Below are 144,179 nucleotides of genomic sequence, written 5' to 3' on the forward strand. Positions count from 1 at the left end.
TTCTTGCATACTAAAAACTTTACTGTAACAGGGAGGAAATGCAAAGGTCCAGACCAGGATTCGAACCTGGGCCCCCTAAATCTCTAGTCAGGTGCTCTACCAACTGAGGTATTTGGTCACAGATGATTAAACCAGTCTAACTGCTATATTCCTCCCTCCTTAAATGGTCTTCGCCCTCGAAGACATTGTCATAACCCAGATTTTTTTTGCCTCTGGCAAGACTTTCACCTGCAAGTCCAGGGGTGGTCTCAAATGCAACAGGAAGAGAGAAAATGCAATGGATCAGAACGAGATTCGAACTTGGGCCCCTGAATTTCTAACAGGTGCTCTACCAATTGAGCTATATCTGGCTCCCACGATTGAATCCGGATGACTGCTACATTCCTCCATCCTCAAATGGCTTCACACCTTGAAGACATCAATCCAGGATCTTATCCCATGGCAGGCATTTTCACCAGTCAGTTCCAGGGACTGGTCTACGGCACCAAATGTAACAGGAGAGGAGAAAATGCAACGTACCAGACCGGGATTTGAACCCGGGCTCCCTGAATCTCTAGTCAGGTGTTCTACCAATTGAGCTATCTGGTGATTTAACCCATCTGACTACTACCATAACAAAAAATTTAAAATTTATCACGGTTGGCCTGATATGACAAATCAATTAAAGAAAACCAGTAAATCATATTTTAATTCTTATATTTTCTCAATCAAAAGAACATGATATATATATATATCACATTCATATCACAGAGTTCATGTTGACACCAAATCAACTGTATGGACGGTTACTGCTTTAATAGCCATCGTCGGATACCCACGGCTGATCTCGTCTTCTACTCATCAGACGAGATCAGCCGTGGGTATCTGATGATGCTTTAATAGCAAGTGTAAGGAGAATGTTGGTCACTTAAAACATATAAATAGACTCTCTTAAAAGCACATTCATATAAATACACATATAAATCATAGAAGTGCAATTAAAGAAAAAACAATTGACTATAAAACAAATCACAATTCAATGTAAAGGGAGAAAACTCCCACCACTTTCTGTCATCATGGCTACAACACATATCGCCTTGACACAGGTATTCACAATTTGTTCACTTTTACACGTGTATCCCCACTGGTGGATCAGTAGAGCTGTTTGACTTTTTCCACTGACGTATTCCAGCTATCCATCCACCTCTGCTCTGCTTGCATCTGTTTCTGTTTCTCACTATCTATCCACTTCAAAGTCTTCTCAAATTCTGCTTTATAATCCTGGTCAACATATACAACATCACTTTCTATTATATAAGTTCATGACTTTACTCATAAATTACAATTGGGTTTAAAAACATAACACCATTATACTGCAGTATTCAATCAAGGGCTCAGTAAACTGACTTGCTTGGCATGAGCATCATTAAAACTGCACCTATGTGATTAAAATTGCTCAAATATATTTATATGACAAAGTAATTGCCATCATATCTTCATCTTCACAAGCTTATGTTTGATTTGTTTACTCTCATCTCCCATGAGATGAGAGTAAGTGAATTGTGAAAATGTCATTTCTTTTTTTGGGACATGAGAGATGTGATTGGTTATTGAGCTCGGCATAAAGTGTATCTACTCTGACTTACTAGTAATCTTAAGGTACATAGAATTGATTGTCATTTTGTGTGCAAGTTCGTTGAATTTTCATGATAAAGAAGCACAAAAGTATCTTTGACTGAAATTAAACACTTTAAGAAAAAGGCAGTCTGTATTTATGTGTATATTTTAAAACTATTGTCTTTTCATTAGTCTAGATGATACAAAGATGGAATGTGTCCAAAAAACTGATTTCAAAATATTTGATTTCAGATGAAATTTCACTGAAAGGTTTCAAAAAGAAAAAAACCACCTATTTGCTCTATCTGAATAAACAAAGATATGTCTCCGAGTCAATTTCAGTACACCCAGTACAGTAATATTTACGTAGAAGTGTGATGGAACCTTAATTAGATGCAGTAATCACTATGATGGCAATGCTATGATGACGAAGATTTACTGCATGTGTATCTAAGACTAACTTAAGGTAACCTGCATCCCATTTTAAGGACATCAGTCTTACCTGGTAGGCGATGTCTCTGGCGGTGACAGTAGCACTATGACCTAGTGTTGTTTTGGCAGTTGTAACAGAGGCTGTCATTGTAACTTTACTGGGAGAGTCTCCAATCACCAGTTCATTATTAGGGATGCCTACATCAAACGTAAATCTTAGATCTATACTGATTATATGTTTTAGATTACTGTTTTGTTTTCTCATATTTCATTTTGTTTTATTCTGTTTGATGGTCACTATAGCTACACACCTGTCCAGGCATTTTTACCCCGTGGTAGGGCCCCCTTATCTTCGTCATCTTCCAGTGGGAGTCCGGCATTCCTTCTTCGGATCAGTTCACTGGTTGGATACTTTGTAGGTTCAACACCTGAATTGGGTGAAAGTTTTCTAAGTACTAGCAATACAGGAGACACATGCTTACTACAGAAAAATGGTTTTTTTTTACAAGGTGTAAAGAAGTAGAAAAAAAACACCCAGATTCCATCACAGTAGGCCGACTTACGTCCTTTTATGACATCATCAATAACCATCAGATTATCGTACTGCAGTAACTGGTGCTCCGCAGTCCTCGCTAATGAGTCTAAAAAGGTTTGGGCATGGGATACAGCTGAATTCTGAAATACAAACATTGCAGAGTGAAATCTAACATCATACTCATACTGACACTAAAATTACTTATTGTTCCCCGTTGTTTTGTTTTGCACAAATGCATAGGCCTAATCATATCACCTTGATTGTTGTGTTAATTTGGAAAGTCCCGATTCATAATAACTGGAAAGTTACAAATTCTAAAGACAAAGGAGTCCAAAAGAATTTTTCTCAACAAGTACTGACCTGTAGATCTTTGGTGTGTTTCTCTACAGCAGACACATAATCCTTGTGTCTCTCCTCCTCCTTCTCACGCAGAGCCTTTAGAGATTCCTCGGAGTGGGGGTGCCCCAGGGTGGGGCGCAGGAGATGGGAGTGTTCCTGTTGCCTCTGCTCCAGCTCCACCAGTTTGTGGGAGAACTCTTCAGTCATCCTCTTTCTCTCTGCTGTATATTTCTGGAGCTCTTCCTTTAGGATGTCCGTGATGAGGAGCCCGGGAACATGCCCCACAGAGCGCTCCAGATGAGACAACTGACTTCTAAACTCTGTTGAAATCACAGTGAAAAATTTTCAAGTACATATTAAAGCAGCACAACTGACTGATCTTTTGTTAACCATACTGTTAAGATTAGTATATACAGTTGAACTTTGATATCTTGAACAACAATATGTCGAACACTGGATATCTTGAACAATGATATGTCGAATATCGCGGAAATCTTGAAGTGAGATGAAAGTCCCAACAACATATTCTTTAAGTATTTTAACGTCCATATCTCAAAGCCTTGGAAATCTAAAATTTTTTTCTTGGCTCCATCGAGTTCAAGATAACAAGGTTGGACTGTATATATATGAAAATAAATCTCCTCAATGTTAATTTGCACTCTACCATAGAGGAGACATTTAGTAAAGAACTAACCAAAATCACATTCCATAACCTCTCAATATTTTAAAATCAAAATACATACAGAAGTCAATTGAGGAGCATCCACATGCTTTGAAGAGCTCAATTTTGATTTACTCTACCGGATTTAAATCCAGCATATCTCTGTTATTTAATACAAAAGATCAGAGCTTTACTATCTGCCCACTGGTTGTGGTATTCATCTATATCTATACAGAGGAATGCTATAATTTATATTGGATATCAGTAGCTTACCCTGCAGACACTGGTTGTGGTATTCATCAGACTGCGTGTAGTAAGATTGTAACTTATGTACAATGACATCAGCACATGACTCAAACGTCTCTTGTAGGGCCTGGGGCCGAGTCACGAGGCGATTTCCCTTGGCTCTATAGTACATCTAAATGAAAGAGTCAGGATTTACAAAACAGAGCTTGAAATATGATATAAATAAATCCTCAAAGAACTTTTGTGTAAGTTTTGAGGTTTCAATATTGAAGAACGAACATGTACAGTGTACCACAATATCATGTGATATCGATAGAAACTATGGCAGTTCAATCATATCCAATAAAAATTCCTCTCATTGACGAAAGAATAATATCAGTTGTCAAAATTTGAAATATTGATAAGATAGTTACAGAGTTGTCTACAATAATATATATTGATATGTGATGTATTGCCATACATGGTCAGTAATAACCCGCGAAATTCACTTATTTTGTTTAAAGTCAAATCATATGAGACAAAATCCACAGTACAAATGTATGTCCAAAATACAGAAAAATATCAGGTATCTGCAATATTGCAGCACACTGGATATTTTTTTCTACTGCGTATCTACAGATATTTATATTTTTCCTCGGATTAGAATGTCACCCTGTCATGATATCCAGCTGTACTTCTATAGACGGTTAGTAGCATTTATAATGGATGCCAATGTGGTGGGCACTTGCCATAATGAATGTGTAAGAAATTAGAATGCTACATGAACAGTGTTCTGTTCAGCAAAATGTTCTGTTTAAGTAAGGGTAGCAACCCTTGGATTTAGACAAACTCTGTATTATCCAAAATAAGGTCCTTGACAGAATGACACAGTATCAAGTTTGTTACTGGCCATCTACAGAAACATATAGGGTTCATCAAGTTAATTATTTCCGAAGACAGTCAGTAACAAACCTAATAATCAACATGAGTTGGCAATCAAAAGATGCTTCCATCCAATAAAAGAGCGGCATTCCAGTACATGATAAAATAGTTTTACCTCAGCATTTGTTAGGAGACCTTCCAGGGCCTCTCTCAGGGTTTTCTTAATGATCCCCAGAATATGTCTCTCTTCTCCCTCCTCCTCCTTCTCACCAAACACCAAGTACTTCCTGTCAAACTTGGTGGACTTGCTATTTCGCCTCAGTCTGAGTAACAAGCATCAGTCAGAGTAAAATAATGAATGAAGCACACCCACAATATATTTTCAGACGTTTTATATGACATCATATTTGTCACATACTATATAACTGATGTATGAGTAAGTTGAACTATCATTAAAACATTAGTCTAATGCATATTGCTACACCAATTCTCAGTTTAAATGTGTAGGATCATGAAACTCAATGAAATTAAAATTAAGAATGGAAGTTTCCGATGGTAAAATGTACGTTACTGTATGTTGACTCTTGTAAAACATAGTGACTGCACACTGAAAGTTTCTGTAACTCCTATACAGTGTACAAGAGTCTTTCAAGTTTGAAAAATTGTTGCTGTGCAACACAATGAATAATCTTACACCCTTCAAATCAAAAAGGGATGTTACTTTCATTAAAATGCAGTAAAATATTGAACAACACAAATTTGATAATGATTTCTTTATTTTTGTCCTTTATTGCTCATTTTGAGTGCTTATGTTTGACAGTAAAAGATTCAAGTCCATAATATTTCTCTTTTCTGCAATCCTTTAGCTACAAAAGTACAAAAAGATCGTTTTGAAATACTTCATATTTTCTACTAATTGAATTGTGAATTGCACAAATTAACTGAGAATGGGTGACATGCACATCAATTTAATTTAACACAAGTTTATATGTCTTTTACTGGACAATGTAAAATCATTTTTCTCACAAGAACTTATTTTCAAACAAATTTCTGAAGTTGCCTCTACATGAAAATATAAAGTTCTCATATACTTGTGTATGTAGTGATGAAAAATTCAAATGTCACATCCGATAAGGCAAGATCCCAGAAACTGTCTTTTGAAAATTGCCAATTATAAGATATTCACAATAACTGCTAATGACTTGTTAATCTCCATCTCCCTGTTATATAACTTGTTACTGCTACAATAACTTGTAACTTGTTATCTTATAACTTGTTACTGTTACAGGCTTAAATACTGAAATTAACCATTTCCCTATTAAAGATTTCTAACATGCATGATTTTTTTTTTTTAGCATGGAATTTTTAACCATATTCCACATAAGATTGATAAAAGATTTGTAAATTGTTTGAAGGAAGATTAATTCAAGTGAAACCATAATGATGAATGCTCTGGTGAAGTTCATGCAGAACATGCACTCAAAATGATGTGTTTTGTTCAAGAAAGAAAGTGATCACTGTAAAAGTATTCAGAATCTGAATATGGCAAAATCAATCATGCTTTATGGTTTCAACAACCCTCTCTGAGTTTTTTTCTGACTTTTTTTTTCACAAAAGAAATCCTTTGACTTTTAGCATGGATATATATATATATATATATATGAAATTAGATTAGCATATAGTACATCAGTTCAAAATGGATATTTACAAACATTTTCTCTGATTAAATGATATGGAAAAATTATAACTGTTTAAAAGCAGCACTCTTCAAAATACAAGCAGCCAGTCTTGACGAAAAGCATTTTCTTAAATAGCAACACCATCCTTATTCATTCTCTTGTCAAAATAAACCATGTCAAAGATATTAGAGGAAAGTACTAAATGATAGAAATGAAAGATAAGTGTCAACCAAACACAAAAGGGACTCCAAGGGAGACAATACTGTACCGTGGCATTGATGACGGTGTGTGAGGGGTCTCCATGCTGTACAAGACATAGCAGCACATTTGAAATGATGCTAATTGTTTACTATAAAGTCTAAAAATAGTGCTTAAAAAACAAACTTGTTCTCATCTTTAAAATATTAACCTTCAATTGCAAACATGTACCCACCCGGACAGATACTGTACACAATGTAAACACTAGTAGTTAAAAGTACATATGAATTAATGTCCACATTCACCAGAGTTTGTAAACTTGGCAAGCTGTGCAATTACTGGCAGATATGATACACTTATATCTAATACATATGCTTTTGCAGAAGAAAGAGCAAAACTTTGCTTGAGAAAATAAATATATTTCTAAAATAATCAATACAGAGAATGATAGCACCAGAGTAGTTTTGTCTAATGATAAGTTTTCTGATAAATTTCATTATATGCATGTCATCTCATTACAATGCAAGAACATGCTAGCATTTGTCACTGTAACAAAAAAGTCCCTGCACATGTACTGACCCAGATTGAACCCTTTTAGGAGAGTTCTCGGATCCACCTGTGCTGTGAGAACTCTTTCCTTTAGATGTCTGTTTCGATTTCTCCGAGGTTGTAGCAGTAGACAAGGAAGACTTCAATTTCTCCCTGGAGTCGTGGTGATGTCCTCCTACAAAAACACACATCATGTATAATTACAATTACACCTGCCTAATCTGAAACCTGTGTAATCCGTCATTTCACTGTATATTTTGACTCATTTTTTTCATGTTCTTTACACTGTGTAATTCTGTCTAATCCAGCACAAAATATCAGAAAACACAGTTTTCCTTGTATTATACATGTACATAATGTACTTTAGATTTAGAACGCTTGCTAGATTACATTGAGTGATAACACAAAACAGTTACAATAGACATACTTATTTCAAATAACTGTTTATAACAAGGTGAATTTTAAGACCACTGTTGACAAAATATATATAAAAAACAATCAGACACATCAAATACTACTACTAAGGAAGTACAATTAGCCATCCCTGTTTCTTTGTTGTAACCAGGCTTTACTGTACCTAGAAATAATCCATTTCACAGCACAGACTACTTTTGAACTGAAGCAGGGGACATGAAATTCAGAGTTAAGGAACAATCAACATTAGTTTAATACAGTATTCATATACTGTATACAATATTTCTAAAGATTTACAGTCATACCCGTCAATTCTCCATCCAGTTCAGCATCCATACCAAATCTCATCTTACTCTTCTGTGCCCTGTGAATGTAATAGAGCACACTATCATATTTCCAGGTCTCAACAATTACTGTGTATGTTTAATTATCACATGCATCGAGAAAATAAAAAAAAAATTCATGACGTAATGGATACATTCCTTTCTTCTAAATTGTTTGGAACTCAAAATGAAAGAATTTGAATATCGGGAGTACAAGTGCAATAGAAAATAACCAGCAGGCAAGATATACAGGCAAAAGCTTTCCAATACAACAATAAGAAATAAACCTTAACATGAACAGGGTGTGTATAAAAAGAAACCCACAATTCCAGTCTTTTTCCCATAGAGCATGGATTGGCATGCATATTTATTCAATAACAACATCCTTACCTTTTCTTTTGTCTATTTAATCAGAAATTTATATGATTACTAGTATTTGTTAACTAAAACTAAGTGTGTAAAATATATTGTGCTGGTGCTCATTGAAAACTCAAATAAAATTTGATAACACATGTCATTCGAATCATGCTCAAAATACAAACATATTGATTAAAATCAAAAGAAATTGTACCAGAAATTATCCGATGAAAACAAAATACATGTATCGTAGGTGGACTAACTACTGTTTCATACCTAAGAATACTCTTGATGACATTAACTGAGGGGTCCTCCTGAGGCTGTTTTCCCATCCGACTGATCGGTGTGGGTTGTACATCTGTTGACTGGGAGAATCCAACCCGGACCCCTAAAAATAAAAGTCAAGTGGAAGTCAAAGTACACTTATACCAAATGTGACATCAATCTTCCCTGTTTCATTTTGCATCAGAAGCTCTGATCTGCTCTAATCTGGTCTTTAAAATGAATATCATTTTTTAACTGCTTAAAATCTTATTGGAATTTTAAGATCTGTAAGAGTCTGAAAGGTCCATCGAACTCCAGTATCCCAATATTGAGATGAATTCACCTTAGATTTTAGCCCTATTAACTTTTCTTATGAAAATACTGTACAAAGTTTTATAGTACTGTGGTTAAATTTTTGCTGTTTTCACTATAACCCAACACTATGAAACCAAAACTGCACAGAATATAAGCTAGTCATAATATTTATAGAGAATAGACATCAAAACCACCAAATTAAAACTGCTAGAAAATGGCTTTAGAAAAGAAACGTTGAGTATCGCAGCAAATTCCTAGCTGCATACAGAACACAACAAAATCCTAGATTAGAAAGTGCAGTGTCTATATCTCGGTTTTATGCAACTTGTATTAATTCTGACAATGAATATCCAATGTGGATGAAACTGAAAAATTGACAAAGTAACAATTTGTTGCAATTTTGATTGCAAATCAAAACCAGGCCTAGAGACCATAAACAGGGGACAGAGCTTTGGTCAAATATTTTATCATTTAACATAATTTTTATTGAATATTAAAAATTATGTTAAATAATAAAATATTTGACCATAACCCCCCTGCATTACACATGAAGAGCAAATCAAGAAATCTACACAATACACAAGGTGTTACAGTAACAAAGACTTTGACACTATACAAATCAAAAACAATGATTAGTTTCACAAATTAACACTGCATGTTTTAGAGGTTGAACGTCTTAATAATGTGGATAAATGATGGTCCTGGGATCACACTTCTGATAGGGTGGTTTAAATAGGGATTTTATTAGTAGTTGATACCTCACAAGACACAGGGGACATACTGTAACATTTAATACACTTATTTACCCTGATCACTGCTCATTCTAGTTGATTTCCTCTCTGAAATGCAACATTTATCGATATTTATGATTTGGAATGGACAACATACAAATGAATGAACCAGTAATCCATGGCTTTTAATTCCACATTCATATAGAAGTCTGTATCCTATTCTGTATCATAAAAAAAAATCAGTCAGTATTCTGCCATGTCTATATATGTAAACTGTGAAATTTCCAAGTTTGCGTTAAAAATGCTAAAAATTATCACACAGCACAGATGCACTGTTGCAGTCATATGAAAGTTTACGAGTGTGGCAAAATGGGTATTCAAACATTTAATGCAGAGAGTATTGAAAGTTTGTGAAAACAAATGAAACTCTTTTGTGCCAGAGAAATGTTCTACGGTATTAGGTGCAGATTTCATATGATCTGTCAAGCTTTAATAAGCTACATTGATTTACAAAATGTAATTTTTTTCTTCACCCAGACAAAGAAGTTTGTGTTTTTGGGTCTTCTCTGTCAATCTTTAGTACACAAGTTATATTCTTGTACAGACAAGTTACACATAAATATTATAATCACAAATAATTTTCATGTGTTAAGAAATACAGTAGGAAGGGGAGATAACTTACGAACACATGAATCATATTTACCAGTTAGATTACCACATGTACTTTCACTTCCAATACGTGTTGATTTTCGGTCAGTAAACAGTAGAACTGAATGCAAAACTCCTGAATACATGGCATAGGGTGTTTAACTTATGAACATATATACAATACTATTTCTTTTGTTTTAGTTTTTTTTTTTTTAAATACTATTTTAATTCTTAAGAATCAAAGTCTGTTGGTTGTGTACCAGAATATTTCATCATCTACATGTAATCGACACTAAATGTACAACAGCTAGGGTCAATTTCTTAACTTTCAATAAAAAATAACCAACTTCATGAATATTTTGTCAATAGACATGTCTTTATCATTACTGATATAAGCATGAAATATAAGTTTTTAGCAGCAAAAAAGATGGAAGAATATCATACCTAGAGCCGGGGGTCCCTGCATGGTGCCTGAGGGGGGCCTGGGGGTGGGGTCCTTCATACAGTTTAGGTATATACTTCTGTCCTGAAAGGCCTCTAACACAGTCTTCAGCGTTTCATTTAGTTGACGAGATGTTATTTGCTGTAAAGCAGAAATACAACATGAAACTGCTATCTGTGTCTGTTGCTTAATAATCTGCATACAACATTAATTTCTTTTAGAATGATCCAGTTCAATACCTTTTAATATGCAATTTGTGTTACATACTTGCAGTGCTATGCATGATAGGATATAACATATTCCCCTTTGATAAGATCTCTTTATTTATGTGAAATAATTTCAATCTGTTCTGCAATGCAGATACCTGAAAATCTTACAAACAGGAAGTTCACTAGGCAAAATCATGTAGTTATTGTATTCATTAACTCTGTGTAACTTTCATTCATAATCACTAAGTGTGCATGCTTTGTTAATTTTTCAGAAAATCCATTTCATCAATTATACAAAACCATGCATGTAGTTCAGAGATGGATTTAATGTTGAAATGAGTTTTCAGCAAAGTACATGTAAAATGCAATGATTAAATTTAAGTCCTCTTCGTTTGTGCTAACTGCAAAGTAAACATATAATAAGTCCTCTTCATTTGTGAACGACTGAAAGTAAATGTGCTCCCATGTGATAAATTACACTAAATTTCCTTGTCAACAATTTGACAGAATCATATATTGAATAAATCTACAGTATTTCTTAAATTCTTAAAATACCCGGTAATTATTCAAATTTAGCATGGTAGCAAAGTCCTTTTCAATATATACATATATATATAAAATTAGCATTCCTATTGAACATATGATTCACATACAATGTTTGACTGGAAAACATCTAAATAATATTTAATTTTGTACGTGGTATTTCACACAAAGCTGACGTGAACAAATAAAGAAGCTGACTCTGCTCAGTATGACTAATTTTTTGATCTACTCTCTATACACACAGTGTATCACGATTTCTACAGCAACTGTTTTTTGATACAGTAAAGTTCCATCTTTTTGTATTAGTAGAGAGAATTGAACTAGAAGATGGATGAATCCCAAAAGATACCTGGAATAATTAAGTTGCTTTGTAATGTTGTTAAAATTAAGATAAAAATAATAATGTCAGAAGCGGATTTCATATTTTCAGACATAAGCCCCATGGATATTCATGAAAAAATTAATTTGTACAGAAATAAAGACTTGGTTAATTTTTTTATGACCCAATGAGTGAATTGGCCTGGAAGAAAAGAGATAGATATTTTGGATCCATTTGTTTCATTAATATTTGAGATTAATGAAATAGACACATAAGCAGCTAATTAAAGTTTACCATTTCCTGTTTACATGCAGGCTGTTGATAAAAATCAATAAAATATACATATAATATGCAAAGAAAGGTCATAAATATTGCTTTAGCTTTAAAATAAATCTGTAACAGCTGTAAAAAAAAAAAAAAAAAAAAAAATTAAAAAAATTGTCAAAATATGAATTTGACAGACATGTTACAAGGGCACAAGGCTATTTTATGATAAATTCTAAAAATATGTACACTAAATAATATGAGGTGAAAATATAAATATTTATGTGCATGCAAATATACTTCCTTAATTTGGACAAGAATATACCAGTATATCATACACTGTACAAATGATATTAACCCTGCTTCTGCAATCTCATTACCTCTTTGTCCAAATTGGGTTTCTCACAGGCATCAATTCTTCGATCAAGGTCATTTAGATGCTGGGCTAGCTGCTGAGCTTGAGAATTGCTATTGGCAACCTCAGCCTTGATCTTGACCTGCGTATTGGTCAACCAACGAGCTATTTTCTCCATAAATATCAAGTCTATCATATGATTTTTGAACCTGAAACATAAAAACATTTTTTGGTATAACCAATAAAACACATATGTCATTGTTATTCAAAGAAACTTCATGCTTGACCTTCATTGTCTGTACTAACTAAATTATTAGCACATGTTCAAAGATGTAAATCACACCTGAGAAAACTGTTATGAATGGAAAGTGAAAGATTGCTACAGTAATATTTTGAAATTGAAAACTTTCAAATTTATTTTATTTGGTAAAAAGAATGCAATTTCAGTAGAAATAATCATGGGGGAGGAATTAAAAACCCTGCTTCTGTTCATTTGAATGAGTAAATGTTTTGTTATGAAAAAATAACTGTGTATCATATCATTTCCAAAATTGTAATAATTTTGATCACTCTTCTTGATATGGTAACTTAGAAGCCAATAATTCCATTGTGCAATTCTTTGTACCTGTCCTCAAACTCCGAGGCCACTTTTGTCGCCTGATCCAGGCGTTTCTTTTCTATATCTTCCATGTCTGACATGATGGCACCTTCTGATACATCAATCTTTGAGGACATGTTCTCCAGCTTCTTACGGTAAACATCAATCTCCTCCGGACAGAAATTTCCTCCGTCAGAGAAGACCCTACAAAATACAGTATACAGTTCATTTCTGCATAAACACCTGATAATATATATCATGAATTTATGATGAATCTATGCAATAAATGAATGACAAAGTGCACTGCAATCTTGGATTCAAAAGTGATACTTCTAACCTATAGTAATGACAAAAGAAATACATCTTTCCTGTAAAGTTTAAAGGGACATTTCACATATATAGTGTGCAGTAAAAATGGGTTTGGACAAATCCTTACAAGTATAATTTCATAGTTATTAAGGAGCGTTTTTTGTACTTAAGCATTTGAAAATATATCATGCTGGTAAAAATACTGCATGGTGAGCAAACAAATGAATATTTCTTAGTGAATTATGAAAATATGTTCCCTGTGTAATATTCACTCTATGCGATTTAAAAAAAAAATAAAATCCTTCAGCATGCACATTTACATTCTGTTTGCATGTAATGTTTTAGAAATGTCCTTGATACTTTGAATGTTTAAGAAAGGACTCTATATAATAAGAGCTGTATTTGCCTACCAAAATTGATATTCATGCCTTTAATGTTACAACATTGAGTGTACTTTGTGCAAGAATCCCCATGTGATCAGTTATCATTCTCAGTTTGATCATATAACATAAAACCAGAATGACGACACATGCTGTTTTGCTGTAATTTTCAGTGTTTTTGGCCAGAAAGGGCTATTTTTCAATCAGTGTTTTTTCTAAAAGATATTAAGCTCAGGCTTGGACCTAGTTTATATTTATACCATATATTTATCTTTTCAGTACAAATACATCACAGAAAATTTTTACTCATCCAAGTTCTGCTCTACATTGTTTTCTGAAGGAAATACAATTTTAAAAAAATCAACAATTTTAATAGTTTAATTTTAGTAGAATTAAGAAATTGTGTCACTTATGATATTGTGTACTCCAAATAGATGTGAACATCAAAGACAGATAATGTGAAACTGTGTTGCACATGATCTCCTTTAGGAATTCAGAGAAGATCAAATCTCCCTTCACAACTTTAATATTCTAAGTTTTACGAGGACTCAGAAAGGCAGCTATAACGCATGGTCCTTTCCGTAATTGTCAGTAAACTTTGATATAACACTGCAATCTAAAAGCCATGAGGGTTTTATTTGTATTTAATTGGTTAATTTGATTTTGTAATGTCTTCAGACATTCAAAGCCCTCTGACTGCCTCTAAAATTTGAAGATGTATTGAAAAAAAAGATCAGATTGAAATGGTAAATATTTCAATATTATCCGGAAGTTCACTGTTTGAAAAATATTTCAGTATTTTTCCTGTGAAAGGTAAATGTAAATTAGAAAAAAAATCACTCTTTTATTCACATACTTGAAAGACTTGATAAATCTGGCATTGGACTCCCTCAGCATCTGCAGGGTTTTATCCAAGTGTTTCCTGTACTGGAGCAAGGAGTTTCTGATGATCTCCATAAAGTTTGTCAACTCATTCCCTAACTGTGACTGCAAGGCAATTAATCTGAAAATCAAATATATTGAATGAGTACTTGATTATACACATCTCTAATGAATGCCAAAACATACTTTTAAATTTTTCAAACATAACACAACAGTAAGAGAAGCCTCCTTACTTGGACGATTTTGTGGCATTGACAAAGACTACTTCTAATGCTTCAATGTCCTCTCTGAATTTATAGGCCAGTTTGTTGTGTTCCTGGGTCATCTTGTTGAAACCCTGTCGGAGTTCTGCTAGAGCTTGGATAATGCCCTTGGTGTGTCTCGTCACTCTCTCAGAGTGCATCACCAACTCAGCTGAAAAGAATCAAATGAGACAAAGATGAAAAGTATGATCTTTGAATAATCCTTATAGATTTTATGTGGTGGTTCCTTTTCATTTTTAAGAATTGCTAATCTTAACAAAATATTGTAAGTCTTACAAGCTCTAGCTGTGTCAAATTCTCTATGGTGTATCTATTGATGACACCTACCTGCCCTGACATTGTGAACGTCCAACTCTGCCCTTCTGGCTCGAGGTTTGTGGAGATGGAACCTCAACTCCAACTCACTGTTTAACTCCTCACACTACATAAAAGAGAAAGATCATTTCTTCCCCCTCACAGAAGGTACATTGAATTTTAGACTTCATTTACAAATACTCTAAGCTTGGATACCTACCTTGGCAATGACAACACTTTCAGCTCTCTCTGATGCCTGAATGTCCCACTGTTCCATATGATTTAGGAAATTCATTCTTATCCTGAAATAAATATCAATTACTATGATTGTTATTTAACTGAATTTGGCAAATGTCTTGCTAAACACCACCTATATATTTTCAAACAATTTGATTTTTAAAAAAAATCATTATCTAAATTAAAAAAATTGAAAAGCATACATGTAGTTACATTGTAACATATTAAAAGAATTAAACAGGTTGCCTCCTAGTTCCCATGAACACAGCTATCACTGAAAGTCGTTGAAGAAATAATAGCATGTAACTAGAAAGACATTCTTTCAATGCATCCTTGATATTTTATGAAGACAGGAAACTATTAAAAACATTTAAATTTTTCAGTGAACTTACTTTTTCTTGACGTCTGTTAAGACAGATTCTTCTACATCTATTTTCTGTATGTACTCTGCTTTAGAGGAGGCTGGAACCTCCACCTCTGTCATGAAGGTGGTACCCTCCCCCTCCTCTTTTGTGTCCTCCTTAGTGGGGGTATCCTTCTCTGGGGGTATTCCATATTCCCCTGCTTCTGTCAGGACATAGAAAAGTGTTCCTTTCTCTGTAGACAGAATCTCACTGACTGCCTCTGGGAGTGAACCCTCCTTGCTCTATGAGAAAAATAAAAGATAATGATTGACATATTTAATCAAATTCTCTCATTACTCCGAGTATAAACTACATAATAGTTGTCCTTCAATTCACAAGAACTCTTATAAGTAATTCATGCTATATAATGTTAGCAATAAATTTAAAAACAAAGTGCAATATCCAACCAACTACACAACACATACAGCTGAAATAAATGCTCAGGATTTCCATCATTTAAACCAGGTATAACCATGAGTGGACATAAAACCCTGGCAGTGAAGGCTGCTGAGGGGAGGGGGCTGCTGAGGAGAGGTCAGCTGAAGGGAGGGGGCAGCTGAGGGTAGGGGGCTGATGAGGGGAGGGCAGTTGCTGAGTGGAGGGGGTAGCTAAGGGGAGAGGTCAGCTAAGGGGAGGGGGCAGCTGAGGGGAGGGGGCTGCTGAGGGAGGGGAACTGTTGAGGGGAGGGGGAAGCTGAGTGGAGAGGGCTGCTGAGGGGAAAGAGACTGCTAAGGGGGATAGGGCAGCTGAGGGGAAGGGAAAGGGACTGTTGAGGGGAGGGGGCTGCTGAGGGAGGGGAACTGTTGAGGGGAGGGGGCAGCTGAGTGGAGAGGGCTGCTGAGGGGAAAGAGACTGCTAAGGGGGAGAGGGCAGCTGAGGGGAGGGGAAAGGGACTGCTGAGGGGAGGGGGCTGCTGAGAGAGCAAAACTGCTGAGGGGAGGGGGCTGCTGAGGGGAGAGGGCTGCTGAGGGGAAAGAGACTGCTAAGGGGGAGAGGGCAGCTGAGGGGAGGGGAAAGGGACTGCTGAGGGGAGGGGGCTGCTGAGAGAGCAAAACTGCTGAGGGGAGGGGGCTGCTGAGGGGAGAGGGCTGTTGAGGGGAAAGGGACTGCTGAGGGGAGGGGAACTGATGAGGGGAGGGGGACTGCTGAGGAGAGGGGACAGCTGAGGGGAGGGAAACTGCTGAGGAGAGGGGGTAGCTAAGGGAAGGGTGACTGCTGAGGAGAGGGGACAGCTGAGGGGAGGGGGACTACTGATCGGAGGGGCAGCTGAGTGGAGGGGGCAGCTGATGGGAGGGGGCTGCTGAGGGAGGGGAACTGCTGAGGGGAGGGGGCAGCTGAGGGGAGGGGGCAGCTGAAAGGAGGGGACAGCTGAGGGTAGGGGACTGCTGAGGGGAGGGGAACTGCTGAGGGGAGGGGACAGCTGATGAAACTGCTATGGAGAGAGGAGACAAGACTAAGGAAACACCCAGGTGTAAATTTATTGAACAAGGTATTGATAAATCTGAAAATTACACCTAATGAAAAACTTAAAATTAGAGAGAAGTTAAGCTTTATATATCTATATACATTTTTTAACTCTACCAAGGAAGTTATGTTTTTGTCCTGTGTAGTTTTTAAAGGCTTTTATTAATTGTTGTTAAAGTGCATGCACACCTTTACTTTCTGTTAGGGAAGAATAAATCAAATCATATGCACCAAAACTGGCTACAAGTGGATAAAAGGTTTATTTGGATAGTGAATGTAATCTATATGCTAATCAAAGACCCACCCTGCAAACACTTGTGGTGGGGTATGGCTATGAAGACTGGCACTTGAGTAACTGATCAAGCAGTTAAAAAAGCAAATGTCCACTACAACAAAACTGCTTGTTTAGAAAAACTTAATTAAACTCAAATGTACTCTAAAGATAGACACAACTGAAAAGAATGTCAAATCCCAAAATTCTTGATTGTGACAACAAAACTGCTAATATTTTAGAAAAACTTAATTAAACTCAATTGTACTCTAAAAGGTAAGACACCAAAGAAAAGAGTGTCAAATTCAAAAATTCACAATCAATCACTCAGCTGCTGCAAAGCCAAGGTAATTGATTAATAGGTGTTATTAAAGCATGTGGCCTCAGGTCAGATTAAACAAATTAGCTGGGAAGTCTGTCACCACTTAATTGTATAAGACCTCATGATGACCCTGAGTGACTCACTGTCTATGCTAACATGATATATATATATCATGAGAGATTCTCCTGTGTATATTTCCAATGGATGACGAAAAGTACACAATGCCAGTCAACCGATTCCTGAGTGTCAGAGTTTAAAAAACTGGTTCTGGATATAAATAGCAGTAGCAGGTCCCTGGTCCTCGGTAACAATTAAAGTGTTTTGTGGTCATACTTCAGCAGTGGATTTTTCACTCCAGGTATTCTTTAAGCTTATCAGACTATGAAATGTATCAGCCTTTCAAAACTTACAGGAAATATTAGGAAAGATAACTTTGACATGTTACATTTATCTGCATTAGGAGTATTCACATTGATTTTATATTGATTGTGGATTTTCATCCTCAGGCAATGGAAACACAATATTTGTGTAACCAGGTAACTTCATTGTAGTATTGATTGAACATTTGAAATTCCAATAAGATTTAATGATAGGTGCCTGTATTGATTTTTCTGGATTGCTCTGTACAGTTTATAACATACAACTATATGAATGAATTTTCTTCCGGACGCCAGGTAATGCAGAGTTTAAATGTAAATTTTGTTTAAAAATAAATGGCTGAGTTTCTTAAATAAACAACTTTTCTTTATGGATTTTCTTTGCTGAAGTTTAACGTTCATGCTATAAACAATGATATACATTACAGCAGCTAGGCCTTCTAATGGAAATGATCAGATTTGAATATAAATGCCAATGATATTTACACATGAAGTTTTCCTTGTTGTATTTCAAAATAACCTGGAACATACCCGTAGCACTGAGCACTATTTTAAAAAAAAAATGATGAACAAATCTTATTTCTGAAATGTTCTTTTTCTCATAAATACCATCATAAAGAAAGTTGTAAACCATTATAAAGAATATGGATTATTACAGCAGGTCTTTAAAAGAATTTGACAAAGTACCCTAATATTATATCACTGATAGACAGATTGTGAAATTTCTTTTTAATGTTGACGTAAAAAAGAAACATGATCTTTAGAATCTTGTTCTGCTTTGTAATTTCTATTGGGGCGTTAAGTTTATTATAGTGGTTTTTCTACACAATCAAACCTGAACTGATATACATCAATGAGAAAGAATAAAACTGAATCCAATGTTTACTTATACTTTCAGCTATTCTGAGACAGTAAAAGAAGATACAAATGGCCACGATGAAGAAAATGAATCATTGATGATTACTGGAGAAGTCTTAATGTAGTACCAGCTATTGAGTGCCCTCTGCAATATTAATGATTGTGCTTCATTAACAGTAAAGGCTAGCAGTGATGGGCACTGCTGTAGACAACCTGTGCATAATTCTCGAACATGATATTGACGAACAATATCAGTACCAGCCCGGGGAAATTGTAAGAGGTCGTGTGGATGTGACCTTGACCCGACCCTTTACCATCCGCACCATATCTATTGGTGTGAATGGACAGGGCGTCGTTGCCTGGGAGGATCATGAACTGGGATCGTTTCAAGCGGATGAGGAGTACATCAATGCCTCGAATCAGATCAACCACGGAACTAATCACTATGACAAAGGCTGCCACCAATTTCCTTTTGATTACCTACTGCCAAATAATTTACCTTCCTCATTCATAGGAAAATATGGAAGTGTGACTTATGTTTTAAAAGCAGCTATTCATGGAGACAAACCCGGGGAAACTAGTATAACTAGTGAACCCTTTTTAGTATTAAGACATTCCATACTTCCTGAACAAAGCACTAAATCTGTTGGGATCTCCAAAGAAACAAGATTATGGTCAACATGTGCAACTGGGAAACTTAAACTTAGTGTTGAGGTAAACAAGGCTGGTGTTTTTCCTGGGGAGGACATGTTCATTCGTGCAGAAATTGCCAACAAAACTCCAATGCGAGTGACAGCAGTGCAAGCCTCCTTAATCATGGACAGTGTATATCATGCAAGACAACGGAAAATTCAGTACCATCAAATTGTGAACAAACGCAGAGATGAGTATGAATTGATGAGTGGTGACGGGAGACGGTGGCAAAACGTTCGATTAACTGTTCCGCCCTACATTCCCGAATCCACATTAGAACACTGTGACATTATTGAGATTTCATACAAATTTCAATTTCGTGTGGAATTATCTGGTGGGAAAGAGGTGAAAGTGGAATTACCGATTCGGATCGGGACTCATCACATGGGTCTGGAGATTCCTGAAAATGCCAAAGTAGATAGTGGTAGATACAACAATGAATGGAGCACTCGGCATTTCCCTGGGGCTGACAAAGAAATGGGGAACGGTTTTGAAAGGGAGACAGCCGCCTGGGAAGGAGGGGTCCCAGAACTCCGCCCTGTTGATTCTACCATGATAAATCCACTGTTCCAAAAGCAAGTACCAGGTCACTTTGAACGACCCAAAAAAATTTCTGAGGAGGACATGCCAGAGATAATCGAGAATACAAAACTTTGAACATGAAATATATGCTCTGCATCATAATGTTTTATCTTGTCAGATATTTCTTTGTTATTTTGTTTGCAATGGAACAGTTTTTATAGAAACTATGTAAAATATTTTCAAAATCTTAGCTTTGGTAAACTTTTAAAACTTAAATCTACATACTATGTATTCATAAACCATTTTAATCAGGTTGCTTCAATTATGAGTAAAATGAAATGCAAATTAAATGTTAATTCTTAGCTCTTTCATATTCACCCCTGTATATACAATATGCTTTTAAGTATTAAGTCTTTATCTGCTTAAAATTGAAAGCTTGTCTGAATGTAAAATAAAAGTGGATTATCTTTACCAAAGTGCTTTTTTGCTTGTGTTTTCAAAGTAAGTTTAACATACCTGATATGTACAGTATTAATTGCAAATACATTCAGTGATGAAATACATTGCCTGTAAATAGACAGGTGGCATTTGGGGAGGAGACATACTGTGCTATCAATCTGCACATTTTTTTTAAAATTAAAGTTTACGAAATGACTAAGATATATATATAAAAAGTTCCTCATCTTATTTCATGCATATGCATCCTTCACACACACCAAAAAAGATCATCTAATTAACACATTATAGTGAAAATGATTGACATGTGAAGAACATTTTATTCATTTGAAAATTGCTTCAGAATACGTTTTCAGAATAGTGCTGTATCTATTACCATGAGTTAAGAATGCAGAACTACTTTGAACTATGGTTGACTAACTGTGAATAGACCTTTCATCTGGAACAGTTTTATTCTTCTTATGTATAAACAAGTGTCTTTTCTAAGTCATAATATCCTGCAGAGAAAAAAGTCTGCACAAAAAACGAAGAAAAATATGGGAAATAAATTATAATTCTATTAAGGACATACGCAATGTTTCTCAATAATATACATAATTTTTCGTGATGTTTCACAGATAATTCACTTGCACTCTATCTCGTTTCTACAAAAAAACCATGTCTGTTTTAGAGTTAGCATATTTTGATAGTTCCTGTTTGTTGCAAGTAAAAATATAAAGTCACCTCTTCTGTTTTATGTACTACAATAATTAAGCTGTATTTAAATGGATGTTACTGTAGCAAAGGAGATAAAAATCATTGGAACATTTGGATATTGAGAGTTTGGGGATCCAACCACTAACCTACTAAGGCCTATATATAAAGTATGATGAAATCACTACAATGTAAAATATTGAATTCTATTTCTGAAATCATATAAGAACTTTTCATATTTAGGAGAGTAAAAATTTATTTTTTCTCTAAAGCAATAAAAAAAAAAATCTACATTTTTATTGTTAACTTAAAAAAGTCTCAAATTTCTTTGAATCCCGATCTGCTATCCAGCCCACAGTAAACAGTTTACGAACTGTTGACAAACATCAATTGAAACTGTTGACCGATTGCCCTATTTTCATTGGCTATGCATATGATGTAATCTTCGATCCATGCCTGCAACACCATGCATTTTCTGCGGAATTTGCATTTAATGATTGTTATGTAATGTGATCTATATATATATATATATATATATATGTGTGTGTGTGTGTGTTGTATGTGTCACAAATCCCTGACGTTTTCATAAATATTTGAGAAGGGGAAATCGTTTTTTTTGTTTAGGTGAACATGTAATTTATAATAGTGGTAATAAAGCATCATAATTGCAATTTTTTTTCAATATAATTACATTTCTACATGAAGAACCCAAAGACCCAAAGACAATAGCTGTTTTGTTTGACTGTTGGCCTCAGCCGTAGGACCCACTGAATGACTGTATGCTGTTATTTACAATATTACTACTGTTATGCAGTTTCAGTATAAGACATTGACCAATATTGCTGATTGTGATGCATATAGATATATACAAGTATAAAGGTACACATGCAGACAGCTGGGTCCAGAAATACAGAACCCAACAGCCTAGCAAATAGTACAACAGTAACCAGAGCATGGATACCAGTATAGTTTCATTTGGAAGATATTTCTCTATTTTTTAAAGCTTTTTTAACAATATTGCATACATTAATCTGTGATGAAACTCTTGATAATAAAGTTGTTATAGATATTCACACATATGATATGAACAACCAACAGTTAGTTAATCATTCGGCTGACAAATCCTGCATTGCTACCTTCACACTTCCTAACCATTGACATCATCACATATTAAATGAATATATTTTTATTAATTATAAATCCACTAATATTTCATGATACACCAAATTGTTAACTTTGTTCCTCAAACGTCTGTAAAGAATTTGAAAAATAATTGATTTGCATAAAAGAAGGCAGGAACATGAACCTCAGATATCCTGTCATAGGTGAGCATAATGAACACCGGGTATGCCCATTTCTTGTCTTTAGAAGCACTGCATACATTGTTCTATCTCTGTTGGTTGTTGTTTATATTTTGCTGATTTTCATCAAACTTGACTTTAAAAGTGTTACTATAATTAATATGAATCGCAGCAACTCAATTGTACACATTACCTGTTAAACTTGCAGGAAAAAGTTTTTGATAATAGATTAGTTATACCAGATATCTAGAGAAATGTCAATAGGAAATTCATTTTTTGAACAAATGTCCTTTACTTGTTTTATTACAAACTATCACTACATACACCCTGCAAATCAATTTTGATTGCTCCCGAGATATATTAACCTGGAACATTCATTTAATTTATAAATCTAATCATTAATGTGTCTCTAAAACCCAGAACCTCCCACATGAAAACATTCACATGGTAATACAGATGTCCTGAAGTGCAGTATATTTAGAAAAAAATAAATATAAGGGAAATAACTCTGCAAATATACTCCACCTACCCCGGCCTTTTCTTTCGACTTCTTAGGAGCAACGATCTTGGATTTGCTTCTCTTCTGAGGAGAAATAAACAAAATTGTATTAAAAAAGCCACAAACTAACTAATTAAGCTAGAGACTTATAGGTACCTAAATCACTTTTCTCCTGGTATGATATTCATAGACATGATACAGAGCTAATTAAACCAACTAGCTAGAATATCTGCAGCAATACTTTTATTCCACTCAATCATGTATAGGTATATTTATGCTTTTATTTTTTGTTTAATCTTTACACATTATTCTTATATATTTCATTGATCAATACATGTCTTTCTTTTTTTAAAAATATTGATAGGTATATAAGGAGTGTAGGTATGTTAACTAAGGGTCTTACTTCATAGAGTATATACTGGGCATGATTAAAATGCAAAATATTTGTTAGCTTGAAAAAAAAAACTGTTCAATTAAAATTTTTCATGGGGCCAAACATTCAGTAACAGTGAGTAATTCAACATTATTTGTTAAATTTTAGGTATGGTTATCTAAAATATCTGATTTTCCAAGCTATTGAAAGTTTCTGATTTGATATTTTACCCTCAACCCTAAATTCATACTTATTGGTAGATATTTTAGGTTTATCTGAACTTTTTACTTAATGACTATTCCTATAAATTTCCACATATAACTTTGAAAGGACACTACTAAAATGAGCATAGCATTGGTATTTATACCTGAACATTGGCAGATAACATGTTATCCTACACTCTTCCTATTTATAGTACTATTGATAAAACAAAACTTCAGACCAAAAAACATTAATAATAGTTACAATAAGAAATGATAATAATCAAGTTTGATCAAATGGGCCCAGAGGATTTAAGGAAGAATCTAAGAACAACTTTGTGATGACCAAAGCTCATTTAAACCTTCAGTTCAGATGAGCTATATTAGACTGCACTGAATCAATTCTACATTTTATGTTAACTGCATATACACGGTAGGTTTTTTAAAAGTTGGTGAAATAAAGAAGAAAAAAAGGTTAAAGGGAAAGGCAACCCTAACCACATTGTTGCCTTTATGAATAAAGTATTTCTTTCTGATATCGTAAATGACAGTCTTTAACAACAAAAATCCTTGCTTAACGATTAAATCAATATTAATCTATCTTATATTCCAAATTACCCGCCGCTAAGAGAGCGGCCATTGAAGTTTAATTTATTACGTCACACCGTCGGTTCCGCTTTATTTCATCAGCAGCTCTGTAAACATGACAAGTCACGAACAGTTAAGTTTGGAGTCGAATAGATTTGAGCCCATTCTTTGGCAAGAGGAATTTAAGAAAAGAAGACGTTCAGTCAAGTCGCAGACCAGGCAGATGGTACTCGTTTCTTCATACATGTACATGTCTCAAACCTCAACTTGTCATTACGCAAATAATGGATCCACAGTTTACATAGTATTTTCTTTTCAAATAACCTTATTGAGTCAGGAATTTCGGGAAAAAAACTTTTTTCACATCTCCCCTTTGCATTAGTGTAATCAACTGCTTGACAAGAAGGCATCCACATATTAACAATGTATTCTTAAAATCTACCACATGCACATCTTTGACGATCTTAGAATCTCATCAAAACCAGAATAGATGGTGTGATGTCAGAATTATTAATTTTTGTGGTCTTGAATACAAAAGAGTTCCGCTTCATGGCAGCCTCTATAGATGGCGGGAATTTCAATTTTTAACATTTTAAATTAGTACTGAGGCTTATCTAGGCCATGTATCAACAGAATAATATGACAAATCATTATCATATAATTAATCTTATCATTTATTATGTAAAAAAAATTTGGGTTGCCATTCCCTTTAATAACTGAATTATGATACCAAAATCAAATATTTGTTTCGTTTACTTCACTCTTGAGTTTGAAAATTGAAGGTTGATATTGTGACCTATTGATATAAACAGGTCTAATTCTTTAATTAATCTTTCCTTTGAGAGTTTTCATTAGCATCCACTTAATCAAGAACCTCATTGCTTGGTAGTTACATGTAAATACACATGAAAAGAATGTTTAGAAATTTGGATTGTTTATTTTTTTACCCTCTTGCATAGGTTTAGAAAGAGTTACCTGATGTGAAATGTACATTTTTTTGGTTTGTCTTAAAATTTTCTAAATAGGCGTTAACATGGAATATACTAAGGAATAATTAATTTTTATAGGAATGACCTACCACTGGTTGATTCCTTCCAACTTCAAAGAATTTACACACACCCTCATCATAATCCTTCAGTTCATCTCTCACCATCATCGGGTAATTCTTGACAATATCCATCTGGTCCTTATGAAAAACCTCATACCTGTGAAAGGTAACCAATATTCAAGAAGGAAATGTGTACACCAGCGGCATTTTAGAACTGACCAATCAAAAATTATTCGATCAATGGTTGCTCTTTTAAACTTACGCAGCTTTAATCTTGCTCAACATGTTTAGAGCTTTTTCTAGACTGTCTTTGAGTTGCTTTTCAGTAGCATCTTGCCTCATCCTGTCCATAATAATATCTAAGTGAGCCTCTTTGTCCTGAAATCAATAGCATGGACTCAAAGTATAATCGAAGAACTATTGAAAATCCAAACATAATGACCAACAATGACAGCTTGAAATTTTCATCATAAATATGGTGTATTTAAAGCAAGACAACATGAAAAGCAAGAATAATCCTGTAAAAAATCATCTAGATAAGATATCTTGCTTGTTGACATTTGAAACAGAGAATAACTGAAATTAACGCTTTGATTCTTAGCTAACAAACCCCCTAACCTTGCCATGCTCAATCAGTTACCTGGTTTTGGTTGTCGTGCTGTTGTCGACACAGCTCCAGTTTTTCCTGCAGTGCTCTCTCCTGTTTGGCCAGGCCAATCTCATGAACATCCCACACATGGGCAGCTCCCTGGGCAAACTTAAACAGCATCTTAAGTCTCTCCGTCGTTTCCTTCATGTGCTTCTCCAGATTTTTCTATAAAATGCAATTTATGATTAAATCTTACACATGTAATCTGGTTTTCAATACCTCTTATTTCTTCTATATAATTACCAAAAATTTTGAATACTCTATACAGCTTTATTTTCACTAATTTCACTATTTTTATGGAAGATAGAAATTGTGCAGAAAAAGTTATATAACAGTAGCTATTCCATTATATCATATGAAAATAAAATCTAAAACAAATTTAAAACAAAGTAAAAAACAGATCTAGACTTCGGTCAGAAAATGTGAAATCTGGAGTGAATTCAAAGCCATGTCCAGTGCATGAAATCTGGAGATATGCTTCACTTCCACAATAATTTATGTGTTTTGTAATTAGATAAAATCAAGTTGTTAGATGAGTACTATATGTGCTAACCTCCATTGTTTCCAAGTTGTTCTCAAACACTTTCTGTCTCTCTCCCACCAGAGGAAGCATGTGTTGATCCACCACTTGTTGGGCTCTGGGAGGGGCACATATTCCATCCTCAATCAGGGATGTCTGTCACATCAAACCAAGATTAAGATCAGAAGTGGTTAGAATACACTGTTAAAATATTTTGCTTGTACATGTACATCTGCACCATAAAATAAGCAATTTTGATTTTAAGAAGACTGTAATATGACAAATGCATGCTATATCTTTCATCCATTTTTACATTTCACACAATATTGTAAAATCACTAAAGACACAGTTACTAAAACTGAAATAATGAAGAGTATTAAAGCAATAATGCTTAAATTTCTGACTGCTACTTCTTTGTGTCTTAGACGGACATACTTATAGATGTCATTTGTAACTGTGTAAAAATCAAGGGATCATCTACAAAAACTAAATGAACTTAGCTTGTCTTGAATTTTACCTTGATGAATTCAATTTTCTCTAAGCAATCCTGGCAGACTTTCTCATACTCTGTATGAATTTTGGAAAAGTGAAGCTGGTTCACAGAATCTGTTAAAACAAAACTGGCAATTTTAGTAAGTTGATCTCATTCATCAGTTTACCATATACTGTGGAATCATTAGAATTCGTGGTGGCTCAATTTTCGTGGAATTCGTGGGTACCCCTCACCCACGAATTTACATCCTCAGCGAGTAAATAATCATAGTTACATTCCAGGGTTATCTTTCTTACAAATGTATAAATTCACGAAATTACATCCCCATCGAACCCGTAAAAATTTAGCAATCCACGAAAATTGGCCCCCACGAATTTAAATGATTCTACAGTAGAAATTTTCTATATGTTGGATTTTGGAACCTAAATTTTAATCAAATCGTAGGCACACCCTACTCTCAAGGGAATTTTTTCTTGGCAACAATATATGACTGTAGTAAAATATAATGTTTTTATTTGTGAGTAATAATTATTTGTGAAATGAATTATAAGTGAATTGATTTATAGGTGTGTGTAAATGGTAATATACAGGAAGTAGCTCATGGTGCAGTTTTCTTTTAAAAATGAAAAAAATATAACACTACTAGTATACAGGTTTATCAGACTGACCTATTTCCTTTGTGAGACTTTTAATTGCTTTATCCCATTGGTACACAGCTGTTTTTGTGGATGCTGGAGGCTTCAAATCACTAAAATATAATGTATAAACACATAAGACACAAACTCCTGTAAATCATATTATACATGTACATGTATATTGCCAGACTTTATACTTTTGTAAGTTTGCAGTGCGAGATTGGTGAGACATAATTTTTGTGAATGGCCATGTTGTTCAACACTTCTCATATACTTAAAAATACTAATGAGAATTTCAGTGTATATGATGAGATGACTTACTGAATTTACACAACAATAAATACGTAACTGATGATAAAAAAGATTTATAATATATGAATTAATAATCATATAAGCTTGATAACTAATATATTATGCTTTAGCTAATGAATAGAAAGTGACCCTACCACAACTGTCTGACAACATCTATCCGTCTTTTATTGATTACATCTTGTTCTGCTATCAAGAAGTTGTAGACTTTTGTTACTCCTGGAGGAGTTACTATCTTCTCTTCTTGCATAAAATTGCTTAAAAAGAAAACAATACTATACATTCAGATCACTAGAACAATACCATGTACATCACTAAAACAATGTTATACATGAACATCACCAAAAACAATACTATATATGTACATCACCAAAAACAATACTATATATGTACATCACTAACACAATGTTAAATAGAATATGTATGTAAAGCACAGCCTCTCACAGTAACAAATCCTATCAAACTTTCAGTAAGATCTTGGCCTCATTCTGTGGCCTATAAACAAAATATACCCTCTCTCTGATCTTGGATCATATAACTTGTGGTGAATACAGCATAGTGACTTTAACAATTCAAAATTCTATGGATTTATTTTTCTTTTTATCCCCCCCCCCTCCCTCAAGAAATGCAGGAAACAAACCCAAAGTGCTCAATGGCTAGTTCTGTGTTGAGCTGTCTCCAGTCCTCTACTCGTCTCTTCCAGATGGTGTACTGAGCCTTTTCCCTCTCTATGTCTGACGACAGCAGTCTGACGTACAGGTCCGAATACGCTCTCCTGTTACTCAGCATAGTCTGGTTCACAACCTACAAAGTAATACTCATCTGAATTAGTACCGAGTCCACGGTTCACAACCTACAAAGTAATACTCATCTGAATTAGCACCGAGTCTATGGCTTCATCAAATATTAGGTAGCATTTTAACTGATTCTTTGTCTCCTGATTTCTTTATGCTAATACATAAAATTATTTTGAATATATCATGTTTGAATACAATACATGTATTTGATAGTAGAAAGCAATGCTGAATTGACATACATGTATATCCAAAATCTAGTAAAGCTATGACATTTATATCATTATAATATTATACAGTCTATTATCTACCTGAGACTCCTGATCTAGAAATCTGCTAAGATCAGGGGGCATTAAATGGGCAATCTTCTCCATGGTTTTAGCATATGATTTGAAGACATTCCTCATCTAGAAAGCCAAAAATAATTTCCTAACAATTAACACAACTATTAGAATTGGTAGTTTACTTTTTTTCCTTATCATTTCTTCTTTAAATTCACTGTAACAACAAAGTTCACAGCAATGGCTTGACATACCATGTCTATACGGTCATCTTCAACTTTAGACAACTGTTGGTCAAGTTCATTAATCCATGTCTGTCTCTCTGCTGAGTGATGCTGAACTTCATCCCAGAGCTTATGGAGCTCTTCAAGATTGTAAGTTAAAAGATCCTATCAAAGAAAATATTTAATCATATCTGTAGTACTTATTTTTCTTCTGACATTTCATAAATATTCAAAGTTGTGAATTTGACTTCATTTTAAAATTCACATGAACAGGAAATGATAAATATGTTACCTCATCTCTTTCAATTCTAGCTAGTAAATGGTTGATTTCCTTGTCATCATCATCTAATTTTCTCAACAAAGTTTCACTGTATTCTGTAATAACTGGTTCCAAATCCTTTCAAAAAAATACACAATCCTCATTTTATATAGTTTTTTCTTCTGTTAATGTAACAAGAGGCCCAGGGGCCTTATAGGTCACCTGAGTATCATGTAACAACCTTCCAATGTTTGAATTAGGTTTGTGTTTAAATATAAGAATTTTACTTTTGGATGGAAGAAACATTGAATAGCTATGTGGTCATGAAGTACATGTGTCATTTTTATGTTCAATCAATAATCCTTTTTTAAAAACCTAGGTCTGAGACATCATAAAGAAAAGGGTCATTTACTCCTTAGATAAAACCAATATAAGAAGATTTTCAAAGAATTTCTACATTTTCACTATATGACCAATAGAGCCCCACCCTAACACAAGAACCCCTGCCCCAGGGGCCATGAATTTCACAATTTTGGTAGAGGGCTCAACGCTCATTATAATTATGCCCACAGTTTGGCTTCTTGATGTCCAGGAGTAAAGAAGATTTTTTAAAATTACACTCATTTTGATGGTTTTTGCCCCACCCCTCAGGCCCCAGGGGGGCAGGGACCACGAATTAAAAATTTTTTGTTCCCCTCTACCCACAGATGCTATATGCCAAAATTGGTTGAAATTGGTTCAGGGGTTTCAGAGAAGAAGCTGAAAATGTTCAAATGTTAACGCACGACGACGGACAAAAACAGATAGCAATAGGTCACCTGAATGAATTCAGGTGACCTAAAAATACAAAAAGTGTTCAATGCATCTGAGAGGACACATTAATGATGTATGCATCGGAATAGTCGTGGAGCATAAATCTTCAAAGCAAATATTGTTATGATTGAAAATGAAAATTTTCCTCACTGAATTGATGACACTAAGTTCCTGGTGAAGATCTTCAACAACAGATTCATGCCTGAAAAAAGAAATACTTTGTATAGACAAATGGCATATGAGATTATTGCAAATCTTTTACAATATTATAGATATAATAGTATGTACAGTAAAACATCTTTATAGCTAGGTGCTGGAAATGAACAGTTTTGACTCATTATAAATATAATTTGTTATATCCAATAAGTTCATGATATGTTTTAAAACTACGGGGAATGAATATCACTTCACTGTAAGCGTGAATTCGCTATAAGCGTGTTCACTATAATTGTGTTTTACTGTGTATGTATTTGAGTAACATTTGTATCCTCCATACCTCTGCTTTCTGCTAGCTGCAATTCTCTCAATGATGTTTGATCCCTCTTTGGCAGGCACTGAAATTCAACACACATTTGCATGAAAAATAATTATTTGTCGATCTTTCTGATTATTCTTAAAAAGGTTTAAGCAAATATATAATAGATGTTTCTCCATACAAAACACACTTTTACTAAAGAGTAGCTGTATTGTAAGCATGGGAATATTGCTGATAAATTTAAGACATTGCAAACAATCAGTAAAGGTTTCACTTCAAATTTTTAGTAATTTCTAAATGACCATTCTAAACTTCACCAGCAGAAATCACAATGGTTTTAAAATGTAAACTAAACCTGAAAATGGGAGGAAATAATGTAATAAGATAATATAAATCCCTATCATCCCAGAAAATGATTTTTGTAATTTTCATTTCTTTGAACGTTTGTTTCAATAAAATAAAAGTGTACAATGACAGAGTATGTATCGCAAACCTAATACCACACATTAGGTCACTGGTCAAAAATTTAAAAGCCTCAAGTGCTTGTTCATTTTTAAGATTTTATGTAATGAAGCTACTCATGTACACAATACGTAATTATGTCAAAATTGAATGATGAACAAACTTGAGCAAATTGATAATTGACATAACTGTATCTTACATGATATTAGTTCAATTCAGACTTATTCAAAATACAATACTGGCAACAGGAAATGTTCTCACAAAACACAATAAAAGATAATTTCATAATATTCTATCTGGATTTGCCAGAGGCTTCGATTTGTCAACTGAACAGAGGGTGAGTACTCATACAAAAAACATTTTATGACTGTTCATATTTCTTTTGTCTAGTTATCACTATAAAAAATTCACATTTTGAGATACATGTACAAAGAATTCGCCAAAATGTTCACTCACTAAATATTTACCACTTCATTCCAGCAAAAGATGGCACAAGTTTTCAAAGTACATGAAACATGATGCAGTCCACAAAAAGTCCCCGAGAACCAAAATTTGTGATCTGGACTATTCCATTACAAGTAATGAAAATGTAAAGATTCTGGACAATATCTTACAGACAACATCTGGCAGCCCTTGCACCTCCTTCCCAGCCCTGCTGGACTCACTTTCTTTCATTGTAGATTGCACAAATTCAGCATATTGTCTATAAATGTAAAATAACAGTACTTGTATGCCAAATCATGTTGTATGTACAATGTATGTGCGTGTGCATATATATACATGTATACACGCAAGAATAACATGCAAAACTTTAAGGTTCTAAATTTCCTGATATATATTTTTATATGATGCACTGATTCATCACCTTCTTGAATGACTTACTTATGAAGAACAGGATTCTCCACATATGGATCGTTTGGGAATCCATCTGCCCAGGTCTGCTGTCTCTCTGTAAGAAGACCGTGTGCCACATCCTCCTTTGATAGTTTTACCACGGGTATGGCTGTGCTCTGTCTTTCTGGAGACCGATCCCTTGCTGCAGTATTGGCTTCCCTGCTTTTCACTTTTGATAAACTTCTTTGAAGTTGAACCTAAAACAATGGACAGGTGAAAACTTTTGATTGATGACTTAATTTTATACACAGCGATTTTTTTCCTTATATAACTGGTACCGATAAACGGTACCATTCCCAATGTCAAAAACCATTGATTTTTCCCAATTTTGAGACTAAATATTCCCAATTTACTTGCCGAAATATAGACCGCTGACATCGTAATTTATTTAGTCTGAAACGTTGTACAAATTAACGATTCCTTATGTCTCACAACAGCAAATATTAGCGTAAAAAGTTTGTAAAGAGATGACTACTTCTTGTTTTGTTCTCTTTTCTTTTCTTTTAGTTGAAATCATTTGCCGATATATTTGTAGAAAATTCCCAATTTGTTCGATTTTGATGCTATTTTTCCCAATTGAGTGGGTACCGGTACCAGTACCAGTGGGTAGAAAAAAATCGCTGATACAGGAAAAATTCTTAAGAGAGAAAACCCTGCATATAGGTTTGCATGTCATCTCTCCAAATGATTTATCCATACATGCAGCTTTTGTGCACATGTATACATGAACATGTCAGCTCTGAGCATAGTAGAATGAAGTATGCAGGCTATGATAATCAAAACATACTTCCCTGTGAATTTAATACAAAAATAAGCAATACATGCTGGGGCGGAAATGGGTATAGATACATATTGAATTTCTCTGTACTTTATATTCCATATACCTGTTAAATTTAAGACTTAATATGCAACTGCTGTGCTTTATCAAACAATCCTGTTTGAGACAATTTTGTGCCCCTTATGTAAAGTTTTCCATGTTAACTGCATTTTTTTATGGTGTTATTTCGTTAATATACATACATGTATAATCATTATCAATTTTATTGATCATCTTAATTAGTTACCTGGGCATCAAACATCTGTCTGTATATCTTGCCACTAGGTACAACCCGCATTGATGCTGTTTCTGCCATGTTTAAGTATTGGGTAATTTAACCCGTGTGGACATTAACTAAAGAATAAGAATTCCTGAAAATCCTCTATTTCTCACGTTTCGTGTCTTTGCATAAAGCAAAAGACTATAAAATATCTTAGTTTGTCATAGTAAGATGGAGGTTGTTTTTACGATCAAGAACTTGTCAATATGACGCCATATTTAAACAATCTCCCAGAGCAACGTCTTGTTACAGTTTGAGTTTTTATAAAACGAAATAAAGAAATTAGACATTTTTATTTTCTTTTAAAGAGTTCCAGATAATTAAATGTAATTAAAAGATAAATATATTTTTTTGCAACAAAAAGCATTTGAAAAGGGAAAATTCCATCAAATCATTTTTTGCGTTTTAGTAAATATTTGAATCCGATTCATAACCCGCAAAAAATGGCTGCTTTCAATTTGACCAGTCTATTGGAGAGCTTGCCGAATTCAACTGATTGGGAGCAATCTCTGCTAGATTTGAAGACGCTGTTGACATCTCTATCACCAAGTGTTTTAAGGAACGTGACACAGAATCTGTCTTACCATGTCATATTTGATTTATTAAACACAGACAATAAGTAAGTGCACATAACCTGTGATTCAGCAACTTTCATTTTCCACTGACTATAATAACAGTACAATGCAAATTTACAATTTTCTTGTGAAAAACTGTGTTTGTGTCAGTGTAAAGTGCCAGGTACCCCCTTTAAAAAGAATTATCAATTCAAGTTATTGCCCATATGTAAAACAAATATAATAATGATAGTTATGACATGGCATAGGCCTAGCAATAGTGTGTAACATATAAAGGCAAAGGACAGGTATCTGAATTTTATCCAATAAATAGATATAAATAGGAAAAAGAAAAAAACTATATCGATATATAAATAGATTTCTAGACGTTCCGTCCCATTAGCTGTCCTATTAAATGGAGTACTTTTATCTAGTATGCTGGTAAAATTTCATACTTTAGTTTAGCCTAATAAATATATGTCTGGAATATATTGTGTTTGTTTTCATTATTTTAGGAATTATATTTTAAATTACAGTTTACCGTTTGATCCCTATCAATTTATAACTACATATTTACATAAAATACTAGCGCATTACATTTAATTTTCCAAGATAGATTATGCCTATATCTTATTTTTTAAGCATTAAGTCTTTTTTAGTCAACTGAACAGTGAATTCCATGAAAATAAATCATTCAGTGGTATTTAGATTTACATACATGTAAATATGAAATGATTACATCTATGAAATGATTACATCTATGAAGATGAGTTCTTTGATGATTGTCACTGTTGTTTTAAATCAACACTGGATGTGGGTTTTTTAAAGGCCAGCAATTAAAAAGGCTTAGAAACCCCCAAAACAACCAAAGGGGGGGGGGGGGGAGACAAGAAAATCAAAGATAATGAATTCCGAGTAACTATCAATCATACGTAAAATTAATTACTGATAAGTCACATCGCTCAATTCTTATACTCCAAACAAAATAGTAATAATTGGGATCGTGATGCCATGAATCTTCAATAAATTTAATGTTGTTTGCTAAAAACAAAAACTTTTGACAAATTTTGCAATATTATTTTATAATCATGTTTATTTAAGTGGTATATATACAAATAAACAATTGAATTGCATTAAATTATGAAATTTTACCAGCGAATTCTAAAGTATTCTAGGGTACTCTGTTTAGTAGTACCCGTCCCTTAGTCGATTAGTCCCATTACCGATCCGTCCCTAGACTATCCGTTCCCTAGTTAATATGACCCCTAGTCGATCCAGCCCAGAAAAAATAATTACCACATTTTAAAACTATTTTTCCAAGTGTTATTTACAGTACTGAATGGTTTAATTCAGCTGTGTATTTCCTCTTCATTGTGTGTGCCTCTGACATCAGGTAGTAATCCTGGTATTTATGGCTTGATTGCAGACTAACATATGGTAACATACTTAGTGATGAAAAAATCAATAAGCAACAAAATATGAATAAAATGGTAAACCTTTGTTGCATGTAGGATGCTGCCATTTTTTGCATCTTTCACACTCTAATGTTTGCTGCCGGGGTCGGACCTCCCATTGACAGTTCTTGCATGAAAACTCCATTGTCAGAATGATGGGCCATTTTGAAGATTGGCTTATACATGTACATGTATTTCCTTTGTTTCGGAAGATCAAAAACTATTCCTAAGCTCTAAGCAATTCTTTGAACTTCTGGAGTTTTTAAAACAAAAAAATCTAATAGTTAGGTTACTGTATATGGAGCGCCAAATTAACATAAACTCAAATGATTGAAGATATCTTCAATTATTTGAAGACATCATCAATTTAATTATTGCTCTCTTTAATTGAATTAATGCGCGCATTAAATCAATTATTGCTCTCATCAAATGAATTAATGTGCGCTCCAATTCAAATATTGTTCTCATCAATTGAATTAATGTGCACATCAATTGAATTAATGAGAGCAATCATTGATTTAATGCACGCATTAATTCAATTATTGCTCTCTTCAATTCATTTGATGAGAGTATCAATTTCATAGAAATATTGCTCACAATAATTAATTTAGAGCTCAGTATAAATAATTTGATGATCTCTTTAATTCAATTGAAGATATCTTTAATCATTTACAATGCTTTTGTACAAGGAATCAATGCATGCATCAATTCTTTTAAAGAGAGCAACAATTCAATTAAAAAGATCATTAATTCAATTGTGGATATGTTGAATTGAAGATATCTTTAATTAATATATAGTTGCTCTCTCTAAAAGAATTATTGCTCTCTTCAAATGAATTAAAGATATCATTAATTCAATTGAAGAGAGCAATAATTGAATTAATGTGCACATTAAATCAATTATTGCACTCATATCAAATGAATTAATGTGCACATCAATTCAATTATTGCTCTCATCAATTGATTTAATGCATGCATTATATCAATTATTGCTCTCTTCAATTGAATTGTAACGCACATCAATTCAATTGTTGATATATTATCATTAATTCATTTGAAGAGATCATTAATTTAATTAAAGTGTGCATCAATTCAGCTGAAGAATTAATGCTATCATCAATTCAATTAATGCAAGCAGTAATTCAGAATTGAAGATATCATTAATTATTTGAAGAGATCTTTTAATTAAATTGTTGTGCGCATCAAATGAATTGATGATATCTTCAAATAATTGAAGATATTTTCATTTATTTGAGTTTATGTTAATTTTGCGCTCCATAACTGTAAGCTCGCAATTAATGATCAAAGATTGCACAACAACTCGAAGTAGTGTTTTCACTAAGGTGTTTTCACAATGATTAATGGACACACTTTTACATTGATTGCTGTACAAACTTAAATAACGATGTTGTACAATAATTAATGAGCACATATTTTCACAACCAATTGTATAGGGTTATTGAACTTATATTGGTGAATATTAGCACGAGTTGGCTGTAAAAATGCACGAGCTTGGGAGTGCATTTATACACAGCCAACGAGTGCCAATATTCACCAATATAAGTTCAATAACCCTTTTATTATATAGCTAAAGTATTTAGTTGTTAAATTATATCCCTTTTTACTCAAAATACTTCAAAATAGACGAGAATTCATCAATATTAGTACCTAAGGTGAAAGTGTGCAATATCAGCATGCATTTCTTAACTGTTCAATATTTAGCATGCATTGGCTTGTTTACGTCGTTACGGTAAGGTCAATATTGAACGCTCATACTCAGAATGTTTCGGGCGCACACAATTTACGCAATACAAAGTTAGCGTTCAATAAATTCTCAGGATATTGAACGCTAATATTTTCTAGATTTTACGCAGATTTTATTATAGACTATTTATTAGCTATATAAATATAATGATTATCTCACTTCAAACAAAAATTATAAAGCCTAAGGGTTTTACAAACAATTGTATTTACATACCTAACTCCGACAGTTATTTAATTTTGATAACTAACTGCAATATATATGCAAAAACTTCCCTTTTTTTCTTAAGTAATTAATCATTAATTTTATTATATCTTTAATAAAAACAAAATTTGGAGGGGCCGGATCGACTAAGCAAAATGGGCCCAGTCGAGCAGGGGACTGACCATCTAGGGATGGATCGACCGTGGGACGGATCGACCTGACACCATATAAATACACTTATCATATATATTCCATGTTTATTGAGAATTGCATTCTTTCATCCCTCATTCAGAAGATCTACTTGCTTCTTACAAAAACGCAGATGACTGATAGAACAGCAGAATAGACTCAAAGTTTGATTGACATGCTCTGTATAGCAGAACAATATGAATTATAGATAAAGCAACAAAGACTTGTCATATATATTCCGTGTTTATTGAGAATTGCTCCTTGTTTTTTGTGAACTTTGGTGATTTTTGTTAATTATTCTGCTTGTTGTGCTGAGTCTGTTTCTTTTTTAACATCTTCTGAAACATAGTCCTGCATAAATACCCACTGCATGTACTTCTAGAACTTTCAGATGCAGAACTTTATTATATACATCTACTGAAGAATCAGTGTATTTAATTGCTGGGGAAAAATTTACATTTCATCCATGTTTGTTGTCAGAAATAAATGTCTTTTAAAATGAATGTATACTGTGTAAGTAGAATTTTTAGTGAGGATTTAAATTAATATTGGCATTATTAGCGAGGGTGTTGAGATCGCTAAAATTAAATATTGCTTACAATTTATTCCGTATTGTAGGTTATCTTTCTTGAAATCATAAAGTTGCTAAAATTAGCTCTCACTATATAACAATATATACCAGAGTCCCATTTTGATGAGAAAATCGTTAGGTTTGTGACTCGCTAAAAGTTCCAATTATACTGCATCAAGTAGGGAGTTATATATAGCCCTAAAGTTATTAATTGTAATTAACTGTTTACCAACCGAATCGTTCCCTAAGATCTGAAAATTCACTGACATTAGTTAGACCTAGATGTCGAACCTCCACATATGGAAACAGGTGCTTGGATGTGGCAGCAGCTACACTCTGGAACTCTCTACCCGACACCCTCCATCGTTGTCAGAATTTAAACACTTTTAAAAAACATTTAAAAACACATCTTTTTAGACTTGCATATTATTAGTATTTTAGGTGGTTAAATCTTTATGGTTTCTTTACCATCATTTTAACATGACTTTTTCAAGTGTATAATTGTATATTTATTTCAACTATTGTATTTTATATCATTTGATTGTACGTCGTGGAACTTTTTTCATGCATATCATGTTTTAAATTTTAGCAATTTTACTTCACATTATTGATGTTTTTCTAGCATTGTTTTGATATTATCTGTCTTAGTGCTATTATAATTTCCTTTTACTACGTTTATAACATGCTGTATCATTTTTATTGTGTGCAGCGCTTTAGAGTGCTTATTTATAGTCATATAGGGTGCTATATAAATGAATATTATTATTATTAATTAAGACTGGATATGTACCATTATAAAGATAGAGCTCAAAATTCGTAAACAATACATGCATCATGCTAGTTCATTGTTGTAAGAGGTCTGTTAAAAATTGACATCTATGTTCACATATGAAAGGCGTTGAAAACCAATCAATTACATTTACCCAGCCTTAGGTGACAATCTAGAACGATTTTAGGTGAACTTTTAATGAAGACCAAAAACCAGGTTTTTTCTTTTGTTACCCTGAATTGATCCTTTACCATAGTTTGAATAAAAATTCTGATGTATAAGGATGATTGCATTTTGCAACAATTTACTCATCATAAAGGAAGACAATGGCAAATTACCTGTCACAAACAGGGTCACAATGAATAATACAGCATGAAAGGGGAGACACCATTTTTTCTTTTGTTACCTTTCAACAAAACTGAAATTGAACAAGGGATATATAATATCAATTATGTAACCTAAATTGTATAGAAGATGAATTTCATTTCCTTATTGATTGTCCATTCTATGTTGGAGAGAGAAATATGCTTTTTCATGATAGATACAAGCTCAACAAAAATTTTGTCTATTTAACAAATAAGGACAAATTTACTTGGTTGATGATTAATGAAGACAAACTAGTAATTGTCAAATTGAGTGAACATTAATTAGTTACAACTTTCAGAAAAAGAAGTGATGCTTTAAAACTGCAAAAATCATTTTAGTGTATTATTCATATGTTGGTATGATACTGATGTTGTCCATTTACTTATGTATACACCTGATTTGAAATTCTGTATGTATATACTCGTTTCCCCCACATGCTACATCCACATGTAGTTTGCAGTTCATGTAACCTGTAGTTAATGCTGTAAACTCTTCTTGAAATTTCCTTCTTTATAAGCTGTCTTGCTGTTATGCCCTCTGGGCCCAAAATGGGAATAAACTTATCTTATCTATAATAATGTAGTGTATATGGGACAGAGTCCCACTGTATTTCAACCCAGGTTTGTGTTAATTTGCTCTCAGTTTGTCAATGAAAAGTCAAAATCACAACAAGAATAACGAAGTTTTATATTTCATTATTTAATAGAAAATAACTGTAGTTTACAAGATAGGCCTAGATGTTTGATTCTGAAGAATAAATATTTTTAAAAAGAAATTAGTAATTTACCATGAAATGGCCGAAAGGGGGGAGAAGAGACAAGTTTGGTCTGCAGACCAACAAGCGAGAGATCCTGAATGACTGAAGACAGTCGAATTTATACTGTTTTAGACAATAGAATTTAGATAACAAAAGGGTAAGATTACAGTACTTTCAAAGTAATAAATGCGGACTGTAAATGTCTAGAATCAAACGTACAAATATACAAATTTATTACAATAAAAAGAAAGTACAGAATTTTGAAAGTTCCATGTTTGTATTCAATGCAGTTATATTGTCTAAACTCAATTAATGCAGTTTTTTACATTAAAAAAAACTAGGAAATCCAAAGTAGGAATGTAAATTGTGACATTATACATGGGTTTTTCCAGAAACATATGTTTTTATCGAATCAATATTTTCCAAATCAATAATATAAAACAATCATTGGGAATAAGGTGACTTGGGATATATATGGGGCTAAATGCCTTTACCAAAAAACAGACAATTTTTAATACTAGGTCAACAGTTTAATGTATTTGGTATGTGAATTGGAAACCATTGAATAAATATTGCTCAAGTGAGCTTTTCTGATCAAATTTTGTCCATTGTCTGTTGTTGACGTCGACGAAAACTTTTCACCTTCTTCAGAACCACTGGGTCAATTTCAACCAAACTTGGCACAAAGAATCCTTGGGTGAAGGGCTTTTAAGTTTGTTCAAATGAAGGGTCATGCCCCCTTCAAAGGGGAGATAATCACAAAAATGCAAAAATAGGGTGGGGTCATTTAACAATCCTCTTCTGAAGAAGCACTGGGCTAGAGGAGCTGACATTTACATGGAAGCTTCCTGACATAGTGCAGATTCAATTTTGTTCAAATCATGGCCCCTGTGGGTAGAACAGGGCCACAATAGGGGATCAAAGTTTTACATGGGAATAAATAGGGAAAATCTTTTTCTCAAGAACCACTGGGCCAGAAAAGCTGAGATTTACATGTAAGCTTCCTGATATAGTAGAGATTCATGTTTGTTCAAATCATGGCCCCTGTGGGTAGAATGGGGTCACAATAGGGGATCAAAGTATTACATGCAAATATATAAGGAAATTCATTAAAAATCTTTTTCTTTTTTTTTTATTCTTCTTCTGAAGAATCACTGGTCCAGAAAAGTTTACATTTACAAAAAAGTTTCCTGACATAGTGCAGATTCAAGTTTGTTCAAATCATGACCCTTGGGGGTAGGATGGGACCAGAATAGGGGATCAAAGTTTTACATACAAATATAGGGAAAATCATTAAAAATCTCAAGAATCACAGGGGTAGGTTGGAGCCACACTAGGGCATCAAAGTTTTACATGGGAATAAATAGGGAAAATCTTTAAAAATCTTCCTCTCAAGAGCCACTGGGCCAGAAAAGCTGAGATTTACATGAAAGCTTCCTGACATAGTGCACATTCAAATTTGTCAAAATCATGGCTCCAGGGGGAGGTTGGGGTCACAATAGGGGATCAAAGTTTTACATGCAAATATATAGGGAAAATCTTTGAAAATCTTCTCAAGAAACACAGGGTCAGGAAAGTACAAATTTACATGAAAGCCTCCTGACATAGTGCAGACTCTAGTTTGTTAAAATCATGACCCTTGGGGGTAGGATGGGACCAGAATAGGGGATCAAAGTTTTACATACAATTATAGGGAAAATCATTAAAAATCTCAAGAATCACAGGCCAGAAAAGTTTACATTTACATGAAAGCTTCCTAACATAGTGCAGATTCAAGTTTGTTAAAATCATGGCCCCCGGGAGTAGTTTGGAGCCACAATAGGGATCAAAGTTTTACATGCGAATATATAGGGAAAATCTTTGAATGTGGGCCAAGGTGACTCAGGTGAGCGATGTGGCCCATGGACCTCTTGTTTTTCTGTTCTGCCACTCTGAAATAACATCTGTAATTAGCATGTTCTTCTATTCCACCATCCTGTGTTTTAGTAACGACCAATCCAATTTAACCATGGAAACAATTAACACCAGTCACATATTTTAGCTTCATGGAAGGATTTTCAAAGTAGTCTTTTATTTCACAAAAAATTTGTTTGGCTTCAATTTCAGAGAAGTACTGGAACTTTGTTGCCAAGTGCTTGAAAAGTTGCTTGATGCATCAGGACCATCTGTTGTATTTCAAAGTTATAGAGAAGATATACTGAAAGGTCTCAATCATCCACAGACAATGGTCAGATGTCTGTGTTTGAGACAGGTAAGTCACTGACATATATTTCTTAGAATTCTTTGTGATGTATTGAGGTGTAAAGCCAAGATTTTGTCACATTTCAAATAGAAAAATGGACCCAAATTCCCCTAAATTCTATCAACATATTTTACTTTCATATGCAAGTTACTTTTTAAAATGCATTCAGTTTAAAAGAGAAAAAGGTTTTGAGACAACAGGGATGATTTAAGTTGATGGCAAATTTGTGTCCTACTGGAAAGTTTTAGCTTGGTATCCACCAAAAGTACACTATGCTTAGTTTGTGTAAAATATAGTGCATTATTTCATCTAGTGAGAGATCAATATTTGCATTTGCAATCTAGAATGATGTTTCTTTATGGAAATTAGTTTATAATTTTATTTTCATGCCCCCTGAATCGGAGATTCTGGGCATATAGTTTTTGCCCTGTATGTCTTTCTGTCTGTGGTATAAAACTTCAACCTTAGTCATATCTTTTACACTTAAGAGGTAAAGCTTTCATATTTGAAGCTTTGATATGGTATGTGTATTCTTTGTGGCAAGACCTTTCCATTGACACCAAAATCTTTGATCTGGTCACCTTAACACCTTTAACCTACTTTTAAAAATCTGAATATAAGCCACATCTTTCAAATCGTAAGAGGGACTGCTTTTATATTTAAAATGTGCATTTCTTGCAAGAAGACCTTTCCATTGATACCAGATATTACTTGAATATTTTATATTTAAATATAACTGTTTAATAGTGATGTGTCATCATGTCATCCAAACACTTACAATTGTAATATGTGTGTTAATCATAAGATTTAAATCTTGAGCAATACATGTATGACTTAGTGAAAAGTTTACAAAAAAATATTCATGAAGTTAACGTTGGTGTCCAGGTCAAAATCTGAAATGTCAACCGTCCTTTGACAGGTTTGATTTGGAATTTTTTTTAAATATGTATAGTTGTGCATAAGTAGTTATGTGTCATGCTATCTGTGTAGTACTTCTGAATTACTATGAAAAAACTGGAAAAACAGTTTATCTTAATTGTTTGATTAATTTGTAGATGATTAGTGCATCTGAGGAGGTGGTGGACGAATTATTGCCTCACAAAGAAGTTCTCCAGAAAACTGTTGGTTTGCTCTCGGATGACATCCAGGTGGCTAACCTGGCTACCAAAATTCTGGTCAATCTAGGTACAGATACATCAGTGGGCTCTTTAGTCATTTATGCATTTTTAGTGACACAAAAATTTTAAGTCTTCTGGTATGTTTTCTAATGTGCATTTATCCATCAGTTGTTTTCTAATGCAGGTATGACTTCACAGGGATTGGCAGCTTTGTTCAGCAACCAGATGATCCATTGTATAGAACAAGTGCTCAACATCAGTGACATCATCAGATTCAGAGTATATGAGGTGAAGATTGGCAATTGTTTTCACTTGATAGTTAAAAAGCAAACCAAGCTCTGTTTCTTCTTTGTATGCATGTGTTTGCTGTCATGCATTTGTGTGTGAAATCAGTAATTTTAAATACATTATATTTGCTTTGTATTGAAGAGGAGCCATCTTTTTACTTATTAACCCTGATTATGACCAAATAAAATGCTTTTCAGATGTTGATCCAAATTTGCAAACTGTCATTGGCAGCACTAGAGAACACACATAACAGTGGTCTTCTCCAACAGGTATTAAATGAGGTCTATAGGGAGGATATCTTGATTCAACTGAATGCCATAGAGATGTTGTCTGACCTAACAATGGTGGACCATGGTCTGATTTATCTAGACCAGCAAGGCATTGTGGGAAAATTAGAGAGCATGATGGAAGATCTGGAGTCCAATCCATATGGCAATTTGCTATTACCAGGTTTGAAAAATATGAAAATTAAACAACTTTTTAGAAATATGAAGGAAAGGGAATTGTTTTATCAACAATTGCTGAAATATAAATTCAAAATGGAGCAAAATGAAATTTTTATATGCTATATAAAATCACCAACAAAAATGATAGCAGTCACACGACAAATAGTGACTGAAATAGAAAACTGACAAGTCAAAAAGGGCACTGAATATAATTATATCTGAAAATCGAAACGGATCTCCCTCTGCCTACTATAAATCCAAGAATTATGTATAAAATTGTGAAAATATACCCAAGGAAACTTGAGTTTTCGTGTCCCATAGAAAGAGCTGATGGATGAACAGAACAGACAAACAGTGATTACTATAGGAATCAGAGCATTACCTTTAAATTCTATGAAAATCTTCTCAACTAATCTCAAGTTATTGCATTCCATAGAAAGTGTTATTATCTAATTGTTAATATTATAATATTCTAAGTCCCATAACTCTGTATAGACAAAGCCAAAAAATCTATATATAGAAAAAAAATTGAAAGGGGTCTTTCTCCTCCTAATCCCAGTATTATGTATAAAATTTATGAAAATACTCCCAACGAAACTTGAGTTATTGTGTCCCATAGAAAGTACTGACAGACGGACATACACAGTGATTCACATAGGGCACCTGCCATAAGGTGGGGCCCTAAAAATAATTCTGCTATTTACACTCCAAAAAAGGCCAAACAGACAAGCAAACTTATTTTTTGAAAACTTGTGTATGATGAATGTGCTTAAACTTTTATTGCAAGGTTTAACAAAGTTCTTTGGTGGAGTTGCCAGGTTTCATCCAAAGGAAGTTTGCAGCAGTAACAAGACCTTTGTAAACTCTGTGTTTGAGGGTTTAACTTCAGGGGATCAAACACAACGAAGCCTCTCTGTCCAGACTGTCGGTTTCATCGGTGAATCAGTGGAAGGAAAGATGGCTCTGGATAAACTAGGTTTGTAGGACATTAGGACTGTTGCAGTTGAATGCTGTATTTGAACATAGTTTTGATGAATAGTATACATACATCTCTTTCAAATTTTAGGTAGATTTAAATATCATTAACCAATAGCTTACATTTATCAGAGCTTATAAGAATTGTCTTCATTTCAGGAAATGTGATGATACATGGTGTAAAATCCATTGGATCCATGGTCAGAGATGCTCCCTCAGAACTACGCATTATGGCACTGGAAACAACTTCCAGAATCACCAGACTTCAGGTTCGCAGTCACTGTAGTAATGATCAAGTATATGAATATGTAGTGTTCTGGCTAGAAAAACGGAAGGAATGAAGTCACATAATGATGTGTGTTTGTGGTGGTGGCAAGTGGGCATTAATGTAGACATTCATAAAACTATTCCATTTCACTACTCTATTTTGCATAGGGCTGAAATGATACGCCCCTTTCATGATACAATAAATATTGCAATCTTTAGGCCACAATTCAATATTTTCAATGATACATTTTATAGAAGAAACCAATGATAACTGTGAAGAAAAATTTAATTTATGAAGATTCAGTCACCTTTTCAAAAGTAAACTGTTTCCAAACTGCTGAATGGTAAGATGCCTGTTGGGTCTGTAGTTTAAACTGATTATTATAAGTTCACTATTGTTTTGGTCAGACTTGAGGCTAACAACAGTTTGACTGTTATCGGATGCCATTTTGTCCCTCATGCATGCAAGAATAATAAGTACAGGTCAAGTCGGATGTATTTTACCAAACCCAATTTTAAACAACAAATCGAACTGAAGATTAAGGCAATGAATCAAACATTGAATGGAGCATTTATATGGAACAGTATAGATATTTCTGTGAATTCTTTCAGCCCTTATTTTGTAAATGTAATTGTTGAAAGCTACTGTATTTAATGAACATGTCATTAGCAGTTTAAAGAAGTATTAGATTTATATCACGATGATCAAATATGATTATGAGAAAAATTTTGAGTGAATTTGAAAACATCCCGGTATGTAGAACATTGCAAAAACTCTACTGGCTATTTTTAGCTCACCAGAGCTGAAAGCTCAAGTGCACTTGTCTGATCTTCTGTTGTCCGTCGTCTGTAAACTTTTTACATTTCCGACTTCTTCTCCAGAACCACTGGGTCAATATCAACCAAAGCTGGCAAAAAACATCCTTGGGTAAAGGGCTTTCAAGTTTGTTCAAATGAAGGACCATGCCCCCTTCAAAGGGGAGATAATCACAAAAAATGCAAAAAATAGAGTGGGGTCATTTAAAAATCTTCTCAAGAACTACAGGGCCAGGAAAGTACAAATTTACATAAAAGCTTCGTGACTTAGTGCAGATTCAAGTTTGTCAAAATCATGACCCTGGGGGTAGGATGGGGCCACAATAGGGGATCAAAATTTTTCATACAACTATATAGAGAAAATCTTTCTAAATCTTCTCAAGAACCACTGGGCCAGGAAAGTACAAATTTACATAAAAGCTTCCTGACATGGTGCAAATTCAAGTTTGTTAAAATCATGGCTCCTGGGGGTAGGATGGGGCCACAATAGGGGATCAGAGTTTTACATACAAATATATAGAGAAAATCTTTAAATAACCTCTTAAGAACCATTAGGCCAAAGAAGTTTACATTTACATGAAAGCTTCCTGGCATAGCACAGACTCAAGTTTGTAAAAATCATGGCATCTGGGGGTAGGTTGGGGCCACAATAGGGATTAAAGTTTTACATGTGTCAGAATATATATGGAACATTTTTAAATATGGGCCAAGGTGACTCAGGTGAGCGATGTGGCCCATGGGCCTCTTGTTTATTTTTTATAGATTGCAGAACAAACAGATGAATTACTAAAGCTTACAGAGAAGTGGTTTAGTTTACTGACCAACAATCCATTTGAGACCTTGATGTCAGTTGTGAGACTACCTTTTCCAGACCTCCGTTGTGCTGGTCACCGTATTTTAGAATCTCTTGCACTGCAGCCTTGGGGACAGACTCTCATGAACAAGTACCCAGGGTTCACCGAGTTCTTGTTAGATAGAAGTACAGAAAAAACTAAAGAGACAAAAGAATCCAAGTTTTCCATAATAAAAACCATAGCGGAGGCACCGACTGCAGTTGGTGTGTTTGGACAGCCGTATATTGTTCAGGTCAAAGCAATGGCCCTTCAAGGACCTTTCTTTGTGCAGACACAATCAGAAGTGGCCTTTGAGGGGGAGTAATTGGTTTTTTTCTTTCTTGTAGTAATCAATGCATATTTAAACCTTGAATTAAATTTACACAAACTTTGATTTTTCGCCAGTAATTTTTATGAAAAATCTACATGCATCAACTCATTAACAATAAAAAAATTGCAAGGCTAATGAAAACAATTTTTTGACTTGTTTTTGTACTGTGAAATTATAACTCATAAAGAATTCAAGTATCAGATCATGTTTGTGTATTGGAATAAAATAACTGAAAGATGCAATAAAAACCAGATACTGCTAATTATTTTTATTCAAGAAAACTATAGTTTTCATGAATAAATGTACAATCTACTCTGGTTAAATTGAAATTCAAGACACCAGCTAATTGTTTTCAGTATATCCATAGTTTAAAACAATTAAGTTGAGCTTGTATCGTCCATTTTGGATATGTACAGCCATGGAATATCCATATTAATATTTTGTCATTGTGATGTTCTGCTGATATCATTGTCCTATAACACATTCCATGTTTTAAAGATTTTCATTTGAAAATACTATAATGGAATATGAATATAGCAAATTAATGATATTTTGAAAGTTATTACCAAAGTTCATTAATTAAAATGCCAAGGAAAAAGGATCCAGGATGAAAAATATTGAAATATTTTATCTTACTTTTAATGGTACAAAGGTTCATGTTATATGAACGCACAAATCAATGCCAATACGTGTTTAAGATTTATTAACTTTAAAACTAGACCTGTATATAGTCTAGATATATACACAATGTAATTATTCACAAATTATTAACATTTGCAATCCCACACTAATGTCCTAGTCCAAAACATTTCAAACTACCGATTTAAAAGCATTTCACAGTACTGAATATTGAAGCACATTGGTTTCCTGGATCCATCATCAGTTCTGTCGTATTGTGCACAGATAACGCATTGATAGTGCACAGATAATGTTGCATTCAGATTTTGTTAATGTGTGGACATAAAGTGCACTCTCATGTTCATGTAGAAGGCCAACTTAATCACCACCATTGTCTTCAAAAAAATAGATTTCATAGTTCACATCTGCTCTCTGTATTTCCCAGAAAGTAAGAACACAAATAAACTTAGTCCCTGTCAAATTGTTTTGCCAGGGATGACCATGTTCTGACACCTGCTTCGGGGTCATCTTCTGAAGGGGCCTCGACTTGCAGGTCTTCCTTTTCCACTTTGTCAAAGTCAATTTCATCATCACTGCCATCTAAATGAGCTTTCCAGTAGTTAAATAATCTGATGTTGAAGTACCGAGAAATCACCTTTTGACCTACCAAAAACATGGGAATATACAGTATAAAATCTATTTAAAAAACGTACTTTAAATACAAGTGTACAAAATATTTGATTATACATGTACCTACTACAGAGAAAGTTGGGGGAGGGGTATATAGGAAGCACCATGTGGATGTCACCATCTGTCTATATGTCGGCCAGTCCCATCTTTTTGTCTGGGCCATAACTTTGTACTGAAGAGCATCAGAAGCTTATACTTGACACAAAGGTTGCTTATGGCTAAGCCGCTAATGTAATGACTGACCCAAGGTCAAGGTCACTGATAGAAACCATTTAAATCTTAACTTTGCAATTGAGAGACATTGAAAATCCTACACTTACTGTAGATTTCCTCTACACTGTACTATATTATGCAAGTATATGTACTTAATATTACAAAATGACACTTGGACATTAAATTGTAAGGACATGAATTAATAAGATGACTGTTGAGGAAGAGTCTTTATTTCACGAGTTGTGCTTCTTACTAAATTATGCAATAATAAATTCCTCTATTAGGAATCAACAGTAGCCAAAATATTGCTTATAACCAAATAGTGTGTCTTGACCCTGATTCAAGACCATCTGTTCACTAAAAACCATTCAACATTTTTGTCCTGGCAATAAACTTTGCAATGAAAGAGACATTAGAACCTTGTACTTGACAAAAAGGTTTCTCATGACCAGATGGGGTATCGCTATCTTGAATCAAGGCTGACTAAAGTCAAGGTCACCAGTGGAAAAAAAAAATCGCCCAGGCTACATCTCTGTAGCAGAGGAATGCTTAAAACAGATGGTGTATTTCTTGACCTGAACAAAGGTCCTTTTTGTGTCGTGATGCTCCATCAAGATCATTTGCAACTGTCATTTCGTAATATTAACCTTCATTTACAACTGATCAAGATAACAAATTAAAATCATAGTTTGTTCCGAAATTCTGTAGAAGTTTGTAACTTCAAATATGTTGTATTTTTATCTGTCCCAGTTTGGATTAGCCCACAGCAAGCATTAGTTCCTTTAGGGCAGTTCTAGTTTCACTTAACGACACTTTCTACAACCCCCCCCCCCCCCCCCCCAAAATCAATGAAAATGAAAACTAAATTTATGTTTTAATAAGGAAAATGAATGCAATTATAGATTGTAATTTATTCCCATGATTTCTCAATGTAAAACTTATACGGTACCAATTTTGATGCACTAGATGCGCATTTCAAAAAATAATGTCTCTTCAGTGATGCTCAACCGAAATTTTTTAAATCCGAAATAACAATAAACTTGTAAGAGCTATTTTAGGGGAAAACAGAGTGCCAAAAAGTGGAGTCAAATTCGTCTAAGGATAAGAGCTATGCATGAGGGAGATAATTAAGTCGAAAACAGTGAGAAAATGCGTATAGAGAGGGGAAATTTTAATCATAGAAAATTTAAAAGTCTCTTATTTCTTAGGAATTTCATATTAAAATAATGAAGAAAAAAAAAAACAAAAAAAAGAACCATCAATCCGGCCATTTTTGCTAAGACATTAGTACACCTTTAATAGATTTCGTGCACATGAACTGAGGGTACAATTGCGATTTTTCTGACAAAAGTTGGTCATGTGTCTATTCCGTAACAGCTGTGTTTCAGGTAAATTTGCCTTGTATCTCAAAACTTCTTTATCCAGAACGACAATCGCAGCAACACGGCCGTAGACTATTACGGATGTTCTCTTCAAGAAGTAAGGTATATGGACACGCCAAGTTAATAAATATTATAAGTTCAAATAATTGAAGATATTTTTAATCATTTGAAGATATCATCAATTCATTTGATCCATGCAACAATTCATTTAAATATATCTTCAAATGATTAATGATATTTTCAATTCAATTGAATGGGTGATTCTGTCGAACTGATGAGCGCTATTATTGAATTGTTGCTTTCTTCAAATGAATCGATATTAACAATTAAATTTATGCGCGCTACAATTGAATTAAAAAGAGAAATAATTCAATTAATAGACGCATCAATTCGATTAATACTCGCAATAATTGAATTATTACTCTCCTCCATTGAAATGCAGCGCACATCAATTCAATTAATGCGCACAATAGTTGATTATTGATCTCTTCAATTGAATTAATATCATTAATTCAATTGATGCGTGCAATAATTCTTTGGAGAGAGCAACTACATAATTAGAGATAGTTCAATTCAACATATCCACAATGGAATTACAGTAAAACTCGAATATAGCGAACATGGATATAGCGAAATTACGGCTATAGCAAAGTGAAATCGATTCCCCCGGCAAATTCTTTATATATTCCACAAAGAAATCTGCGTCTATAACGAACACGGATATAGCGAATTTACGGATATAACGAAGTAAATTCCTATTCCCCTTGAATTAAAAATGAACGTATAAATAACTTTTTATAACGAATTTGTTTTTAATTTGTTTTCATTTTAAACTCCTTGTGAATTTTAACAATCGCTTTCCATTGCCTTAAAGGATCCACACTTATTACGAAATTTCTGTATTTATTCAAAAGAGTCTGTTAACGCAAAACAATACCTACACATAAGTGCCAGTATTGTTTGCAATTCTCGTTAATTAAATTTGAAGTTTAATTGCATTTATTTTATCGTACACTCCTTTATTTGTGTAAAACAACAAGTAAATGACAACTGGGATAGACTGTTTGTACATGTATGTATTGCACATAATTTTGTTGACATTTTTCTTTCGACATGTTCTTGCGTGACTTAATAATCCATCAAGATGAATTAGCATATATAAATCAGTGTGTATATTTCTTGTATAATATATTTCTTCTCGAAAATATACAGGCTTAATTTCTCTTAGAGACTATACAAACGCAAGTATATCGATTGCTGCTTTCTTATACAACTGATATATATGTAGAACAAATAAGTTTTACAACGAATTCGTTGTATTTCAATTATGAATTCGCTATAAAGGTATAGCGAATTACGCTTATAGCGAATTATTATAGAGTGTCCGCAGAAATTCGCTATATCAGAGTTTACTGTAGTCATCTCTTTTAATAATTGTTGCTCTCTTTCAAAGAATCGATGCGCAAAAGCGTTGTACATTGTAAATAATTAAAAATATCTTCAGTTGAATTAAAGAGACCAACAAATCATTTATATCAAGCTCCAAATTAAAATTCTATCACATTGATGAGAGCAATAATTGAAATGATGAGAGCAATAATTGCGCAATAACTGAATTGACGATATCTTCCAATAATTAAAGATATCTTCAATTATTTGAGTTTATATTAATTTGGCGCTCCATATAGGTAAGCGTACAAGTTACAGTATTTTAAAAGCAACATCTTGGCAAAAATTTGTCAAAACTTGTTAACATCTCGTTGCCTGTAGGTTCAGGGGTCACGTGATCACTCGTCTTGCGGGGAAAATATAGCTACAGAACTGCTGTAGCTCTTTGGAAAGTTTTGGGTAGACCAAAATTTACCCCCATGAGCTACAGTTCTACAGCCAAGAAAAACAGTGATCTTACCCTTCTCGGACTGGTCGTCGTTTGCCGAAATCTTGACCATGTTGGCCTGGACAAGTCGTTGTATAAATCGTACAACCTAAAAATAATGAAAATCGTGTATCAAGCTTTGTTTATTTCTTCATGTGTTTTTTCTACAATTACGACTATCTAAACAAGTTATGGTTTTTCTAGAACTAAGTCTGAAATAGGATTCATTGATCAGACTCATGCCTTCGGGGGAGTACTGGTGAATCTACACCATTTGTTATATTTGCTGTTAACAATCAGTTTTCATTATTTCTCGTGTATGGGAACAAATGCAATATTTTGGGTTATAAATGTGTAAAATTGAGCGTGCTTTAATGCAGTTGGAAGTTAGAGCATCTGGAATTGCATTTAAGATGATTAATTGCCTTGCTGCCATATGGTGCTGTAATCACGTGATGTTGATCCTTATTGACTATATTACGCAATTTACGAGGTATAAGGGACAACAAAGTGATTCATATTTGCATTTCATCTTGTTAAATAAGCTCTGTTCTATCTTGGAGAAAGTTCGCTACGTTAGAATGTTTAACATTCGGCAGTATGATGTTTTGTTTGGTATGTTGTTTTACGTCCCATTCGAGACATTTTTTTTTACTCATGTAGAGACTTCACCATCTTTTAAGTGAAGCGACAGAAGCGCCACAAATTTTGACTTATTCATGGCACTTACGGCCGTAGCAGTGAGGGTTCTTTGTAATGCCAACGCCTACCATTGCAATAGGGTCTCCGCTTTTTATGGTCATATCCAACAAGAGGCCCACAGGCCTTATCGGTCACCTGATTACTAGTGAAAAATTATCACTACTTCCATGGGCTATGAAATCTAGGAAAAAATTCCTATTCTGAATATCTAAGCTAAATTCTAATGTTTAGCAACAGTATAAAACAAGATGTGTTCTTTATTATAAAACTTCACTGCCTTCAAAAGTGCATACACTGATGAAAGGCTTTAAATAATAGGTGTATTAACATTAAAACATCAAAACATATGATTAATTTGGACTCATCCTTAAGTCATAACCCTGGGTTTTGATTGAAATTCACAATTTTTGTACATCCTTTTCTGCTATTCCTAAGTATGCATTTAGATTTTTATACAGTATCAGCAAACTTATAATTACACATAAATACTATATACTACGTTTGGCCCCACCCTGGGGTCAGATCCCTTACTCTGGGGATCATCAACTTTACAATATTGGTAAAAGACTACCTGCTCTATCCATTTAGTTTCAATTTAGTATCAACAGCACTAAAGAAGATGTTATTTAAGTGTTTTACACATAAAACACTATATAACAAGTTTGGCCCCGCCCTGGGGTCAGAACCCCTACCCCGGGGACCATGAATTTTACAATTTAGGTAGAACCCTTCCTGCTATCCATCACCATGCATTTAGTTTTTCTTACAAATGTGCGGTTCTTGAGAAGATTTTTGAAAATTAGTCAATTTTTGGCAGTTTTTGCCCCGCCCCTAAGGCCCTAGGGGTGCAGGAATCATGAAATTTACAATTTTTGTCCCCCTTGTTCCAAAGATGCTTCATACCAAATATGAAAAGAATTGAAACGATAGTTATCAAGAAGAAGTTAAAAATGTCTATTGTTCACACATTTAATAACTGACCATTTTGGCCCCACCCTGATACCAAAACCCCTACCCCTGGGATCATCAAATTTACAATTTTGTTAAAGGACTACCTACTCTTTCCAAATATCTGTTTAGTTTCAATATAGTATCAACAGCACTAAAGAAGATGTTATTTAAGTGTTTAACACATAAACACTATATACCAAGTTTGGCCCCGCCCTGGGGTCAGAACCCCTACCCCGGGGATCATGAAATTTACAATTTTGGTAGAGTCCTTCCTGCTTTCCATCACCATGCATTTAGTTTTTCTTACACATGTGCGGTTCTTGAGAAGATTTTTGTAAATTGGTCTATTTTAGACAGTTTTTGCCCCGTCCCTAAGGCCCCAGGGATGCTGGAGACCTGAAATTTACAATTTATGTCTCCCTTGTCCCAAAGATACTTCATACCAAATTTGAAAAGAATTGGACTGGTAGTTATCAAGAAGAAGTTAAAAATGTTCATTGTTAACGCACGACGACGGACGACAACCGATTGCAATAGGTCACCTGAGTTGACTCAGGTGACCTAAAAAAAACAAAAACATCTTACTTTTATACCACCGTCGCACGACCGGTGACAAGGTACTGTTAGGTTTCACATAGTTATTTTTACAGCATAAATTTTCATTGTCAGGGAACGTCACTTCATCATTTTCCAAGTTTCTTTTTTCAGCATTCTAATGATTCATCGACTCAAATAACATTTTTCATTAGATAACAGGAAATTAGTTCCATTTAACAACAAAGCATAACCTGACGCCGTACTGGTGTTTTCTATCTATCTAAGTAATGGATAATAATATATGAAATTCTCTATGTCTTTTGTTTCTGTAAAATGCCCTTTAATTTATCGAATAGGATCGTATTTCTTTCTTTTTTCCAGTGCGTTATTGACGGAAGATGAACGTTTTGTTTGACAGATAAATAAACTCCCGTAGCTACTCCCCTCGCCCGCCGACAGATAGTGTGACGCTTGTATTATTTCCATACACTGTAGTCTCATGGCAAATATTAATAATCATAGATGTATATCGATCAAAATGTCGAAATGCCAATATAACTATTTTCTTGCACAACATTTAGTGCTCGTTCAAATGTCACTTCGTCGAGAAAAAAAAAGTATTTCCCCCACGCAATTTCTTCATGGATCATTTTTACCTCTCTTCCCTGAAAACTCTCTTCAAGGGTACATCCAGAAATGTGAATAGCAGATTCATTTTGGTCAATTTTGCTAACATAACTGCTTAACGTTTTCCAGAACCTGCAATGCATTAGAAAAAAAAGGTGATGTAGAAAGAAGTAAAGGTTAAAAAGCACGCTTGTCACTGACATACCTATCTGAAATCATCAGATAGTGTGAAATGTTTATTGATGAAGTAGGGGGAAAATCTCTTTGTTCTCGTTCTTACTCTCTCACACATTTATAAGATTCCTTCTTGAGTTTCTGCGGAGTGACGGCAAATTTCCTGAGGATGTACAAGTAACCCGGTCCACCCTGAAGATAGGAAACAAAATTTTAAAAATTCATGCCTGATAGTTATTCATTTTATAAAGGTTAAGTTCATTAATAGTTAACGAAGCTTTTATTTGAAAAGAATAACAAGTAATGACATATAAACAAAGGAAAGACAATCAGGTACGCTATCGAACCCATTCTGCGCCCATCGATGTTATCATGTTAACGGCGAAAATTTATGGAATCCAAGTTGTTAATTTTTTTTTCTTCTGTTGAGTACATTGCGCTCAAGCTTTGTGTATGTTTCCGACAAAACACATAATTAGCTTTATTGGGATGTAAAATGGTAAATGTGACGAAGTCCTGTAACAATTAACCGAAATGCATTTCGTATTCCAATGAATTTTAATTACATCTTATTACTTATTTTACATTTGTTGATATGAAACCATATCCCGTACATTAGTTCTGATTTGATATTTTTTTTAAAAATTGTTAATCGCGTCGGCCAATTGACGTTTCAATTTTAAAAATAGTATCGCATATTGATGTAACGTTATATAGCATACGTGTAGAAAAAAAAATAGCATCGCATATTGATGTAACGTTATATAGCATACGTGTAGAAAAAAATAGCATCGCATATTGATGTAACGTTATATAGCATACGTGTAGAAAACATTCCCAACTGTAAATATAATACTCAAGTTTCAATGTTGTGTAAATCTGGCAACAAGAAATAGCCCATTTACTGGTCATTACAAGAGGATTTTAGAACAATACATTGGTATATTCATATACAAACAGTACTAAAAGGAGGTGTTTAATACTGAGGTGACATTAAAAAAAATGAATATACTGAAAATCATGAAAGATGGGGGGGGGGGGGGGGGGGTGCTAACTTAGATGACGATTTTACTTCTCATTGAGGACGTTAGCATCCTAAATGGTACAATATATCCTTCTATCAACAAATTCTCCAATCAAATTGTTGAGAGGTGGGGGTGTTTGCAAGTTCGCCACTGCTTTAAAAGTCACAGATTTAGAACCTTTTGACTAGTACTTCTTTTCTATACAATACCTGACACAGCAGGAGTATAGACTTCGCTTTACACCCGGATTTTATACTCTCCAGTTTATTCGAAATCATATCTAAAAAATAAATTCAGACAATGAAAATGTGATAAATCATTGATATAATTTCGTATTCATTTTGATTTCATCTTCAGTGTACTTTCATACATGTATAAACTATGTAAAGTGTGTACCTAATATTTCATTGAAAGATGCCACTTCGAAATCCTGCAAAATAAGATAAAGAAATAAGAGGTCCATGTTTCACAATGCCCTCCCGAATCACGTCTTTCTTACAAAGAAATGAAGTTCACAATCCTTTGGATTTGGACCCATAACACATTATAGGTCACCATAATACGTTATAGGTCACCACAATACGTTACATGTCACCATAATACGTTATAGGTCACCATAATACGTTATAGGTCACCGTAATACGTTATAGGTCACCGTAATACACTATAGGTCACCATAATACGCTATAGGTCACCATAATACGCTATAGGTCACCATAATACGTGATAGGTCACCATAATACGTTATAGGCCACCATAATACGTTATAGGTCACAATACGTTATAGGTCACCGTAATACGTTATAGGTCACCATAATACGTTACAGATCACCACAATACGTTATAGGTCACCACAATACGTTATAAGTCACCGTAATACGTTATAGGTCACCATAATACGTTATAGGTCACCACAATACGCTATGGGTCACGACAGCATGCATTTGGATATTCTCTATCTTTGATGGTGTGTGCATCTTAATTGTATACAGTTAACTTTCAATATCATAAATTTTCTTGTAAAGCTCTCTGCAATTCCGAACTTTACTTCTGTCTTCAAATATCTTGATCAGATAAATGGAGTAATTCGCAGTCAAAATCAGTATGTAAAGAACAACCGGTTATGCTACAAGTCAGACAGTATTCGACCCCATGATAGGCTGTATTTGTAAATCAGATCGTTATAACGACAATACAATTTACAAAATGCTGACTTCAAACAATACTGTTGAAACCTTTGTAGCATCAACTTATTTGCCAGTAGCTTGTCTCGATTTAAAAATTGATCATACGCAGAACATGCTCTCGCGTATCAAATCAGTTGAGAGACAAACACCATATGCAGGTGATAATGGAATATTGCTACATAGATATGGGAAATTGGCGATGGAGAAGCTGGGGTCATCCTGTTTGTCATAAAGTTGAATTGTCAGTTTGCCGTTAACATCTATATTTAATAAAATATCCAAATAAGAAACAGATATAGAATACTCTGTAGTGTCTTCTATTTCGAGTTCACTGGGATATATCGCAAATATTCCTATCTAGTGATCAGTCATCCAAAAAATTACTTTGTTAAACGCCACTCTGATTCCACGCACAAGTATTCTGAAGTTGAAATAAAAAATATGCTGGAGTTCCTCATTGACAATATCTTCGTGGTCTTTGGTGATCAGGTCTTCCAACAGTCAGTTGGAATCCCCATGGGCACGAATTGTGCTCCTTTGTTAGCTGACCTGTTTTTATATTCCTATGAAGCAGAATTTATTCAAAAACTACGCGAGAGAAAAAATCTCTTGCTGTGGCCTTCAATTCGACATTTGGATATATCGACGATGTATTATCTATTAACAATAATAATTTTCATTCATATGTCGATTCAGTATATCCCAATCAGCTCGAAATAAGACACCACAGAGTCGTCCACTTCTGCTTCATACTTAGATATTTTATTGAAAGTAGATATTAACGGCAATCTAACAACTCAACTTTATGACAAACGGGATGATTTTAACTTCTCCATTGTCAAATTCCCCTACTTATGTAGCAATATTCCATTATCACCTGCATATGGTGTTTACATCTCTCAACTGATTCGATACGCAAAATCTTGTTCTGCGTATGGTCAGTTTTTAAATCGAAGCAGGCTACTGACAAACAAGTTTATGGTGCAGGGGTTCCAACAGTCTCGTTTTAAATCAGTATTTCGCAAATTTTATGGTCGTTATAACGATCTAGTTTGCCAATACAACCTATCATTGGGTCAAATGCTGTCTGACGTGTTTCGTGCCGATTGTTAGGCCGTTCTTGGCACACTGATTTTGACAACGGATAACTCCGTTTACCTGATCAAGATATAGGGCTCACGGCGGGTGTGACCAGTCGACAGAGGATGCTTACTCCTCCTAGGCACCTGATCCCACCTCTGGTGTGTCCAGGGGTCCGTGTTTGCCCAACTCTCTATTTTGTATTGCTTATAGGAGTTATGAGATTGATCACTGTTGGTTATCTTCGCCTTTCATCATCAACATATGAATGAAAATGACATTGTTGATAGATAAAACGTTGTCGATATATCTAAATGTTGAACTGAAAGAATTTTTTCTTCTCGTGACAAAGCTTTTGAATAAATTCTGCCTCATAAGAATATAAAAACGGGTCGACTAATAAAGGAGCACGATTCGTGCCCATGGGAATTCCAACAGACTGCTGGAAGACCTGATCACCAAAGGCCACATAGATAATGTCAATGAGGATGTCCAACATCTTATATGATAGGGATATTTCCAAGATCCATTTTTATTGAAGAAACAGCTGCCTGTGATGTAATCTAATTCTTTCATCACTAATGGTTTACTATAAAACGCAAAAGAATATATGACATATCTTCTTCATGAAGTTAGGCATTTGATCGACACCGGTCACTTTGAAGTTGTGGAGGAAACAGGAAATTTTCGACTTCATAATTCATTTTTGTTCGTTTAGGAAATGTGGCTCTGGATGCACCCGGAAGTGGATTTACTATGATTCCCACACGCTTCAATTCCGACTTTGCTATTCAATGGCTAGTGCCATGGGAATCACCAGATACATATTCGGATGTCCTGCAGTTGATGTCTCCTTGTGATGAACTTCCGAAGGTATGGACTAGCTCTCCAAAATACAGCATCTCTTGTCGTTCAGCCTCACTTGGTGTATGCAACGTTCCCACTGAGCTCAGATCGGGACCTTCAGATATGAAGGCGACACTCTTATAAACCATCTTCCTCAGTGAATCAACATGTGGTTGTCACCCACCCCCTTTATACAAAAGCCGAGACACTGTTACGTTTTAATAAAAGAAAATGAGACCAAAACGGAAATCTTGAAGCTAAATATTTTTACTTCAGGACGTGGAAACTTTCGTAAAAAATCTTCCGAAAACGACTGGCGTCTAACGTGGGTTGGAAGTATCAGAGACTAGTACGCAGAGAGATGTGACGTCATCTCAGGGGAGCATCGAACGACCTTGCTCCTTGATTTTGGTGCTTGATGTACGATATACCTTATATATTCTACCCCTCCACTAAGGAAATTTTTCCTACATGTATCTGTAGATATGTGAATAGAAATATTCAACGACTTCACTTTGTATTATTTCTTCATTATTCCTTCAAATGCAGTGTGTCCATTTATCTAAACTTGCATCCTTTTTGCCAATTTTGTTAAAAATGGTCCAATAATACTGGGGGTGAAAATGGGAAGAAAAAAAATCCACGGATGCTTGGCGATAGACACACTGCTGGACAGATATGCATACGCCAGAAAAACTTTGATGAGAAACATTCAGGTCAAACTCTAGTTTGTGAAACACATTGTTTGACAAAGGAAGCCTTTATATCGTTAAAATATATTTTGAACAACTTGAAGTGTATCATAAATTTTGCCTCTGTATTATGTAGAAATAATGACGTTTTCGTTTTTCGTGATATTAACACAATCAAGGTGAACATTACGTGTACATGATATGCATACATGCGTTTATACACTTATCCCTTACTATAAATCTATTTTCACATGCGTTGAATCAATTAAGTGGAAGGGGACTTTAAGTTTGCACTCCGTCTGTCTGTCTGTCTGTCTGTCCGTCAGTCCTGCAAATCAGTTTTCCGCACTTTTTTCTCTGTTCTTGCAGATATCTATTTCATATTTGGTACATTGCTTTGCCATAACAATCTACATATCAAATTCGAATTTGGTTTTTCACTAAGTTATTGCTTTTGTACTTGGAAAACTCGCATGAATTATCAGGTTTTTGTTTTTGTTTTTTGTTTTTTTGTTTTGCTGTTGTGTTTGCAGATTTTCATTTGATATTTTGTACATTGCTTTGCCATAACATGTTATAGATCAGTTTAAATTTCATCTCGGTCCATTGATTTTTCACTAACTTATGGCCCCCTTGGACTTAGAAAAATAGCATGAATTATCAGTTTTCCGACTTTTATTTGTTGTGTTTGCAGATATTCGTTTCATATTTGGTATATTGCTTTGCCATAACAAGAAACAGATCAAGTTCGAATTTGGTTTATGTCCTTGTTATGGCTATTGTACTTAGAAAAATATCGTGAATTAACAAATTTCGGACTTTTTTGGTTGTGCTTGCAGATATTCATTTGATATTTTTCACATTGCTTTGCCATAACATGTTACAGATCAAGCTTGAATTTTGTGATTTATCGCTGAGTTACGACCCTTGGACTTCGAAAAATAGTATGAATTATCAGGGTTTTGGACCTTTTTAAGTAAGTGTGCTTGCAGATATTCATTTGATACTTGGTACATTTTTAGTTCGCTTCTACAAAGTTGATAAGAACTAGTGGAGTCATGTCCACATCAGCTTAAAGTTTACATCCACGTTTCTTATTTCTGTAGATAAGAGTACTACACTCATTATAAACTCCCAGCATTGTAAAACAACAATGTAGCTAAATCATTTACCTTAACCTACATAACGAACTTCGAATATTGTTGCTGTCCAGTAATTTTTGCGTCCGGTAGGGGACTATGTATTGCCATGCAATACTCTCAAAATGCTTGTGGACTATAAAGGAGCGGTATGTCTTAATTAAATATAAAATTCGGTCTGGAAACAAAAAATAAAATGAACAACAAACAAACAAACAAACAAAAACATCCATAATACATGTACACCGGATATTTAGGGAAATGCCCCACAATAACATAACCCGTACACATTATATCGCCTATCATCTCTTCTATTTCAATTTAGAAAAAAATCTACTCACATAAACCATGTGCACGACGTTATGAGTCAACAGTATTTTCGATATCACGTGGTGTTTTGGAATCTTGGAGGAGACGAGCTTCAACAAACACAAAACTGACTATAACATCCATTTAAAGAATTTTTCAACACAAGCAACTACAAACAATTACGACAACTTATCTCGAGTTTTGTATAATTTTACTCATTTCTCCGTGAAATTAATCGAATTTATTCCTTATCTAACGTTTGTCAACCAAACAACAGAATAACGAATGCACTTTAGTTATTGGATTTAGAACTGATGATGATCAGATTATTCCAACCAGTTGGAATTTCCTTTCCGTTGTACTTTTATTTGCAGTATATCAGATGACCTAAGAATCTGTTAGATATATATGCAGAAAAGAATATTCATTTTTAGATTCCCCCCTTATTGTTGGTGCAATCGTTCCGACCATTTGTTAAACTGCTACAATGTTGTGTACGCGGCTAATGTAGTTGATAAACACAATGCCACTTACCACTAATCTGGGCGGCTCGAAATTGCTGCCCACCAAGGCTTTCTCGAACTGTTGCTCGGACAACCATTTGACTTTCTCCGCTTCTGTCAGACAAAACTGGAAAGGTTCCTCTAAGTCTGGTTCCACTGTGAAGGAAATCACGTGATCAGTTTATACAAGTTTTAGAATGCACAATAGTTGTACACAAAACTAGGTATCAACGAAACTGTGTTGACAAAACCATCTGCTGCTCAAACACTCATCCTCGTGTGACGTCGCAGTTTTTTGCGAAATCTTTAATTCATTAAACTTTGTGCGTGTTTGTGTGTGTTTATAAAGTAGCTTTTTTTAAAATTACTAACATTACAATTTTGTCATTTTAGTTTACCAGTTTTACGTACTTTTTATCATGCTGTTTAACGAAAATGTGCAATTTTCTGATGTTCCTATATACTTCTGTTTATGTATGCCAGGCATCTCTCAAATATCATGTCAACATTTACAATTTCTTTGGTTGTTGATCAAAATAAACTATGTTAAGTGGAAATCGATAGTTTTTCTATTTGGAAGTTATAATAAAGCAAAGTCACGTGATGAGGGTTTAGCTATCTTTTAAAACACAATGAACAGTATTTAAGTATAGAATGTACATTTGGTTAAGTAGAAGTGTTATTACAGATTTTATAAACAGTTTATGCCAGTAAAACGTTTATGTGAGCTGCCCCTCTTGTTATTTTGTGAACACGTGGCTAGCTGTATTTGTTTACTTTTGCTGTTGCTAATTTTGTACAAGACATACGCAATTGAGCCTTATGTTAATTTTGTTGATAGCGCATGCGCATTCTTAAATCCAATTTGTCAACAGAAGTTTATCGACATTTAGTGCATAAGGATTGTGTTTACCATTATTGATAGATCACCCGTTTTTTTCCTTTACAAAGCTCATGACCACGATAGTTTCACTCGAATCTTGAAGAAAAGATCCATAACTGTTTTCTTAAATACAATTGTTTATTTAAACAACAAAATGCTTTCTTTGTTGTTTCATTTTTATATTTATGTTTATATTCATATTTTTATGTATTTTCTAAAAATATAAACTAGAATGAAGTTCTAAAATATCATATGGTTGACCCATTTGTTACGTTAAATGGAAGAGCCAATGCATCCTTTGACCTTGATGACGCTCCATATCTGGTAATGATTATGCAGACAGGTGGTACTAGAAAACCGGATCGAACTAGTTTGCAACAAACGTGTATTCATTGTCAAAGATGAAAGCAATGTCAATTAAAAAAAAAAAATATAAGGGAAAAGATTCAGTGAATGTAAATATACAGAATTGGTATACTCCTATCAACCAGAAGGTTTAGCCATAGGTCAATCGGTATAGCCAAGTTTTCCTTCATTACCTTACCAAAAATGTACGAGATTACCACAGTGAATTATAGCTAATTATTGAGATTTCCAACGAGTTTATGGATTGCCCTACCCTGAGGCATTATTGTAATTTACTGCAATTGATGAGAAAATAACAAAGCAAATTACAAAGGACAACGTAGGGAAGTAAGATTTTTTCACTGAAAGATGGCGGACAAGGGACGTAACTTGTGGTGAATATTGTCATAAGTATAATAATAACGCTATTCAATGTTTAATGTAAAATTGTGATACAAAAGTTATTGTATGACGTGTGTGATGTCAATGTTATTGTATGACGTGGAATTGTGATGTCAATGTTATTGTTATTGTATAACGTGGAATTGTGATGTCAATGTTATTGTTATTGTATAACGTGGAATTGTGACGTCAATGTTATTGTATGACGTGGAATTTTTATGTCAATGTTATTGTATGACGTGGAATTGTGATGTCAATGTTATTGTATAACGTGGAATTGTGATGTCAATGTTATTGTTATTGTATAACGTGGAATTGTGATGTCAATGTTATTGTTATTGTATAACGTGGAATTGTGACGTCAATGCTATTGTTATTGTATGACGTGGAATTGTGATGTCAATGTTATTGTATAACGTGGAATTGTGATGTCAATGTTATTGTTATTGTATGACGTGGAATTGTGATGTCAATGTTATTGTATAACGAGGAATTGTGATGTCAATGTTATTGTATGACGTGGAATTGTGATGTCAATGTTATTGTATAACGTGGAATTGTGATGTCAATGTTATTGTATGACGTGGAATTGTGATGTCAATGTTATTGTATAACGTGGAATTGTGATGTCAATGTTATTGTATGACGTGGAATTGTGATGTCAATGTTATTGTATAACGTGGAATTGTGATGTCAATGTTATTGTATAACGTGGAATTGTGATGTCAATGTTATTGTATAACGTGGAATTGTGATGTCAATGTTATTGTTATTGTATGACGTGGAATTGTGATGTCAATGTTATTGTTTAACGTGGAATTGTGATGTCAATGTTATTGTATAACGTGGAATTGTGATGTCAATGTTATTGTTTAACGTAGAATTGTGATGTCAATGTTATTGTTTAACGTGGAATTGTGATGTCAATGTTATTGTTCTTCGGCACTGTAATCTCATGCTGTCAGATGTTATTGTCTTATAACGCAATGTTGAAAGTAAATATTTGTTTAGGAAACGCTGTGCCTGTTCAAAGCTTTCATTGTCCCTTGTCGTGAATCCGGAAACGACTAGAAATTTCTCTCTCACTTAAATTCTGCAGTGTTTCCTTGACATGCGTCCTCTTGGTCACAAACTAGTCTCGGGTTTGACTTTCGTCACAGTTGACCTGCTTTTGTAAGGGTTGTGATCCTCTGAATAAAATCTGTTTTCCGAATTCCTCCGCCATTCATCGATCTCTACACTTTTCATATCCATACTTTTGGTATGAGATTATGAAAGAATCATTATGTCCGTCCGTCTTTTCCCCATTCTTAACGTCTCATTTTGTTTAAGGTCATTACTAGATCAAGGAAATAAATAAAAGGTACATACTTGGCACAAACATTGATTATGATTTATGACCAGACGCTGTTACAACTCTTTGTCAAGGTCATTTGGTCAAGTTCAATGTCACCCTGAGAAAAGATTCAAAATCTATATCAGTGTCATAGAGTTTGTAACCAAAAATTAGATGATCATATTTCATGCCGTGTTTCATACCGATTGTTAGGCTGTTCTTGGCACACTGATTTTGACTACGAATAACTCCGTTTACCTGATCAAGATATAGGGCTCACGGCGGGTGTAACCGGTCGACAGGGGATGCTTACTTCTATGCACCTGCTCCCACCTCTGGTATATCCAGGAGTCCGTGTTTGCCCAACTTTATTTTGTATTGCTTATAGGAGTTGTGAGATTAATCACTGTTCGTTATCTTCAACTTTCATTTCACACAACCGAGGGTGTGTCAAACCCTTGACCTGATTCAAAGTAAAGTCATTTGTATAATGTCAGATCATTGGCTGAAAATATTCAAGATGTCCCAGTTTGGATAAGCCCTGTGGGAGTATTAGTCCCGTTAGGGCATTTCCAGTTTCATAGCGCTTCGAGATACGGTACGAAATACGCCCCTTCAAATCATGTCAATTCGAACCTTTTAAAACAACGATTTCTGTGTCGCATCATGTTAATTGGTCAACACTACAAGTAGGAAGTAAGCAGTTGGTATTTGGTGAAAATACGCCTACAGTGTACATTCAATGCTATGTGGAATGTTTCACTTAAGGTTTCAATATAGACAAATATTTGTATGTACTCATATCTACTTTGTGACAACAATTCTCTGAAGGTTTTGCAATCCATCCCTTTGACTTGTATTTTGATGATTACTTCATACATTATTCATATCTAATAGAATATACTCTAAAAGTCACATGATAATGTTTCATTTGTAAATGAACATTAAACACCATCCAAATTCCCGCGTGGGATAAAAACAATAAGAGTGGGTTAGTTTTGCAGTATTTTTGTTAAGCATAATGAATGTTAGCCAGTCTTACATATGAATTTATTTCTAATAAATGTATTTAATTGATGTGAATTATATTTAGGGGAAATGTTCAATGTGTTCGTTGCCGTTTTATAGGCCAGTTGGGAATTTTCTGATTTCATGTAAACTAAAACTATACCTTTTTAGCTGTCAGAATTAACATGTATATGTTTTGAGAGACTCTAATCAATGACCCAGTTGTGATGTAAAGTACTAAACAAACGCATGTGCACGAAAATGAAAGAAATCCAAAGATTATAAGAATTATCGTTTATCATTCTGTACATTGACAAAGATCTGCAGTGGGTTAAGGAAGCTATATGTAATGTATTCTTGCTAAGAGGAAGTCATTCAATGCAAACAGTCTTATCAGGCTACACAGAGAATTACTAGGGCGAGAATTAATATGAATTATTTCAGAGTAAGATTGCAATCAATGTGAGAGGGGTTTTTTCCCCCCTGATCATGTCAATCAGAAATTCCCTGAAGAAGTTTTCTAGTTCGTTTCAAATGCACACGATCGTCAAGTACTTACACAATCAAAAAAGAATAAATGATAATAATAATAAAAAAAAACAATGCTAGTTTTCAGTTTACCGTTTTAGCGTCCTACACACACTCACACGTATGCACGCGCGCACACACACGTGCGCGCGCGAACTGACGTCACAAACGTATTAGGAACTTGTCGTACATCTAATTAATCATGGATAGCAGCATAGACATCGTAAACTAAAATTGATGAGGATGTCAGCAATACTTCGATCAATTCAATTTCTTAGGATTCATCGTTTAGATTGTCGTTTAATCTTTATATTTAGAAACATGGAGGAGTAAGAGAAGTAATTGCTTCGCCATATACCGATCCTTATGACAGTCATTTTACTATTCATTCGAGAAATAAGATAACTCTCTGATCTAAAGAGATATCTTAATTTAAGGAGATGTCTCTTTAGAAAAATATGTATCTCTAAGTTAAGAGATATCTATCAATTTGGAGAAATATACATCTCCAAATAAGAGATATTTCTTTCACCGAGAGATATTTTTCTTTTACAATGACGAATGTGAGATATTTATTTCCTTTGATTAAACAAGAATAACAGATTCGGAGTCCCATTGGTCCTGAAGCATCGAAGAGTGTTCAACTATCATATAATCGTTAGGTTTAGCTTGGCGACGACTGGTTAATGCTGTCCAAAGGACATCATCGAATTTCCCCGCCAATTTTCCATTAATTTATAATGTTACATAAATGGTTATGGTCATGCATGGGAGTGTATTGTAGTCAAATGGATAAACTTCTCTTTTAATTTAACGAAAGAACTTTTTAATCAAATATATAAATCTGCAAGATTTTACCCATTTATAATTTATCTAAAATAGTGAATATCTATACTCTTAAGCATGATTTTATGATACAAATTGATAGTAGATACTTGAAACTAATTAAAATATTATAAATTCATTCATTTTGTTGATATATTTTTGCAAACAAGAAACCGATTCTTAAGTACAGCTATATGATTATATCAAAAATTTTGCTTCTTGGCCAATAATTCAAATACTTGATCTATAATCCCCACTTTTTATGTTCTATCTTAGATTTTGATACAAGTCCTTGGAACTTAGGTACAAGTTACATGTTTTATCAATGACAAAACACCCGCACTGTTGTTTTCTATATGAATGTTTGCATATTTTAATTGTAAAAACGTAATTTTTTTTTACTTTTAGTCTCCTAGCATCAAACTTTTCCGTAGATCTATCTATTAATTTAATTGAACATAAAGAATGTGCATTAATTCAACATAGTGATTGGTGTGTATTTCTTTTATTGTGTCGACACCAGTAAACAAAACAAGTACATGTTTAAGTAATGTCAAAGTGCAAAAGGGTCAAGTTTAACACACTTACATAGCTCAATACCAAGAACGTTGACCCCTTTTTGTTTTGATAATTCCCCTTCAATGCACAATCTAATAATAATGTACCTTCAAATGAATATACAATGCTACACTCATTGCCAGTCATGAGCCCCCTACCCCTGTTAGAATTGAAATGTAAAAATCGACATAATGCAAGAAAAACTGCAATTAAAGAGAGAAATCCACCGTCATTGTTCTTCCGGTCAGTCACAAGTCAGTCACTTCACCTAGGGATGAATCTTTGTGATAAACGAGTACCTTAATTGTTTTATTGATTAGACAGAGTCAGTATGCATTACTAAAATTACTGTCGTGTTGTTACTATTTCACGACCAACTTTAAATCTTCCTACATCACCAAAGGACGGACATTTTTCATACTTTAGTAGTTCTACATATTGCTCACTGTTTAAGAAAATAAAATGTGTTCAGTTAAATTCTTAATAAAACATTCTTTTCTTTATAATTTGCGCTCTCCTATATCAACGTATTTTATTCAAGAACTATTAGTCAATATCCTGTCTTACCTGGAGGTTCAACAATATGTTCCGTAATCATCTCATTGACAGGAAGAGCCTCGGACCAAGGCTTCGGTCGCTGGTGACGTTTTTCTCTTCTGATGCTGACGTCGTGACACTCGGCAGAATGTTCGCTGACTGATTCCGTATCGCCGAGGGCCAGCCGCGGCAGAGAGAAGTTCCTTTTGGATTTCTGGTTCTTAGGTTCTATGTTGGTTCTTTGAGATCTGAAAACAGGACACCGTTTTAACTTGTATCTGAACTGATACTACACGCACGCGCAACTGTGCAAGTGTTCCAGTGTTGTTTCTTTTTAAATCTGAAATCAGACCCACGTAAGTCTTCACTTAGATTTGCACTGATACCATATGGCCGTATCCAAACACAACAGTTCTTCAAAGCTTTATCAACAACGTAAGCCCTCTTGTATGGAGTTCGGGAAGCTCACATGACAGCTGATTATAAACTCTAATGGCATCCGATGTCAATATGGATATTTGTAATCATCGGGACCTTCTGTTTGGAGAGTCAAATCCACTATGTTTGTTTTACCGATCACAGTTATTGAGAGTAATTTTCACATCAACCAAACTAGTCTTAACCCTCTAATGACTTCGTTTTCACTCTCGGGATAGAATTAACCTCGATTATTGGTGGCAAAGTTTCCATAAAATTTAGCAATAACATATACTAGTAAATTGTTGTAATAAAAACGAAAATTTCTGGTCATTCAGTATTAACCGTGGAATCGATCAATTAATTAATTAACAGGAAAATCAATTCATACCGAATAGCACTCCGCAACAATATAACAGATAATGAAATCCAATCCTGCATATGAATTGCCATAACGAATAACAATGAGTGGAAATAAGTTTTTTCTCCTATTCATATTACAGGTGTTAAAATGTATCAATGGTAAGCAGAACATATAGATAATATTTTTCTTGTTTATTGAGGAATTTCCCCACGTCGTATGGATTTTATCGATTTCTCTGTTTGTACGATGTAATAAACCTTTCAAAACCTGTTTCTTTCCGGAACAAATGTACCGGGGAATTACACAATGTCATATAATGTAGCTGATTTATCAAATTGTCTGGAACAAATTCCACACTTGAATGTAATTGCCAGGAGACACCCCCCCCTCTGTAAAAACCATACATAATATTGAAATTAACTTTCGTGTTAATTACGAGTTCATAAAGAAACATGCTTACGTTTCAGTGCTATTTCAAACATTTAAATAAGAATTAAATTATGAATTATCAGTGCGCTTTGCGACACTCTGGGATAAAGCAGTCTCTGTCCATCTTGAATTTCTTGACGATGTTTCTAAGATGTATCTATACTAACAGATAATATGTATAAAAAAAAAAACAAAAAAAAACAACAAAAAAAAACAAAAAACAACAACAACAAAACGACAATAGTTTAATGGTAGACACCTTGAGATGGACTGTCACCTATGGAATCGATTTCCATGTACACTTGCCGACCAAGAAAAGAATGGTGGGGTTTTTTTTTTACTCATCCCAGTCATCATACACTGTAGGTTCAAATTAGCTTTCATGCGATCTGTCCGATGTCTTTCGATTTCGGTGTTGCCGTTGCTAACTTTTCTCTTAGGCCAATATAATCCGAACTTGCCTCAAAGCATCCCCGTGTGGAGAGGGTTCAAGTTTATACAAACAAAGAATCATATCCCTCTTCCACGTGATAAAAATGTTGGTTGCTTGTATATTGTTTAACGTCACGCTTGAGAATTTTTCACTCATATGGAGACGTCACCATTGCCGGTGAAGGGCTGCAAAATGTAGGCCTATGCTTGGCGTTTACTAATCTCGGCTGAGATTCGGCTTGGCTGAATATTTGGACTGACTTCTTCACCGAATCTCGGAACAGTCCTTCACAATTCATGTCTGGAAATTTACTTTCAGCTTCAGCCAGTTTTAGCAATTTATGTGCACTTAGGTGCCACTGCTGTTCGCTTCAGATAAGTGATTTGACTGTTAAACTAACTCTCTATCACTATAAATGTTGCATTGCTTACTGTCTAAAAAGATAAACCATCATTAATTTTTCCGTTCAAATGAAAACTTCTATGGCGCAATATTTTATCTCCCAAAATTGAAGAGTTCCTAAAGTTCGTTTTTTGAATTAACGAAATGCAAGTAGGTATGTAGAGATACGATGTATCAGTAACTAGATAAAGCAGACTATAGGAACACTTCAATTCCAGGAGATAAAATATTGTTCCATGGAAATCTTCATTTGAACGGAAAATGTAGTGCCTGTTTTCATTTTGGGATTTTTATACCTAAATGGTAAGTAATACAGCATTAATAGTGATAGAGAGTTAGTTTAACAGTCAAATCACTTATTTGAAGCGAACAGCAGTGTCACATAAGTGCACTTTCATTGCTAGAAGTGGCCGAAGCTGAAAGTAAATTTCCAGACATTTAATTATGAAGGACTGCTCCGAGATTCGGTGAAGGCGTCAGTCCAAATATTTAGCCGAGCCGAATCTCAACCGAGATTAGGCGTTTACGGTCTTAGAGCAGGGAGGGATCTTAATCGTCTTTTACGACGAATAATGGGTATTGAAGACCTATTTTAACCCGGATCTCTATAGGATGGGGGGGGGGGGGGGGGGGTAATTAGGAAATAACAAAAATAGGTTAGAGTCGTTAAAAATGTTTCCTCGACAAAGCGCATTTGCAATAAACTCCTTATTTTGTGTAGTTACAAGTGCGTTCAAAGTATGACCTCTGGCTTACTGGAACCACAACAGGGGTCTCAAAACGTGCGGCATTTACTGTTGAATACCCGCGTATGCTAATATGCTTAAACCATAAGGCGAGTGATATCGCACGGAAAGTGAAATATTGATGTATATGCACTACATTTTAACTTCTCGGGAACTAAAGGTTAAATATAAGCTAATTTCAGTTTGGTGGACCACCACCCCCCGCTTGAGAATCTGCATATTTCATCTAATCGACTCCACCACACATCGGCTTATTTTCTAAGAATTGGTTGTGATAAGACCTTTTATCGATTACTTTAGCAATAAATGCCTTAAAAGAGGTCAACTTTCAGCATTCAATAGCAAAAGGAAGAGGAAAATCGTAGATGGTTTAAAAGATTCCTATCTGAGAGCGCTGGTGACTGATTTCACGCTTTGTCTATCAGGCTGATCATAAACCATGCCAATTAGTCAAGCATATGGACCCAGAGCTCCATTGTGCACATTTCGTTGAATATATTGAATGAACAATATATACCGTTAGTTATGTAGAGCAAAATGAACAAGACGTACTGTGAGCTCACTAAGAATAACCCCCGCTTACCCTCAATCTCCCAAAGGATGTTGTTAATAGGTATAAATTACCTCTTTCCTGAGTGTAAAAAAGAAAGGGCATGACAAAACCTTGGGTAGTAGTGCGCTTGACCTTTGACCCCAAAATCGATAGGGAACATCTTCGTCGCATGGGTAGTCCATATGTATGATATGGTGACTCACAGTAGGTGGAAAGGATAACGCTTTAGAGCCCAGAAACCATTGCGTCTACAGACGGACGGACAACCCGATTCCAGTACCCCCCCCCCAACTTTGTTGGAGGATATAGTGAAGTTTTAATCATGAATTTCATTTTTTTTTTTAGTTTGACCGTTTCCCTGTTGACTTCGACAGGGGGAAGGTAACTTCTTTTTAATGGCTTTAGAGATCATGTACTCTAGAGGTTTCCAGTTTACTGAATGTCAGATGCAAAAAGTGTGTTTTAGTAAAGTTCGTTTCTAATGATATGAATGCAGAGCAGTTTCCTGAGTAGTGCATATAGTGCGTGACAAGAGTTCATTATGCATGTCTTATACTACAAAATAAGTTTAGAAAATTCATTCTATCTATTGTTGTTATATTGCAAGATTTTGTGTTTTGAAACATGACACACAGCACCTAAAAATTCCAGTTAGACAAAGAGGTTGAATGGTTAACTGGGGAGGGGGGTTTACTCCCATGGGAGAGGATCTACAGAATCGTGGTTTTTTATCAGAAATATTAAAATTTGAAAACACCTCCGCTGTGATAAAGTACAACATACAGAAACCACGTGATCCCTTCTGTCATAAGATGTGCCAGTTGCGTAATCATTTTCAGGTTTTGTATGATTACAAAAAGCTATGTAAGTATGTTAGTATTTAGGTCTAAATATTCTTCAGATTCTGGAGAATTCTTCTTTCTCGATCCTAACTTATTACGGCGTTGAGTGCACACTGATAAGATCATTTCAATTGGTTGGCCACACAACATAGAAGGAAAGAGTATAACCTGTATAGTATCTTTTTATCTTAAACAAGTATTGAAACACTATCCCAAAATAACGTTTCGATAATATTATTCACATCACACATGTTCCAAGACTATTCACAATGGTGCAACTCTGCTTTATACACAAATTTTTCTTGTAGTTACATGTACGAGAAAATTTCTTGTAATTACGAGATATCTTCTCGTAATTTCGAGATAGTGGAATGTAAATTTTATATTTTTACATAATACTAAATACATTTGTATATCTTTGAATCGTGGATTTTATTTAACTTTGGTACTTCCCATGCGCACGCATCGTCCTCGATGTATTGATTGTGTCACCAACAATATTTTTTTACAACAAAAATAAAATAAATTCAAACAAATCGTTTAAAGGGTATATATTATGAATTGTCTTGTAAGTATAAATAGTATCTACATTAATTTTTTTAATAAAACATAGTTTAACTTCCTGTCTAAAACCTCAAGAATTGAAAAGTTCAAAATATTGCCGTTTGTGAAAAACCCACCACCTGTTCTTCCAAAAAGAATCATCAAGTTACATGAAGTATTTGTTATCTGTAACTTCTAGTATATATAAAATACGTGAATGTATTTCCTGCAGTTCTCTTGCATTTTCGAATTTGTGTTTGATTCAAAATAAATTTCTCAGGCTTAAAATGTTTTAACAATGTAGACGTAAGTTGGTATGGACCAAAATTTCGCCATTTATCTGTCATGACCTTTAAACAGATATACATGAAAGAAAATTATCAGAATAGATGTCCCCAAGCGAATTCGTGTTCACTTCTAATTCGGTGAAACTTTTGAATTATTAAACGGTTTGTTAAATATCAATTTCAAATTTGTTCGTGGCTAATAACGGGTCGAAACAAGGTAATATTCAAAACTGTGTTGTGGGAAAGGACTGAGATATTGTTTCACGTGTCAGCTTATTGTATCGATCATTTATAATTCAAATACGCGTGTGTATCGCACACATAACGAAAGTATTCACTTCGAGATATGAAATCATTTTCCTTTCAGTTCAATTCAGATTATGGACTGAATAGTGACATGTAAGCTTGCAGTGAATGGTATTAAAAAGCTTAAGGATAAAGGGGGTTTTACGATTGCCTACTTAACATAACTTTACTGCAAACCTATTTTTAAACATATGAAGATGTCCTCCTTGTGTATGGTATATTTCTTTGATTAACAATGTCTATCACAAGGTCATCCTTAATGCACGTTTAGAAGATATCGTACATTGCTTTTCTACAATAATCATAATTTGGACAAAGTGGTACAAAACTCATTTTATATCCTATAAACAACTTACACGAGGCACAAATATGTTTTTCTATTTGAACTGGTGGTTTCGGATCCTAAGCATCTACCAGTTTCGATATAAGATGGATGGGGTGGATCTACTAGTTTAAATATATGATGGATGGGACAGTTTACCATTTAGCAATAACTCTTCATACATACAGATTTTTAAAGTGGTAATTGCAAGTAATTTTGCAAACTATGATAGATTAAAAAACTATATAATGATACTTTTACAGAATTATTTCAGTTGGTCTGTTAATTTTTGACGAATATATATGGCATATGTCTAAAGATGATATACACGTGTATTTAGATTTTGTTGACTCTAGAAACTATACAGTCCTCTGACTTCTTCAAATACTAGAACCAGGTGGATAATTGTAGGTGTACTTTAAAATGCATTCATACCAAAATGAAGTAAATGAAAAAGGTGAAGATAATGAAAAATTTCATAATTCTTATAAAGAATACAAAATTAAGAGTGGGGCAAAGACGCCCCCTGGGCACACCAGAGGTGGAATCAGGAGACTAGGAAGAGTGAGCATCCCCTGTTGATCCGTCGCACTCATCATGAGCAATTCAAAAATATTTTACCTGATATTGATCGTATGTAGAAATATCTTATATATACTCTGGGCTTTAGATGAATAAACGGCAAATTTTCTAATAAGCGAAACGTAGACTTAACACTCAATGTTTATATAGGAAACAAATAGCTTTTCCGAGACTTCTTTAAGTACAATTTTTATAAATATTATGTTATATCAATAGCTTTAAACTTTTACTAAAATTATATGTAACACAACCAATGTTTAATATGTATGAACATTGTTTATCTTCACATAAACTAAAAGTTGGAACAAATTGATATAATTACGAATGAATTAGCGTATCACATGATAATCATTGTACGATAATCTCTCTAATCTATGAACTGCAATTTCTTGGTATAAACAATTAATATAATTCCATGGAATTTTTGAAGGTTTGTTTTTTAGTTTTGGATTTTGTTTTACGATCAATTTCGGCGGGTAGAGACGTCGCCAGCTGTAGGTGAAGTACCACAAATTTAGACCCATGTATGGTGCTCAGGGCCGTAGCAGTGAAGATTTTTTTATCGTGCCACCGCCCACTACAGGGTGTGTACGGTTAATTTGTTAAGTTTATGATAACTGTAAACTAGAAACCGATACATGTATCTCCAATGAAAAGACATTTCTCTGATTGATAAAAGAGATCTCCTTCGTGTGTAAAATAGAGATATTGTCTTTACACGTAGAGATATCGCCTATAGACTGGTAGCGATATCGATAGTTCCTTTACTTATAGAGATATTGTCTGTACACGTAGAGATATCGCCTTTAGAATGGTAGCGATATCTATGTAATATATAAATGTACATTTTTCGCAGAGTCCATTTACTTATAGAGATATTTTCTTTACGTTTAAAATATCTCCTTTATTCATAGAGATCGATATCTTAAAATCCGTTTGTCAGTTGCCCAAGGGAAGGGTCTGATAAATTCCCTTTTTTGTATACTGAATGCACTTAACTTGGATTCTATTGATTTTTATGGTGTACTGTAATTAACATCAAAGAACTTGAAATGAAACATTTGTCACGCATTACAAAGAACGCAACGCTGTGTTTTGTAGCTTTGAACTTACACATCAGTTATAAACATCAATATCTTTAAGGAGGTATGCTACACCAGAGGAATTTGATTTGGATGAAAAGTGGAGGATGTGTACAACACTATTATGAAATTGAAAACTTTCAAATTTACTTTGTTTAGTCAAAAAAATGCAGTTTTAGTAGAAAGCAATCTGAGAAAAATTTAAAACCCCTGCTAGACTCGAACCTGCGATCTACAGTTCAGAAGTCGACGTGCTATCGTACTGAGCTACTTAGCTAGGCGATTATTTTTTAAATGAATAGACAATTATTGCTGATATTTATATTTTCATCCATGTTTTAAAAGGAAGTCAGCCATTATGACGATGTAGAGTACCTCCTTAATTAAATACACATACAAAATATCATAAAACGGGCTTCAATCATATAGCTCTTGCAATTAGTTTTATGATATCATTTTATCTTTCTAAAAAAAGTTTCGGTTATCTATACCTGCAATAAAATTAAAATTAGCTGTTTTGAATCCGCTACCGCTTAGAATTAGATTGCTTTACATGTAGACATACTCTTTTGGTTTGTTTTGTTTAGTTAGCTTACGTCTCTAGGATGAAGAGTCATTCCAGACTGATATCCAAGACTGCAATCATGTTTCTGGTGAACTGATGATAATGTACTGCATTTTGTTTTCATTAAAATGTCTGAATTTTTCCTAGAATTAGTTAAAGTGATTAAATATCCCCAGCTGCGGAAAGAAATCCTTTAAATGTCTATTGATTTTTAAGACAAAGAGTTTTGTAACCTTTAATCCATCCTCATTAATAATTACTAAAACTACATTAATTTTTAATCAGTCGCTGAATCTAGTTCCCCACCAAAAAATGTCAAGAAAGTAACATCGAATGTCTTTATACCCTAAGGAATTGCCAGGATTGGTTTGGCTTACAGATCAGATGCAGCCTAATAACTTCTCAATCTTTATCCTCATTGGTTTTGACATTAAAAGACGGCGATTCGACTACAATTCAAGAATGCTTCATTGTTATCAAAGCAAAGTTATAAACGAATCTTTGGGGGATTAACAGAAAAATAAGATTGCCATTTGCTCGCGATGGAATCTAAAAGAGTGCGTTTGTTTGATACATTGTGTGGAGAAAAATAAAGAGAAAGAAAGATTTACTTCTCTTGAAGAATGGTCAAGTGAAGCGCTCTCCTATGTTTTTTCTCCAAGTGCTTAACCGATTTGTCTATTACGTCCTTGGTAAGTCCCTCCGAACTCAAAATTTCGCGAACTCTGGATGGCATCATAAAGTCCAGGTCAAATTCCTCCTGTGTTGTGTCCATGCTGGCTTCCCGCTGGAATTTGAGTTTCCCGTTACCTGATTGGTTATTATCCTGAGTGTCATCGTCATAGTTACCAGGATCATCTGACCAAATATCCTCAGAATACGTTTCATTGGCAACTATGAACTGTTTCGGGGTACTGAACATTTCCACAACTTTAATTTTCGCCATCTTCCGATTTTTGTTAAACAAGTTTACTCGTCGGAAGTGGTAACATTTGCCATAAGCCTGCATTTACTTTCGAGAAAATTCTAAATTACCGTAAACTTCATCATCAGACAGGTTGGCAGGATCAGAATGTTTCACAAGACTCTCGTGATTTTTTCCATATTGATTCACAGGTAAAGACACGCCTCGTTGCCACTGGAACAGCTTAGAAATCCATTGTAGAAAATGATAAATAATAGACAAGGCTTCATCCCTCCATACATACATTAGTAGGCATTAAATTAAACACATCATGCAAAGCATCAACATATGTCATAGGTCGCTGGGTATACCTAGGTAACTTTCTGAAGGAGTATAACACAATAAAAGAAAATGTAATTGGTTTTCCTTTCCATGTAAAGATTCTTCTAGCAAGTTCGTTAATAATTTCCATGTATTTTTAATTTGTAAACTGTGTAATTAACCTAATATTGTTTCTTGGGGTTCTTTCTTCTGTGTAAAATACCAAAATTACATGCATTATGAATGTGTCACGGGAAGCGAGATATTGACTGCTTTGTAATGGGTGTATTAAACACGTGATGATAACTACAAATAACCCGTATATTGCAGCCTTACATCAAAAGCCATGTCGTCTAAACTATGCGTTCAAAGACATTGTTCATGTTTATGAAATTAATTATTAATGCCAAAGTATAATGGATACCTGCACATTAGATTCAAAGAGAAATATTTCAAATAGAAAAGCTGCTGTGAAGATTACGCTACTTAACTATGCGTGGACAGTCAATCTGCATACCCTAGCTTGAACATTGCTTTAATTTCTTTCAGCGGAAAGATTCCTAATTGCAGCCTATCGAAAACATTACCATGCACTGTCACGCATAGACCCAACACTTCACTGGAAATCAAAATATATACCCAGAGAACTTTAGAAACGCCCACCTGAAAATGTGAACTGGAGCGAAATACTCCGACATACTAGTATACATGATGTACTACATACACAGTTACCAACCCAGTCAAGGCTTGTTCTCAACAATTTCTTCTATGTCCAATGTTTTAACTTTTAAATTTCCAAAGATGATACTGTATTTGATGGATTCTGGCGTTTCTAAAGTCGCCTGAGTATAATAGATAGAAATAGGGGTACATGTCACTGTGTACTCATTTAAGATTTTATTAAACGTTGATTGCAGAGATCACTTGAGTAAAATTGCCAACTCGGTGCATTGTCAGACACATTGAAACCGTCAATGTCGTCGCCATTTGATTACCAAGAACACAGAGCCCCTGCATTGGCAAGGCTCTCCTCCGGGATTCATTACTTGATTTTTTCAACATTTAACTGTGCAGAAAAAATACTTCAGTTTCCATTGTCCAACGATAAGGCAGAGTAAAGTTAACTGAATTTCTATAATTACCTTATGAATATTTATGTATCAATAGATGCAAGAAATTAAGAGAAGAAGAAAGGGATTAGTAGTTATTTTGGACTTCACATCCTCTGCATTTGTAAGCAACTTTTCCGTCGAATATCATAACGCGCCTGAATCATACACAATATCAATTCATTTAAGGCATCAAACTCCGTCAGATTTAATCCCATAAACAAATGGAAACAAAATCGTTCCCGTTTGATAAATTAATGCTAGATATCTGACTTTTCTGCATCAAACAGTCTTCTCTAGACTATCGATAGTGTTACGGCAAGTATATGTTACGGTGAAATTTAAGTATGACAGAGAGCAGAGTACGAATTGACTTTGTATTAAGATAAACATATGGTGGAAAGAGCTCTTGGATAGAGAACATGGTATTTCTATACATAACCTTATTTAAACATGACCCTATTTCAACATGACCCTAATAATACAAACATATTTGAATAAAATAATGATGCCTAAATATTACCTATCTAAACGTATCTCAATCTAAGCATAATTCTATCTAAAAACATGAGAGTAGGTATTAATAATGCTATCTAAACATTGTCTTATGAAAACGAAACTCTGTCTAATCATAACTCAATCTAAACATAGCCCTAATTAAACACAATCCTACCTAAACATAACCCTATTTAAAAATAACCTTATTTAAACATAGCTCTACCTATGCAAATGATAACCCTATCTAAACGTATCAATCTCTAAACGTGACTCTGTCTAAACATAACCCTATCTAAATGTGACTCTGTCTAAACATAACCCTATCTAAATGTGACTCTATCTAAACAGAACCCTATCTAAATGTGACTCTATCTAAACATAACCCTATCTAAATGTGACTCTGTCTAAACATAACCCTATCTAAATGTGACTCTGTCTAAACATAACCCTATCTAAATGTGACTCTGTCTAAGCATAACCCTATCTAAATGTGACTCTGTCTAAACATAACCCTCTATAAATGTGACTCTGTCTAAACATAACCCTCTATAAATGTGACTCTGTCTAAACATAACCCTATCTAAATGTGACTCTGTCTAAGCATAACCCTATCTAAATGTGACTCTGTCTAAACATAACCCCCTATAAATGTGACTCTGTCTAAACAGAACCCTATCTAAATGTGACTCTGTCTAAGCATAACCCTATCTAAACGTGACTCTGTCTAAACATAACCCTATCTAAATGTGACTCTGTCTAAACATAACCCTATCTAAATGTGACTCTATCTAAACATATCCCTCTATAAATGTGACTCTGTCTAAACATAACCCTATCTAAACGTGACTGTATGAACATAACCCTATTTTAATATGGCCCTATTTAAACATAACTTTATCTAAACAAGAGATGTTTGTAAAACACATATGCCCCCCCCCCCCCCCCCTGGTGCAAAATTGAAAAGGGTTATACACACACACATCATTTAATTAAGAGTAGTATCATCAATTCAAAATATTGAGCAGACAGTATTTTCCTATGTCAAGAGTGGATTGACCATGTGACCTAAAAATCAATAGGGGTCATCAACTCATGAAGATGTACCAGTGTACCAAGTTTGATGTCTGTCAAGCAAAGGGTTCTCAAGATATTGAACGGACAGTATATTCCTGTCTAGTGTGACCCTTGATCTTTGACCATGTGACCTCAAAATCAATAGTGATCGTCTTCTCCTGAAGTCGTATCAGTGTACCAAGTTTGATGTCTGTCAAGAAAAGGGTTCTCAAGATACTGAGCAGACAGTATATTCCCATGTCAAGTTTGACCCTTGACCTTTGACCATGTGACCTCAAAATCAATAGGGGTCATCTTCTCTTGAAGATGTACCAGTGTATCAAGTTTGATGTCTGTCAAGCAAAGGGTTCTCGAGATATTTGACGGACAGTATATTCCTATGTCCAGTTTGACCCTTGACCTTTGACCATGTGACCTCAAAATCAATGGGGGTCATCTTCTTCTGAAGATGTACTGGCGTACCAAGTTTGATGTCTATCAAGCAAAGGGTTCTCTAGACATTGAATGGTCAGTATATTCCTATGCCCAGTTTGACCCTTGACCTTTGACCATATGACCTCAAAATCAATAGGGGTCATCTACTCCTTAGGATGTACCAGTGTGCCAAGTTTGATGTCTTTCAAGCAAAGGGTTCTCAAGATATTGAGCGGACATTATATTCCTATGTCCAGAGTAGATTGACCCTTGACCTTTTGACCTGAAAAACGATAAGGATCCTCTTCTACTCATAACTAACCCACATATGAAATATCATTATCATCAAGTGAATGGTTCTCAAGATATTGAGCGGACAACACATGGTCTACAGACAGACCGACCGACCGACCGACAGGTGCAAAACAATATGCCCCCTCTTTTTCAAAGGGGGGCATAAAAATAATCCTACGTAAATATAGCCCCTATCTTAACAAAACTTTATCTACTCATAACCTTACCTAAACATAGACCTACCTAAAACATGACTCTACCTAAAATTTCCGAACATAGTCCCAGGTAAACATCACCCTTTCTAAACCTAATCCTGCCTCTGTAACTCTGCCTAAACATAGGTCTAGCCTAAACATAGGTCCATCTAAACGTGACTCTGCCTAAACATAGGTCTATCTAAACGTGACTTTGCCTAAACATAGGTATATCTAAACGTGACTCTGCCTAAACATAGGTCCATCTAAACGTGACAATGCCTAAACCTAGTCCTGCCTCTAAACGTGACTCTGCCTAAACATAGGTCTATCTAAACGTGACTCTGCCTAAAGATAGGTCTATCTAAACGTGACTCTACCTAAACCTAGTTTCGCCTCTAAACGTGACGCAATCTAAACATAGGTCTATCTAAACGTGACTCTGCCTAAACATAGGTTATCTAAACGAGACTCTGCCTAAACATAGGTCTATCTAAACGTGACTCTACCTAAATATAGATCTATCTAAACGCGAGTCTGCCTAAAGATAGGTCTTTCTAAACATAAGTCTATCTAACGTGACTCAGCCTATACATAGGTCTATCTAAATGTGACTCTGCCTAAACCTAGTCCTGCCTCTAAACGTGACTCTGCCTAAACATAGGTCTATCTAAAAGTGACTCTGTCTAAACATAGGTCTATCTAAACGTGACTCTGCCTAAACATAGGTCTATCTAAATGTGACTCTGCCTAAACCTAGTCCTGCCTCTAAACGTGACTCTGCCTAAACATAGGTCTATCTAAAAGTGACTCTGTCTAAACATAGGTCTATCTAAACGTGACTCTGCCTAAACATATGTCTATCTAAACGTGACTCTGCCTAAACATAGGTCTATTTCAACATGACTCTGCCTAAACATAGGTCTATCTTAACATGACTCTGCCTAAACATAGGTCTATCTAAACGTGACTCTATCTAAACATAGGTCTATCTAAAGGTGACTCTGCCTAAACATAAGTCAATCTAAACTTGACTCTATCTAAACATAAGTCTATCTAAACGAGACTCTGTCTAACAATAGGTCTATCTAAACGTGACTCTGCCTAAACATGGGTCTATCTAAACGTGACTCTACCTAAACATGGGTCCATCTAGATGTGACTGCCTAAACATAGGTCTATCTAAACGTGACTATTTATACATAGGTCTATCTAAACGTGACTCTGCCTAAACATAGGTTTATCTAAACATGACTCTGCCTAAACATAGGTCTATCTAAACGTGACTCTGCCTAAACATAGGTCTATCTAAACGGGACTCTATTTAAACATAGGTCTATCTAAACGTGACTCTGCCTAAACATGGGTTTATCTAAACGTGACTCTGCCTAAACACAAGTCTATCTAAACGTGACTCTGCCTAAACATAGGTCTATCTAAACGTGACTCTATCTAAACATAGGTCTATCTAAACGTGACTTTGCCTAAACATAGGATTATCTAAACGTGACTCTGCCTAAACATAGGTCTATCTAAACGTGACTCTGCCTAAACATAGGTCTATCTAAACGTGACTCTATCTAAACACAGGTCTATCTAAACGTGACTCTGCCTAAACCTCAGTAGGCTATGTCTTCCTTTGACTGTCATTTATGAACTATGGGATATGACCGGTCATTTCCTTTATTTGCCTTTCCATAAAGTTTTTCTACAATATCTATATTGCATATTATATCAACAAAATACTTATTACTGTATCAAGTCCTCTTTCAAGGTAGCTCCACCCTCAGGTGACTTCTCAGTATTAATGGTTGAAAGTGGAAGAACCGTATTACTCTCCACTCAATGTAGTTTAATTTCATCCATAACCAAAGAAAATATGTATGCTGCCACCATTTTTTAAAAAGATGTCAGACATACAAAACAGGGGTATAGGTCAACATCAGAAAATCATTTTCATAAAACAGAATAATAAAAATAGACAAAAACTTGTTAAAATGATAAATTTTTAATGTCAACAGTTTAGAAAAACTACTAATATATATATAGATATGTATGAATTAACTGTGGATATTAGGGAAATCATGGTATAATAGACATATAGTAGAGGAAATACCAGCATGAGAGTTGTTGCCCTTGACACCATTTTAAAAAAAAAAATTAAATGGAAAATATGAATTGTTTAAGTATCAATAGTTTACCAAATTTTTTATATAACAAGTGAATAGAATTCCTTTCAGATATATTTCCATCATGCGCATAGTTTAATTTAAAAATGATTTTTGCAAAAACCTGACACCACATCTACCTTAAAGAATTGGGCTTCAAATCCGCGAGCAAATCTAATTTTAAACAAGAGTTGCGAGTTGGAGGTAGATTATAGTAAAATCCTTAAATGTTATCGTGTATCTTACACAAATATGAAATCGTTCATTTCATAGGATCAGGAAAAAATTGTGAAAATAAATCTTATGTCCCATTCAAAATTTCGTCAGAGACGTCACCAGCTTTAATAGGCCGAGTGCCACCAGTTTTGACCTATGCGCGATGCTCAAGGTCGAAGCTATTGTGCCTGCACCGAAAGTCCCTGAACGTTCGCGTCATTCCTCTTGGGGTTTTACACAATATATATCCAATTCATCGTTTCCTCTTTTTAAGTGGGTAAACGGTGGCAAAATAAGTGTAGCATATGGGTAATATATATACGAGATACTTTTTTAAAATGAAGTACAAAAGTTCATTCAAGAATATGAGAAAATGTTTCATCATTACTTGTATATATATTTGTATATAAACTACTTTGCATTCAGTTTTCAGTTAATCACAAATGCTTTCTCAATCGTAAAATAAATACAAGTATATCACAATTATTGATGGAATACCATAGCTGGCAAGGAACTTCTAAATTACACAATCATTTTGGATGAAAATTCAGTTATGTTCAAATTTGTTTGTTTGTTGTAAAATGTTATCAAACCTACCTCCTGATCCTAAGCTTTGGTAAGTGAATTGTCTTGCTACATTTCTGTACATCTTTTGTAAACTGATGACTGAAAAAATAAAAATTACGTTTGAGATATCTGTTCGGTTCGAAACTGGGGATGAAAGACTACAGTCTAAAAAACAATTTATCCTTGTGGAATAAATTTGGGAGAGTATTTTGGAGGTAATTTGTGAGAATGACGGATCAACCTACCATTTGGCACCGATCAAACCAATAGAAAAATCCTCTTTAGGTTGTTGAAAGTAGGCAAAATCTATGATCTGATCTAAAGCCCGAAGTCTCCGTTCTCCAAGAAAGGCTTGCATTGGTCATGCTTTGGTACCGTCGATAATTACATTTCTTCGTCTTCCCTCGATATCAGTCTTACAGTCTCAATGTTTTGATCCTTGAGATATTCCATGGTAATTTAGGTAAACCGTTGTCGACTCTCTATTCCTTTGGCCATATTCCCCATCGACATTAAATGGAACAAGAATACAGAAACACGAAAATGTCAAAACCCAGCATCTTTTGTTCGTTGTCCCGCCTGTCGAAATATAATTGAATTGCAATAAAGATTTTTTATCATTCGTTTGATGCTTCGATCAGCTTTATGGTATGTTTGCATGACACGAAATTTCCCCGATTAATTAAATAACTTCGGCATAAAAAAATTATACCTTTCTTCGGAATTCCACAAATAATTCCGTCCAGTGCCAATTTCAATCGAAGTGCTTATTATCAAGCATCGGAAATACATATAAGTTCCGATTTTATTATGACCAAATGGCAATTTTTGAGAACAATATCATAAAATGGCCCGGCATAAAATAAATTGGGTATCTTCCGTGATATCTATAGAAACCTGAACAACGAGAAAGATTAAAGGACGGGGTTTATGCCATAAACGTTTCTATTAGGAAGTATTTACCACTTTTATGAACAATTCAAGTTACAATTTCGGGTAGATTATTCATTCATAAACAAGGTGAAATCAATATCCCATTTATGTAAAACATTTTGACTATTCCTTATAACACAATTACGTACTTACTTTTGTTGAATTTAATATACAGTATTATTAATTCAATGTAAAAATACCCATTATATTGACCAAGACGATTTCTAGGCCAATATCATGTTTGTTTGATTGACATTACTCATACTACTCCAAAACAAAAAACAGTAAACAATTTTGGCGATATTTGCTTTCCTAAATTTCCATATGCTTATCCCAAGAAAACCAAAAAATCCTAAACTTCATGATAAAGATGACGTCATAAAGCCAGTTGAACCAATGAAGAGTTGATGTTGCTGTCACTTAAAACTCTGCCAGCGTCTCAGGTTTGGCAAAGTTCTGGTCTTTCTTTATCCCCATCTACATTCTTTACTCAAAGAGGTACGCTCCTGATGCTTGCTCAACAACTTGCGCAAGACTTACAAATTTCACCATGTCTAGAAGAATATCGTTTTAACATCAAAGACAAATTCTGTACGATTTTAAATCCCAAGACTTTTAGTTTATTGCACTACATGTGCATATAATATTTGGGAAGGACTACCGGGGGCGCTCGAAATGTTGGATGTCTTGGCGAATCAGAGGGAAAATCGACAAAATTAAAGGAGCCAAAAGTTTTGTTCAATTATTAAAATGATAAACTTCTTCAATGAAATTGTGCAAAAAGTGATAATATTTCAAACTACTATTTTTGAGAAAAAATCCGTTAAACATTTTCGACGCGGATATTTTTTAAATAAAGTATAATAAATGAAGCACAATCATCTCTTTCAGAGTACTCTATCTTAGGGATATTTTTTTCACCACAGACTAGATATAATCTTCTAAGACTGATACCTTTTCATACGCCCGTCTTCTTCAGACAAGACATGCATGTTTTGTTTTACATGTAGGTTATAGCGCAGTCCGTCCGTCCGAGGTAATGTTTTCCGGACTTTTTCCCCGTAACAAATGCACGTACAGCGTTGAAAGTTTGTCACAATTTCTTCCTCAAGAAGCGTAAGAGTGATTTAGCATTTCAGCTGGATTGGTACATCGCGATCTACTTTAGGACTTAAAGTAGGTCAAACAGTTTTCCGGACTTTTTTCAGTACGGATACATGTACATATATTGCCCTCAAATTTAAGTCAAAAGCTTTATCTCGGAGGGATACAAGTTCAGTTTGCATGTCATTTGAATTGGTGCATCGTGACCTACTTTTGGGCTAAAAGTAGGTCAAACAGTTTTCCAGATTTCTTTGGTTATGGATTCAGGTATTATTCTGAAATGTAGTCACAACCTTCCTTTCAGAGAAATACAGATTCAGTTTGCAATTCAGCTTAATTGGCGCACCGTGACCTACTTTAGGGCCAAAAGTAAGTCAAATAGTTTCCTGGACTTTTTCTCATTATGGATACATAAGTTGCACTGAAATTTTGTCATCACTGTCCGATGGGCGTATGATGTACCGCTTGCGGTACTCTTATTAAAAAGTCCTTAAAATTACGTAAGATTTCACACTTGTGTAGAAACTTACGCTGCCACTGAGGTGGCTGAACAACACATGGTGGGTTGGTTGTTATACGTCACGTCGAGAATTTTTCACTCATAGTAAGACATCACCAGATGTAGGGATTTAGACCTATGCTTAGCACTAACGTGCCAACGCATGCCGTGACACGGAACCTTCGTTTTCAAGGTCATATCCGAAAGACCCAAGATGCCGATGTTGAGTGAACTATGTCCTTCTCGTTATAAACCGACAAGGAAAACATCAAACATTTTTAAAACATGCAAACTTTAATGGACAATTGCTTTCATGATATGTCAGTTCCTTGTGTCCTTTTCATGTGGTAGTAGCGAGCGACTATTATCATCCACACCACATGCATACTGTATCTCATGTGCTCATTTTTGTGTACATTTTCCTTCACAATGACGTGTTACGAGCCGAATTCAAAACAACTAAATAAAAAGATTAACCTTGTGGAATACAAAGGCATTGTAAATTAGATCTAGGCGCCTCATATTGTATAAAATAAATCCGTGACCGGAAGCGCGACTAGTAACAGGACCGCAATGTAAACTAGTTTATATAACTAATTGTGCAATCCTGTATAAATAAAGGATATCATTATTAGTATAAATTGTCATCTGGACTTGCGCGAAGTGAGTAGATGTTTTGCGCAGTTAGCACAGTTTCTAGTCCAACTATCACCCCAGAATATGATAGATACATGTAAACGCTCGTTAGACTGATTATCTGCATTAAGTATCCGAAGTGAAATTCGTTGATATCAACGCAAGCAACATAAAATACAACTGCTAGAATATCCGACGATGTTTTGTGAATGGCTGCATGCCCGTTTCAACCCGAGTGATAATGGAAGCAATAAAACGCTCAAAGGCAGCAAATCTGCGATTAATACACAATATTAATTACAATGTAGTCATTAGTGTAGAACAAGCGCGGGAAACTACACTCACCATATATTCAAGATCGACCGACGAAATTGTTTTGGGTCAGAAAGCAATGATCTGGAAATTTCCACTGAAGACTATCTATCAACATGGCTAGGCGAGAAACTACCCTGTATTTCACCATTAAAGGTTAAGTGACGTTTTCTGTTAACTTCAGCTGTAGTAGAATATGCATGAGGTGTTAAAATCATGTAACCATTTTTTAAAGAAATGAATTAAGAATATATAACAGAGCTAATTACACGACAGCTATGACTGAAAAGACCCCTCCTAGCTGACAGTGAAAATATAGCAGTCTGTAAATGGAACTGCAAAGTGCGAGATAAATATTAAAACAGAACTACAAGAACTGTAAATCTAATGTCAATTTCGAAAGCACAGTTATATATTTTAATTTTTTTTTCTTTATCTTTTAGACCCATATGACTTGGTTGTGCTCACCTAGTCTTACTTTAAAATTTTTTAAATGCTTTTTATCTTAACAAACCAAGGAAAAAGACATTTCACTGTTTATACTTTTCAGTATTTTATTACAGGTATGTGTATTCAAATAAAAGTTTTCAACAAAAAAAACTTAAAAACCCAATACCCCCCCCCCCCCAATAAACAAAAGGTCAGTGTGACTTGCAATTATGGATTCCCTGGTACAATATCACAAGCAGGCTTTCTGATGAAATGGGTGTATTGGGTGGAAACACCTATGTCACAGCTGAATTCGAGATGACATGCTGTTCCTGTTCAATAACTGAAGACGTCTGTATCACTTTTCACTTGTCTGATAGGCTGAAAGAAAACATTGATTAATTCTATATTGTTTAACGTCCCTCTCGAGAAGTTTTCATTCATATGGAGACGTCACCACTGCCGGTGAAGGGCTGCAAAAGAGGTATAGCGATTTTGCTGACGAAACGGCCTACTCTGAAATCTAAAGGGAAAACTACGGGGCGACGATTGGGACTTGTTTTTGTAATCAAAATCAATTTTGTGTACACAATATTGTTGAATTCTGTCATAACAAAATCATTTTTGTCTTACAAAAATATGTTAATCATACTTGTTATATGATAACTTCATTTTTGTAATGACAAAAATAAAATTTGTTATACAAAATTATCTTTCAGTGGACAAAAATCATTTTTGTTGACAACATTCATTTTTGTCAATCAGGTATGCAAATAGAAACTTATTTGCATACAAAATTTACTTTTGTTATCTTATTTGCAAATAAGATAACAAAAGACAATTTTGTGAGACAATATTGAATTCGTACATAAAATATTGATTTCGAGACTTTGTATTCAAAATCCATTTTTGTGTGGACAGAATTCAGTTTTGTTGCTTTTATCAGACGCTTAACTTGTTTAATCACATTGAACAGCAGGACGAATGTGATGACTGATCCGATTGAACAGATAGCAGACTCTTTCCCGACTTCCTGTAAGAAGCGCATTATTCGGTCTGGAATCTCATTTTTGAGGCGAAAGGGGAGGCAGTTCATGATATCGTGTACTTGCCGATTACTGAACAAAGAATTGGGATTGAAGCATTTGAAAATCTATGATTTTTTTTTCTTCCAATGGCACATGAATGATCATATGTGTAATTTTTAGGGGTATATTCAACAAGTATTTGTTTACAATCATACCTTCCAACAAGTCTGACGAATAAGCTAAATGAAAGCGTTTCAACCGATCGGTGAGCAGCTTGTACAAGTAAAGGTGACAAAAATGAATTGTCATGACAAAAATGACTTTTTGTGAACAAAAATGATTTTCGTCCACGAAAATATATAACAAATATATAACAAAATTTATTTTGGTCAAAACGTAATTGAAGTTATCATTTATGAAAACATAGTTTTGTAAGACATAAGTGATTTTGTTAAGACAAATCAATTTCGTCAAATGAAATTTCAATTTTGTATCACAAAACTGATTTTTGTCGGAATATCAGTTTTATATGCAAATTAGTTTTCAGATTCCAAATAAAACTAATTTGCATACAAAATTCACTTGATATAAAATAAAATTTTGCGTACAAACATGAATTTTGTCATTTTTATCCACTGATAGATAATTTTGTATCATAAAAAATAATTTTTGTGGTTTGTTACCATTTTTGTTAACTTGAACTCATTATTGTTAAACAAAAGTAATTTTTATCCACACAAAATTGGATTTTGAGTACAAAATCACATCAGTCCTATTCGGCAACCCGTAAAACACCGGTTTCTAATAATAGACTGACGTGTTATTTTTAAATATAAGGCCAACGTTTTTAATGTTTCGTTAAGCAAGATAAATAACTGCCACAGTTTAGCATTACTGACATTTATACGAGTCGTTCTTTAATCAATAAACATATTCCTATGTGGAGTGATGAACAGTACAATATTTTCATAGGTGCATTCATATCACACAACAACCCTTTTACATATGGCATTACTTAGCTCGCTGTCTTTTTCTGACATGGCTGCAGCACCTTTAATAGATTTCATCAGTTCTTTTGCCTTTGGTTGATAATTCGAGTGTTTAGCTTTGCCTAAATATCATATGACAGTTGCTACATGAGTTTTTATATTTACTTTTGAGAAGTCAAACTTTATAACAGTTATTTTCCTCTCTTGACCTATTTCTACTTATTACATGCTGTGCATTTGTGCCCCTTTTCTTGTAGTATTTGTTTGGCTTTTCGTCAGCCACATTACGGTTTGAAAATCCTGTGCACATAGGAAAAGGTTCGCGTAAACAAACGGTACTACAGTGATCTCAGAATAATTTTTTTTTCCCTTTAAGTCGTAACTTGGAAATATTGGAAGTTATGATGAAAATGACTAATATTTGTTAAAATATATGTATCATATTTATACCCCCCCCCCCAAAGAAAACGAACCCCCCCCCCCCAAATAGATTGGGAAGATATTGGACTTGAACTCGGAATGCATGCTTTCAGTGCAAGATTACCGAGCACCTAAACCAATACACCGCCCGCCCAGGCATGCAAGTTTAAAGGTTTAACGTTTGACAGGTGCTATTTTGAGAACGATTTTTAAATATTTTTGCCATTTTCAACAAGAGGACTACCTTAAACCAAATTTCCTCAAATAGACTTATGTACAGTCATACTCAAGTAAAAGAATTTTAGTGTTTTATTTCTGATTTAGGGTGGCCTTTTGCAACAGTTTGCAATTTTTTAGGCCCATTACGTTACATCTACTTCATACTCTACATAATCATGTTAATGTATATGCTTATCAAATAAAGATACTATCACCATATAGATATCTTTATCGAGTAATTCGGGTAAACACAAGTATGAACTGACATTGTATAGCAGAACATTTGTAAAAAATGATATTCATGAAAAAAGTATTTTATGTAGGCGAAATTGCATACCAAGCGTGCTATACTTCTTTTGGCCTATGCTCGGCACTTACAGCCTTTGAGCAGTGAGGGATCTTTATCGTGCCACACCTGATGTGACACGGGGCCTCAGTTTTTGCGGTCTCATCCAAGGGACCGCCATATTTAGTCGCCTCTTACAACAAGCAAGGGGTACTGAGGACCCATTCATACCCGGATCCCCACGGGGAAATAAAAACATTGAAGAAAATTTATATTTTCAATCCATGTTGGCATACCGGTATTTCTGCCACCATACGTCAGATAATTACGTTGACATGTCAGATAATTATATCGACTTGTCAGTTAATTATACCTACTTGTCTGAGAAAATCCTCGTTTATATTTCTTTTACGATATTGCTGGAGTGTAAGGGATTTTGTTTTATTCCGTAGTATTTCCATAGGCATCTACTTTCCATCAACATCATGATCTGACTAATCGACATGATTATCTGACATGTCATTTTACAAGTCGACAAAAAGATCATTGTGTCGATTTATTAGAACATTATGTCATATGACTTGAGTCAACAAAAATGGGACTTGAATGAAATACTGTTTCGGAGACAAAATTAGGTAAAAGAATCTGGAACAGAACAATAATGGTGCGATTTGAAGAATTAAGGTCGAAACGACGATGGACGAGTTGTACTTGAATTAATATAATATAAAACAAAATTACGTGAAAATATCCGGAACAACTCAATAATGGTATGCTTTGGAAACTCAACGTCGACATCCAAGGCCAAAACGAAGTAGGAAGAGTTGTACGTAAAATCGTATAATATTTGGCATGAAATGAATTAAATTAAGGTGACTCACTACACCCTGAAATAGTTTCTCAAATCAGTACGAATTGATTTAATCATAAAAGATAAGATGATGTATAATATATACGTCAAATAGGCAGAAAATATGCAAATTTGGATAAAAACATTTTTTAAAAATTTATTTCAACACATATGAACAAAAGACTAGCGGATTTGAACTCGAGATCTGCGGTTCATCGGCCCAATGCTTTAACCACTAAACTACAATGATAGACAAGCAAATCGATTATACAAATAATTTTACAAAACATTTTTAAATCGCCATCTTGTGACGTAGTGTCATAGAGAGTATAAGCTTTAGTGTAGTGAGCTACCTTAAGGCGAATCAGCCACCAATTACAAGGCAAACAACAGACGCACACAATAAAACAAAAATGACAAAGAAATGATGTTAGGGATGTTGGTGGGGTGGGTGAGAAAAACCATAAATCAAACAGGAAAATAGGCATACAGGTGGATCAAGATGATGCAGTGGATAAATCAAGACACAAAACAGCACTAAATTCCAACAACACCCGATACTTAGAAGTGTTAGGTACACGGTCAAATAAAAATTATTCATAAAGCATCATTATGGCCAACGGCTCGACCAATTTCCTAGAGTAGTAAGCACCAGAGACAACAATTTGCGGCATAATGAGAACCTTTACAAGGTAAAAATTCAAATCCATTATCTGGTAAATTTGTCAGACTGTTTCCGAGTTCTAGCATTTGAGTGTTTCTTGTACTCAGATGGTACACAGATCTTTCTGGGGGTTTACGGAAACCAATATCAAAATTTTGTCATTCATCCAAAATTCTTTTGTTCTCTACCGTGTTTTAAGTAGTTTTCCGGAAAAATGTTCGTGCATTTTTGGAATAGATAAATCTTTTGAGAGATATCTTCTGTGAGTGTTTTTTAACAGTATAATGGGAACTTACAGTTGGGAAATAGCGTATGTGTTCGCGAATGTACTCTTTGCCTTCCTCCTGATAAAACTATGAATATGCTTCTTCCTTCCTCCTCTATCTGTCATACTTTTATTCTCCTGTCGTCCCAATATACTGAACAGTGCGTTCCCCATTTCCACACACAAACAAAAGGTTTTCTAGCATAGTTACACTTGACTGCTACCTCGATCTGTGAAGTAGTACTGTAGGGTTTTGTTTCTCCTTGACGCTATCATTGTTTTCTTCGGACGTTTGTTTGTTTGGATTACCTTTCACTTAGTGTAACTTCGCTGCTTTTCATAATCTAACTGTGAAAACTTTGTGAAAATCAATCTTCGATCCTCCTCATTGAAAAGTTGAGAACAGTTAAACTTTATTTTTGCAAGAAATTGGTTTCATCGTTTTTCTAGGAATATTTTGGCCTTTAGAAGACCCATTATCTTCTGTGTTTCGTCTTCATTTTCTAATTGTCTGTTTCCATTTCTCAACATTTTATCTCAGGTTGTCTAAACTTTATATCTGCATCATCATACTCAGTGTTTTCTTCACTAGGTTCTGTTTAGGAGAAGTGTCCGTCTCGTCCTGTGTCTTATTTGTATCTATTATTTTTAAGCTCATATAACATTTTCAAAGACATGCATTACACCTTCACTTGACATGCATTACACCTTCACTTGACATGCATTACACCTTCACTTGACATGCATTACACCTTCACTTGAAAGTGCAAGGATGTCTGTTATATCATCCCAAGTCTCTTGTTCAAAACTATCATTCTTTTGTAATGAGTACTTTTTTCAATTTGCTAATTGTTGATTAAATTTCGAGCATCACTGACATGATTCAGACGATTTATAGTTTGCTCCTGTGTTTCACTCTGCAATCTCTTCTGATCCTCTGCACTCTGTAACATCACCTGATCCCTCGCCCTCTGTAACATCACCTGATCCCTCGCCCTCTGTAACATCACCTGATACTCTGTCCTCTGTAACATCACCTGATACTCTGTCCTCTGTAACATCTCCCGATCCCTCGCCCTCTGTAACATTATACAATTATTGCTGTTTTTGAGGTCAATACGATGATTTAGACACCTGAGGAGTACAATATTCTCCGAGCCCGAAGGACGAGGTGAATATATTACTTCGAAGGTGGCTAAATCATCGTATTGACCTAAAAAACAGCAATAATTGTTTTATTATATGATTAAATTATTAAAAAACCTTTCAAGATTGTTCTTTGCTCTAATTGTAAGTTTCAACGACCTACTTTTGGTCCTATGTGGAAAAAATAATTCCTTATGTTCACCTGGAAGGTCACGTGCAGGTAAACATAACGTAGTATGATTTCTACATTGTTGGATCTCAACCAATTAGAGAGCTAGGAAATATTCAATCATATAATAAAACCTGATACTCTGTCCTCTGTAACATCTCCTGATCCTCCCCCCTCTGTATCATCACCCGATACTCTGTCCTCTGTAACATCGCCTGATACTCTGTCCTCTGTATCATCACCTGATACTCTGTCCTCTGTAACATCACCTGATACTCTGTAACATCTCCTGATCCTCTGTAACATCACCTGATACTCTGTCCTCTGTAACATCACCTGATACTCTGTCCTCTGTAACATCACCTGATACTCTGTAACATCACCTGATCCTCTGTAACATCTCCTGATAATCTGTAACATCACCTGATACTCTGTCCTCTGTAACATCACCTGATACTCTGTAACATCTCCTGATCCTCTGTAACATCACCTGATACTCTGTCCTCTGTCCTCTGTAACATCACCTGATACTCTGTCCTCTGTAACATCACCAGATACTCTGCCCTCTGTTACATCACCTGCTATTTTGTCCTCTGCAACATCTCCTGATACTCTGTCCTCTGTAACATCTCCTGATCCTCTGTAACATCTCCTGATCCTTTGTAACATCACCTGATACTCTGTCCTCTGTAACATCTCCTGATCCTCTGTAACATCTCCTGATACTCTGTCCTCTGTAACATTTCCTGATCCTCTGTAACATCTCCTGATACTCTGTATCATCACCTGATACTCTGTCCTCTGTAACATTTCCTGATCCTCTGTAACATCTCCTGATACTCTGTCCTCTGTAACATCTCCTGATCCTCTGTATCATCACCTGATACTCTGTCCTCTGTAACATCTCCTGATCCTCTGTAACATCACCTGATACTCTGTAACATCACCTGATACTCTGTAACATCACCTGATACTCTGTCCTTTGTAACATCACCTGATCTTCTGTCCTCTGTAACATCTCCTGATCCTCTGTAACATCTCCTGATACTCTGTAACATCTCCTGATACTCTGTAACATCTCCTGATACTCTGTCCTTTGTAACATCACCTGATCTTCTGTTCTCTGTAACATCACCTGATACTCTGTAACATCACCTGATACTCTGTAACATCTCCTGATCCTCTGTAACATCACCTGATACTCTGTAACATCACCTGATACTCTGTAACATCTCCTGATACTCTGTAACATCTCCTGATACTCTGTAACATCTCCTGATACTCTGTCCTCTGTAACATCACCTGATACTCTGTCCTCTGTAACATCACCTGATACTCTGTCCTCTGTAACATCACCTGATACTCTGTCCTCTGTAACATCACCTGATACTCTGTAACATCTCCTGATCCTCTGTAACATCACCTGATACTCTGTAACATCACCTGATACTCTGTAACATCACCTGATACTCTGTAACATCTCCTGATCCTCTGTAACATCACCTGATACTCTGTAACATCTCCTGATACTCTGTAACATCACCTGATACTCTGTAACATCACCTGATACTCTGTAACATCTCCTGATCCTCTGTAACATCACCTGATACTCTGTAACATCACCTGATACTCTGTAACATCACCTGATACTCTGTAACATCTCCTGATCCTCTGTAACATCACCTGATACTCTGTAACATCTCCTGATCCTCTGTAACATCACCTGATACTCTGTAACATCTCCTGATCCTCTGTAACATCACCTGATACTCTGTAACATCTCCTGATACTCTGTAACATCACCTGATACTCTGTCCTCTGTAACATCACCTGATACTCTGTAACATCTCCTGATCCTCTGTAACATCACCTGATACTCTGTAACATCACCTGATACTCTGTAACATCACCTGATACTCTGTAACATCTCCTGATCCTCTGTAACATCACCTGATACTCTGTAACATCTCCTGATACTCTGTAACATCTATGTAACACCTAACACCAATGTGACTCCAAACACCCATGTAACACCCAACACCAATGTGACTCCAAACACCCATGCAACTCCCAACAATCGTGCGACTCCCTACAACCTTGCAACTTCCAATAGCCGTGCAACTCCCACACCCATGTGACTGTCTACAACCGTGTGACTCCCTACACCTGTGCGACTTTAAACACACATGACACTCCCAAAATCCATGTGACACCCAACACCCATGTGAATACCTACACCCGTGTGACTACTATCACCCACATGACTCCATATTCCTGAAGTGTGCGATTTCCATTACCCGTGCGACTACCATTACCCATGTGACTCCATACTTTTGTGCAACTCCCAAAACCTGTGCGAATTCCTACACTAGTGTTACTACCATCACCCATGTGACTGCCTACATCTGTGCAATTCCCAATACCCATGTAACTCCCAACACCCCTGACACTCCAAACACCCATGCAACTCCTAACACCCAAGTGACACCCAACACCCATTTGACTCCCTATATTTGCGATTCCCATTATCCATGGACTCCCATCACCTTTGTGAATGCCTATCCCATGCAACTGCATATGGATGTTGGGAGCACCTGTGCAACTCCCAACACTCATGCGACTCCCAACACCCATGCAACCCATGTGACTCCCTACACCTGTGCTTTTTCCATTTCCTGTTATATTCCCTACACCTGTGTGATTACCATCACCCATAAGACTACCTACACTCGTGCGACTTCCAAAACCTCTGCGAATTCCTACACTCATGTAAATACCATCACCCATGTGACTGCCTACATCCCAATACCCATGTAATTCCCAACACACGTGACACTCCCAATACCCATGCAACTCCTAACACAAAAGTGACACCCAAAACTTTTGTGACTCCAAACACCCATGTGACTCCCAACAATTATGCTACTCCCTACAACCTTGCAACTTCCAATAGCCGTGCAACTCCCACACCCATGTGACTGTCTACAACAGTGTGACTCCCTACACCTGTGTGACTTTAAACACACTTGACACTCCCAAAATCCATGTGACACCCAACACCCATGTGAATACCTACAACTGTACAACTACCATCACCCGTATGATTCCATATACCTCTGCGATTTCCATTATCCGTGCGACTACCATCACCAATGTAACTCCATACTTTTGTGTAACTCCCAAAATCTGTGCAAATTCCTACACTCGTGCTACTACCTTAACCCATTTGACTGCCTACATCTGTGCAATTCCAAATACCCATGTGACACCTTTACCATTCCCATTCCTTGTGCGACTCCCATCATCTGTGCAAATGCTTACACTCATGTGAATCCCTACATCTGTGCAACTTTCAACACCTGTGAGACTCCCAAAACCCAAGTGACACCCAACATCCATGTAACTCCCATTCCCATTACCTGTGCGATTCCCAACACATGTGGTACTCCCAACACTTGTGCAACTCCCTAGACTCATGTGACTCCAAACACCCACGTGACTTTTAACACCCATGCGACTTGCAACACCCATGCAACTCCCAATACCCATGCGACTCCAAACACCCATGCAACTGCCCACAAGCTTGCAACTCCCTACAACCTTCCGACTCCCAACACCCATGCAACTACCCACTCATGTGACTGCCTATACCTGTGGGACTTCCTACACGTATGTACTTACCATTACCCATGTGTCTCCCTACATCGATGCAACTACCATCACCCATGTGACTCCCTACTCCTGTGCGATTCCCATTACCTGTGCAACTCCCAACACTAGTACGACTCCCAACACCTATCGACTGCTTATACCCATGCGACTCCAATCATCCGTTCAATTCCCAACACCTGTGCGACTCCCTACACTCACGTGAATACTATCACCCATGTGACTCCTTACACTTCTGCGAATCCCATTACCCGTGCAACTCCTATCTCACATTTGAATGCCTACACCTGTGTGACTGCATATTAGTGTTATGAGCACCCGTGAGACTCCCACACCTAAGTGACACCCAACACCCATGTGACACCTTACACCCGTGAGACTCCATGCATCCGTGCGATTCCCATTACCTGTGCGATTTCCATCACCTGTACAACTCCCATTAATTCCCCACACCTCTGTGACTCCCATTACTTCTACAACACCCAACACCCATGCAACTGCCTATTCAAGTGCAACTGCCTATACATGTGCAACTCCCATCAACTGTGCAATTCCCTACATTCATGCAACTCCCTACACCTGTGCTATTTCCATTACCCATACAACTCCCAACACCCGTGCAACTCCCAAGACTCATGTAACTCCCTACATCCATGCAACTCCCTACACCTGTGCTATTTCAATTACCCGTGGGACTCCCTACACCCTTGTGACTATTATCACCCATGCGACTCCCTACACCTGTGTGACTATTATCACTCATGCAACTCCCTACACCTGTGCTATGTCCATTACCCATTCAACTCCCTACACCCATGTGATCCCCATAACCATGCAACTCTCCTACATCCGTGCAAGTACCCACACCCATGTGACTGCTTACACCTGTGTGACTCCCTACACCTGTGCAACTGGCTCCCATTACCTGTGAAACACCTCCAAGACTTTCAAACACATGTGCAACTCCCTACACCTGCAAATCCCAACACCAGTGCGATTCCCATTAACCATGCAACTCCCAACACCCGTGCAAATGCCTACACCCATGCTACTGCATATGCATATGGGTGTTAGGAGCACTCGTGTGACTCCGAACACACATGCAACTCACAACACCTGTGAGACTCCCAACACCCAAGTGACACTTAATACTCATGTAAAAACCCTACACCCGTGCGAGTGTCTAAACCCATGCGACTCCAATCAGCCGTACAATTTCCATCAACTGTGTGATTTCTTACACCCATGCGACTCCCACTACCTGTGTGACATCCAACATCCATGTGAATCATTACACCCGTGCCACTCCCTATACCTGTGTGACTACCATTAACCGTGTGACTTCCTACACCTGTGCGATTCCAATTACCTCTGTGAGTCACCCATGCTATTCCAAACACCCATGCGACTGCCCACACCTATGCGAATCCAAACACCCGTGCGACTGTGCACACCCATGCGACTCCCAACATCCATGCGACTGCCTACATCCATGTGACTCCCAACACCTAGTATGCGATTCCCAACACACATGCGACTGCCCACACCCGTGCGACTGCCTACATCCGTGCGACTCCCAACATCCGTGAAACTCCCTAGACTCCCACGGGCTTTGGGAGTTGCACGGGTGTAGGGAGTCTCTCCCTCTTCTACAGTAAACAGAGAGACAAGTAAAGATTGCAATATCTTGTATATATGTGTATAACATTGCTATACAGAGAAGATATAAAGCTACACAATTTTGTCAGTCATATCTATGTGTCCTCTGTGTAGAACAAAAATTAGGACAAATATAGACAATTTGATCAATATGTGTCTGCCTTTCACTTTGGCAAGCACACATACATGCCTACAAGACACACAATATGTCTCACACTGTGCAATTCCCTATACCCTACACCTGTATGACTCCCAAAATCTGTGTAAATGCCTACTTCCATTCTACTGTGTATCTACAGGTGTTGGGACCATCCTTGCAACTCCAAATAGCCATGCAACTCCCAACACCTGTGAAACTTTCTACATCCGGGATCCATGAAATTCCAAAGACCCATGAGACTCCCAACACCCAAGTCGCACCTAATATCGGTGCAACTTCCCACACTTGTGATAATCCAAACACCCCTGCAACTCCCTTTACCTCTGCGACTCTTAACACCAGTGCAACTTGATAAACATGAACCCGTGCGACTCGCATCACCCAAGCAATTTTCATCAACTGTGCGATAGCCTACACACATGCGACTCCCATAACCTGTGCAACTCCCTACACCTGTGCAATTACCATTACCTGTGCCACTCCCTACATCTGTGCGATTCCCATTACCTGTGCAACTCCCAAGACTAGTGCATCTGCGAATACCAAGCAACTCCCTTCACCTGTGCGATTTCCTACCCCATGCGACTACCAAAACCAGTGAAACTCCCAACACCTGTGCAATTGCCATTACCTGTGTGACACCCAACAACTGTGCGACTACATATACTGATGCGACTTCAGTCAACTATGCAATTCTCAACATCCATGCGATTCCCAACACCTGTGCAAATCCCAACACCAGTGCCATTCCCATCACCTATGCGACTCCAAACACCTGTGCTACTACCATTACCTGTGCAACTCCCAACACCCTTTCGATCCCTAATACCCATGAGACTCCTTACACCTCTTGGAATCCTAACATCCGTGCGACTCTCATTAGCTGTGTGACTCCCATTACCCATGTGACTCCCTACACTTGTGCACCTCCCAAGACCTGTGTGACTCCTAACACCCATGCAACTCCAATCAACAGTGCGATTCCCAACACCTGTGTGACTACTATCACCCATATGACTCCCTATATCTGTGCGTTTTCCATTACCTGCACAACCCCTAACACCCATGCGAATGCCTACACCCAAGCTACTGCATATGGGTGTTGGGAGCACCCATGTGACTCCCAACTCCCATGTAACTCCCAACACCAGTGAGATTCCCAACATCCATGTAACTCCCTACATCTGTGCAAAGCTCAATACCTATGTGACTCCCAACACCAATGCAAGTGCCTATACTCATGCGACTCCCATCAACTATGATTCCCTACACCAGTATTACTACCATCACCAGTGTGACCCCCTACATCTGTGCGATTCCCGTAGGACTCAACACCCATGTGAATGCCTATAGCTGTGCTACTGCGTATGTGTGTTGTGATCATCAGTGTGATTTCCAACACCCATGCAACTTCCAACACCCATGAGACTCATAACACCCAACTCTAGTGTGACTACCTACACCTGTGCGAATCCCAACACTCATATGACTCCCATTACCTATGCGATTCCCAACACAAGTGTGACTGTCTATACCCATGTGATTCCCAACACCCCTGCAACATCCTACATCTGTGCAACGTCCATTACCCGTGAGACTCCCTACACCCAAGTGGCACCTAACACCCATGCGACTCCCTACACCTGTGCAAATCCAAACGAAGCAAACAGCAGTGTCACCTAAAGGCACATTAAATGCTATCTAGAACTGACCGAAGCTAAAAGCAAGATTTCATACATGAATTCTGAAGGACTGTTCCGAGATTCGGTGAAGGAGCCAGTCCAAATATTCAGCCAAGTTGAATCTCAGCCAAGATTACAGCAAGAACATACACGATGGACAATCTGATCAGAATGTGTGTGTGCTTACCTCTATATCAAAGAGACAGAAATAGATGACACATATTCACCGCATCTAGCTCTCTCCACTCCGGTCCAAATTGTCAAATGTTTAGGATACGTTAAGTTATCCACGAATCTTCAGCACAGAATAAAAGTCAACAAGAGGCCCATGGGCCACATCGCTCACCTGAGTCACCTTGGCCCATATCTGAAGACTTTCCATATATATTTGCATGTAAAACCTAATAGTCCCTATTATGGCCCAAACTACCCTTTGCAAACTTGAATCTACACTATGTCAGAAAGCTTTCATGTAAATGTCAACTTCTTTGGCCCAATGGTTCTTGAGAAGAAGATTTTTAAAGCTTTTTCCTATATTTGTATGTAAAACTTTGACCCCCCCCCCCCCACTTGTGGCCCCCATCCTACCCCCCGGGGGCCATGATTTGAACAAACTTGAATCTGCACTATGTCAGGAAGTTTTCATGAAAAATCAGCTTTTCTGGCGCAGTGGTTCTTGAGAAGAAGATTTTTAAAGATTTTTCCTATATATTTGTATGTAAAACTTTGATCCCCTATTGTGGCCCCATCCAACCCCCGGGACCCATGATTTGAACAAACTTGAATCTGCATTATGTCAGGAAGCTTTCATGTAAATCTCAGCTTTTCTGGCTTAGTGGTTCTTGAGAAGAAGATTTTTAAAGTTTTTCCCTATATATTTGTATGTAAAACTTTGATCCCCCCCTTGTGGTCCCATCCTACCACCGGGGGCCATGATTTGAACAAACTTAAATCTGCATTATGTCAGGAAGCTTTCAGGTAAATTTCAGCTCTTCTGACCCAGTGGTTCTTGAGAAGAAGATTTTTAAATGACCCCACCCTATTTTTGCATTTTTGTGATTATCTCCCCTTTGAAAGGGACATGGTCCTTCATTTGGACAAACTTGAAAGCCCTTCACCCAAGGATGCTTTTGGTCATGTTTGGTTGAAATTGGCCCAGTGGTTCATGAGAAGATGAAAATGTGAAAAGTTTACAGACAGACAGACAGACGGACGCCGGACAAAATGTGATCAGAAAAGCTCACCTGAGCCGAAGGCTCAGGTGAGCTAAAAAGGATGAAAAGAAATTCATTGGATTTGCAATCAGATTCCACTATATAAATTCATAGCATACTTATATCTATGCTTCAACGCACACAAGGTAGTGGACAATTAACGACACAAAAAGAAATTCTCGTTTCATGAAAATTCTTAAAACCATGTAGTATTTTTCTGAAGTCTCATTAGAACAGGTCTATTGTTCTGAACGATTGTCACGGACCGAAATCACGTGATCACCGAGTAACCACACTGTTTACAGATCTTGCAACTCGGATGTGTACTGGGTGTTCGGCATCGGCAAGAATTAAAACTCGTGCGAAGAACGGTGGACTCGGCCGTACTCCTACATTCTGGAAAGAGAGAGATTGTTAGTTCCCTATGTTTCATGTAGAAATCCAGTGCTTCTATGACGTAACGAGGCGAATATAATAATTCTAACGTTTACTTAAAATTGCATTTACAGCTATATAACATGCATTTATTAACGAACAGAGTGATGTGTTAAAACAAACACGGGTAGATTCAATGAAAATTGATATAGTGAACTATGCCATTCTTTCAATGTGATTGGTCACTATGAACAGCAGTAAAACCTATTTCATTGAAATCTATGAGAAGACTCGCCCAAACGTTTGCACGCTAGATCAAACGAAGTATCATGCTGTTATTGAAATGATAGTAAAATGCCACGTGCTCTTGACCTGTGCTCCAAACTCCATAGCATTGAGAGTTATCAACGCCTATACCTTGCTACATAACCTCCAATGTTAAAGTCATATCCGAAAGATGGGGCGTTCAGCAGTCACTATAAGCACGTAGAATCTGAGCCCTCCTTTCTTCTTTGACAATGATACATGTAATTATTACTTACTTTTATCAATAGCCATCTCCGCCACTATTTCTGATAGTAGTAGTGATTGAGGAGAATGTAAGTTTAAAATCTATGAATTAAAACTATTTAGCGAAGGATGAGCGCACCCATCTCCCCACCCCCACCCCCGATGTAAGAAAATTTAAGTTTGTGAGGAAACTATATTGAGGCAATTTAGTAGAAACCCGAATCTCTCCCCAGATTTGGATTTTGAAGATCGGAGAATTTTTTTTTTTAATTTGCTTTTGAGATTTATTTTTTAAGAAGCCAATTTCAATTTTTCTTCCGGCTGCCCCCCCCCCCCCCCTCTACTTTGAAAAACAATGCCTGTGCCTGTGTTATAGAGCCAAACTTTCTCATAGTGAGACTTCCCCCTGGAAGGGCTTCTGGAGGGAAGGCTCACTCTACAACACCTGCACTACCTACCTATACGTAAGCGAATAAGTAAAATGTAGTTAAAGTCGGCGTATATATACATGCACATTTAGGACTTAACATGAGCTCAAAAGGATTTATACACATGTACATGTAATTAACTTAGTTATAGATAAAATGCTTTAAATGATAATTATTATGTTATAATAATCATTTTTATTTTCGAAGTCGGATATACATAATCAACAAATAATATTAGCTATATACTAGCTATTTTATTTACCGACTTGCACGGATGTTTGCGCCCAGGGGGCCTTATACATATATGTAGCGGTTAGCCGGGTTCGATCGCCGGTGGCCAGATAGTTCAGTTGGTAGATCACCTGACTAGAGAATTCAGGGGGCCCGGGTTCGAATCCCGGTCTGGTCCGTTGCATTTTCTCCCTTCCTATATATATATATATATATATATATATATATATAATCCAATCAAGGGCCCTCAAAGGGCAACATGAAAACACATACAAACACTGTATATATACATATGTAAGTAAAGAAAGAAGTGATTACATAACACATAGTTATATACAATACAGTGTCATATATTGTTCAAAATAAATGTTCCAGTTGTATTTAGAATAGACTCTTCAGAAAATAATATGTAAATGAATCTTTGTTCATCATTAAGTGTAGTAAAAAAAATTACTGTTTTTTGTATAACATCACAAAAATATGTTATATTTCATCAACAAACTTTTCACATTTAGTCAAAAAATGAATCACCTACTGAACCGGAGTTGCATTTCTTACAGACTCGTTAATTCCAAGTAATACCAGAGTATACCAACTTCAATAATTAATTTATGAGCAGACATCCGTAATTTACAAATAAACTTATTACAGAGTAGTTTCTTTAAAATTTTCTTTAATTTATGTTGATTATAATTTCTAGATTGGTATCCAATTTTAACGTATTCTAAAACTTTTTCTACTAACTAGTGAGTACCACGACAGTTTGTTATTGAAATGCAAAAAATTACTACACAGATAAGCAGCCTTAAGTAGTTTAAATTCATTTAGGTTTTAAAGTCTGAACCAATAACAAATGACTGGTTTCAAATTATCATATTTGTAGAGGGAGTCTCCCTAATTCCGATAGTACAGCAAAATGTGTACTTTGTTGTGCATGCAAAGCAATGGTCATGTACAGTTAGCAAACGATACTATCTACATATAAGAAATCTAGTGTTGCCCATTTATTATCAGTTAAAAAATTCAATGTGCAATGAGAGAGCATGGTTACAGCTGACTTGACTAATGCAATGTTATGCAAGTGTAAATAGCGTATAGCCTAGCGTACTTAGCAACAACAAACACCTGATTTACATCAATGTTGTACAAACGCTTGAAAGTCTTTACGTCTGATCGAAACATTACAAAGATTATGACCAAGTCATACGAGAAAGGTCGAGGTCGTTTATGAAACCCGGCACGTCCGAATAGAGATGGGAAAGGAAGCTTCTAATGGTGTAAGCGCGGCGAAAGCCACGAAGTATTACACCGTAGAAGAGGTGAAACAGCATAATAAACGGGATGACAACTGGCTGATGATAGATGGTAAAGTGTACGACCTCAGTCGCTGGGCAAAAAAGCATCCTGGCGGTGCCAAAATCTTAGGGCACTATGCTGGCGAGGACGCAACGGTAAATATGAATATTCATTTAGATGTTATATGTTAATATTATATGCTATTATCTATTGAAATATATACATGTGCATTTTGATGAATTCTTTATAATTACATTGTCAATACTGATTAATGAAATAACTTGGAATTTTGAAATCTGACGTCACATTATATTAAGTCTGTCGTTGTCTGCACAGGTCCAGCATAATCTCTATATTTAGCTATGAAGCTTTATCAAGCTATATATGCCAGTATATGGCTTCACAAAGCTATTTAAGCAAGGTTAAATGGAATTAAATTAAATTTCTAGAGTACAATGGTATAGCGAAAAAGTTGCATAATAATTTTTGAACATGTAATACTTTACAACAGTTCAAAACAATGCTAGATCTACATTGTATTAAGAATTTTCATGAAAAGAGAATTTCTTTTGCATTATTAACTGTCTGCTATACTTTACGCGTTGAAGCATAGATAAGTATGGTGACTCTATAGTGGAATCTCAATTCCTTTGATCCTGTTTATGGTTTAAGAAGTATTGTTTACAATGTGTTGTATTGAGTAGAAGGATGAAACATTTTCACTCAGTGAAATTCGATTTTTATGTTTTAGAAATTGGTTTGATAAACGATTTGAAATAGCTAAATCAAGCTATTTTGAATAGCAGCTACTTTATAAAGCTATATAGCTCAATAAAGCTATACAGAGAGTGTACTGGACCTGCTGTAATCATGTCCTAGTCCATAATAATAAATAATTTTTCAAGGATCATTTTGAATTGTATACCAACAGATAAAATTCCCAAAATTACATTAGTATACAAACTGTAGTGTGAGAATTTCATTACCTTTCTTACATTTTATTTGCATAAGGAACACAATTCCGTGAATGTTATACTATCTGTACAGGAAATCTGCACTTGTAAATTCACATCCTGTTCAGCCCCGTAGTGTATGTCTACTATCACAGTCTCTTAAGGAAAACTCAGAGTTTTAAAAGTCTATTTTCCGACCTACAGATACACACTAAAATTCTCACAGTGCACAGCTTTTCTTTTCCCCACTGTACAAAGGGTATCGCAATGTACCTGTAATTCATTAATTGAAATTCAGCATTAGCTCTCTGACTCTCCAGAAACTGTATTAACCCTTCAGCACTTCTAAAATTAAGACATTCCTATTTCCTGTTTCCCAGGTTCAGCAGAATTGTATGTGATTGAATAAAAGTGAATTCGGACACTTGTGCTCTGACTTTATTACAATGTTGTCATGCTGAATATACACGTGCTTATTAGATAAAGTATATAACATCATCATCTATGTTGTCTCTCAAGTTCAGGAATATCACAATTACACCCACCTTTAATTATCAGACATTTTAGCCTTCCCTCTACACCCCCCCCCCTACCCCCCCCCCCCCCTACCCCCCCCCCAAAAAACAAATTTCAACCAGTCCGCAGAAAAATTTACCAGTCCAACAGAGTTTTCCAGAAATAATTAATTAAAACATTTTGTTGATGTTATTAAAATGAAATTTAACTCAGACAATATTGTAACACTTATGTGGGATTTATAATTTACGAATCAGATTTGTTTGATATCTACAGATTTGAAGCATGCCAAATGTGTGTATAAGATTTTATAAGTATATTTTCCAAAATTATGCCTTAGAAAATTGACCAGTCCCATCAGACTGACGAAAACAAATGTATGTCAGTCCCCCAGACTTTTAACCAGTCACAGACTGACGGGCATAATTTAATTTTGAGCCCTGAATTGAATATAACAATAAACATTTTTAATTTTTATTTCCATGTTGTTTTACATAGACATTTTCATTTCATTTGAAGTCTTCTTTCAGGATGCGTGGACTGCCTTTCATAATGATAAAGAACATGTAACCAAGTTCATGAAAGCTCTCTATATTGGAGATTTGAAAGACTGGAACGAGGTAAGATCAGTATATTTGATTTTTGTTAGATTGATGATGGTACAGGCATTGTGATTGGATGAAAAAATATATTGATTCCTTCATGTATATCAAATGATAAATGTACTAGAAGAGGGCTAAAATAGGCTGTGCCTGCTGCCCCATCCTATTCACTTAAGTACTCTGACATCATGCTATTGTTTGAAGCATGATTGTGAAATTTGGAATGTTTTACTCTGATATACTAGTTCATCATGTTATCACATACATCCATAAGATCAGATCTCGGAGAGTATGATGCACTACAATGGGTTAACAAAATTTATAAAGACAATTAACAATATAGGTACATGCACTTGTTGTAGTAAACAAGATTTACATATCCTTTATGATATAACCACTCTCTTATTCTTGTACCAAATGCAGAAAAGTTAGTTTAATTAAACCACTAACTATTTTAATCTGCACTGGCTAGTTCAGTTACAAATACAATTTATATGACATTAAATGTACGTGATTGAATAAACAAAGTTTTATTTATTATTTTAAAGCAGCAATTAAAGCAAATAAATGATAAGAAACTTTCTTGATCATTTTTTAGGGGGATTATCAAAATTTCAATTAAAAAACTGGACAGAAAACTTTTTAAATATGTATCAACACACTATGTGCATTGATGCACTTTTCATTCAATTTTTTGGCTGATACTTACATCACAAGAAAAAGCATTAGAAAAATTTGTTAAATGTGCAATATTTTCAATATAATCTTAATTTATTCAAGACTTGCAACATTCAGTGCATGTGTTATTTTTAAATTAAAGGTTTATATATGTTTTGAAAATGTCCGTAGGCCATTTTGAATCACAGCTTAAAAGTATGCTTGCACATACATGCATATGTATGAAAAAGAAAATACAGTTACAGAAATCTTTATATAAAAGTAAAATTTTTATTCCATCATGATTTTTGATATAATTTGATTTTTTAATTATTTTGACAGAATGAGACTGAGATTAAGAAGGACTTTCGTAAACTGAGAAAGTATGCAGAAGACAGTGGGTTGATGAAAACTAACCCTGCTTTCTACATTCTACACCTCAGCCATATTCTGGCTCTTGAGGCCCTCGCCTACTTCGTGGTGTGGTACTGCAATGGAAGTTTGGCTGCCTTCTTTGTTGCTGCCATTCTCTTGGCAACTGCACAGGTACATCAATTTCACACTCGAAACTTTGACTGAAATGTGGATTGGGATTTTATATGAATTAATGGGATCAAGCAGCAGGGTGAGATAAAGCCTATCTGAAACCTCCCCCTAAATGAGAATAATTAGTTCAGTCAGGTAATCATAAAAGAGAAAATTCTATGTGTCTGTGCATATGAAGTACATGTATTTCGAGAAATTGTTACATTAATCTGGTTTGTGTCAGTAGTGACAGACTCCAATGTAACACTGATCTAGTGTTGATTTGACCCTAACCATGAACATCAGTCTCTGTCTGATTAAAATCAGCTCCTCGATCCGCTCCTTTATTTTTAAATTGTTGCTGTTGAGCAGATTTAGGAGCTGATTTTAATCAGATTGCCATGAACATTTACAGAGGTTTCAATTAATACTGTGTGGTTTCATTTGATACTGTGTGCTTTTAGGCTCAGGCAGGCTGGAGTCAGCATGATTATGGTCACATGTCAGTCTTTCCCAGTCACAAGATGAACCATATATTTCATCATATTGTCATAGGGCATATCAAGGTGAGTTTGATACCATATGTAATAAAATTCACCGAGAGTACGTTCAATAGTAAAGATTTTCATTGATTATCAAGAACAAATTCAAGGCATTCTAATCAGATAGTATTGTACATATATCATAAATGTTCAGTAATTGAATAATACAATGTAATTTAATTTTAAAGGTCTCTTCAAATTAACATTAAATCAAGTTTTTTTCTGTACTTTATGTAGAGCATATCAAGGTATGGTTTACTTGCAGAATAGAATAGAATAGAGTATGGATTTGAACATTTCATTGAAAAAATTCTAGCCTTGTCGCCTACATAGGCTATAGCACAGAAGTACAGATAAACCTTTGTAATCCAACACCTATGTACAGTGGGGCCTCAGTAATCTGGATGCTTCCATCCAAACAATGTTCTGTGACAACCAAATTTTTATACATTATTTTGCAAATTAATAAATATGTGTAGCCAGATCAAAGCGGTATTAGTTGGTGGTAACAAGCCTAGATGGTTTTTTCCCTCAGATATCCTTTCCATGGATGCAGCATACTAAAAAAAGGGGGGAATATAAAAAACGAGGTTCATATAACTAGGGGTGATTTCCTGGTGGAACCCTGCAGCATAAAACAATGGAAAAAAAAACCGGTTTCATTTAGATGTGGGTGTTTTTTCATAGAAAGACTTTGCAATTTTATTAAAACTCTGTTTTAACATGAATTTTCGATTAATATCAAATGAGAATATGAAAATGTACTTAGTTGATTGAAATGTGTCTCATTATATATATAGCATTATTAAAAGGGGCATGGACACCATTTGAGCTGTAAATTTTCAAATTAATTTTAATTTCTTTTTTATTGTTTACAATACTTAACTAAAGTATTTCTAATGGTCAACCACAATTTGAATATCAGTTGTTCAGTTATATTTTAAAAGTGAGATACAGTACTCGCAATTCTTTGTTATGTAAACAAGGCTCATGCCATGTTTTTGTTTACATTAGACTGTTTAATTGGAAATAGTGTGTGTAAAACAAACTGAGACGTGCCAAACACGAAAAACTACTTAATTGTGTTAAGAATTCACTTATAAATTGAAAAAATCTGCTTTACACGAAACTTTTACTAGTTTATTTAACCTTTGTAAACAAAAACATGGCACGAGCCTTGTTTACATACAGACTGTAACAAGGACTGGTGACCTCTGTATCTACCATGTACCTTGACTACTGACATTCAAATTTTTGCTGATCATTTGTAATACCTTAGTTAAGCATTCTAAACATTAAAAATCAAAAAATAAAATTTGAAAATTTTCAGCTCAAATTGTGTCCATGTCCATTTAAGTAAAATAATTACATTTAACAATTTAAAGTTGACATATGTTAGACTTTATATAAAGATAATCACATTTTTGTAAAAACCTGAAAAACCTACCATTACAGTACCCGCAACGTTATTCTTGACATGATAAATGATAGAACACGATACATATAGGATAGGATACACGCATGATACGATAGGATACACGCACGATACGATAGGATACACGATGAACCTGATAAACGCAAAACACGATAAATGATCTTTACGATAAACCTGATAAACGCAAAACACGATAAACGATCTTCACGATAAACGGAAAACCTGATAGAAATGTTGTAAATTTAGAAGCAAGTTAGACAGAATGAAATTTTGATACCGACAATATAATTACATTATGTTGATAATAATACTGAAGGATTTCAATATTCATTACACACCTAAAACGTATAATTTCTTTAATACATGGTCGTACTTTTAAAAACATATTTTTATTTCAATTTTTTACGCCATCACAGCTAAAATCAGAAAACTTAACTATATACGGTATTTAATTCATTATTTGATATCTATATGAATTTTCCCAGCCAATGATTCTAAAATTATATTGTCACCTAATGTTTAATATATAAATTATACATGGGATTAACTAAATGTAATATAATGTAGTAATATATGGTTCAGTAGCTCTCTTATTTTAATGTCTATTATCTTGATTGTGAAATAAAACCAAGTAATATTTTGTGTGTAGCGAGGAGGGGGTTATTTTCCATCAAGCTCCAAGTTCACCGGTCATTCAACAATTACAATTATTTTCATCATGACCGCTTTAAAAAATATCCACTGCATTACACCAAATCTTCATACGTTAGATATTTCTGCACCATGAGTGATAATTGGTATTCATAAGTAATTGGAACATATGTATCTGAATTGATATCTTAAATTAATAACAAAAAATAAATAAACTATGGGAAAAAATAAACAAAACACAGCTTTTTTAAATTCACAATTTTGAAACACTTAAAATTTTTTAAGTTTAGTATGTAAAAAAAAATTCAAATAATCATCATTTAACCGGCATTAATTTCCAGTATCTACCCGTACTACTATTGGTACATGTACAAGTACAAGTAAAAAATAAAACAACGATGACAGCGGAGTCGTGCCCAGTTGGGCAGACTTGTGGAAGATGCAACACCTTTGCACCCTTTTAAAACTTAATCTTCTAAATGTATGAAATACAATGTCCTTGAGAATGTTTGCAGTCAAAACATGGGTGATACACAGACGCGCACAAGTTCAGTAGTGGGTATATAAATAGAACACAGGTGGAAAAAAATCGGAAGAAAAAGAGCCTTTATCAAAATATATGTAATAAACAATGTAATTTACTGATTTTCCCTTTCAAATCGGAACTTCATATTTCTCTGTTAGTGTTTATTACAAATGATTGTTTCTAGATGAACTTCAAATGAAGGGGCTTTCAGATTTACTGTCTACGGTTTCCTCGGGAAACCACTGCCTACTTTTCATACTACTTAGAATGAAACTGTGATAAATTTTCACCCTCTCTGGACAGAAAAATAGCTCTTCTTCTCTTCTGCCTTAAAATAGACAGCTTTATGTTCTCCTTTAAATATACTGTCTTTTCTCGATTCCTAAAAATAGCTTCTTTAACAAAATGAATAAAGCTTTCGAAAATTATCGTACTTTTTCAATAGATTTAATATACAATCCCGATAGTTTCCGAAGCTACACGATAAACGATTTTCACGATAAACGGAAAACCTGATACACGCAAAACACGATACACGATAGACCTGATAAACGCAAAACACGATAGAAAACGGAAAACCTGATAAATGCAAAACACGATACGATAGGATTCACGCACGATACGATAGGATACACGCACGATGCGATAGGATACACGCACAATAGAACACGATAGGAATGTCAAGAATAACGTTGCGGGTACTGTACATAATGATATAAAAATCAATAAGAGCATATGCATATCTACAAAATCAAGGAATTTATATCTTCTGCAATCATCAATGTACATGGAAAGTGTTTAGAAAGAACTAAAATATTCTTACCAATATATATTATGCAACTATAAGTGTATCATCAATAAGTGTATGTTTCAAAACGTTTTTGGCATATCTGAACTTGCTAATTCCTTAAGAAATAAAAGACCAATATGTTTAAGGCAACAAAGTGATAACACATTAAAACCTAACCTACAAAGAAGGCAAAAAAAGTCGTATTTGAGTAAGTTGAATTACGCTTTTGCATAGGCTTTGTTTACAAATGCAGAAAGAAGCCGTATCGAAATGATCCGTAAAAAATAGAAAAAAATCACAAATATTTGTATAGGTTGTGAAGAAAAATAATTTTTTTTACCACATATTTATGATATGGTTATAAAAATGCTGTTTTTATACCCGTTTTATTACTACGGATGTCCATCATGAAATCACCCTCGGCTCTATGAATCTGGCTTTTCATATCCATTTCTTACAGTATGGCCAGCAAGTTCAAAAGTGTCTGGATGTAGAAAGGATATTGGCTGGGATAATTATAGAATATTAAATATAAGCATTTATTTTATTCAGTTATGTGTAGAGCTTGATTATTTGCTTTTAATGCGTGTGGTGTATAGTTTTGTGTATTTTTTCTTTTCTTTTTTTGTAGTCCTGGATTCTTTAATCAAATATATTTTAGATGGCCCTAATTAAATATACAAATTATACATGTAAATATCTACAAGGATATTTCAATTTTAGTATTCATTTTTATTATAAATATAAGGAATCATTGTCTAGTTTGTTGGGTATGTAAGGTGACTATCTATAATTGTTGAAAACATGATAATTTATGCAAAGTAGCTTTGCCTCACACACTCAACACAAGAGACAGTGATTCCTTTTCAAAAAACAAAATGTTTTATTTCATATTGCACATCAACAAAGTAAGCGTATTGATTACTTACAAACAGATATAACATGTGCTTCAGTCATTCAGATTAATGAGGCTCCACTGTATTCAGTTTCACTTGTTTTAATTTATTTTGACACTGCAGTCAGACATCCAGCCTGATGTAACTTTATTCTGATTAGACAGCTTTCACGCTACTTATGATGTGTTCATGCATTTTATGCAAGTTCACCTCTAAATATGAATTGCAAATTTATTTTTATGCATATTCTTTTCCCAGGCTGCCTCATCTCATTGGTGGAACTTTCGCCATTTTCAGCACCATGCAAAACCAAACGTGATTAAGAAGGATCCAGATGTAGATATAGCTTATCTGTTCTTAATAGGAGATTACATACCTAAGTCATGGGGCAGAAGAAAAGTAGGATTCATGCCATATAATCTCCAACAAACATACTTCTTTTTCTGTAAGCACTAGTTTTTTTACATGTCTCCTTAGATCAAAGAGAACGAGATACAATTTTTGGCTTATCTGTTCACGCGTTATCCACAACTTTAATCATAAACCGTAAACTATGGAAGATAAAGACTTTACAATTACATTGTCGCAGGTGTGAAATTTTGAAATTTTTCGTTTGGAAATCTGTACATGATTTAGAAAAATGGTATCAATCATTTTGATTTTTTCTTTCAGTGGGACCTCCTCTGCTGTTACCGATTTATTTCCACGTTGAAAATATTATGTTTGTTTTTAAGAGACGAGATTATGTGGTATGTTATTTTTTATCAGGCTATTTTGATCTTGTGCAATCAGTAAACAGCAAGTTAAAACCTTAGCAGTGCAACTGTCATCCTCTTTTTGTTGGATATTGATAAGTTACCGAGTTTGTTTGACTTTGACAGGATTTGCTGATGACCGTAACTTTCTTCTACAAATTTTTCTGGTTGTATGGTCCTTTTTATGGAGGATGGGGAGCATTTGGACTCTACATGTTCATAAGGTAAATGTTGCGTTAAAAAAAATCTAGAGAGGGTGCTCTACACATAGTGGTTTGTTATCAGGACATTAAACATCAGCAGAAGCTATTCTGATATACGAAAAGCATGTCACAGATCCTTAAATGTCCATCATCCTTTGATGAATTACCATTTCTGACATATGTATTTTTTGTAATCGGGACTATTAAATATAGTTTTAGAATTAATTGTATTTTTCTACATTTTGTTTTCTTTTAAACAAACTTTGAATGGACAAGTTGAATTGTTTCCATCAATAAAATTGACAATTTTTAGATTCCTGGAGAGTCATTGGTTTACTTGGGTGACCCAGATGAGTCATTTGCCAATGAGAGTGGATAAAGACAAGGAGGAGGACTGGTTTACGCTACAGCTGGCTACCACCTGTAACGTAGACTCCACCCCATTCAACGACTGGTTTACCGGCCATCTCAACTTCCAGATAGAGCACCAGTAAGTGTATTGGCCAGCTGAAGCCTGTTCCAGCATCCATATTAAAGCATGATATGAATCTTTTTAATATCTGTATTTCCAGAATGTATCTTTATGTGAAATATTGATTGTTGACATTTCTTTATAATTGTATTTTTTCATTTAAAGCTTGTTTCCAACTATGCCAAGGCACAATCTAGGGAAGATAGCCCCATTGGTGAAATCGATGTGTAAGAAACATAACCTGCCCTACAGATGCTCGCCTCTCTTTACAGCTTTCGGAGACATTGTCAGGTATGTCATCAAAATGAACCAACATGTAAGAGTTTTTTCTGATTGTCAGGCGACATTTCTAAAATAATTGCAAGCAAAGTTTTTAGGAGGCTAATTGGTTCTGTTCAAATATTGAACAATTTTAAAATATGTTTGCTCAACAAGTTTAACAGGTTTTCAGCAAATGTTTTACAAATTAACTTTTCACCATTACCATTCATGTTTTTTTAAGAATAATTATCATTTTTCTTTATTTTAGGATGCTAAAAAAGTCCGGAGAGATTTGGTATGATGCATATTACCATGGATGATTCATTGAAAGTGTTGGGGAGAAAGAAGAATGTAGGCCAGTCTTTGTACTTATCAAAGACGACATCTTGAAATATATTTCTGTAAGAATGTTTTGATTGACTGTGATAATGTGTTTTGTGCCTAAATTCTGCTGATCAATTTTTTGTTGAGATTAGTACTTTTGTTTTTCAAAGTACATAAGAGTCAGTGGGGTTTTTATGCCCCCAAGATCAAAGATCAGGGGGCCATATTGTTTTTGTCCTGTCTGTCATTCTGTAATTCTGTCTGAAACTTTAACCTTGCTAATAACTTTTGAACAGTAAGTGATAGAGCTATGATATTTCAAATGAGTATTCCTTGTGACAAGGGCTTTCCGTGGGTACCAACATTTTTTACCCTTGACCTTGGAGTTTGACCTACTTTTTTGTAAACTTTAACCTTTTTAATAACTTTTGAACAGTAAGTGATAGAGCTTTGATATTTCACATGAGTATTCCTTATGACAAGACCTTTCTGTGGGTACCAACATTTTTGACCCAGTGACCTTGACATTGGAGTTTGACCTACTTTTTGGAAATTTTAACCTTGCTTACAACTTTTGAACAGTAGGTGATAGAGCTTTGATATTTCACATGAGTATTCCTTGTGACAAGACATTTCCGTTGGTACTAAACCTTTTGACCTTGACATTTGACTTACTTTTTAATTTTTTTTTTACATTGGTCATAACTTCTAAATGGTAAATATTAGAGCTTTCATATTGTACATGAGCATTTCTTGTGCCAAGATCTTTCTACTGGTACCAAGATATTTGTCCTTGTGACCTTGGGCATCTTTGGAATTGGCCATTATCGAGGGGGGGGGGGGGCATTTGCATTTCACAAACCCATCTTGTTTTTTTTCCAACATACTTAATTACTGTATTCATTAAAAAAAAAAGTACAAATTGATTAAAATGACCAGGTGAATTAAGAAATCATCAAGGAGAGCAAAAGCATTATAAATGTTTATTGCTATATCTTGCATGTGATACCAACACTGATCTTCATAAGATGTTAACAAGAGTTGCATGCCTTTTGGTTGCCATTTCATCATTCTGTAATTTGTAGACATATCATTTATTTTAGATATGCTTTGAAAAATGAAATATAAAATAAAGATGAAATGGAAAATCTATTTGAGGGTGATTAGATTTTAAACTGTTTTACTCTTTCAGTGTATTTTTTTTTTTTTCAATTTTCTTAATGTGGGTGAGGGTGGGGTGTCTTTATCTGCCCTGGTACATTAGACCTTTTCTTAAAATAATGATTGAACCAAGTATAGACATAAGTGATACTGCCTGGTTCTTTTCCTGCGTTTTTTTTTTATAAATACAAAATAATAATAATAATAATAATTAAGGTTTATAGCATTCAAAGCAGTGATATTAAAAATAATAATTATCATTTTCTACAAAAAAAAAAACAACAACAAAAATTGGAATTTGGTCATGCAGTTAAATTACATCATGTATGACTGTATTTTATGTTGGTTTTACAATATCCAATGGTGTAACTGTACGTTGCTGTTTTTGAATATATCGAGTATTTTTTATATTTTTACAATAACAAAAAATGAAATTTATTAAACATTAAATAGTTACTAGATACATTGACCTTGCTCAATATTTATATCCCCCGCAACAAGTTGTGGGGGGGTATACTGGAATTGGGTTGTCCGTCTGTCTGTCCGTCCGTCTGTAGATGCAATGGTTTCCGGGCTCTAAAGCATTATCCTTTCCACCTACTGTCACCATATCATATATATGGACTACCCATGGGATGAAGATGTTCCCTATCGATTTTGGGGTCAAAAGGTCAAAGGTCAAGCGCACTGGACATCGAAGTAGCAATATGGTTTCCAGGCTCTAAAGCGTTATCTTTTCCACCTACAGTCACCATATCATACATATGGACTACCCATGGGATGAAGATGTTCCCTATCGATTTTGGGGTCAAAAGGTCAAAGGTCAAGCGCACTGGACATCGAAGTAGCAATATGGTTTCCGGGCTCTAAAGCGTTATCTTTTCCACCTACAGTCACCATATCATACATATGGACTACGCATGGGATGAAGATGTTCCCTATCGATTTTGGGGTCAAAAGGTCAAAGGTCACGCGCACTGGACATCGAAGTAGCAATATGGTTCGGTTTGTCATGTCATTTGTTTTTCACACTCAGAAAAAAGGTAGTTTATACCTGTTACCAACACCCTTTGGGAGATTGGGGTAAGCGGGGGGTATTCTTAGTGAGCATTGCTCACAGTACCTCTTGTTTAATTTCATTTTACTTATGCATTTTATGTCTGAACTAATATGTTGTGTTTTTTATTTTAAAAATATTCTGTTCTTTTGTCTATTTATTTATGCATGAATAAATATTAAAATACATCCTGGGCTTTGTGAAAGGAAAGGGACTTGTCACATATATTTATTTTATTGATATGATAAATATACATGTATGTGACAAGCCCCTGTGGTAAAGGTAACCAAAAGTGGTAGTTTCACCTAGAGTATCCTCAGACAACTACTATAGTGTGTAATTAATTGAATTATTGCGCACATTAATTGAATTATTGTTCTCTTCAATTGAATTATCGCATATCTATGGCACGCCAAATTCACAAAAATGAGCTAAACATAGTTTCACAGTTGATAAACTAGGTTTATCGACTGTAAACTATAGTTTACGAACTGTAAACTATAGTTAACTATAGTCTTCATCCGTAAAACTATATTTAATGGTTGTAAACTATAGTTTACAAATGCTAATCTAAGTTTATCTGTCTTTAAATAAACGTTAACAATAGATTTTGCTGATAAATACAGATTCACATTTGTAAACTATAATTTACATTCGTTAACTATAGTTCACAATTGTTAATCCTAGTTTCACAAATTGTGATACTATATTTATCAGATAAACTATGACTTGTAAACCATAGTTTACAATCGTGAAACCGTATTTATCACATAAACTATGTTTTGCAATCGCTAATGATTGTTTTCATTGTTAATTATAGTTTACGCTTGTGAAACATAGATTATCTGTTAACTATGGTTTACAGATGTGAAATATAGATTAACGTCGTTAACTATAGTTTACGGTCCGTAAACTATAGTTTACAGTCGATAAACCTAGTTTATCAACTGTGAAACTATGTTTAGCTCATATTTGTGAATTTGGCGTGCCATACATATCATCAATTCATTTGAAGAGAGAAACAATACAACTATAGCACACATCAATTCAGCAGAATATTTGATCAATTGATGCACGCAATAATTCAGAATTGAAGATACCATTGATTATTTGAAGAGATTGTGGCGCAAATCAAATTGATTAATAATTAAAGATATTCTTAATTATTTGAGTTTAGGTTAATCTGGCACCTCATAAAGTGCAATACTCTAAAAGTCAAAATTTTGTCTATTATGGACAATAAACACTCAACATTACTGAACTTAGAACTCCTCAAGAAAACTTTATCAAGAGTATCTTTGATTGGCACGATATCTACCCTCCATTTACAATAAGTTGAGAACCATCTGTCAAATCAATACTAAATTTTGGCAATAAACTCTGAAACGTTTGCTCCAGAGTCACCGCTTGCACCTTTAATATTGTTTCATATTTGAGGTGAAGTCCGTAAGCTATAATAGAATCTTACTTGATTAGTAAAATTAATTAAAAACCTACTTTCGTTTTCGATGAAATACCTTGAAATCGCAAAAATGAGAGTACAGTGGCTGACATGCTTCAAAGCCAAATGGCGAATCTAAGCCAGTGTTCTTTGTTTCTTTTTTTAATGACAAATTAAGATGATAGGATATATCCTATGAAGTAAATCCGTTGTTTATCGATGCTTGATTTTAATTTTACAGAAGAAATAAGTTTTTCGGTTAGTCATTGATATAGCGCATTATATTTTCGATTATTGCGTTTGACGAGCAGACAAAAAGCTACTATAATATAAACTCATTCACAATAATTAGTTTCAAATTTTGAAATTGAACGACTGTTCATTTTGTCTATGGTCAACTATTCGGCATGACGGATTACTAATGCATTTGTAAAATCATTATCTAATTTTCAATACGGAGAGAGATCATTTATGTTACACGAGGAACATTTAATTTGGAACTCCAAGGGACTTCCTAATTATAAAGTTTTATTTACTGTATATGTTATCGATAAATATAACATAACTAATGCACGATATTATTTTTAAAAATTCTTAAATTCACTTGAATTTAATCTATCGTTCATTCAATTCATGTGTGCAACAATTCAAACACGCATTTAAAAAGTCCTTTTTCTATGCAATATTAATATTTAATTGTGATTTCGCGGGGTTTCATCTAGTATGAATATAACTGTAAATAATTACAATCCCTAGGTGCTACAAACTTTTGTAATGAAGTTTTTTCATGCCATATTGATTCTATCTATTTGGACTTTTAAGTGTTCTTCTCTTATTTATTGTTCCTTATTTTATGCTTTATGTTTAAAACAAAATGAGATGTGACAAACACTAGAAACTGGTTAATTGTGTTCAGAATGCATTCGTAGTGTGAAAAACCCAGGACTGCATGGAGTAATCATAATGCAATGGCGGATCTAAATTTTACTGGGGGGGGGGGGGGCGAAGGGAGAGGGCATGGAAGGGTATTAACCCCCTCCCATGTGCGGTGCGGGGGGGGGGGGGGTGGGGGGGGGTCGTGAAACTTTCAAAAAGATTGATGGTGCATTTTAATGCATTTTAGACTGAAATTCTTGGTCCCCCCCCCCCTAAATTCGCCACTGCTATGCTAGAGGAGAGGAACGTTTCTGCTGTTCTTGCAGTGTGGGCGGGTAATGTACACATGTAAACGGGAGGGAAGGAGTGGGGACATGAATAAGAGCCTACTTCTACCCTGTCCTTTCACCCCTTGCCCGTCCCTACAGAATGGGGGTGAAAGAATTGAAGTCCTAGAAAAGTACTTAAATTGTAATAAAATAGTTCTGGGAATTTTTAATCAACATGACATGACATTTCGTGTACTAGCTCTTGGACTCGTGAAATCAAAACAAAAAAATGTGCATTTTACTTTCCCAGGCACCGTCGCATTGGACTGTTCAGAAGACAACGCATAAAACACAGCATGTAAACAGTTGCGATTTTCTATATTTTTCAGTTGTTTTCTATAATAATAGATTATTGTCCGTATTGTATGATTTTTCTCTTTGTGTTGTATAGATTTTTATTTGTAATATATACATACATATATATATATATATATATATATATATATATATATATATATGATTGTCCATTTGCATTGTATGATTTCTATGTATTTGTATCGCATAATATTTCATTTGTATTCTATATATGTCCATTTGTATTGTATATTTTCTTCATGTATTAATTGTATAATTTTTCCATTGTATTCTGTAATTGTCCATTTGTATTGTATATTTTTTTGATTGCCTTTGTATTCTATATTTCGTTTTATACGTGTATTATATCGTACAATTTTCATTTATGATAATACACTGTTTTTTGAAAACTTTATGTTTATTTTCTTTCTCAAAATGTATTTCATCGCGTGAAAACTTTCGGGCGGTTTAGGTTAACGTCGACATTCCTAACGCACATGTGAAAACTTGTGGTGAAAAACTCACTGCAAAACTCAAAATGAACATTTTCGTAAGATTTGTGCAACCCTAGGCCGAAGAACTGCTCCGGATCCGCCACTGAACACACGCTAATGAATGCACAGATTTTTCCAAACTCCGTACAGTGTCACACGTATCAACACTTCGCGAAAGTTACGTCCCTTGTCCACCATCTCCCGGATAAAAATCGTATTTCCCTACGTTGGCCTTTGTAATTTTCCTATCTGTAGCTTTGACACCTGTTATATTTCCATCAATTGCAGTCAACTACAATATGCCCCAGATTGGGGCAACCCATTAACTTGTATGAAAACTTGGTAATTGGCTAAAATTCAAAGTAATGGCATCTTACATTTGGTAAGGTAAAGAAGGAAAACTTGGTTTTTCACCGATTGACCTTTGGCTGACCCCGCAAAGGGACGTAACTCGCGGCGAAGTGGTGATAGGTGGACTACTTTCCCCTACGAATAATGATATTGGAGTTGTAGCGTTACGGAATATAGGCCTACTGAGCTGACCGGAGCTTGAGATTTTATCCTTGAATTTAAAAAAAAAAGCGTGAATTTCTTAATATTGTCGTCGGGCTGCTGGAATATGAGAGAGAGAGAGAGAGAGAGAGAGAGAGGTCTCCAGAAACAGCATTAATGATGATGGGAGATAACTACTGTTTACTCTCGCCACTAGATGGCCCGATTCTCGTTTGTTGTCAAGGGCGACGTACTTTGTTCGCAACGAAGAAGTAGCTGTTGGCGCGATTCTTCGAATATCCACGTTGGTCAAGTCGATTTCAAAGATTTCAGCGATTTTTGTAGTGATACAATTTAACACCAGAGTAAGTGATTATTTGATTTATTCTCTTGACGATATTTCAATGCAAAGCCATTTCAATGATCATGTTGATGATCAAATCACAAATGATAGGCACCATTTTGCAAAATAATTAGACTCATCTACACTGACCTAATAAGCACTGATCACATTTTCTAATGTATTAACGAATATATCAATGCTAGTAATTAATGATATTAGATTCTAAATGAATATAGATGGTAAATCACAATGCTAATGGGAATATTAAGGGCATAGGCGCTCCCCAGCTTAATTGTTAATATATTGTGCCGTTACCTATTTTCGATAGTATCCTAATTTCGATAGATTATTATTTTTAACGATCTTTCGATAATTGTAATGCCATTTTTCGGAACGTTTTTCCCAAAATCAGCGTCAGTAACAAGAAGTGTCAGATAGCCAAAAAGATCGAGAATTACGCTTTTCAAAGAGGTAAGACTACAATTCTGTATGCATCTATTCTGAAAACTCCATTTTTCCCAATGCCAAAAAAACCACAATGAAAATCTGATTATTTTCCATTGAAAGCAGTGTCCTATTCACCTATGCTGTCGTCTGATAATAAACTCAATGTTGTGTTCTAAAAATAGATAAGCCTCTCTTTGGGTGAACTATCGGTTCAAGAGAACAGTATGGAAACGCATTATAGTCATATTACCATACGTTTTTTAAAAAAATTCTCTGTTTTAAAATTTGTTTTTATTGATTTCTTGTTTATTTCTTTGCAGATATTTTCCATCCAGAGAGGAAATTATAAGAATGATGATCCAGAGGCCTTGGGCAATGCTTTCCAGTCGGTAAAATGTGGAATGAGTGTCCATGGTGAATTGTTACTGCCAAATGTTTCCAAGTCCCCTAGACAACTTTAAAATATGATGAATGGGCGTAATAACATTGGGCGTGTGTCTTCAGGACCTTCACCACTATTTAAAATTGTTTGAAGTTGCTCTATTTGTTCATTATTTAACGTAATCAATTTGGTCGAAAAAATAAGAATAAAAGAATCATTCTATTCAATGTTGTTTTTACACTAACAGCGCGCCATACTTACTATCGAAAATAGGTGACGTCAGTGAAAACAAATTTGATTATGGCGGATCTAACGAAAGTTGAAATGCTACCTAGATTTTGATGGTTTTAAACAAAAATCAACATATATGCATTAGATAGAGTAAATTAATTAGAACAGATAAAATTCAGGTGAGAAATAAATTGCTGAATATATTAAATATGTAAAAATAGCACTGCACTATCGAAAACCGGTGACGCCAGGATATATATATATATATATATATATATATATATATATATATATATATATATATCTTCTATACTATAAACATAACGTTCTTTTTGAAGAATTTATCGATGTGTAAACTCCGGACATTTTACTCACAAACTGAATAAAAGTGCGAAGCTTCTTCAAACAGAATGTTTGATTCTTATAATTCAATTGCAAAAATTTTAATAGTTTCCCCGCACTATGCTATTTGTTTTCAGGCGTGTATGAATACATCGCGTTTTTGGATTTATTGATGTGTAAACTCTTGTTCAGCTTTATTTTTGTCCAATCAAAAAAATAAATAACATTGGAATTATATATATATATTTAACAATTAAGCTGGAGAGCGCCTATGATTAAGGGAGGGGGGGGGGGGGGGTGAAAGACGGGGGCAGATAAATGAGGGAAGTAATTCCAAAATCCCCCAATAAACAGCATTTTGGTTTTGACTATTTTCTCAGGGTATGAGATTTACATGGTCAATTTTCGAAAATTTTAATTAAACATTTTTTCTTTGTACTTTGTATTTGTAACAAACGGCGTAGCTCCATCTTGGAAGTTTGGGGCGGGGCAACCACTTTTTTGTTTTACAATAGAAATACAGGCACGTAGTATCATTTTTATAAGTGGAGGGGTATCAGTCGGGAAGTTTAAGTTGTCTAAACTTCTTGTAAACTTATTTTTTTAAAAAAACCATAAAAATAAAACACAAACAAACCATAACACGTGAAGAGGGGCGTCCATTTACACAAGTTCAAGCTTACTCCATGATTCTACCGTACCTGTCATGATTATTACAACTACTCAAAACAATACTATATCCTTAATAGCTAAGCATTAAAAATAATCTCATTTGAAGAGTGGAAATGGGGCACATACAAGGTGATGTCCCCCCCCCCCGCCCCTCCAAAAAAAAAATTGAGAGGCACGTCCCCCGACTACCCCCTTCGGCTATGACCCTGTAATGTTATGCGATAGTTCGTATCTGATAAAATGTTACTTAAATCCAATATTACGACAATAAAAAGGATGATCATTGTTTTCTTCTTACTTTTCCATAGGGAGATGGAACAGAATAAAAAGGATCAAAGTTCTCAGACAACAGGTAGCCTGAAATAATTCTTTAACTTTCTAAAGCAGCGAGTATTTATATCAATTTTCATATTCAAATTCAATTACCAAACCAACAGGTTTTATTAAATAGATAAATAATGTTACACTATATTCAAATTTACAACACCCATTGTTTGTAGTGTAAGTGAATCCTAATATACAGAGGTGGTTTTTTTTTCAGACACAGGGGATATATATATATATTTTGATTTAGTTAATCATATCAATGACATCTGACACTAACCAAACAATCAAAGTAACCACATCTGAGTAGGTGAAAATTTTAGATATTGCGCGAATCTAGAAATTTTCTAGAAGAGAGAAAGAAGAGGGAGGTGGTGATGTCTTTTACAATATGTACTAATTTTACACTGTTAATTTCTATCCTTCAGTAACATGTTAATTAAGTAATTTAAATTATAAATCAGACAGGCTCAATATGTTGTCAGTGATCTTCCTTGTCATGTCCTTCCTGTAATCTGGGAGGAAACTGGGGCTATGTGGTTTAATTAATGAGGTCTTCAAATTATGTGATGTGTATATATATATACATGAATAATCAAATGAAATACTGATTCACAGTGAGAAACATCAGACAAGTGTCTGTGAACACCATTGATTTCATCAACCTGCAAACTCCACGAAGACCTGCAGCGTTACCACTGCCTTTTCCAACTGCCCACACCCGAGCGTCAACTCATAGCACGACTGCCATGATCAGAGGAAACTCAAAACAGAAGATAAAAACAACAAGACAGGCAGTTGCTATAGGTACCGACTTATACATGTATTTATTGAAACCTTGTAAAGTGCTTGGGTTTGTATTTGTAAATATAGCTGAAATAAACCAAGTCTTCATGTTTTCATTTATATTCCACTTCAGCTAACAGTAATATTGCTGTAACTAAGTGTGCACTAAATCATAGCTACTAGTACTACAAACTCTTCATTGTTTTAATTCATTACAGAAAAGTCCACTGGTGCCAAGAAAGTTGTTTCAACTCAAAGGAATGAGTAAGTTTACAGATACAATGTACATTATTTTGTGATAAACAGTTATCAATTAAATTTATTAAATTGTTACATGTTAGCTTAATTACTGTACTTTTAAACTATCAGGTTTATACACTATTCAATGACATTCTATACCGAATTATTTCCATGCAATGTAATACACACACGATCACATGTTCTTTGGACAGTTGTGACCTAAAGAATCATGATGGCGATCTGAAAAAGCTAATGCTGGAAGACCAGGAATGTAACAAGTTGTTACTTAGCGTCAAGGACAGCAAGAGGCAAAGACAAATGAAGGTGGAAGAGCAACAGAAAAATCTGGCAGAGGCAAGGAAATATCACAAAGTGTTGATTTCCAGAAAGATGACTCAGGCAAAGAAGATCAAGTCAGTAAATAAAACTGTTGGGCGTGGTGTACCTTTGCACGCATCTCAAGAGGATATCCTGCTTCATGAGATGCTGGTAACTCAGGAGAGAATCCAGAGAAGTAAAGTCAAAGTGCTGGAGACTGAGCTCAGTGCTCTGTCAGGATTACCTCCAAGGTCCACACCAATGCTTAAACTCCAGAGACCCAAACCAGCCTTCAAAATTCCGAATCTTGTTTTCCGAAAGGTGGAAAATGACAGCTTGCCTCCCGTGGGGGTACAAGAAAAGGTTAAATACTCTGATGAGGTTTATGACCCAGAGAAAGGATTGGGAAAGCGTAAAGAGTTTACTGTACCAGTTGCCTGTGTCCATCAAGTTCCTCCACTTGATTTGAGCAAGCTGCTTGATGATAGCCTGTCTGCTGTGGGAAAAAGGCCTACCGTACCAGCTGTCTGTGGTCAGAAAGGGAGGAAATTGATAGCCAGTGGAAATTGTGCGGCCAGACAAAACATGACTAAAGATCATGACAACATTTCGAGATCTGTGGTTTTTCTTCCTGATATCAAGGACAATGACAAAACCAAATTTTTCATTCCAAATATATTTAATTGCAAATCTATCTTATGATTAGTGAATTTTGTTTTAAAAGATGTTCATTGGGATGTACTTTATAGGCAGCAATCTGTAGAACTTTAGAAGTTGTGAATGCTTTTTAGCTCATCTGAGCTGAAAGCTCAAGTGAGCTTTTCTGTTCGCCTGTTGTCTTTCTGTAAACTTTTTATATTTTTTACTTCTTCAGAACCACCGGGCTAATTTCAACCAAACTTGGCAAAAAGCGTCCTCGGGTAAAGGGCTTTTAAATTTGTTCAAATAAACTTCAAAGGGGAGAAAATCACAAAAATAGGATGGGGACATTTAAAAATCTTCTCAAAAACCACTGAGCCAGAAGAGCTGAAATTTACATGAAAGCTTCCTGATATAATACAGATTCAGGTTTGTTAAAATAATGACCAAAGAACCATTGGGCCAGAAAAGTTTACATGACAGCTTCCAAGTTTGTAAAAAGTCATGGCCCTGGGGAGTAAATTGGGGCCACATTAGGGATCAAAGTTTTACATGCGAATAGATAGGGGGAAAATCTTAAAATATGGGCCAAGTTAACTCGATCAGGTGAGCGATGTGGATCATTGGCCTCTTATTTATTTCCTAAATACAAATGTATTATTTTCTTTAGTTCTACAGCATTGTAAAGAAATATTTAAAGTAGTTTATGAATTAATATTTTTGCAGTCATCTCAGACTCTCCGGTAGGCCCTGTCCACCACTGGTAGTTCTGAAGGGTTTTTTGTTGTTGACCTTTCCGGATTTCTCCAGGGTGCTGGTATATTTCTTTGGAACCCTCCTGCAATTCGTGTTATGATATAATGGGCATTTGTCATAAGTGCACAATTTACACATGTATTTTGTATATGTCCATGTGCTGTTTTTGCGTATTTTGCTTGACCTTTAGTTACGCGAGAACTTTTTATTCTAACAAGAAATAAAAAAAGAATAATGAAAGTTATCTCGTTGATTTTCATATTTCATTAATGTTGAAAAATGATACAATGACTACTCCGCATTATGTCATAAGTTTGTTCAATATATGTATATTGGAGAGTTTTGTAATCCCAGTAAGGGATTTTTTAATCTTCAGATTTTATCAACTTTCAGCCCATTTACAAGATGGTGTTTATATTTTTCCTTTGAATCAGGTGAAATATTGCTAATTGTATTGCTTTAAATTTTGAAGGATGTCAACAACTCGATATCATGTTATTTTAACGCATTTGATGGCAAACTAAAATGCTTTACAAGCAGTATTGATTAGCTTGAACATATTGCATGTTTTGTTGGTTACATTTTGACTATGATCATGTATGGACCAACACAGTACAATAGAATAGAGCAATGAATGTATGTATTCTAATTTTTTCATTTAACTTAAAGATATTGCTTGTGAAAGTTGTATGATTGAATAAACTATCATATTTATTTTAAATAACGTGAAATTTTTCTTTAAAATCCACTTTTAAAAATAATACATCGACGCTATTTATGATCCCCTCTTGGACTTTCAACTTTTATATGATTCTTAGGCCTCGTCATGAAATGGCTGAGGCATATAATGATACTTCCCCCCCATCATTGTTCTATTGAAGAAAGACATGCTGGGGGGGGGGGGGGGGGGGGGGGCGGGGGCAATGAAGCAATGCAAAATAGGGAGTTGGGCAAACACAGAACTCTAGATATACCATAGGTAGGATCAAGTGCCTAGGAGGAATAAGTATCCCCTGTCAACCGGTCACACCCGCCGTGATCCCTATATCTTGATCAGGTAAACAGAGGTATCCGTAGTCAAAATCAGTGTGCCAAGAACGGCCTAACAATCGGCATGAAACACGTCAGACAGCATTTGACCCAATGATAGATTGTACTGGCAAACTAGATCGTTATAACGACCATAGAATTTGCGAAATGCTGACTTTAAACGAGACTGTTGGAACCCCTGCACCATCAACTTGTTTGTCAGTAGCCTGCTACGATTTAAAAACTGACCATACGCAGAACAAGCTCTTGAGTATCGAATCAGTTGAGAGATGTAAACACCATATGCAGGTGATAATGGAATATTGCTACATAAGTATGGGAAGTTGACGATGGAGAAGTTGAAATCATCCCGTTAATCATAAAGTTGAGTTGTTAGTTTGCCGTTAATATCTACTTTCAATAAAATATCTAAGCATGAAGCAAAAGTGGACGACTCTGTGGCGTCTTTTATCTCGAGTTCACTGGGATATAATGAATCGACATATGAATGAACATTATTATTGTTAATAGATAATACGTCGCCGATGAACGGTGAAGATAACGAACATCGATAAATCTCACAAGCAATACAAAATAGATAGTTGGGCAAACACGGACCCCTGGACACATCAGATGTGGTATCAGCCTATCAGGTACCTAGGAGGAGTAAGCATCGCCTATTGACCGGTCACACCTGCCTTGACCCCTATATCTTGATCAGGTAAACGAGTTATCCGTAGTCAAAATCAAGTGTGCCAGTGGTCTAAGAATCGGTACATGAAACACGTCAGACAGCATTTGACCCAATGATAGGTTGTATTGGCAAACTATATATATATATATATATATATATATATATATATATCTCCCTCATGCATAGCTCTTATCCTTGGACGAATTTGGCTCCACTTTTTTGGCACGCTGTTTTTGGCTATATTTAGCTCTAAAACTTCATAGTTATATCGGATTTCAAACATTTCGGTTGAGCATCACTGAAGAGACATTATTTGTCGAAATGCGCATCTGGTGCATCAAAATTGGTACCGTATAAGTTTTACATTATGACCCCTGGGTCGGGGCCTCTGCTGGTGGACTGTTAGTCCCCAAGGGTCTCTACAGCCCAGTAGCTAAGTACTTCGTTACTAGCTTGAAAATACGGATGTATATTTAATTGCTGTTATAAAATTTAGAAATTCATTTCAAAAGAAAGGATTATCTCCCTCATGCATAGCTCTTATCCTTGGACGAATTTGGCTCCACTTTTTTGGCACGCTGTTTTTGACTATACTTAGCTCTAAAACTTCATAGTTATATCGGATTTCAAACATTTCGGTTGAGCATCACTGAAGAGACATTATTTGTCGAAATGCGCATCTGGTGCATCAAAATTGGTACCGTGTAAGTTTTACATATATCTAAATGTCGATTGTCACAACAAAAGATTTTTTCTTCTCACGTAGAAGATTTTGAATAAATTCTGCTTCATAGGAATATAAAAGCAGGTCAGCTAACAAAGAAGCACAATTCGTGTCCATGGGGATTCCAACAGACTGTTGGAAGACCTGATCACCAAAGGCACGAATATATTGTCAATGAGGAACTCCAGCATATTTTTTTTATTTCAATTTCGGAGTACTTGTGCGTGAAATCAGATCTAGACGTTTAAAAGAGTGGGGTTTTTTTTTTTGGATGAAATCACTAGATATTAAATTTTCATTTTCCATTTTTTGTTGCTTCAACTGTCTATGATGTCAAAAAGTATAGTCTTTAATTTATCGTGGGGAATGGTAGTGTAAAGTGTTGAAAAGTCATAGGTTTTGATGTTGTTGATTTGAGAAAAGTTTTGCGATTTCAAGTTTACTGAAAGATTTATAGAATTTTTTAAAATCCACATTTGATTTACACCACTTCTGGCATATGTAGTCGCACAGTACGTTTGAAGTTTCTCTTTCACAGCTGTTAATATTTTCGTGAGAAGCAAAAATAGGGGCTTGGTAGAACATTTACTGGATCCAGCCATGTATCTTTGTTTGTAAGGGTTTTTATGTAGTTTAGGAAACCAGTAGAGGTGAGGTAACTCATATTCATCCGATCCATTGACTGGGATATTAAATGTGTTCAAAACTGAAGCTCCCCTCCACAGTTCCTCGTTTGTGATCCTTTCAGGTCATGGGATGTTAAGATGTGTCTGAGACAGGTGTTGTGGAATGTCTGGATCTTCTACAGGGTTGATTTAGACAGTCTCCGTGTCTCCACTCCGTATAGTATGATGGACTTAACATTGAAGTTGAGGATCCACAGTTTGATGGTCATACAGATGTTCTTCGAGGCCCAGCTGCTTTTGAGCATGGTTAACGCTGTTCGTGCCTTACCGATTCTTGACTTGATACCCCGGTTTGTACCACCCTGCCTGTGAACCACACTCCTCGGGTAAACGAAGGACTTAAAAACTTCTCTGATGGGCTCTTCACTGGATGTGACGGGTGATTGAGTGGTTAACGCACTCGCTTCTCACCGCTGCGACCCGAGTTCGATCCCCGTAATCGGAAGTGGTTGTATGTGAGAGAATATGGTGGTCGCCCACTCGAACACGTGGGTTTCCTCCGGGTACTCCGGTTTCCTCTCACTAAAAGGCCCCCTAGCGCAAACATCCGTGGAAGTCGGTAAAATAGCTAGTACATGTATATAGCTAATGTTATTTGTTGATTATGTATATCCGACTTTAAAAATAAAAATTATTATGAATATTATTATTCGGCAGTGCTGTTGATCTTAATTCTGTTTTCTTCCGGTACCATTGATCTTGAAACCCGTTCCTGCTGATGTTGCTGCAAGGCAAGTTGTCTTGTCCTGCATCTGACTGTGGTTGTGCAAGAGGAGAGCCAGGACATCGGCAAAGTCGAGATCGCCAAGCTGCGTCAGGAGTGTCCACTGTACACCGTTGTCCCCGCCTGTTGTGCATGTGGTCCTCATGATCCAGCATTTTAATCACCCAATGAAAAGTGTCTTTAAAAGTTTCTTGTTTGCAGCTTGAAAGTTGAGAATTTTGCATTTCATATATAACTGGTAATGAATTAGAAAATTTGCTTTTTTAATCCATATTTTCATTGCAAAGCTATGGGGCGCCAAATTAACATAAACTTAAATAATTGAAGATATCTTTAATTATTTGAAGATATCATCAAGTCAGTAATTGCTCTCATTCGTTGAATTGATGCGCGCACCAAATCAATTATTGCTCTCATCAATTGAATTGCGAATATTTGTCAGTTGTTTCCCCTATTTCAAACATAGGTGGCGCAAGACTCGTTTACGTCCTTGATGACTTCCGGTGTACATAAGATTTATAAGAGAGTGTAAGGTTTTTGTTGTGCAAATAGGGAGTGGGGGTAGAATTCCCGAGATATGAAGCTTTTAAAAAAATAAATTGGTTCATTGTCATCAAATGTGACAGCGACAACGATCGTTTTAAGTTCCGCTCAGCGTCGTGCGCTATAAACTTCAGTCTTCAGTTCAGTCCGACTTCACAGGTATCTGATGACGACTTTGTTGCAGAAAGTATTTACGGGGGATTAAACATTTGCTCTGTAGATCGTAATATTCTGCATGAATGTTTTATGCTGAAATTTTATCTATCCTCAGTGATACAGTCATCAATGATCGTATAATTCTATGACCCCCCCCCCCCCCCTCCTTCTAGACTAGATCTATAATCAAACGGGAAATTTGAGTCATCAATATATAAACCAAGTATGGTACAAAAATACATTTCAGATGTCATTTAAAAATTAATTTTAGAGTTAACCAAGGTCGTCAAAATATGAATGAACGCGATTGCTAATAGCACCCCCCACCCCACCCCCACCCCTCCGCCGTCACTCGGTACGACGACGCGACTGTAATGGAGGGGTGGCTATAATCAGACTGTAACTGTAAGACAGTGAATATTCTTAGGTCTTGTTTTCCTATTTGATGACTGGATTGTAAATTAATTCCAACACTTTACTTTCATTGTTAATTTTGTTATAATTCCAAAAGTTGTAAAATATTGTTTGAATTTCAGAGAAAACGAGTCTGGATTCTTCAATAGTCAATACGTATGAAATTAATCAAAATATGAGATGAAATTGTCAAACTTTCATAACTTATCAAAGTTTGCATTATCATAGTTATGTTGTTATGTCATGTTTATCAACTGACCCACGGAAGTACAGTCCAATACGTCAAAGAAACGAATACCAATCCTAGCCAATTTTAACTGTTGACGCAAACCAGAAGAAAAATGCATCTCAAGAGATTAAGATATTTCTGAATTTTTTAGAAATAAAATTTGAATCATATCTACTTTTATCAAAATTAAATGCAAATTCATAAAGCTATAAATTTATCCAAGTGAAGTAAATTACAAATTTCACTATCATATATACAATGGTGTGTTTATAATAAAAGCCACACATAGGCCTATTGTTCATTGTGGATTTTATTTTAAAAAATCATTGCATTACGTTTTTCAATATTCACTTGTAACTGCAATTTCAATCTGAAGTATTCAAATTGAAAAGTGTACTACATTTGTTAAGTGATGTATTTTAGTATTAAATCAATCATATCATGAACTGTCATGGTACATATAAACATGATAAATCCTTATACATGAAAGTAAACACGGGTCAAATTACATGTCTGTAGGCTTACATCAGTTTCCTGCAACACCATGGACACACGTCATTTGGATACAACCATTCCTATACGCAGGATACAGTCGTGCTTTTCACGCAGAGTACAACCAACTCATAGTATATATCAATCATAGTATACAGATGGAGACGTGAATTTAGAAGTTGAAAGCTTGAACTTCCGTCTTCAACTTGCAATCCAAATTGTAATATTCAATTAAAATGTAGAAACTCAAAATTTTGAATCATTATTGTACAGCTAGCATATGGGGTAGTAAAATTTATTTGACCTGCCAATTTTTATGCTCTCGCTTGCCCTATGGACTAATAAAAAAGTTAACCGCAAACTGTTTACCTATCGTGACGTCATCACGTAAGTGATATAAGTTACAACACGCAAATAAACTGTTTAATGTGGTATGATATATTATGTACTCTGTACACATGTGCCTTCTCTATCGTGAATTTTATTTCATAAAGAGAAGTTATACATATACATTCACTATTACTACACATTTTAACAGCTTAATAATAGAATTTCAGATATATATGGATATATTTAATAATTGATATTCTTAATCTTCGATCGAGAAGGGGGGGGGGGGCACATATTGTTTTAAACATAAGCAATTCAACAACTAATAAAGAATCATGATGTATTTTATATTATATATTCAACCTAAACTACTGTTTAAGCATGTAAGGTTCACCACGAAGTAGTTTATAATGAAAAACGTTCAATATGTATTGAATGTCTTTATTTAATCGATGTGACAGAGAAAATTCGGTTACAGCTGAAACTCTCAACGTGCTTTCCTTTCCGCCAAGAGAGTCTTGCAATGCGTTTTCTAAGTTCGTCTCTAAGCGCAGTGAGGTCCTACGAACCGTAATCCGCCGTCATTACTAAATATTCAACAACTTTCTAATCTAAACGTGTCCTTCCGACGCTCTCTTAAACTTGAGGTTAGAAACGCCTTGGACGTTAACGGATCGTGCGCCACCTGTAATCAAGGGCGAGTAATTTGAAGTTTTATTTGCCATTGATGCGCGCACCAAATCAATCATTGCTCTCATCAATTTAATTGATGAACGCGCATCAGTGTGTTGGAATGATCACTCGCTAAATTTATTTTGGAGCTCGGTATAAATGATTTGATAATCTCTTTAATTCAATTGAAGGTATCTTTAATTATTTACAACGCTTTTGTTATAGGAATTAATTAAAAAGATCGTTTAAATGCAGGGGCTGGTCCAGGAATTGCGGTGGGGGGGGACAACTTTTTCTGGGGCTGGGGGTCTGGGGACCGCCTTGAGGCCCCCAGTGGGTCCAGGCAAAGCCCTGGTGGGGGCCCAGGGGACAAAGCTCCTGGATTTTACAGATTTCATAGGGCTTGAAATACGTTTCCTATGTAGTAATTTTTACTATTTTCTGTCATTTTTAATATGATGAAATTAATAAAAATGACGCAAACTTTAAGGGTTTTTGCAAAAAATATAACTTCTCCCAATATCAAAAGACTTTGTCATTTATTCCTCCGAGAGTGGAAGAAATTATTGCTTCTTTTATCGTTTACAATTTTTCTACACAAGACACTATGATTTACCATAAATTTGAAAATTGGGGGGGGGGGGGGGGTTGCACTTAAATCCGCCAATTATTAATGTGGATATGTTGAATTGATTGATTGATTAATTGTTTTTTGTTTTTTTTTACGTCTCGTTGAGAATTTTTCACTCACCAGCTCTAGGTGAAGTACCACAAATTTAGACCTATGCTTAGCGCTCAGGGCCGTAGCAAAGAGAGTTCTTTATCGTACCAACGGCCTGCCACGACACGGAACATTCCTTTTTAAGGTCATATTCGAAAGACCCGTGATTATCGCTTCTAAATACCGAGAGTTTGGCGAAGGAGCAATCATTCTATATCTTAACGTCTTAGTTAATTAAAAACCTACTTTCGTTTATGATGTTAAATACCCGGGAATAGCAAAAATGAGAGTACGGAGGCGGACAATTTTCATTTATGATAATACATTTATGTTTGTTTTCTTTCTTACATTGTGGTCTATTTCATCGCTTGAAAACTTTCGGGAGGTTTAGAGCAATGTCGAATTCCCTTTCGCGCGTGTGAAAACTTGAGGTGAAAAAACTCACTGCAAACCTCAAAATGAACTCAAATGGGGTGAACATTAATGATTGCAACCCCAGTAATCCTGCTCCGGATCCGCCACTGAACAAGCTGAACAAGCGCAGTAAGCAATTATGAATTCACCTGTAACCAGAATTTTTCAGAAGGTATTTTAATAATCAAAATTTTCTTGAAAAAAAAAGAAAAGAAAGAAAGCGTGAAGTCCTGAATATTGTCGTTGGGCTGGAATATTTGAGATAGTGAGAGAGAGAGAGAGAGAGAGAGAGAGAGAGAGAGAGAGAGAGAGAGAGGGGGGGGTCTACAGAAACAGCATTAATGATAATGGGAGATAACTACTGTTTACTTCTCGTCACTAGATGGCCTGATTCTCGTTTGTTGTCAAGGGCGACGTACTTTGTTCGCAACGGAGAAGTAGCTGTTGGCGCTATTCTTCAAATATCCACGTTGGTCAAGTCGATTTCAAAGGTTTCAGCGATTTTTTGTAGTGATACAATTTTAACACCATAGTAAGTGATTACATGTATTTGATTTATTATTTCATTTCAATACAGTGCAAAGCCATTTCAATGATCATGTTGCATGTTGATTGTCAAATGTCAATTTGTAAGGCACCATTTTGGAAAATAATTAGACTCATCTACTTAGAATTGCACTGACCTAATAAGCACTGATCACACTTTTAAACGTCTAAATAACTAGTAAATCACAATGCCATTTATCGACGATACAAAATACGGACAAGTCACGGACGCATGGAGCACGAAAATAGAAAAAAAAATAGTACAAATCACGGATTCATTTTACACGGACGATAAAATTGTCCGCACATTTTTTTTAAATAATAGATTTGTGACTTTGAACATACTTTGAATCTATCAGTCACGGAAATGTTCAGTGCATTGTGACGTCACCGTAATTGTCTCGTCACAAACATTTGTCCATGATTTGTATGCAATATTTCCGTGATTCCTTCATCACATTATAAACATGTAAAATTTACAGACGAAAGACTATATTTCTTTCGTAACACAAGTATTTTATCATTATTTCATCTATACATCCTTCAATTTACAGAATTTCCATAAACTTCAGTATCCGTGAATGAAAAAAAAAATCTCTCCGTGATTTGTATGCAATTTTCATGATTTACAGAAATAACGATAAATAATATAAATCACGGATTCATTTTGCACAGATGATAAAAATTTCCGTGAATTTAAAAAAAAGTGTATTTATTATGTGTACTGACTTGTAATACCCGGAATAATAACACAAAATGCACGTAAATAATTACAAGAATATTTCATTTACATTGTTACGTATAATGTTGAATGGTAACGTTAACTTAGTTTACTTACAGACAGTAATAACTCCAAATATGGACTTGTTCGTTTTTAACAAAATTTACGGATCATTGGGATTTTAAAAAATTGGAAAATAGAAACACATTTATCATTATTATTTATTACATCTGTAAACTACGAAAGCCTATTAGTATCATATAAAAAATAAATTTACATTCCCCTATCTCGTAATTACGAGAAAAAATCTCGTTATTTCGAGATAATTATCTCGAAATTACGAGAAAAATATGTAAATATTGGTCATATGATATCTTTCTTTATATGAGCTCTCCTCTTCTCATTCCGTCAGTGTGTTTTGGATGCTGTTTAAAGTATAAGAAATCATTTTCCATTCAAAGCATGCCAAGTAGACCAATAGAATTTTTAGAAAGTTAACTTACCGAACGAAAGTTTATTCATGCATTTTTAAAAAGTACAAAAGAAAGAAAACGACGATTTATTATTGTAGGTTTCTGCACTATCAATTAATCAAATCAATTAAATTTTACAAGTTTTACGATGATATAAGCTAATAATAAGGTTAAACTATCATAATGCTTAGTGTAACTGTATGAATTTGAACATATCATCCTCGGCGACAATATGCACGTACCCTCACGGTGCATATTGTCCGTTGGTACAGGGGCCTCCGTGGCCGAGTGGTTAGAGCATTGTGCTCAATATCACACGTTAATGGTGAGGGTTTGTGTCGGTACATATTGTAGAAGAAGTCATGTAACAACTCTATCTACCTATAAACAGGTTTCACACCTCCAGCTTACAATCCTTTGAATTGGAGATCAAACCTCCGTAATAAACACCTGATAATCCGACAAATTTTGAAAACACAAAAATAGACGTATAAATATTCCGGTTCTAATGATATTAATCTTTGATTATTGTATAACCCGATGAAAGAAATAAAACCCACAAGAAATGTGCGTAAACATATCCATTTCATGTTTCTAAAAGTGTGATTATGACCGGAACTAAACTTACGCGGACCGGAACGTAAATGATAACCCGGAACGAAAATTATAGGTACATGTATTTAGCATTTCTAAATCATTCGACATCGGACGACAATATGTACCGTCACACACACTTTGAATAAGATCATTTCGAGGGAAATAGTATCAAACGTTTCCAGATTATCCATAAGTTGTGCAACTCGACTTTATATCAATATTTTCTCGTAATTACAAGAAAATTTTCTCGTAATTACGAGATCTTTTCTCGTAATTTCGAGTTACTATCTTTTAATTACGAGATCTTTTCTCGAGATAATGGAAAGTGAATTAATTTTTTTACGTGATACTAATAGGCTTTCGTAGTAAACACATAAAATCATGGAAATTGCATAAACAAATCACGTACATATTTTTTTTTAAAGTCACGAATGATTTTTTTTTTTGGTCACGGATTCACGGACGATTTTAAATCACGGACGATTTGTTTAGTCACGGATTCATGTATACCAAAATTACGGAAATTCTGCAAATTGTTCTTATTGAAGAATTATAAGAAATAACGATTAAAACAAAATAGTATACTTGTATTATGAAAGAAAATAGTCTTCCGTCTGTAATTTGTGTAAATTTTGCATGTTTACAATTTTATGAAGCAATTACAGTGACGTCACAATGTACGGAAAATGTCCGTGACTGATAATCTCCTACCTACATGCACAAACAAAAATTCAATGTTCGAGGTCACAAATCAATATAGCGTGTTCTATATTTTAAAAAAAATGCACGGAAAATTTTATCTTCCGTGCAAAAAGAATCCGTGACTTGTACTATTTTTTATCTATTTCCGTGCGTCCGTGACTGTCCGTGTTTTGACTGCTAATAGGGATAGGGGTGGGGGAGGGGGGGGGGGTTGAATGAAGGAAGTAACTCCAAAACCCCCAATAAACAGCATTTTAGCCTTGACTATTTTTTCAGGGTATGAAATTGCATGGTAAATTTTCGAAAATTTTAATTAAACAATTTTCACATTGTACTTTGTAACAATGTCAACGGCGTAGCTCCACCTTGGAAATGTGTGTGTGTGTGTGTGGGGGGGGGGGGGGGGGGGGGGGGGGGGGCACAACCACTTTGAATTCTTTCTTGTTTTACAATAAAAATACAAGCACATACAATGTAGCATCATTTTTATAAGTGGAGGGGGATCAGTCGGAAGTGAAGTTTAAGGTAATTCCACCCTTTTAGGATTATAAGTTCAATCTTATATTTGAGTGTTGATTCTTCAAATAATATATCTTAGTAACAAATAAAAGTGATGCAATAAGTATGTTGCGGTATTAGTAAATTATAATATACCCGTTATCAACGTCAGAAAATTGCAATTTTCATTAAACAGCATTATCAAAATTTCACGAAACTGGTTGTAACAATATAATAGTATTCATAACAATTTCATGAAACTGTTTCTTTGTGAAAAATAAAGGAAATCTATTGCATAATGCAACACATAGAGAGAAACAGGGCTTTTCATAGCTTATGATGAATGTTCAATTTTTTGTAAGGCATTTTTCAAACATTTGTTAAATTCGTTGTACTTATAATTTTTCAGTAAAATAAGTTTTTCAACATTCTTTTTAGGGTCTCAAAGTTCAACCTCTTCTAAGGGGTAAACTTGTTTGTATAAATATAGTATTTGATTATTAGAATTATAAGATTTTCCAGACGGTGTAATCTAACATTATTCAATTTACCAAACAAAATTGAATTTCTGCTTGTGTTTACATCAATAACTAATGTAGACTTTAACCAATTTTCTACCTCTACCCAAAAATCTTTTATTAAAAAACATTCTGAAAACAAATGATGTAATGTCTCTGGCAAATGATTGCAGTAAGAGCATAGTGTAGAGTCTTTGATACCACATCTATGCAGGTAGTAGTTTATAGCAGATAATCTGTGAAGCATTTGGAATTGAAACCACTGCAATTTTGTTTCTGCAGTTGTTTTAAAAGGAAGCATATAAAATAGTATCCCATTCTTTTCTACTAAAGTTGATACCATTTTCAATCCATTTATTTTCAGAAGTTGGATTTTGTTTTCTCTTTGAGATAAGGACATTATACATAGCTTTGTAACCTTTCTTAGATGTGAATATTAGTTCAATAGTAAAGGGATATCTGATATTGTAATCTTTTACATTAATCTTATTGTTCTGTTGTATATATTTCTTTATTGCTGTAACAAGACCTGAAAACTGGAGGAAGTTTACTTTTCCTGTAGACATCTCTTTAAATTCTGTAAATGACATAAATGAATTGTCCATTTACATAGGTCACTAATGTGTATTATATTATCCTTCGAGAACTCTTTACAGGGTATTTGTAATTCATCAACTTTTAGGTCTTGGGTTATACCACAGATGATCACATGCAATATTTTGACGATTATATTTGTCTGCATTACTTATATCAATCCAGCTTTGCAGAGTATCGATCAAAAATTTGTTACTTGTTTTGTGTTTTAACAACTTTAAGTAATTTGAGCCAAAGTTTAGAACGCCTGAAATTGAAATTCCAAACTCAGTTTCAAACAACATTTTCCATTTAGAATTATGAGCTGTGATTAATCTTCTGATCCAACTAGATTTAAGTGCAATGATAAAGTTGGTGTAATCTATCATTTTTAAACCACCATCTTTGTATTCTTGTATAATTGTGTTCCTTTTTATTTTATCTTTTTTACCATCCTACAGAAATTCAAATAGTTTTTGTTTTTTCAAATTTCTTAATGAATTCATCAGAGTGGTTTGGTAGAGTTAATATCAAATGGTTCATTTTTGGCACAATTAGTGTTTTGATGACAGCAATTTTGCCAATCGGGGTTAATTTTCTTGATTTCCATTGAAGAAGTATTTTGTGTATGTTTTCTAGCTTTTTGTTGTAATTCATATTTATCATTTCGTCAGGGTTTATAGAGAATTTTATTCCTAAGAGTTTAAATGAGGTTTGGTTCCATTCAAATTTCCATCTTGAGTGATCATAAACATCTCTTGAAAACTTTACTACCTATCCAAATCAACTTGGTTTCACTTACATTGATTGATTTGTGCGTATTTATCTAGATCTTTTGATATAGCATCTAGAGATGTAGGTGTGCCATCACACATTAAAGACGTATCATCTGCGTAATGTGAAATTTTACATTCTTCCCCATCAATTACTATACCTTTAATTTCTTTATCATTTCGAATTAGAATGCCTAGGATTTCTGCGCAAAGTAAAAATAGATATAGCGAGATTGGGTGTCCTTGTCTACAGCCTCTTTGAGGATGGAAAAATATAATTGATTACTCATATAGAACTTAGACTTTTGAAGTATTTTATGGTTAACAAGATTTTTTACAATAACCATTAAAAAAGACTCCGACAAAATTTACGTTCCTGTCATACATAAATCTTGTTATATCATTGACTTTGCAAAATCTTATGACGTCACAGGAGGATGAAAATACCTCAAGTTGTCTATACTTCTTGTCAAGCTAAAAAAAACCCACCACAACATAAAAATAAAACACAAACAAACCATAACACATATGAAGAGGTGCGTCAATTTACATAAGTTCAAGCTTACTCCATGATTCTACCGTACCTGTCATGATTATTACAACTAATCAAAACAATACTATATTCTTGATAGTTAAGCATTAAAAATAATCTAATTTGAAGAGTGGAGATGGGGCGCATACAATGTTGTGCCCCTCCCCTTGAAAAGTAGAGGGGCACGTGATAAAATGTTACTTAAATCCAATATTACGACAATAAAAAGGATGATCATTGTTTTCTTCTTACTTTTCCATAGGGAGATGGGACAGAATAAAAAGGATCAAAGTTCTCAGACAACAGGTACACTGAAATAATTATATCATTTAATTTTCTAAAGCAGTATTTATATCAATTATCATATTCAATTACCAAACCAACAGGTTTTACTAAATAGATAATGTCACACTGTATTCAAATTAACACCATCCATTGTTTCTAGTAATATAAATCATAATATACAGAGGCGTTTTTCAGGCTCAGTGGATGTGCTATCAGATGTGAGCACCAATTATTCCAGCTCAGTCTCTATAAACGAGATCTCTGGTGGACACCCCGAGGCCAGCTCCCCCAAACAGACAGACTCATGTAAGGCCATATATACATGTATATATAAATAACTACCATTATTTAATGTACGTTTTATTGATGATATTTTGGCATCTGGACAGGTACAGAAAAAGAACTTAAACAATTCCATAAAACCGCGAATGAAATTCATCCAAACATTCAACTTGACTTACGTCTATCAAACACCAAACTCGATTTCCTTGATGTAACAATCTCAATAACAGACGGAATCCTTTGTACTGACTTATACTGCAAACCCACCGATAAACATATGTACCTTAATAAAACCTATAGCCACCCAGAATCTACAAAAAAAAATCTATTCCCTTTGGACTTGGGCTCCGTGTGCGCAGAATTTGTTCCACAGAAGAAAAATATCAAATTCAGCAGAAGGAAATAAAGAAAATCTAAGAAAACGTGGTTATTTAGATAATGATGTAAAAAATGAACTTAAGAAAGTAGATAAGCTCGACCGATCAAATCTCCTAAATTACAGAAAAAAAGACGAAGCAGGGTAACCGTGTTCCCTTTGTGGTAGACTATTCTAAAGGGCTTCCCAATATTCATAAGATTTTAAAAAACCGTCAAAAAATTCTTGAAAATTCTGACCGCCTCAAAAACGTTTTAGAGATATACCCATAGTGGCTTTTAAAAGAGACAAAAATTTGTTCATTCTGGTACATAAGAAACACAATAATCTATTTTTAGAAAAGAAAATTTATGCGAGCCGTGTGGTGCTAAAAAGTGTACTTTATGTCAATATATTTATATTGCAAATCACATTTTCCTCTATGAACCAACCAATTTCAGCGCGCGACACAATCCGTTCACATTGACTATGAACGGATTATGAACTAGCTTAAAGCACGCGACCGAGAGAGCATAATGGTTTGATAATAATAGAACATCTGTTACAAAGATCTCGCAAGTCACACCTTTGGATTAAGATTGAAAACTTACGTGGATTATCATCCCAATCTTGCAGTCTCCTACCTCCAAAATACAGTCCACCTTGCAATGTTGATAAAAGGCAGGGTGAGACGAAATGTGACGTCTTGTCTATGTGTTGACGTACGTCACAATAACTACTGTGACAGAGGCTAGGAGTATAGAAGCAATGTAAACAAACGGTGTTTTAGTAAATGAATATAAATATAAGAAATGAACATCACTTTTGAGCTGTTCATGGTCAATATGAACGGATTTGGATTTGAGGCAAATTCTCTGTGAATCGCTAGCGCGATTCACAGAATTTGCCTCAAATCCAAATCCGTTCATACTGACCATGAACAGCTCAATTCTTAAATGTCATTAAAACCAATCAATTTGAGGACTGCAACGGTAACAATATCATATCAAAATTTATATCAATTGTGAATCCAGCAATGTAGTTTATGTAGTGTTTTGCAAAAAATGCGACAAAATTGTATATGTGGGAAAAACTGGGGTAACTTTATACCAAAGGCATGTTTTGAATTTGTCATTTATCAGACGAGAAACTGATGATCCTGTTGCTATTCCTTTCTATACGGGTTCTCATAGTATTGACGATTATTCTATAATAGGAATTGAAAAACTTGACAAATATGACATTTATCGTCGCTTTAGAGAAAATTTATACTTATGTACCACACAGAATAAACAAAAGGGAACATTTTTGTCTTTAATAATTAATGTCTTGTATGTAAAAAACGTGTTATAATAACTGATTATAATAATATTGATGTATTTACGATTAACTACTTACTGTAACATTTCTTGTTTGTATTCACTTAGGCCAGAAGTTGACTGCTTTGTGAACAAACATTTCTAAAATTCTGTTACATTACTTACCAAATGTCTAATTGTACGCATAGTCATATTTTAGGATGTGTCCACGAGGTCGGGTGAGTATTATTATTAGACTCTCAAATGTTCTTCGCGCAATATCAACTTTGACGTTGCTTTTCAACTTTATAATACTTACTGTGACATCATAGTACTTTCGTGTATGTAGTTGTGCGTTAGATTGCTATGAGAGATAAACACGACTGAAGAAGACCGGTAACACGGTCGTAATATTTCTAAAGTGTTTATAGTGTTTTCTATATTTTACTTTGAAAAAAAGAGACTTTATATATATATATATAACGACGGGAAGTCGTTGTGGCCGAGTGGACTTACGCACTGGTTTGACAATCTTGCTAGGCGGTGGGTGCCGTACGTCGCTGGTTCGACCCCGGGCTGGGGCGAAAATTTTCAGTACCTAGTTGTGATTATTTAGTGCTTTATATATTAATTAATTGATTATCACATGTATCGTTTAGATCCTAGGGGTAAACGTAAGGTTGGGTGTTATAATTGTTTGTTTGTGCTTTATATATATATATATTGGTTTTGGTTTCCACTTTCACCTAAAAACTGATTTAGTATTCTACTGTGCATAAAATATAGTGATTATCTAGTAATGAAATAAAAGTTATATGATGAAACCAATCTTTATAGGTTATAGACTTTGTATGGGAAAATATGACGACCGAGTTTTTTGGCGTGTAGAAGCTCGGTCCGTCCGCGACAAAAAACGAGGTCGTCATATTTTCCCATACAAAGTCTATAACCTTTTTATTATATACTTTCAATTTCATTTAGAAACTAACAATAATTTATTTTTTACAATTTCTTTATTGGTTTAACTGAGTAAAAGATGAAAAACACGAAAAATTTGAAAATTAACGACGTAGTAATTTGCTTTTGTATTGATTGTGACGTAATGTTTGCGGGCCGGAATGTTTCCGGACATATATCGTGTGATATATGCCCGCAAACGTTTAAGAAAAAAGAAGAGATGAAATTGAAAGTATATAATAAGTCTAAAGTACAGACCTATATTATTATATATATAATAATATAGGTCTGTACTTTAGTCAGATTGATCATGAAACAAAACATTTCTTTCACTGTACTGTAAATAAAAACTGTTTCTGTCTTTTGGAATATGTCTAGTATTAATGCATAATAGATAACTTAATAAGTCAATAAAAATATACTCTTGTCGTAGTGATGACATTCGCAAAGACTGTGAAAATGGGGGGGAAAATGTGTTAGGGTCGGCAGAAATTTTTAGGATCGGTCAGGAAAGTGGAAACCAACCTATATACATGTATATATATTGGCCTAAGATGAAATTTTGATTTTAT

At 35.1% G+C, this 144,179-nt stretch overlaps 7 protein-coding genes and 1 long non-coding RNA gene across 17 annotated transcripts; 6 read left to right on the top strand and 2 right to left on the bottom strand.

Annotated features, from left to right (window-relative positions):
• Window positions 1–670: 670 nt before the first annotated feature.
• LOC125679736 (coiled-coil domain-containing protein 180-like) lies at window positions 671–33,457 on the bottom strand. Of its 8 annotated transcripts, XM_056153718.1 has the most exons (39): window positions 33,185–33,457; window positions 32,109–32,317; window positions 31,841–31,929; window positions 30,786–30,843; window positions 30,440–30,491; window positions 29,510–29,614; window positions 29,248–29,382; window positions 29,024–29,119; window positions 28,559–28,722; window positions 28,056–28,175; window positions 27,643–27,722; window positions 26,999–27,087; window positions 26,515–26,637; window positions 25,953–26,126; window positions 25,575–25,690; window positions 25,343–25,469; window positions 23,134–23,187; window positions 15,636–15,889; window positions 15,227–15,308; window positions 15,040–15,133; window positions 14,683–14,863; window positions 14,424–14,570; window positions 12,906–13,082; window positions 12,306–12,489; window positions 11,956–11,976; window positions 10,593–10,731; window positions 9,576–9,608; window positions 8,467–8,578; window positions 8,224–8,235; window positions 7,816–7,874; window positions 7,127–7,271; window positions 6,618–6,653; window positions 4,846–4,993; window positions 3,837–3,981; window positions 2,924–3,222; window positions 2,592–2,703; window positions 2,340–2,456; window positions 2,099–2,226; window positions 671–1,260 (listed from the first exon to the last, which is right to left on the bottom strand). In XM_056153718.1, the coding sequence occupies exons 1-39, from the start codon at window positions 33,251–33,253 to the stop codon at window positions 1,132–1,134; spliced, it is 4,614 nt and encodes a 1,537-aa protein (XP_056009693.1). In that variant the 5' UTR covers window positions 33,254–33,457; the 3' UTR covers window positions 671–1,131. The 8 variants fall into 8 exon arrangements, with proteins under 8 accessions (XP_056009693.1, XP_056009696.1, XP_056009695.1 ...); XM_056153721.1 differs by lacking the exon at window positions 9,576–9,608; XM_056153720.1 differs by lacking the exon at window positions 11,956–11,976 and having other exon boundaries at window positions 33,185–33,435.
• LOC125679737 (arrestin domain-containing protein 2-like) lies at window positions 17,778–20,630 on the top strand. Of its 3 annotated transcripts, none has more exons than XM_048919194.2 (2): window positions 17,778–18,062; window positions 18,980–20,630. In XM_048919194.2, exon 2 carries the CDS (start codon window positions 19,132–19,134, stop codon window positions 20,287–20,289), a length of 1,158 nt encoding a protein of 385 aa, XP_048775151.1. In that variant the 5' UTR covers window positions 17,778–18,062; window positions 18,980–19,131; the 3' UTR covers window positions 20,290–20,630. The 3 variants fall into 3 exon arrangements, with proteins under 3 accessions (XP_048775151.1, XP_048775152.1, XP_048775153.1); XM_048919195.2 differs by having other exon boundaries at window positions 17,916–18,240; XM_048919196.2 differs by lacking the exon at window positions 17,778–18,062 and adding an exon at window positions 18,221–18,378.
• Window positions 33,458–33,641: 184 nt separating the features above from the next.
• LOC125681616 (26S proteasome non-ATPase regulatory subunit 5-like) lies at window positions 33,642–47,300 on the top strand. Its single transcript, XM_048921775.2, has 8 exons — window positions 33,642–33,836; window positions 41,950–42,094; window positions 43,141–43,270; window positions 43,388–43,491; window positions 43,689–43,941; window positions 44,725–44,913; window positions 45,072–45,181; window positions 46,758–47,300. The coding sequence occupies exons 1-8, from the start codon at window positions 33,661–33,663 to the stop codon at window positions 47,151–47,153; spliced, it is 1,503 nt and encodes a 500-aa protein (XP_048777732.2). The 5' UTR covers window positions 33,642–33,660; the 3' UTR covers window positions 47,154–47,300.
• A 545-nt stretch (window positions 47,301–47,845) lies between these two features.
• LOC125681501 (NMDA receptor synaptonuclear signaling and neuronal migration factor-like) lies at window positions 47,846–77,094 on the bottom strand. The gene is made up of 10 exons (XM_048921642.2): window positions 76,617–77,094; window positions 68,163–68,380; window positions 61,742–61,866; window positions 61,240–61,317; window positions 56,351–56,384; window positions 56,164–56,234; window positions 55,036–55,121; window positions 54,785–54,887; window positions 51,972–52,047; window positions 47,846–48,440 (listed from the first exon to the last, which is right to left on the bottom strand). The coding sequence occupies exons 1-10, from the start codon at window positions 77,012–77,014 to the stop codon at window positions 48,244–48,246; spliced, it is 1,386 nt and encodes a 461-aa protein (XP_048777599.1). The 5' UTR covers window positions 77,015–77,094; the 3' UTR covers window positions 47,846–48,243.
• Window positions 77,095–97,260: 20,166 nt separating this feature from the next.
• On the top strand, window positions 97,261–98,313 carry LOC125679867 (sialidase-like). The gene is made up of 2 exons (XM_048919321.2): window positions 97,261–97,583; window positions 97,761–98,313. The coding sequence occupies exons 1-2, from the start codon at window positions 97,261–97,263 to the stop codon at window positions 98,311–98,313; spliced, it is 876 nt and encodes a 291-aa protein (XP_048775278.2).
• Window positions 98,314–104,840: 6,527 nt separating this feature from the next.
• LOC125681219 (acyl-CoA 6-desaturase-like) lies at window positions 104,841–117,451 on the top strand. Its single transcript, XM_048921208.2, has 10 exons — window positions 104,841–105,092; window positions 106,937–107,026; window positions 108,008–108,211; window positions 108,655–108,756; window positions 113,289–113,475; window positions 113,703–113,779; window positions 113,912–114,009; window positions 114,302–114,478; window positions 114,626–114,751; window positions 114,990–117,451. The coding sequence occupies exons 1-10, from the start codon at window positions 104,895–104,897 to the stop codon at window positions 115,039–115,041; spliced, it is 1,311 nt and encodes a 436-aa protein (XP_048777165.1). The 5' UTR covers window positions 104,841–104,894; the 3' UTR covers window positions 115,042–117,451.
• Window positions 117,452–121,838: 4,387 nt separating this feature from the next.
• Window positions 121,839–122,588, top strand: LOC130051604 (uncharacterized). Its single transcript, XR_008799873.1, has 2 exons — window positions 121,839–122,003; window positions 122,300–122,588. It is a non-coding gene; the product is annotated as an uncharacterized LOC130051604 (long non-coding RNA).
• A 1,913-nt stretch (window positions 122,589–124,501) lies between these two features.
• Window positions 124,502–127,352, top strand: LOC125680959 (uncharacterized). The gene is made up of 3 exons (XM_048920817.2): window positions 124,502–124,737; window positions 124,935–124,980; window positions 125,169–127,352. Exons 1-3 carry the CDS (start codon window positions 124,680–124,682, stop codon window positions 125,974–125,976), a joined length of 912 nt encoding a protein of 303 aa, XP_048776774.2. The 5' UTR covers window positions 124,502–124,679; the 3' UTR covers window positions 125,977–127,352.
• The last annotated feature ends 16,827 nt before the right edge of the window (window positions 127,353–144,179 follow it).

Source organism: Ostrea edulis, chromosome 2 (genome assembly GCF_947568905.1).
Source record: "Ostrea edulis chromosome 2, xbOstEdul1.1, whole genome shotgun sequence".
NCBI classification, from domain to species: domain Eukaryota; kingdom Metazoa; phylum Mollusca; class Bivalvia; order Ostreida; family Ostreidae; genus Ostrea; species Ostrea edulis.

Coding starts and splice junctions, on each gene's coding strand:
- LOC125679737 (XM_048919194.2), top strand. CDS start 19,132: ATGGGCACTGCTGTAGACAACCTGTGCATAATTCTCGAACATGATATT.
- LOC125679867 (XM_048919321.2), top strand. CDS start 97,261: ATGCGACTCCAAACACCCATGCAACTGCCCACAAGCTTGCAACTCCCT. Junction 97,584..97,760: donor GTGCGACTCCCTACACTCAC/GTGAATACTATC, acceptor TACACCCGTGAG/ACTCCATGCATCCGTGCGAT.
- LOC125681616 (XM_048921775.2), top strand. CDS start 33,661: ATGGCTGCTTTCAATTTGACCAGTCTATTGGAGAGCTTGCCGAATTCA. Junction 43,492..43,688: donor TCAGATTCAGAGTATATGAG/GTGAAGATTGGC, acceptor AATGCTTTTCAG/ATGTTGATCCAAATTTGCAA. Junction 44,914..45,071: donor GATGGCTCTGGATAAACTAG/GTTTGTAGGACA, acceptor TCTTCATTTCAG/GAAATGTGATGATACATGGT.
- LOC125681501 (XM_048921642.2), bottom strand. CDS start 77,014: ATGCAGGCTTATGGCAAATGTTACCACTTCCGACGAGTAAACTTGTTT. Junction 68,381..76,616: donor TTGACCATTCTTCAAGAGAA/GTAAATCTTTCT, acceptor TCCTGTTTTCAG/ATCTCAAAGAACCAACATAG. Junction 52,048..54,784: donor AGAGTTTTCAGGGAAGAGAG/GTAAAAATGATC, acceptor CATTATTTTTAG/GTTGTACGATTTATACAACG.
- LOC125681219 (XM_048921208.2), top strand. CDS start 104,895: ATGGGAAAGGAAGCTTCTAATGGTGTAAGCGCGGCGAAAGCCACGAAG. Junction 113,476..113,702: donor ACAAACATACTTCTTTTTCT/GTAAGCACTAGT, acceptor TTTTTCTTTCAG/TGGGACCTCCTCTGCTGTTA. Junction 114,752..114,989: donor GCTTTCGGAGACATTGTCAG/GTATGTCATCAA, acceptor TCTTTATTTTAG/GATGCTAAAAAAGTCCGGAG.
- LOC125679736 (XM_056153718.1), bottom strand. CDS start 33,253: ATGGCAGAAACAGCATCAATGCGGGTTGTACCTAGTGGCAAGATATAC. Junction 32,318..33,184: donor GACAGATGTTTGATGCCCAG/GTAACTAATTAA, acceptor CCATTGTTTTAG/GTTCAACTTCAAAGAAGTTT. Junction 26,127..26,514: donor ACAACTTGGAAACAATGGAG/GTTAGCACATAT, acceptor TGCATTTTATAG/AAAAATCTGGAGAAGCACAT.
- LOC125680959 (XM_048920817.2), top strand. CDS start 124,680: ATGATCAGAGGAAACTCAAAACAGAAGATAAAAACAACAAGACAGGCA. Junction 124,738..124,934: donor AAGACAGGCAGTTGCTATAG/GTACCGACTTAT, acceptor AATTCATTACAG/AAAAGTCCACTGGTGCCAAG. Junction 124,981..125,168: donor GTTTCAACTCAAAGGAATGA/GTAAGTTTACAG, acceptor TTCTTTGGACAG/TTGTGACCTAAAGAATCATG.